Source organism: Nannobrachium achirus (genome assembly GCF_963921795.1).
Source record: "Nannobrachium achirus genome assembly, chromosome: 3".
Lineage (NCBI taxonomy): Eukaryota > Metazoa > Chordata > Actinopteri > Myctophiformes > Myctophidae > Nannobrachium > Nannobrachium achirus.
The window spans coordinates 25566329-25686328 of record NC_137812.1 but is presented as its reverse complement, the minus strand read 5'-3'; the positions used below and the strand labels follow the sequence as shown (position 1 = coordinate 25686328).

Below are 120000 nucleotides of genomic sequence, written 5' to 3'. Positions count from 1 at the left end.
CTGGAGGTCCACGACTTCTGAGAAAAATGTTCGGAGACTGCACATCAGAATTTCAGAAAGTCATATGATATTGTCGTTTATCGTGATAAAAAACACTCACAATAATCGTATCGTGGAGATTTCATTTATCGTGATATCGTCCTCCGTCTTGCACTGGGATCAATTCACCTTTTATTTGCCGAGCTGCATATCTGGTACCACTTAAACCCTCCATAATTGGTAAAAGGTACTTATAATATATGTACTTGATACAGTCTTTTTTCACTCTATCAAATCTACAAGCTCACAACACATTGCGACACGTTGTGAGCTTGTAGATCGGCTATTTCTTGGCAAATGTTCCGCCCCAGGATAATGGATTTTGATTATCGCGATAATATCGTAAATCGTGATTTCTTTTGTCACAATAATCGTGATATGAAATGTTCATATCGTCCCATCCTTACATATGACCTCCCTTTTTTTGAACAAATATTCTTAGGTGGGATTAATAATAGCATCTTTCTTTAGTACGTCCACATAGGTACCGGTAGGTGAGGGACGTCCTCTCCATCGATGCTCGTGTGTTGGTTCCCACATTTTTGGCCGGGAGTTCTTGGCCCGGGAGTCCATTTTGTTCCATTGTTTTTGGTTGCATTTGTGGTTCCATTTGTACACATTTTGTACGCTGTGTTGGTGACGTTAGTTTCCTATGTCCCATGAGCCTTTGCGTGAAAGGTGGGCATCACTTCCTGTTCCTTTTAGCGGTTTCATTCTGACTGGTTGCTGTTCCCAGTAACCTCACTGGGAAACTTGTGTTAACGGTGTGTGTGTGTGTGTGTGTGTGTGTGTGTGTGTGTGTGTGTGTGTGTGTGTGTGTGTGTGTGTGTGTGTGTGTGTGTGTGTGTGTGTGTGTGTGTGTGTGTGTGTGTGTGGTTTATCTTAGCTCACAGCATGCCCAAATGAGGTTTCTCCGGGGTAGTTCGCCAGGTTATCAACCGCTCTTACCGTCACTAAGCGTTGTATCCAAAAAGCAACGGTCCTATACCCGTCTCTTGCATCTCTACTTTTTTAGCGTAGAGGGTAAGCCAAGCGTTGTGTTGAAACAATACTTTAAACACGCTCATTTTGTCAGCCAGCTTCATGTTTTCCCAGTGAAATGTTATGGAAGCAGTCACGTGACTCACCAGTAATCTGTGTTGCAGCCACCAAGCGGTCGGAGCGAGAAATGGCCACAGACTGACAAAAAAACACAGAACTGGCTGACAAAACGAGCGTGTTTAAAGTATTGTTTCAGCAAATCGCTTGGATTACCCCCGGCGCTAAAAAAGTAGAGATGCAAGAGACGGGTATAGGACCATTGCTTTTTGGATACAACGCTTAGTGACGGTAAGAGCGGTTGATAACCTGGCGAACTACCCTGGAGAAACCTCATTTGGGCATGCTGTGAGCAGGAACCACATCTCGGAGCGGCATAGCCGCGGAGCGAGTGGTTCCGAAAGGAGCTATGTTTATCTGCGTGTGCATGTGTTTTAACTCTCCTACTGCCAGATTATTTATTTATTTATTGGGTCTGGTGCCATCAAAAAGCGGCTTACCTTTGCGACGTTATAGTAGATAGACAGACATTTATTTATTTATTTTAATTTAATTTTTTTTGATTGTGCAATAGTGCACTTTGGTCTGCCAGGCAGCAGAGGGCGGCGTCATGCGAGAATGAATGTGAATTTGCCTGTTATGTGTTGCCGTACATTCAGACCAGTCACTGGCCACAGAGCCTTACAGCCAGAGGAAATCAACAAGGAAGTGAATTGGTCTCCGTTGATGTTAACGCATAATGGATTTTTTACACCATCACCGCGGAAAATGTGTTTACAGTACACGGCGGCGCGACCCCTCATCAGCTTCAACAAGGTAAACGAACGAACGAACGAACGCGAACGAGCGCCGTATTGGCGCGGAGGTCTCTTGAGAATTGGGGCGAACAGGAACGTCCAAAGCAGTATAAGAGTTAATACCCTGTCTCTCAACGTTGGGTCTGGGGACCAACAGGCAGTCCAAATGATCCTTTTACGGGTCTGTATAACTCTGAGAGTGTACAAATGGAATCTTTTTATTTTATTTTTTTAATATATTTTTGGCTTTTTCTGCCTTTATTGATACTGTAGGTGTACAGTAGGCTGACAGGAAATGGGGAGAGAGATGGGTGGATGACACGCAGCAAAGGTTGTCAGGATCGGGACTCGAACCTGTGATGCTGCAAGGGCTGGGTCTAGGTGCCTGGACCACTATCATGTGGCCCAGGCCCTGTCAGAGTTAAATTAAGACTGAGAATTTTGATTGGGGTCCCAAAGATATATGTATATTTTTTTTAACAGTTCCATTTATACACTGTCAGATTTACAGGCCCGTATAAAGGGTTCATTTGGACCCCCTGGTGGGGCCCCAGACCAGTAGTTGAGAAATAGTTTTAATATCTCGGGGAATTCCCCTCATCTGCTCCAGTACATCCCCGTCCCCCCCAGTCCTCTGTCCGTCCCCCCTCCTGTCCCCCCCCCAGTCCCCCCCCCAGCGGCCATCATGTCTGCCGGACCACCAGAGTCCCTGCCTTTGTTTCCTGTGCCGTGGTGACATTGTAGGTCAACGCTGGGGGTCACGGGGGTTGTGTTTCCTGGTCGTTGCCGCTCTGGCTGACGGGGGTGGGTGGGGGGAAAGCACACACAGCTCATGGATACATGGGAGACCTGACAGAAATACTAGATTCTGAGCTAGTGGGGACGTTTGCTGTTTGGATTGGACGAAAGTTCTCCTCAATAACACTGGCGGAAAATGGTTCTGTATGTCAAGTTATGCTGAATGGAACCGCGTGTGTGTGTGTGTGTGTGTGTGTGTGTGTGTGTGTGTGTGTGTGTGTGTGTGTGTGTGTGTGTGTGCGCGCGCGTGCGTGCGTGCGTGCGTGCGTGCGCGCGCAGCGCGTGCGTGCGTGCGTGCGTGTGTCTGTCTGTGTGAGATGGGAGGCAGAATGACTTTGTAACTCTGTTCTGTCTCTGTCTGGTAATCCCTCCCACCCCCATGTCTCTCCCCAGCACATTTTCACACACACAGCTGTTTCCTGTTCAGCGTGTGTGTGTGTGTGTGTGTGTGTGCGCGCGTGTGTGTGATTAGGAGAGAGAGAGAGAGAGAGAGAGTTGGATTCATTTTAAAACTCATCAGCGTAAAGCCAGGACTTTTGAAGCAGCCCAAATGTTTGCTCTGACTTCTTTCCATCGGTTTCATTTTAAAACCATATCGTACAACTTAGCAAACACATCTAATGCCACAATATATGATATTATCGTTTATCATGATAAAAAACACTCACGATAATCGTATCGCAGAGTTTTAATTTATCGTGATATCGTCATCCGTCATGCACTGGGATCAATCCACCTTTTATTTGCCGAGCTGCATATCCGGTACCACTTAAACCCTCTATCGGTAAAAGGTACTTATAATATGCGTACTTGATGCAGTCTCTTTTTCACTCTCTATCAAATGTCTTTGCCAAAGAATAGCAGATCTAAAAGCTCTTGTGAGCTTGTAGATCTGCTATTTTTGGCAAATGTTCCTCCCCAGGATAATGGATCTTGATTATCGCGATAATATCGTAAATCGCACTTTATTTTGTCACAATAATCGTGATATGATAATTTTATATCGTCCTAGTAGGGAGTCACACTTTTTGATGGCTGGTGGTAGGGCATTCTACATTTCGCAGTGGCTTAATAGTAGAATTAATCCATCCCCATGTTTGTGCCAAATCCGGGGGGGAATGAGATCAGTGGCGCTCCCTCTGGTGTTGTGCCCGTGGGCGTTCTACTCTGAGAATCATATTGTCGTTGCCGGGTGGAAACCTCGTATCTCCAAGTTTCTTTTCGCAAAGTAAAGCACTGCTTCATCATACAAGGCCGTCGCACAAAAGTAGTGAAAACAGCTGATCTACAAGCACACAACGCCTCGCACCGCGAGGCGTTGTGTGCTTGTAGATCGGCTGTTTTCACTAGTTTAAATCATTTAAAAAATGATAATACAAAACAAACGGTTTTGGACATACAAGGTTTCCATCCGACAACGACGATATCAGAGGAGTGGAACAGTGTGCAGGTGAACACAGAAATGTTCTCGGCATGCAGCGTATCGCCGGTGCAGGTGTGTGTGTTATCTGTTTAGTACTACTCAGCAGACAGTATTGAGAAGAAGGGACGAGACGGCGTGACAAAAGACATACACATACTGTAGGCTACGTACAGCGTCCACCTAGAATGGGAAGATGTTTATATTGTTGCTGTGTCGAATGGAAAATGTATTTCCCTTATCAGCAACAACTGCTGCCGAAGAAAATGAACTTGAAAAGACACAGCACAGACGAGACTCTCTCTCTCTCTCTCTCCCCCCCCCCCCCCCCCCCCCCCCCCACCCCTCTCAACCCACCTAGAGACTGGTTCTGCTCGAGCTTTCTTTCCGTTAAAGGGAAGTTTTCCTTGTCATGAGACAACTTGTGATTTGGTGCTATGTAGCAAGAAGGAACTGAAATATCAACCATAATGTACGGCAGTGTTTCTCAAATGGGGGTACGTGTACCCCTAGGGGTACGCGGAGGTACTGCAGGGGGTACTCAGAAAATGCTCACAAAAAATAAAAATATAAGTATAAATCATGATAATATTTTACATAGTTAAATAATTAACAACAATTGAATTAGATGGAGAAAAAAACATTTACTGTTATGTTTAATGATGACCCTTGGAGAAACCTTTTGTGAGCCTGACAGCTATTAACCCAAAATACATGGTACCGGGCAACTGGGATGTGTTTGAATGTTGTTTGAATGTAAGTTATTAACATAAAAACGGGACTGAAATGTCATGGCCACAGAGTTGAAAATAAATCTCGTCAGGAGGCACCGTTTGAAACTCTCACTCCCCATTTTTTGGGATGTTATACTCTTGAAAAGGGGGCTTATCAAAGCATCATATTCCACTAGTTATGTTTTTAAATGCAGTTTTGTATGGAAAATGTTGGTAAAGGGGGTACTTGGATTCAAAAATCAGGGAAAGGGGGTACTCAAGCCAAAGAAGATTGAGAAACACTGATGTACGGTATACATGTACTACCATGCATGGAAAAATGATGGATCAAGTGCTTTCATCAAGTACCAGACATTTTGTTTGATGTGCATAACAGTTTTATCTTTGCTATTACCTTGATTATTCATGTTAAATTATTGCCCTATTCTGATATGTTTTATTTATATTTTTATTCCAATTAGCAGTCTATAATAAGATGTGAAAGTGGTGGTTTTCAATGTCTGGAGATGTTCTCGCCTGAAAAGGTTGCCCACCCACGCCTGATGGTCATACAATTAATGTCACAATCAAGACAAATGGAATAATGCAACAATGAGACACATTAATGGCAGATTTCTATGAAAGGAGTTTTAACTGTTCTGCTGCCCTTGACGACGCTCACCGTCAGTGAAAGGGTTAATACCATGGCGCCGTTGACGGCGAGGACTGTCAATCTTACTGTATATACAGTAAAGATATTATTACTTACTGTACGTCGCTCCGGTCCCGCCCGCATCGGTAATGTCCGCGATTTGTTTACAACGCACGTCGGGCGTGCACGCGAAGTTAACGTCCTCCATAGTAAATCCATTGAGAGGCCCATAAAGAGACTTCATTTTCTCCAAAAGGGACATTCTTATACAAAGGATGGTCTCCACTCTCCATACTATACACAAAAGCTGGGCGCAGCCATGTTCTCTTCTGGGCTCACACTGTCATGTGAATAGATGACGTAATCGTTGCCGTCAAGTGATAATCCAAAAAAACAAAAACAACCCCCTTCCGGCCCTTCAAAATAATAGCGGCGGCCTATGGAGGAAACGGCGTGGCACCGAGGCACCAAGCAAACCTTCAGATTAAGAGGCAGTAGTTGTGTTAATGGAGAAATTGTGTTCCCTCTCTCCGCCTGTAAACAGTTTCATCAAGTTATGCTCATAATCAGAGTAAGAGACTATTTTGTCTGAGTGAGTGTATCATAGGATGACTCAGCTTTTAATGGCTTTTCTTTCTTCCTTTCTGCAGAGTGAGTCTGTCAAATACTTCCTGGATAACTTGGACCGCATCGGTCAACTGGTGAGTCACGTTAAAAAATCTATTTCTGTGCTTCTCAGAACTTCAAAATAAAAACAAGGTGGTCTAGAGATGTGCATAGTTGAGCCACTTTAGCCCCCTCTGCTGAACACATTTTCAGACAGACTGACAGACAGACAAACTAAAAAAATGTTATAACATACAAACGACACAGATAGTCATTAACAATAGTTTTAAACAAAAGACAAAATCTAAGATTTTCCAAAAAAGAAAGTCTAAAGAACTTCATACATGCCAATTTTTTTTTTTTAGAAATTATAAAAAGATTGCCTTTTAAGAAGTAGTGAAAATAGCACATCTACAAGCTCGCGTTATGAGCTTATAGATCATCTATTTTCACTGGTTTGGGTCCAGGGGAGACATCGAATTTCTATCTTGGGTGTCGAGCTAAAACGTTTGGCGACCGCTGTTCTAAAGAACCAACTACATTTTTACGTAGTGGTCTAAGACGTGTTCTTTCCCTCCCCCTCTCTCTCAGAATTACATTCCCAGCAAGCAGGACATCTTGTTTGCGAGGAAGGCCACGAAGGGCATCGTGGAGCACGACTTTGTGATCAAGAAGATCCCCTTCAAGATGGTGGACGTGGGGGGACAGAGGTCCCAGAGGCAGAAGTGGTTCCAGTGCTTCGACGGGATCACCTCCATATTGTTTATGGTGTCGTCGTCCGAGTATGACCAGGTACAGTACGCCACACACGCACGCACATCTTCGGAAGAGGATTCTATGAATGCCATTCTTAAGATGTTTTGGCCTTTTTAACTGTAAACCTACAGCCAAAATAGCAGAGAGATATAGTACACACAAGGCGTTGCGCTGCAAAGCGTTGTGAACTTGTAGATCGGCTATTTTTCCACTGCCACTCAAGTAATTTAGTATAAATAATGTTTTTCTCTTAATTCCAAGCCCTAAATCTAACCTCTAATTGTCATAATCCTAAACCTAATCCCAACCTGAAACCTTTTCTAATTGTAAACGTATCTCTAAAAATCTCCAACCATAACAGAAGCATTTTTCTTGTGAGGACCTGGAAAATGGTTCCTCACACGGGCTGACATGCTTAAATCATATGACTTTGACGAGGAGTTGTTTACATGGCGTGGCTATAACTCAAATAGCCTTTTGCAGTATGTAATGAACTGCTTGATTTCCGTGCGTCTTGAAAGTAAAGAGTGGACATTGAACAAGGAGAGGCCTGCAGACGCGAGGTTTAAAACAGAGCTCTCTTTGTGCTCGGTGTTTGGCTGAGCAACCTTGACTCTTCGTTCAACTGTGGTCATGTCTGGACAGATAAAGCCTTCTGTCATTGTTTGGCTGTATTATTTCATAAGTCTCAATGACAAGTCCTGAAATCTTTAGTTAATACATAACTGAAACCTCCTGTGAACCCAAGGACAAACAAAGGATGTTTATGCGCTTTTGTGCGTGTGTGCGTGTGCGTGTGTGTGTGTGTGTGTGTGTGTGTGTGTGTGTGTGTGTGTGTGTGTGTGTGTGTGTGTGTGCGTGTGTGTGTGTGCGTGTGCGTGTGTGTATGTGGGTGAGAAGCAAATGTTGTACCTCAAAATCCTGTTGAAAAGGGTTTTTTCTCCTCACAGTGTCAAGGACACTATTTCATTCTGTAAGAGTAAAATGTGTAATTCATGCACCTCAATAAAAGGGTTCTCATAGTGGAGTGCCAAGTCCCAAAACATTAATTGTGAAAATGTGGATGCTCATCCAAAAGACGAAGCAAGACTAAGACTCTGAACTTGTTATGGTATTTTAACTATCACCGGTTTATTGCACCAATAACAAAGCGAATGTGAGTTTGCCCTCCACTACTCTTGAAACCATTTCAGTGTCAGGAATTTGTTCTAGGGCTGAGTGTAGGTTTCGATAAGGGCACATTGGGCTTGTAAGTGCTGAGGGTTCAAGTTAGGTTTAAAGCGAGGCAGGAGGTAAAATGGTCAAATGCTTGCCAAAACGCTAAGGTCAGGCACAGAGCCAACGCCAAACCAAGCATGATGAGCTGTCAAGAGCCTGAACATGACATCATTGAGGGCTGCTGATTATTTTCGTAGCGACAACTCTGTCGATTAAATTTTTTCTATTAATTGAATGATCGAGAAGAAATGTATTTGCTTACATATCAACGAATCAACACGGAAAATAATGTTTTATAATTGGCTAGATCGATCAGTGTGATTATTAATCACTTAAGCCATAGTGCAGCAGTGGACTGCGACAACTCACTTTTTCCGAAGAGTGACGGAATGCCTGCCGGTGTGAATTCAGCATGAAGCTGACATCTGCGTTGTGGCGCTTGTAGATCTGCCATTTCCGATGCGTATACAGCATACTAAGCATATTGGCCTAAGCTACTTTTGAGAATCCTCACCTGTAACGACCTGTCAAAAATAGCGATGTCAGGGTTGATGTGATTATAAGCATCACAACCGTTGAGAGTGCAGCGACTGTTTCTATTCTATTGATCTAGGAGGAGGAGATCTGACTAAAAGACAGACTAACCCGCACACTGCCGCTTGTCCATTTCAGAGAATTTATTAGTGTAGCAACGTTTCGGTCACCAGACCTTTCTCAAGCACATATTCTATTGATCTGACATTCTTTTCCACTATCAGCACTGACCTTAGGTTATTGATTGAATACTTTATTAGCAGTTCACATACAGTATAGGAAAAGCACAGGACAGTACAGTTAAGATACAAGGTCTACTAATGGGATTTAAACCCGAGAAAGCACTATGGCTTGTTTGCATTGGGTTCCTTTGTACTCAATTCATTGAGTCTCCAGTTCCTAGGCTCCAAGGCTCAAGATTTAAACAAACACACGAAAGCAGAGACACTTTATGAACACTGACACTGAAGTCAACAGATACAGACAACACAGCGAGCAGAGTTATCTCAAATGAGGGAACACGTGAACAGCACTCTTTCAAATGTCAGGGGCACGTGGGGTCAAGGTCAAAAGGTCAACTTTTGGGGCGATTGCAGTTGCACGCCACTGTGGGGCGAGTCCAGGCAAGATAAATAAGGATGCATCAGTGGTCACTTGCAGGGGTCATTGCCATGTTCGCTTGTGATGGACATTTTAGTCAAAATAGCCCTGTACGTATGTGTACAGTATATAGCCCTGTATATAACCTGAATGGAACTTACGGGTCCATTTGGTTCCATTTGTACACTCTAAAGGTTATGGCATTTCTTGCAAATTAGCTTCGCAAAGCCAGACAATATCACTGCGTGGATATTAGTCTGGTTCTTCTCACTGTTACTTTCTTTTCCAAGGGGAAAAGAAAGTTTAGACCTACAACCATTTTTTTCTTGCAATAGCAGATTAGACTGGTTTCCAGGCAAATGAAACGTTTGGAGAACCACCAGTACTATTGTACTCCTAATGTGCCGTAGTGACGTAGTAAATCAGTGTCGTACATATTCTGAAGAAAACCCATGGAGACTTGACATTCAGTGATTGGTATGATCAAAACAGGAACATGATAGTGGTGGGTAAAACGGGATAAGGCCAAGACTTTGCCGCGGACACATTTGTGGGGGTCTGCGCTTTCTCCGTAGGAAAGGGACGACAGCTCTGCGTGCACACGGTGGTTTCTACACTCATCACGTGCTGCTTTAACCCATTTAGGCCTAGAATTATTGAATGCTTTAACCAGTGGAAAAATAGCAGATATACAAGCTCACAGCGCTGCGAGCTTGTAGATCTGCTATTTTTTGAAAAAGTTGTGAAAATGTGTGCAAATCTTTGAATATATGTATTTTCAAAGCGAACGTTTGTAACTCAAATTTTGCTTCTGGGGGGGTCCCTGGAAGTAAATATTTTGAGATGGGGGTCCGTGGCCAAATACATATCATTTTTGGGGTCCTTCACGTGGAAAAGTATGAGAACCACTGACATAGTAGTCTCTCAAGAATAGACTAACTGAGCTCCAGTTAAGTGAAAAGGTCCTTTTCTTTGACGATGGCTAGCCAGATTGCTGACATAGAAACATATAGGTTTTTTCAAAAAACCTTAGAAGGATTCAAAAGACACTTAAAGAATCGGGTAAAAATTCAAATTTTCACGATTTAAAAAAAATAGCAGATCTACAAGCTCGCAGCGCGGCACTCGGTGCCGCGCTGTGAGCTTGTATATCTGCTATTTTTTAATAGTTAAAGCATAAAATAATATATATAACCATAATGTGTACCCGTTCTGAATGCTTTAAGGGTTGTTATGACTGCCGTCAAGGTTACTGTGGTGGAAATCAAGGAACAGACATATAATCTAGGCTTTATTGTCCCCGAAGGGATGTTCCGTTTTACAGTCTGTTCAACAGACAACACATAACAATATAACAATAAACAACATAAAGGCAATGGGTCTTAAGGGTACGCGAACCAACACATCATCAGCAAGGCACCTTTGTTTGGTGCAGCAATGGCCAGAACTCCTACTAAAACTCCCTGCCCCCTCTCGAGGTTCAGCATCTTCGTCCAGACAGCGTGACTCTAAAGTGTCTAGGCATGTAACGATTCACTCAACCCACGATTCAAAATATTAGGTTCACGATATATGATTTTCACGATTTCTTAACCCATTAAGACCTGGAATTATTGTATGCTTCAACTATTGAAAAATAGCAGACGTACAAGCTCTGCTATTTTTGAAAAATCATGAACATTTTAGCAAATTGTTGAATCTTTTCAAAACAAACCTTTGTAACTCAAATCTCTGCTTCTGGGGGGTCCCTGGAACATTATATTTTGAGATGGGGGTCCGCGTAATTTTGGGGATCCTTGACATGAAAACGTTTGAGAACCACCGATTTAGAAGAAGGATTGAGAAGACATTTATAGAATCGGGTCAAAATAGCAGATCTACAAACTCGCAGCGTGGCACTCGGTTTACCTGTTTGAATCGTTACATGCTTAAAAGTGACTGTTGAGGGGTTGATCAGTGTCAATGACTATTGTAAGTGCTAAACGTGCGTGCGTGTGTGTGTGTGTGTGTGTGTGTGTGTGTGTGTGTGTGTGTGTGTGTGTGTGTGTGTGTGTGTGTGTGTGTGTGTGTGTGTGTGTGTGCGTGCGTGTGTGCACGTCCAGGTGTTGATGGAGGACCGCAGGACCAACCGTCTGGTGGAGAGCATGAACATCTTCGAGACCATCGTCAACAACAAGCTCTTCCTCAACGTGTCCATCATCCTCTTCCTCAACAAGACCGACCTGCTGGTGGAGAAGATCCGCATAGCGGACATCCGCAAGAACTTCCCCGAGTTCAGAGGAGACCCGCGCAGACTAGAAGATGTACAGGTAACCGTGTGCACACACACACACACGCACGCACGCACGCACGCACGCACGCACGCACGCACGCACACACACACACACACACACACACACACACACACGCACGCACTGTTAGGGGTGAATTACTGGTATAACAATCCACAGGTGCAACCCTGGTTTGTCTTATATGATTAGTTGGGTTTTCTGAGGTTTAGAGCTAAATTCGATTATAGCTCGACTCTTGCCCAGTTGGTTAAGGTTGGTCCAAAGTGACTTCTTAGAAAGTAATTCTCAAGCAATCACAATTATTAACCGACTGGAACATTCATTAAGATAATTCACTTAAATAGGAAGTGAATGATGAAAGGATGACGTGGGCAAGTCGTCACTCCTGACACGCACACTGAAACTGAACAATTACAGGCAGTGCCTTTGAAATGCTGTAGTTTTCATCCATTTTGGCAGATTCTTATCAGATTTCATTTGTTTGTCTGAGCCAATTATGCACGTAATTATGTCAACGTCAGCGGAGCCAGTCGTCCATTATTGTCAGAGACAGATTCATAGAGAGAGTGTGGCGGGCAAGAAAGAACCTTCCGTTGCAGCATTTTCCCAAGTACTACACACAGGGTTCCCACGGTCATGACATTCCTGGAAATATTTTGAAATTAGAAAAATATTTTTTCCAGTACTGGAAAAGTTTTGGAATTTATCAAGGGTCCTGGAAGGTCCTGGAAAAAATAGCTATGCATTGTCTTTGGTTATTGATTTTGTTAATACCTCTGAAATGACAAATTAAACATGGGCCAAATTGTCAAATATTAGAGGCAGAAATTGTGAAAATAGCCGATCTACATGCTCACAAGAGGCGTGTCTTTGGGCGTTGCTCATAGGAGTAAGCAACCTGTTATTGAGCTGAATTATTGTTATATAGTCCTGGAAATTGGGTTAAATATTCTGGAAATGTTTTGGAAAGGTTTTGGAAATTAATTGGTAAAAATGTGTGGGAACCCTGTACACAAAAAAACAACAACTCAGATTTAAAATGTGTGTGTGTGTCTCTCTCTATCTCTAGAGAGTACACATTATTGTGTATCATTATTTTATGCTTTAACTATTGAAAAATAGCAGATGTACAAGCTCACAGCGTGGCACTTGTAGATCTACTATTTTTTGAAAAATCGTGAAAATTAGAATTTTGACGAATTTTGAAGTGTCTTTTGAATCCTTCTAAGTTTTTTCTATGTCAGCAATTATTGTCAAAGAAAAGGTCCTTTTCACTTAACTGGAGCTCAGTTAGTCTGTTCTTGAGAGACTACTATGTCAGTGGTTCTCAAACCTTTTCATGTGAAAGACCCCCAAAATGATATGTATTTGTCCACGGACCCCCATCTCAAAATATTTACCACCCCAAAAGCAAAATTTGAGTTACAAACGTTCGCTTGAAAAAATACATTATATTCAAAGATTCGCACACATTTTCACGACTTTTTCAAAAATAGCAGATCTACAAGCTCGCAGCGCGGCACTCGGTGCCGCGCTGTGAGCTTGTATATCTGCTATTTTTCACTGGTTAAAGCAGGCAATAATTCGAGGCCTAAATGTGAGTACTTTTCCCACCACTGTCATCAAAGTAAACTGCTGCGCTCTCATCCTTGCGTCTGTGTCTCTCTCTCTCTCTCTCTGTGTGGCCCGTCCTCCCAGGCGTTCCTGGTGCAGTCGTTCAGCCGGAAGCGGCGCAACCGGGCGAAGCCGCTGTTCCACCACTTCACCACGGCCGTGGACACGGAGAACATCCGCTTCGTCTTCCACGCCGTCAAGGACACCATCCTGCAAGAGAACCTCAAGGACATAATGCTGCAGTGACCCCCACCCAAACCTCCACCCCCCCTACACCACCACCACACAGGCCCCACTCCGGTCCCCGCTCCCATTCCACCTCCCGCCCGGGCCCTGTCACAGGTGTTACCAATGCTACTGATTATGGCTCTGTTCCATTCCATACCCGGAAAAATTATGCGGGAACGCCTACTGAGTGGCAAAAAACGACTTTCTGGCCTTGACAGCCCGTTACATCCAAAACAGAAAAGTCCTATTTGATTCCATTGAACAACGTTAAACTCACTTTGCCACTCGATTTACCACTCGATTTGCCATTCACTTTTGTGCACTATTGCGCATGTTGGCTCACTGGAAACACTCCGCTACGCCAGTGGGTCTCACAAACAAAGTGTCCTTGAGGGGAGTTTTCAAATGGCCCCTTATGTCGTGTCTGTAACTCTGGGAGTGTACAAATGGAACCAAATGGACCCGTATGGGTCCATTTGGTTCCATTTGTACACTCCCAGAGTTATGATGGTCCTTGAAATGGAGAGGTTTGAGAAACCCCTGTGCTACACTAAAGGGAACAGAACCTTCATTAGTATCATTGGTAACACTTGTGAAGGAAGTACAGCAGGGGCCCAGTTTCTTTCCAGTATGGCTGCTGTGCATAAAGCCTATTTCTCTGGACGGACCCTTACAAAGAATGGCCTCGGGAGCGGCTCGTCCTCCGCCGGTTTCTGACTCTTAGCCGCGCGAGACTGACCCGTGGGAAAGGGTCTGTTGACCCTTGACACCCAGGAGGAGCGGGTCTTCTTGACTGACCACTGAACTCTGAACCTGTGGAAGCAGCAGCGTGTGGGACATCGTGGCAGAAGGGGGAAATAATAAGCGCCGCTAACCTGAGCCCTTAGTTAGATTCAAGGACACAAAACCACATCCAACAGAATGTGTGTTTCATGTTGGAAAACCTGGGAGTCACTACCGGCTTCCTGAAATTAGTGACGTTCTTATCTTTTCTTCGTGCACACGCTTAAAAAAAAAGAAAAGAAAAAAAAAGAAGAAACACAAATGAGAAAAGACAAAATGCTCCTCTGTATATACGGTATATACAACGGTCAACATTGAGAAAGAGAGCTGGGAATTATGGGAAGTGCGTTTTCTTTCTTCCCCCCCGCCCTCGTGAGATTAACGTGACTCCTTTAGCTATACCATGTCGTCATCACGCCAAATGTGATGATGTGCCTGTTGTTGAGGTATATAGCACTGCGGTAAGCTACAGTACCGTACCGCGCAGGGCCAACCAGTTAAACAATACTCAGAGAGATAGAGAGACACAGAGAGACAGAGAGAGAGAGCAGAGGAACAGAAAGAGAGATGTAAGAAGAAGGACATGGGAACTGGAGGCATGTGAAGAGAGAGAGCCTGACACACACGTGATGGAAGAGGAAGAGGACAGAGAGAGAGAGAGAGAGAGAGAGAGAGACACAGGAAAGGGCTTTAAGATTGAAGTAGAAAGAGCGTATGTTAACCATTTAAACCAGTGGTTCTCAACCTGTGGGTCGGGACCCCCCGAGAGGTCCCCAAATTATTATTTTTTGGGGGGGGTGCAGCACACTGGACCCCCCCAGTGTGCTGCACTGTATTCTCACTCTACAGTTAACAAACCAACATAAAGTTTAAAGGACAACTTTAGTTTTTTACAACAAGGGTTCATATTTTAGATTTTAATTAAAGAATATAAAAGATGAGTGTTAAAATAATTTCATTTACTTCTTTCTATTGTTTTAGAGATTTTTATTTCAGTGGCTGGGGGCATGCGTACAGGTACTAAATATGTAATTTTACACAGAATAAGCCCATTACCAAGATACAACGTAACCTTTCATGGTTGGATGTGACTTATGGGGGCTAGAAGTGTTCCTGTAAATAGCAATAAAGAAACTGCTGGCTTATGGTGTCTAAAAAGACATATTTAGACAATTGTACGCATGCCCCCATGCGTACACATGCCCCACATTTTAGCACGGTAAACGTGATAAAACAATAGAACGAAGCAAATGAAAACATTTTAACACTCACTTTTTCTTTTCTCTAATTACAATCTAAAATATGAAACCTTGTTGTAAAAAAACAAAGTTGTCCTTTAAGTGTACAGAGGGTATTTGCACATTTCTAAAGTGACAATTTAAGGATTTTTGAATACCTCTGAAATGGCAAATTAAACATTGGCCAAACTGTCAAATATTAAGAGGCAGAAATTGTGAAAATAGACGATCTATACTTGTAGATCTGCTATTTTCACAATAGAGCCGTGTTATACAAAATGTAATGCCTCAACTCTTAGTGCTCGTCAGGGTGGGGGGGGTCCCCAGTTAAAATGTAATTATATCATTTTAATTATTTAGGGGGGTCGCGGCCTGAAAAGGTTGAGAACCACTGACTTAAACCCCCGCATGGTTCACCGGTGGTTTCCCTCAGGGCCCAATACTAGCGTCTTTTCCGTCTTCCGTTATTGCGCAGGGGAAAGCTCTTGCTGAAAATAGCCGATCGAACTAAACTCTCTGTGTATCTTCTGTTTCTCTCCTGCGAAATCTTTCCCCCCCCGCTGCGATGCGGTTTGCTGGGAGTTTAAAGTGGTTGATGGGAGCAAGGGGGCCAGCAGTGGTCATATGCTGCACTATGTGATAAGGTTGCCAGGGGGGTCACACCAAGTTCTGGGCCCTGGGTACAAGGATTCACTGCGGGCCCCCCGTGAATGGGAATGCATTATTATGCATTATTTTTGTGCTTTAACTATTGAAAAATAGCAGATCTACAAGCTCTCACAGCGTGGCACCGAGTGCTGCGCTGTCTTTGAAGTCTTTGAATATTTGACCCGATTCTATAAATGTCTTATAAATCCTTCTAAGGTTTTTTTGAAAAACCTATGTTTCCATGTCAGTGGTGCTCAAACTTTTTCATGTGAAGGACCCCCCAAAATGATATGTATTTGGCCACAGACCCCCATCTCAAAATATTTAGTTCCAGGGACCCCCAAGAAGCAAAATTTCAGTTACAAATGTTCCCTTAAAAAATATATATATATACATTCAAAGATTTTCACACATTTTCAACGACTTTTCAAAAATAGCAGATCCGTGCTGTGAGCTTGTACATCTGCTATTTTTCAATAGCTAAAGTATAACATAATGAAGGCCCCTCCACCTTGGGCACTAGTAACTCAGTCCCACTTTCCCCCCCCTCGTGACGCCCCTGAGTGTTGCTGTCAATGAACTTGGGAAAAGGAAGACTCTCTCTCTCTCTCTCTCTCTCTGTCTCTCTCTCTCTCTGTCTCTCTCTGTCTCTCTCGGCTGACCTTTTTCCCTCCGCTGCTTTCCCCACCTCTCCTCCACCCTCACTATCTTTACCTCCACCCCACCCCCCCCCCCCCTCCACCTCTCGCTGGTTCTTATTCTTCCGCTCTCCCTCCCTCCCTCCCTCCCTCTCTCCCTCCATCGTAGCAGAGATGAACAGCTGCAGATAGTGAAGTCTCCAGTACAATGGAGGGATTGTGCCTTTTCCTTCGCTAACCTTCCTTTTTACTACCAGCGGAAAGAGAGAGGAGGCTGATGAATTAAAGGACTTACGCAGGGCTGAAAAGAAACTCTCTGGCACGCGTGCACACGCACGCACACATACAGTACACTCAAGCACACACATACTCATACACACTCATATATTAGCTCACACTCACTGTCTCTCTCATACACTCACACGTAATTAGACTCTCACACGTGTGTGTGCGCGCGCGCACACACACACACACACACACACACACACACACACACACACACACACACACACGTATGCGCACACACACACACGCACACACAGAAACATATCTCTCGCACCCACATATCATTTCACACCCACATACACACTGTCTCTCACACACACTCCCAGACACGCACACACAACGCACAAAAAAAAGAAACAGCTTCCCCTGCACAGTAATATTATCCTCGGTGTAATTCAACCCAAAGTGACCGTTTATACGCTTAAAGACAGAGGATGGTTCACTGGTCCTGTAAGTCAGTGGTTCTCAACCTGTGGGTCGGGACCCCATGGGGGGGGGGGTCCCCAAATTATTGTGGGGGGTCCCCAGCTGATATGCTTAATGTGAAACATTGTTTTCTCACTCAACAGTAAACAAACCAACATAACGACATATTAAGTGTATAATGGGTATCTGCACATTTCTAAAGTGACCCTTTTAATACCTCTAAAATAAAAGGTTTAACATTGGTCATAATTGTCAAATATTAAAGGCAGAAATTGTGAAAATAGCAGATCTACATACTCGCAACGCCTCGCGGGGGTCAAGGGGTCCCCCAGTTAAAATATGGTTATTTTGGGGGTTGCGGGCTGAAAGGGTTGAGAACCACTGCTGTAAGTGAAAACCCTGCATTTTCTCCTGTGTTATTATTTCTACCTTCCAGACCACTATGTACAAGTCCTCCAGAGCGAGCCCAGCCAGGTGTATTACTGTACCACTTTATTTTATTTCATTTCATTTTATTACTTATTTTTTGTTTGTTTTTTGGTGCACTTATGTAGCTCATTCCATGTCCTTGTGTGTGTCCTGTACAAACAAACAAACACATGACAGTGGATGGAAGGAGCGCGGGGGGTGGGGGTGGGGGGGGTCAATAACAGGGTTCAACTGCAATGATGAGCACTTCCATACGCCTTATATGGTAATACTGTATTCGACTGTATATTCTACCTGTGTGTTTTAATGTATGTATGTACAGTATGTATGTGTAAGTGCGTGCGCACGTGCGTGCAGGCACGGGGACATACTGCCGTTCCTGTTCATCTTGTATATACTGTAGTAATACTGTACATGTCTGAACTGACCCTGTGTGTGTGTGTGTGTGTGTGTGTGTGTGTGTGTGTGTGTGTGTGTGTGTGTGTGTGTGTGTGTGTGTGTGTGTGTGTGTGTGTGTGTGTGTGTGTGTGTGTGTGTGTGTGTGAGAGTGTGTGTGTGTGTGAGAGAGTGTGTGTGCGTGCGCACGCGTGGATACAGGACAGGTGGGCACCAGGGATACATGGGCACCTCAATGTAAAATTGTATATTTTGTCCAAAATGTTCCAAAAAATGTAATATTTGAAAAATGGCCTTAAGTAAGACTTATGTAAAGTATACATGATGGGAACATGCATGGCACATCATTATCAGACTTAATTGTATGCATCAACCTATTGTTTAGCCCCAAAATGACATACAGTACACTGTAATGACTGTAGGTTTTGTAGCAATTGTAAAAATATTAGACCTTAATTGTCGAATGTTTAAGCATGTTCTAATCATTGCCATTGCCAATTCAACACGGAGGTGCCCACTCTTCCTTGGTGTCCACCTATCTTCTGTTACCGCGTACGTGCACGCGCGTACCATGATTAACCTTGTGTCACAAACGCCACTAGCCTCTGTCATGGCGTCACTGTACGGCGGCCTACTAACTTCCCTTTGCAGAATGACGTTGAGAGTTCATCACGTTTCCCGCGTTTTGTCTTCGTTGCACTGGATGTTGTTGTTGCTGAGTGGGAATGATGGCCAGCAGCTGTGAGAGAGAGAGACCTGTGAAAATATAAATAGAGTTTTAAACGAATAAAAAAAGACTATAAAATGTTCTGTCTACGAGTAGTGAATCATTGAATCAAGTCAAGTTGGAGGGTGAAAAAAAGAGAAACACTTGGAAGTCTAGTGGATGTTGAAGCTGTGAAGGTTCATCTGATTGGTCCGTTTCTCGGCTCGCTGGCTCTGTGATCTATGGTGAAATACACTGCCATTGTCTTGCATTCTGGGATTCGTAGTCCTGGGATCACTCACGGGTGCGGGAGAGCACAGTCTACTCTGGTAAACCACTGAAAAGACCACCGTCGTTGTTGGGTGAAAACCTTGTATGTCCAAAACCATTCCTTTTTGTATTTATCATTTTAAAAATGATTTAAACTACAGTGAAAATAGCTGATCTACAAGCACATGTGCTTGTAGATCAGCTATTTTCACTAGTGGTGAAATACAATGTGATAGCCGTCTATCTATATTTGTCTGTGTGCACAGACACATTTTTGGTTAGGTATTCTGCAATCTGCACGTGTGTGTGTGTGTGTGTGTGTGTGTGTGTGTGTGTGTGTGTGTGTGTGTGTGTGTGTGTGTGTGTGTGTGTGTGTGTGTGTGTGTGTGTTTATTTAGATAGCATTTGATAACGCTTTTAAATGGCAGGTTTAGACAGATGCCAGGTCTTACCCCACTCAGGGCTCGCCCCCAAAACACACTGGCCCCCATTCTAGTCAGGAACACTCACGTCAAAGTAGGTTTAACCATTTATTGCATAAATGGAATACAGTTAATCTTGGCGTTAAAGGGCTCCGCGTTCAGAGATGTTCCCTGAATTGTGTGCATGCTTTTCGAGCTTGCTAAGCAAAACCAGGGAACGCAAAGCATATACCCCCATAGGGATACAATAGCTGAACAATCTTATCTATCTATAAATGCGAGAAGTCTCTGCGTGTCTGTCTGTCTGTGTGTCTGTAATCCGCGTATCTCGAGAACCGTTCGTCCCACCGGCTTCAGATTCGGCACGCGCGTTCCCCGCCGCGGCACGGAGTGCAGTGCCGGGTCTCGACCCGACCCGACGCGCGGTTTTCCCGAACCGGCGCGAAACGTTCGGAATCTCCTTATGCGGGGTTGATTGTTGACATCAGGCTGTTCCGGAGGAAATCGGCGAAAGCTCTGACTCATTGTGACATCACTTCATAAAAGGCTCTGACATCACGTACGCCACATGAGTCAACAAAAAATCTCTGTGAGTGTGTATGTATGTATGTAATCCGCGTATCTCGAGAACCGTTCGTCCCACGGGCACGCGCGTTCTCCATATATGGGCATAAAATGAATGCCCCCATATATGGGCATAAAATGGATTGCAGACAGACAGATACAGATATCTCCATATATGGACATAAATGGACAGAGACAAACAGATGGTCAAAGATCTCCATATATGGGCATAAAATGGACGCAGACAGACAGATACAGATACCTCCATATATGGGCATAAATGGACACAGGCAAACAGATGTTCAAAACGGGTCCTATGACAACAGGTATAATGAGGTTTGCATTAAAGGGGGAACCGGCACTGTGTCTGCAACACAGTTGGAGGCACAGACAGATACTCCATATATGGGCATAAAATGGACGCAGATAGACAGATATCTCCATATATGGGCATAAAATGGACCCAGAACTATAACTGCAGTGATCTCCATATATGGACATAAAATGGACACCGACAGACAGACAGACAGATACAGATATCTCCATATATGGGCATAAATGGACACAGGCAGACAGATGGTCAAAACGGGTCCTATGAAAACAGGTATAATGGGGTTTGCATTAAAGGGCGGGGCATTCATTCCCTATTTACATTGTTCCGAGTTGGCCAGGTCGCCGACTATTCTAGTATTTACAATTGAGCAAAAGCCGCATCCCACTTCCAAGCCCATTCACGCCCACTTTGCATCCACTTCAATTCAACTTCAACTCAACGGTAGGGAGAACGTAGGGAATAATACCGCCCATAACTCTATCATTGGCCCCCCGTTGCCATGGTGACCGCCGTCCATTGGCTCGTATTCCCAGCTATGGGACCGGCGGATCCAATTTCAACCGAGGGGGGCGTAGCCAGAACACACACACACACACACACACACACACACACACACACACACACACACACACACACACACAAAAATAGTTAGCTCACAACTTTCCACTTTTCTCTTTCACCTCAATCGCAGTAACTTCCGTATACACCACGTCATCGCATCACCATTTTTTTTTCAAAACTTTTTCCAAATTTTTTTTTTTCAAAATTTTTTTTTTCTCAAAAAAATTTTTTTCTCAAAAAAAATTTTTTTTCTCAAAAAAAAATTTTTTTCTCCAATTTTTTTTTCTCAAAAACTTTTTTTTTCTCAAAAAACTTTTTTTTTCTCAAAAAACTATTTTTTCTCAAAAAACTGTTTTTTCTCCAAAAACTATTTTTTCTCAAAAAAAACATATTTGGCCATTACACACACCACACTGCCGCAACATGGCGGTGAGGGCCGCGCAGCGGCCTGAACTCTAGACTTTTGCGGCCCGAAGGGCCGCAAACTTCTAGTAGCAATACATTTGACATGTAACTTTTGTCAGTCAAAATCACAGTATTTGAGCTTAACAAAACATTGACATGTAACTTAGTCAACACAATAGCAAGTATTTGAGCTTAGCCAGACTGATCGTGTCGATGGCCTATACTACCCCAGCAGGGGTGTAAGAGGTAAGTGAAGAGACTGATCGTGAAAGGTGGAGGCTGGGGTGGAGGAGGAAGCAGCTAGCAGCGTATGTTCCGAAGCTTCGGAAAACCAAGCATAGGTAGAGAAAGCAAGCCGTATTTAAAGGAGCCTTTCCTCCTGATTGAGAGCTCTTGTTTTGACTGTAGGTCGCATTCACTATAAAAACCTTCAGATCCTGTGAGTGTGTGTGTGTGTGTGTGTGTGTGTGTGTGTGTGTGTGTGTGTGTGTGTGTGTGTGTGTGTGTGTGTGTGCGTGCGTGCGTGCGTGTGTGCGTCACAGTGTGTCACACATCATCCCAGCTCAGCAGAAGGATATACTATTATAGCTGACCTGTTATGATATCACAATGATGTTGCAAATTAATTCCGTCCTTGTCTGACGTCTGACATCATAAACCCCTTTTATGCCCAAATATGAAGATCCCAGATGTCATCAATAGTCACACTTGCAAATGAATTCCGTCCTTGTCCCTTTTATGCCCATATATGGAGATCCCTGATGTGATCAATATTAAGCCCATATCTGGGAATACCAATATATGGACATATTGTGTCAGTCTCATGTCGTCAAACATCTATGATGTCAGACGTCAGTCATCTCCATATTTGGCAAAATATGGCCATATTTAAACAACCAACCAGGTCTGCATTGTTTGGGTCAAAGTTGATCCCATGCCAAAGAGCCAGTGCTCGCCTAGCAGTCTGCTGTCACCCAGGCGGATGCCTGCATGCACACATGGGCGAGGTCGCTTCTCACCCTTAGGGCATCTTACTGGTATTCTTGTATTCGTTTTACTGACGTTAAGGGTGGCTAGGAATACATTTAGGGTTAGGCAATAGGCATAGTTTTACTGAGGTTACGGTTAGGTTTAGGCATAGTTCTACTGAGGTCACTGAGGCTATAGTGGTGGTCGTTCTGAGGTTACCGAATCGAGCGTTCTTGTATTCCTGAGTACGGCTCAGACTTTATACACCACGGTACAACAACCACACAGCTTAATGAAAATCTGTTATTTCTGTCAAGCCGTGCGGCCACAAATTACGAATTAGCCCTTGAGACTCGTTTAGACTTCTTTGAACGACCGTGAAGCGTGAAAACGTCATTTTGTTGGCCCACGCGGTCAACGGCCATTTGTCTTATACGAGAATAAAACAACCCTTAAGGGGGATCAGTACTTTAGTCAAGGAGACAAAAGAAGAGGTTATTTTCATATCCTACAGGGACGTCCCAAAGTGTGGTTTTGAACACATGCGGAAGCTTTTGCCAAAGCCAGAAAGCATAGAGATGAAACACCTGTCATGTTGGTGTGCTGCCCGGGAGGCTATAACCATGGCTTCCCTTTGTGCTTTCCTGTAATTACCTGTAATACGAGGCTAATCTGCTAATGCCATCAGTCACAAACCATAGCTTTAAAGTGACTCTCTACACAGTACTACCGTACAGTATATCGCCTCTTCTTGGCTATAGGAGACTATAGGTCCCCTCCTGCACACCAAACTATCATGGAGCCCAAGAGTAATCATAAAACACTATTCTGTATGGTTATAATGATCTGTGTGTGCTTTACGGAAGTCTCATCCGGAAACAACACACCGCCAAATGGGAAGTGGTATAACCACCTTAGACGCAGAGGCATGAATGCTTTCCTGGTTTTAATGGGTTAGACACAAATCTCTTTGCCGAATATAGCCGACCTACTCTGTCGAGGTGCCAATTTGCTCCTTGTTAAGGTCGCACTTATTGGTGATGACGTCATGAATGCTGCTAAAGGCCCTGCCTTTGTACTGTTGGCTGGAACGTAGACTAGGGTCCCATCACTTTTCGGGGTTTGATCCGGTCGGGAGCGGAAACCACTTTACGTCATGTTGTAGTCCTAGACGGACTACACTTTGGCCGGAACTATCAAACCGGATTCAGTTTTAACCCAAACTATTCCCCTGCACCCAAGGACATACTTTTAGGGCCTACCTAATAAACCCCTTGATGCGGCGTAGTTTTGCTTACAGAAAATTCGCATATGCATCTTTTAGTCCAACTCGTAGTGACTGGCAAGACTACACTAGGCTACTCAAGCATTTTAATAGGGATTGGGGAAACAAACGGTGGGAAACAAAACAAAGCGACGGCGCTTATTCTGCTTGTGGTTTCCACCTAGACCGGATCAACGGCCCGTTGTAAACGAACACCAGGCTTTCCCCCAGAAAGCCTGGTGAGGCGAGGTTAGCTGGAACGGAGGGCACCGAAAGTAGTACTTGCATGCTCTTTATTTTGGTGTAATTTATTATTCGTTGTTATGCTACAGAAACAAAAAGTGTTGTGTAGCATAACAAAGAATAATAGAAATGACAATAGACAAATGACAATAGGCTATTTGACAATAGACAAATGACAATAGGCAAATGACAAATGACAATAGGCCTATTTTCTTTTTCTTTTCTTTTTTTACAACGTACAGCCCAGAAACACGATGCCAATAAAACAGAATCATGGCTGGACAAGAGCAAAAAAAGAAAACTGTCTTGTTGTCCCCCTGCAGCTGCTGGTACTGCTGCCTGTTTGACCTTTGCTTTGGCTTTTTATCAGAGAGGCTGGGATACAAAGCAGACTGCAGCAGGGTCTCGGGAGAGAGAGGAGGGAGGCTAGTTTTAGCTTTGTTTTAACAATCACTGCTTAACAAACGCTTTATTTATGTAGCCGCCGGCTAGACTGTAATTTAACATCTACATACTGTAGTAGTAGGCCTACTCCACATACACACACACACAAACTATAGGCTACTTTGTACAGAGAAAGAGCCTTGAGCGAGTGTAAGCCTGACTTTAGTACTTGCATGCTGGTGTTGCGGTCAATAGCAGATCTACAAGTTCTATCTACTACTAGTGTAACTGAGGCTTTACACGCGAGGCGGAGACTGAGAGTGGGAGAGAGAACAACCTAACCCCAAAGCCACAGAGTGGGAGTGGGACAAACAAAGGGAGGAAGAGAGAACACAAGAAAAGGAGAGTGACAGTGTGAGGGAGGAGGAGGAGGTGGAGGAGGGGGAGGGAGGGGAGAGAGGAAGAGAAGAGGAGGGGGACATGTTTCCTCTGTTAAGCCCACTTCCTGTTCTGAGACTAAATGAAGCGACTGTGAAAAATCATGACATCTCCCCCCTCCCCTCCCCTTCTCTCTCTCGCTCTCTGTCTCTCAGTCTGTCTCTGTCTCTCTCTCTCTCTCTCTCACACACACACACGCACGCACACACGCACGCACGCACACATCAGAGAAACCCAGACCACCTCCTGCAGGGTCCTATATACAGCTTCACAGGGCAGACGGGAGGAGAGCGTTTAAAGGAGTGGAAAACTGTCTCCCCAGTGGCACTGAAACGCAAGGAAACCTCTGCGCAGCACAGGACGTTTTGTCCTCAACGTGCACTCCACTATCTGTGCGTGTGCGTGTGCGCGTGTGCGTGTGTGCGCGCGTGCATGAAACAAGGGTCTGAGACTCTGAATGACATACATTGAAAATAGTTTAAAAATATATTGTTATTGTCATGCAGAAACCTTGTTCATGTTTTTCATACATGAATGCCCTACTTTGTCATTCTTTGCGTCACACAATAGCAAAACATTGCTGATGAGAGGGTCCATTGGAACACTGATTCTTTTCTTTTATTCCATTTCCTGAAAAGATTATGTTTTTTGGCTTTTGGGCGATACAAGCTTTCCACTCCATTGACTGATTGAATACTTCATTAACAGTTTGCAAAAAGGTACAGTTAACAGTATCAGAGCGGCAACCATAAATGCGGCACCTATGACCAAGGCTATACTAATCTGGATCTTTTTCTAAACTCAGATTTTCGTATATCCGCATAGAAAAATATCTAGGTCCACGACAAAAATATCTATGCCTAAAGAAAACATGCCTACACAGATCCACTTTTTTAAATCTCCACTTGTTTGTATATCTGCTACTTTTCAATAGTTAAAACACAAAATAATACGTAATATAATGCGTTCCCAGTCTAAATGGGTTAAACCTAAACTATGAAGAACATTCATGGGGGGCCCGCAGTGAATCCTTGTACCCAGGGCCCAGACTTTGGTGCGACACCCCTGGGTACATGGCCACTGGTCCCTTGAGTATCTTGAAAAGCAGGCCCATTGCAAGTTGCTGGCCTCTGTGCTCTACCTGAGCCATCCAACAGCAACGATGTACTTACCGGTATTCGAATGTTGTTAAAGCTCAAAACAAGAAGCTGAGAAAGAGCCTGCTGTCAAATAGCCGGAATCTCACACCTCCCACAGCGGTAGTTCTGTGATGGAAGTAAACTAAAGAGTATCAATACTGCAATGTAGATACAGTATACCCCGTTACAAGTAGAAGTCCTGTATTCAAAATGTGCTCGAGCAAAGGTATAGGCATCAGAATAACTTAAAGTGCCAAAAGTAAAAGTAATGTATGTCCCATTTCAAAATCCAGTTCAAAATCTATATTTTTTAAATAGCCAAAATATATAGAGCTGAAGTGTGTTTTGTAATAATAATCCAAAATGTACGTACTTGTAACTAAAGTTTTCATATAATTGTAGTGGAATAAAGGCACACTATTTCCCTCTTAGATCAGTGAGGTGTAGTGGGTTAGAAGTAAAAGTTTTGAAAATTGTAAATACTGATGAAAATACAAAGATTGTAGGCCTACCTAAGTACTGTAGTTGATTACATGTATTTAGTTACTTTACACCACTGCTAGTTTAAGTATTTTATGATCCTAAAACTGCTGTTTAATATATTGAGTGCATTCTACAATATTTTCATTGTGTGTAATAACACAATTTCCTTGATTTGCACAATTCAATGTTTGCCTGCTTGTGGCACTTGCTATCAGAGGTCACGTGCGTGCGAGCTTGCATGTGCGTGCATGCTTTTGTTTGTGTGTGCTCGCTCGCACGTGCTGTGCACGGTCGGGCACGCACACTAGTCTAAACTGTAGCCTACATGATGACAGACATTAATAGTAGCAAATCAAAGCTGGACACGTTAATTGCAATCCAAAGCTTGGAGTTCACGCATCATCAGATGCACTTAATGAGAAAAGTGACAGTGGTGAATGCGGCTCACTGTTCTAATATCCACAAACCCACCAGCGCCCGCATGCATACATTCATCATCCATAACACACTGCTCTCTCTCTCTCTCTGTGTGTGTGTGTGTGTGTGTGTGTGTGTGTGTGTGTGTGTGTGTGTGTGTGGGTGTGTGTGTGTGTGTGTGTGTGTGTGTGTGTGTATGCGTGTGCTTGTGTGTGTGTGTGTGTGTGTGTGTGTGTGTGTGTGTGTGTGTGTGTGTGTGTGCGTGTGTACGCGTGTGCTTGTGTGTGTGTGGTCTCATGACTTTTGTTAAACTGAAGTTTCCCCTCAGGCTGTTTTCATTGGACCTAAAGCTGAACTCTGATATTTAATAATGAACCAAGGGTCTCTCTCTCCCTCTCTCTCTCTCTCTCTCTCTCTCTCTCTCCCTCTCTCTCTCTCTCTCTGAAGAGTTGGATGACCAATCAGGGCTCAGTATAGCCTTTCATAGACACACAATATCACTGCGTGGATATTAAGACTGGTTCTTCTTAGTTTTACTTTTTTTCCGAGGGGCGGTTAGAAAATGATTCAAACAGACTCTGTTGGTTAGACCTACAACCAATCAGAGTCACGCAAAGGTGATACACCCGCGATATATTTGCATACTGGGCCCTGGTTGGTTCTTCATGACCTAAAGCCTGCCCTACATTTGCATACCGGGCCCCTGGTTGGTTCCTCACAACTTGTGAGCCGTGAAATATTTGAATAGCCAGACCTAATCTCTCCGCCTCTGTCTCTCTCTCTCTGACTCTCTTTCTGTCTCCTTACACAGTAGGGTGACCATATTTTCAGCCACTCAAACCGGAACGCGAACCACTGTTGCCTGAAACCGGGAAAGCAACCCTTAAAGCAATGTGCACGTTACGCGCACTCGCGTGCCCATTCTCTAACGTTCGTACACGCGCACATACGCACCGCAGGGTTGCATACAGGCAGTGAGTGATTGACAAACAGCCTCAGCGTTGAATTCAGACACGCAATGAATTTGTTCATGTTTTCTGATTGTTTAGGTGAGCATGTTTACATGAAAAGAACATGATAAATGTCTATGCAACCACTGAAAACAGCTACTATTATTTTAATTCTGCCGAAAACCGGGACAATTTTGTAGACTAGTGAATGTTGAAAACCGGGACATATTAGTGTTTTAGAGATATTTGTCGGGACACCGGGACACGCAGCCTGAAAATGGGATTGTCCCGGCCAAACCGGGACGTCTGGTCACCCTATCACACAGACAACATGGAAGTTATCATAAGTTATAATTGAACCACTTGAGCAATTTAGTCCTCCCCACACGCATGTCTGTGTTGTCACTGCTGTTGTATCCTACTGGCTCACCTGCCAGTGAGGAGCCCCCACTGGGAGGAGGTCATAGAGCCTTCGTCCTACTCCTCCTGCCCAACACACCCCGTTGACATGTGCCGCCTCAGCCTGTAGGTACAGTGTCAAATATATATTAAAAATATAAAAAATACATGAAAAATGTAATGGAAAACAGTTCCTTCTTGTTGAGAACTTCTTTCTAATGCGCGAGGGGGCGTGATTTCTCTCTCTCTCTCTCTCTCTCTCTCTCTCTCTCTCTCTCTCTCTCTCTCTCTCTCTCTCTCTCTCTCAAATTTGACAGAGCAACTGAGTAATCTTTGACTGGGGTTGAGTACTTTGTAGTGTACAACAGCTATAATGATGATTTTGAGTCTTTGTGTTCTTTTTCATTTTGTGATGTAATGTTTGTTTTTTACTTTCTTTCCGTTAGTTTGTTTTGTTGAACTGAGGCCAAAATGTGTTGCGACAGCAGAGATATAAACCAACACAACTGTGCAATATTCTCTGTCTCCCTCCCCTATCTATCCCATCTAATCATTTTGCAAAGCATACAGCACTCTCTGATGGTACAGAGGGTGTACTGCAGCCATTAGCAGAAAAAGCTGACCTGGGGAAAAAAATCAAACCCATGTTTGAAGTAGGCTATGAGTGGTGTGGTGTGTGAGTCAGTTGTGTGTGTGTGTGTGTGTGTGTGTGTGTGTGTGTGTGTGTGTGTGTGTGTGTGTGTGTGTGTGTGTGTGTGTGTGTGTGTGTGTGTGTGTGTGGTGAGTTTGAATTATTACCCAAACGGCACCCTTACTTGCATACTTGCTCACCCAGGCTGCCACTGGTCACCCAGCGGTATTGCAGTTGATGCTCAGGCTACGTACAGACACACACGTACACACACACACACACACACACACACACACACACACACACACACACACACACACACACACACACACACACACACACACACACACACACACGGTCACACTAAGGAGACAGTGTGACCACTGCTCAAAAAAAGAAGAGGTTTACCCCTGGGCCCCATTCATATTTAACCTATTTGTGTATTTTATTATACTTTTACTCCACTACAATTATTTGAAAACGCTGGTTAGGCCCTACTTTGCAGATTTAGGTGATTGTCATCTCAGACCTATACATGACACAGTGTGAGCTTGTAGATCTGCTATTTCAATAGATTTGAAAAGTTATGAAATGGGATATTCTGCATTATGAGTCCTTTCTACTGTTGATACTGTAAGTACATTTTGATGTCAATACTTTTGTACTTTTGAATTCCAGACTTTTGCTTGTAAGAAGGCTATTTGATTGCAGTATTGATACTTTTACTTAAAGGAGTAGTTCACCCCCAAAATAACTTTTTTTCTATTGATTACTCATGCCATGGAGACTAGAGTTCAATAATATTTTTTGGTTTTTGTCACATTCCTAAGACAAAAATTTGATTCGAGTAAATTTTCCCCCATTGATTCCGGATGGTGACCCGTTTCGAAACGGGTCACCATCCGGAATCAATGGGGGAAAATGTATTGTTATCACATATATTGTCTTAGGAATGTGACAAAAACCAAAAAATATTATTGAACTCTACTCTCCATGGCATGAGTAATCAATAGAAAAAAAGTCATGTTGGGGGTGAACTACTCCTTTAAGTGGGAAAAAAAGGTACTTTTTCCACCACTGCACATTGGCTTTGACTTATTTATGCATCCCAAATGTCTTCACTTCATTATTTGGGGACATGATCTGGGAACTCAGATTAGTGGTCAGGGAACCACCAGTGGTCCTTGAGGGGTCCCCAGCTTTCATGGAGAGTTGGTAAAACAACGCTACTGTTAAACACCCGCATAAGGCTACTTAATTTACATCTACACTATTACAGACGAATTATTGTTTTGATTGACCTGTTATCAGTCATAGACTATATGGCACTACACCAAAGCATGGCATTGTAGGCATTGTGGACAAACACAATAGGCCTACGTAACACGTTTTGGGTCTGAGAGGCTATCTCATCAAACGGTGGTCCCTGGCTTAAATGCTGAATTACAGGTTGAAAACCATGCACTGTCCTAGACCGCTGGTGAAATGCCGCTTTAAACCAGTGAGCGGCAGCACTGCACCACGGCAGCGTCCAGCGTTTACCGGAAATACAATGGAAGAAGAAGAAGTACAACCGGAAGAAGCAGAAGTGTAAACAACAACAGCAACATTTGATTTTGATTTCACCATCTGCTGCAAGTGTTTTCTTTACATCGTTGCCGACACCGAGTAAGTTTAGCTGCGTTTCATAATTTATATTGACAATATTTACCAGATACGAACTACGTTCTTGCAAAGCAAAGAGTGTAATACCAGTGTTACAAACAAGTTACAACAGATTCTGAACTAACGCCCGAAGATAATGAGCTAAGTGTGTTAGCTTGCTTGGTCCATAGACCAGTTTTTCCTCAAACTTTTACATTTCAAGGTTTCCCCTTAACTCCGACATCATACAAATGGAACCAAATCCATTTGGTTCGGGTCCATTTGGTTCCATTTGTATGATGTCAGAGGCTTATGTGTCAATTTATACACCCAGAAAGAAACCCACAGATTCCTTGGAATCCACTTTGAGAACCACTGCCATAGATTATCCACGCCGAAATATTCTAACTCTATGGCATAGGCTTACATTGTCTTAAAAGGAGCACTTCACCCATTTTCAACCTATCTGACCTTAGCTCTGGTCCAACTCCACTAACGCTATGGACCAGAGCTAATCTGACCTATACAATGTGGTAATGATCTTTGTGCTAATGCTCGCTGTGGATAGTTCAGAAACCTACCTACTACCAGTGACATCATTCTTCTTTCTTCAGTTCTTCTATTGCTAACTTCCCAGGAAGATAGAGGCTGTGTTTTTGTTGTTGTTTTACCACAGGCAACTCTTAGATCAGGGATACTCAAACTTCTGAACCGGTGGTTTTTTTGATTGATTGATTGAAGAATTTATTAGAAATTTGCAATAGAAAAAAGTACAGTTTCATGACAGTACAAATCACTGGTACAAGGTAAACTAAAAGGAGATCCTAGAAAGCCGAGGCTTATTTCCACAGGAACCACACTTTAAGTATCTCATATAACATTGAAAGACAGACGGATAGAACATAGTACTTTATCTAGGATAATATCAGTTTCAAAAGCATAACATCAAAAACAAAAAAAGAGAAAAGGGGGGGGGGGAGCATGGGGGCTTAGTCTATTTACAAGTCACGGGTAGCAGCTGTCTGAAGGTGACTTTTCATACCAATTTTGAAGGAGGCTAGGGATTTGCTCTCCTTTAGGGCTTGTGGAAGGGCGTTCCACATGTTGATGGTGTAGCAGGAGAACGAGTTAGAGCCTTGTTTAGTGTTAAATCTACGTTGATGATGATTAGTGGAACTGCCTCTGGTGTTGTGATTGTGAACATCCTTGACCTTTAAGAAGTAGTTTGTCAGGTACATGGGAATCTTGGAGGTGTAGTGTATCTTGTACACCAGGCCCATTGCAAGATGCTGTACTCTGTCAGCTACTTTGAGCCATCCCACGCTTTCGTGGTGATGATCGGTAAGGTGGGTCTGAGGAGGGAGACCAAGCACAACCCTAATTAGTTTGTTTTGGGCTGTTTGGAGCTTTAACTTTAAGGCAGCTGGGGCGTCGCGATACCAGACAAGGACTCCGTAATCAATGAGGGGCCCAATAAGAGCACCTCCTAGTGTCTTTCGGGATTTAATATTGATCAGCGGGGCAACCCTTTGCAAGAAGCGAATTCGTTGGTTGACTTTATTGATTACCTTGGTGGTCATTTTTTCACTGGATAGGTTAGCCTCCAGGATGCAACCCAGGTAGCAGATGTAGGTTTTTCTTTCTATCACAGTGTCACCTACTTTAATTGTGAAGTTCTCAACTAGGCTAAGTTTCTGACTAGATCCAAAGAGGATACATTCAGTTTTGCCTAGGTGAATTGATAGTCTGTTATCATTGAGCCAAGTGCAGATCTTATTAAGTTCACAGTTAAGGGCCTTTTCAACCTGCGATATGTCTCTGCCTGAGACTAGGAGAGCCGAGTCGTCCGCGAACAGAAACAGATTGCAGTCACAAGCAGATGACATGTCGTTTACGTATATTAAGAACAACAGTGGTCCTAGTATACTCCCTTGAGGTACTCCACAGTTTACTGGGAGGGGGGGGGACAGGGTTCCGTTGACTTCCACCATCTGTTCCCTCCCCACCAAGTAAGAGTGCATCCATCTCACTGCTGTGCTATCAAGACCAATAGCTTTGAGTTTTTCAATCAGAATAGAATGATCGACGGTGTCAAATGCCTTCTGGAGGTCCAGCATGACCATGCCGCAATATTTGCCATCGTGAATTTCACGTTTGATGTAATCATTCAAATAGATGAGGCATGTATCTGTGGAATGGGACTCTCTGAAGCCAGACTGGAACTCGTAGATCAGTTTATTCTCTTCAAGATATTTAGCCACCTGTTCATAGACAATTTTTTCCATTACCTTAGAGATGGAACTAAGGATTGAGATTGGCCTGTAGTTGCCAGGGTCAAGTTTACTGCCTCTTTTGTGCAGGGGGGTTACCTTAGCTAATTTGAAGTCCTGGGGGACATAACCCTGCTTGATAGATAGATTAATAATATGGGTAATGATTGGGGCAATGGTGGCAGCTGAGTCTATGAGAAATTTGGGGGCGATTTTGTCATGGCCAGCGGCCTTGAATTGAGGTAGGGTGCGCAGTTTTTTAAACACTTCATCAGTTGTCACCGTGGCAAGTTTAAAATTGTCTTTGCATACCCCAAGGTTCCTGTAGAATTTCAAGATGTGCCTAACACCAAACAGCCCAGATGGAGCGGGCAGTTTATTGACCAGATTTTTGGCCATGGAGGTGAAGTAGATGTTGAGATTTTTGGCTACATCAAGACTGTCAGTGAGGAGGGTTATGGGAGTTTGGATGGATATGTTGCTGGCTATGGATCTGAGTTTAGCACCACAGCCTAGCTGGGTTTTAAATAGCTTCCATAGATCTCGTGGTTTGTGGATGTTTTCCTCAACTTTCTCATCCAAGTAGTTTTTTTTGGCAGAAAGGATTAAGGAGGTTGTCCGATTTCTCAGTTTATTAGCCTCTAAACTGACTATTTCTAATTTGGCTTCAAGGTGTTTATTGGGGCCTTTTTTGAGCTTGTGATTATATTTGCGCTTCTCAGAGTATTTTTTGTCTCTGAGTTTCATTGATTCACAGATTTCCGAATTCCACCATGGCTGTGAGCGGGCTTTAACCCTGACCCTACGCAAAGGAGCCACTTCGTCTAGGGTAGTGTTGAAAATGGATTTAAAGCCCAGCCAGGCTTCATCGACCTGAGTGCTAGCTAGTACTGGGGACCAGTCAGATTTCTCCAGTTTGTGATTAAAGGCTTCGCTAGAGTAGGTTTTGAGGTTTCTAGCTTCAACTGTTTTGTGGCCGTCAGCTTTGGACTTATGTATTTTACGGGTGCAGTAAATGATATCATGGTCGCTTAGGCCACCACATTCGATAGTCCCACTTGCGGAGACTTTAGATTTGTCTGTGGTTACAATGAGATCTATGGTTGTTTGAGAGTTATCTGTAACCCTAGTTGGCTTGGTGATGAGCTGAGTGAAACCCTGTTGATTACATAGCTTATTGCATTTTTTGAATAGAGGAGCTTCTTTACGAAGCATGTCTATGTTCCAATCTCCAATAATGTATTTTTCAACATTGTCCACCGGTGCAAGGCTCTCCTCCAGTAACTCACAGAAATCATTTTGGTCGGGCGGTCTATAGATGGCACCGATTAGTATGTTTTTAGCTTTCTTAAGAATCACTTCCGCCCATACAGTTTCTAAAGAGCTGTGTTGTAGGTCAGGGCGGGGGATATACTTAATACTGTTATGAACACATGCATACACCACCACCAAATCTGTTTCTATCATTTCTGATTACCGAGTAGTTGTCAATTTCGATCTGAGAGTCAGTGATAGAGGCATCAAGTTTAGTCTCTGAGAAGGTTAGAAAATGGACCTTACCTTCGAGAACCATATGCTTGATTTGTTCATATTTAGCAAACAAACTGTTAATGTTTAAGTGCATAATGGGCCACATTACAAAAATGACAAGGGGCCGCGGGCCAGTTGATAAAATTACATTACTTGAAAACTTTTGTGCAATGTGCATTATTTGTGCATTATTTTTATTTTATGGCTTGGAATTCCATTTATATTCTGTCAATGACAACATTTGTAATCAAAGTAATTTGCTACATTTTCTCTCTTTGTAACAATTCTGTGAAATTAGCATATTCCACAAAAACACCAAAACAAACTAGTGTACGTGTGTCTGCTATTTGTCTGGGTTGATATCTGTCTGCCTGCTATCGAGTGGGATAACATTAAAGATAGCTAAGCACAACTCTCTTTCAATTGCTTCACAATGTTATTTATGATGTTGCCACATTCAGCACAAATGGCTTTTTACAGAAAATAAACTAGTGAAAATTGATAGCAAAAAGAAAAAAAAACAAAAAAACAATCTACTTAAAATAGATTACCCAGACTCTTTAGCGACCAAATGGCTAATGATGCAGTTGTTAAGTAGAGCTACAGTACGTCTCTTCATTTGAATTGGGCCTACAATAACATTTTGGATATGCTAATTAGTCGGGCACTGACGGGCAGAGGCAGAGCCACCGGTAAAAAAAAAAAGAGAGAGAGGAAAAAAAAAACTGCGAAAATCGGAGATTTCTATGGCCGTTTTCAAGATGTTTTGGCCATTATCTCTGGAACGCAAGGTTTGCAATTTTATTATGAACATTAGTGAGGACCTATTATATGAAGATAGGTTGAAAAGTGGCAAAATAGAAAAGTGAGTACTTTTTTTCCACCACTGCTTCTCAGTCTCTTTCATCTTGTCCACAGCAGGTTCTTCTAATGGACGCTCTGGGTTACTTCACACCTGCCAGAGAGGAGGAGTTCTGCTGGAACAGAAGGACAGAAACCCGCCCCAGACGTCACACCAGCAGCCCACCCCTGAGTGGAGAGCAGGCCCGCAGCTTCTACGAGAGTCTGACCAAAGGAGACCATGGTGATGACAGGGATGGGACCATATGAACGTGTCATGTCATAATTATTGTGACCAATCAAAAATATCGCCAACATCTGTTATCCTGGGACGGAACATTTGCCAAAAAAATTGCCGATCTACAAGCTCACAACGCGTCGCGCTTGTAGATCGGCTATTTTTTTGCAAAGAGATTTGGTAGAGAGTGACAAAAAGACATATACGTATACAATATATAACATATACAATACGTTATTTCCAGGTCCATTTGACCAATTATAGAGGGTTTAAATGGTACTGGATATGCAGCTCGGCACATAAAAGTCATGACATCCCAGTGCATGACGGAGGATAATTTCACGATAAATTTAAATCTCCACGATACGATTAGTTGGAAGTGTTTTTTTATCATGATAAACCATAATAATATAATGATTATCGTCCCATCTCTAGGTGATGAGGAGAGGAGGAGGAAGAACCACAGAGAAGATGGAGCAAGACGGCGTGATGGAGACAGAAAAGCAGGGGGAAGAGGTAGGCCTGTCATGATTATTACATAGTCACAATTATTCCAGATAATCCCAACAATCTTTTGCATAACTGTCATAGTTATTTACATGTTGAGAATTTGTTATTTAAAAAAAATGTGTAAATAGTAGATCTACAAGCTCAAAACCCGTTATGCGATTTGAGTTTGTAGGTAAACTATTTCCACTATTCACTTAAAGTATGAAGTTGTAAAATTTAAATGTTTTTTGTTGATCAGTTTTTTTACAAAGCCTAAAAGCCATACAGAAATGTATATTTTCTTCACAATGTTCCAGTGTCCAATGACAGAAACACAATTAAATCGTGTATCGCAATTGTTTGAGCAACGATTAATTGTCAAGTAAAAATGTCATCACCTTGACAGCCCTAGGAGGAGGAGGCAGACATGATGGAACAGAAGTGCCAGGACAGTCAGGCAACGCTCAACTCAGTAGGCTGGAAAGGAGAGATGGAGGAGGTAAGCAGTGGTGGATTTACTATGTACTTGGGGTATTTGTATTTACTTGACTTACTCTACTTACACTGCTCCACTAGAACTCGGATACAAATATTGTACTTTTACTCCACTACATTTATCTAAAAACTTTAGTTACTAGTTACTTTGTAGATTGATTATTATTCCAACACATACTGTACATTCAACATTTCAGCCCTATACATTTCGTCTATTTGAAAATAGCCAATCTACAAGCTCAAAATGTGTCGCAAGGGGACGCATTGTGAGCTTGTAGATCTGCTATTTTCAAAAGATTTTTATACATTTGAAAGTATACATTTTTAGTATTTTAATTACATTTTGATGCGCATACTTTTGTACTTTCACTCAAGCACATTTTGAATTCCGGACTTTTACCTGTAACAGAGTGTTCCTACATTGCAAGCATTGATACTCTTACTGAAGTAAAAACATTTGAGTGCTTTTTCCAACGCTGGAGGAGGTAGGGGAGGAGCAGGTCAAGGAGAAGGCAACCGGAGGAGAGACGGGGGGACAAGCGAGAGCAGCAGGAGGAGGAGGAGGAGCAGTAGAGAAAGGAGGACTCATGCTCCACAGGAAGCCCTCAGCTCCAGCGCCACGGAGCTCCAGGGCCTCAAGCTGCTGCGCTGTGCCCAGGAGGGAGACCTCTCTGGGCTGAAGGAGCAGCTCTCTAGAGGGGTGGACATCAACTTCACGGTAGAGGCTCGCCGCTCTGTGTGTTCTTGGGGGAAACTACGGTGGCTGTTTGTGTATATCGTAACATGGTTTACATCAGTGTTTCGCAAACTTTCACATTTCTCACCTTAACTCTGAGAGTGTACAAATGGATCCATTTGGTTCCATTTGTACACTGTCAGAGTGGGTCAATTTAGAACCCCCTTAAAGGAACCCACAGAGTCCCCGGAATCCACTTTGAGAACCACTGGCTTACATTACATTTCACCCTTTCAGCCAACTATTGGTTGGCTAGCCTCGGGATCCAGGCATTTCAAAGAGAAAAGCCTGGGATAGAGCCCTAACTGTGGCTCACGTCATTTTAATTGTATATAAAATATATGTAGCCTTTCAGATATCTTATTTTACATCAGTTCTTATTTTACATCAGTATTGTTCATGTGAACTGGTTTGTTTAGGCTTATCCATTATAATTATAAAATTGCTATGATTTATCACTCGTTTTCCACCACGGAACACTTCCTCATTTACTCAAAGCGGACAGCAGCAGGAGTCATGTTCCCCTCCGCCTCATTTCTAGACGCCAGAGTAGCCGGTGAGATCTGCCGGGGCCATAGAATGTCCGTGTTATGCCTCATTCACACTACAGATATATAGTTGAACGTTTTGCTTGGTAATTCAATGTAATCTCAATGGAAACCAGCTTTAAAGATGAAGGAGATGCTCAGAACAAAGCTTTGAAAGCTTTAAAGCTGGTTTCCATTGAGATTACATTGAATTACCAAGCTAAACGTTCAACTATATATCTGTAGTGTGAATGAGGCATTAGGTTAGACTATTGGTTGGCTGATGGCAAGCACTACTTTTGCAATCCGCTTCGTGTTCTTGTTATGTTCGAGCACACACAAAAAACAAATTAAAAATCAGCTATGTTGGTTTTGGCAATAAATTATTGAATGTTATATGAATATTCTTTGTTTACATGATCTGCCATTGCGGTAGAATAACTAGCCTGATAGAGTGAGTGAATGGCTCTGCGTGGGGCTGCCGTTTATTAAATGAATGCACAAATGCTGCAGAGCAAACCGCAATACCGCCATACCGTGGTTGTGTAATGCATACCCCGGTGTTGAGTTAATCGCGGTGATTATTATTAATATCATTATTATTTATTCTTTAATAATTCAAAACAACATTTTTTGTAGAGATACCGCGATACAAGTGTAAACACATTTTGTATCACCGATTTGCTGTGCAACACATTTTGTGCATTCATCTAATTGAAAAAACAAACAGTGTGAGTGTCTTTTACTGTCCAGTTAAATGAGATATTTCATTGGTCTTCCCTCAGGACACTTTCTTCTGGACGGCAGTGATGTGTGCCAGCTGGTCAGGCCAGAGGCCTGTGGTCAGACTGCTGCTGCAGAGAGGAGCTGCCTGGGTGGGGGTGGTCGACACACAGGGCAGGGATGCCAGGGACCTGGCGGCAGCAGGTACTACCCAATGCATTGTGAGCTTGTATGCTGTAAACACTGTAGGGCAGGGGTCTCCAATGTGTTTCAAGCTAAAGACCCCTTGGCTGAGAGAGCGGAAGCATCCAGGGACCACTACATATTGTACACAATTGAGTTGCAGATTAAAACTTTTCATAGATTTCATAGTAGATATCTTCATAGGCTTGTTTGACAGCACTATCATCAGTGTATGTTGGATTCATGTTAATGTGTATTTTCAGACATTTAACCATTTAAACCGTCAATACTTAGTAAACTTAGCCGTTCACTCGGTACTTGGTCTGCTCGTTTCCCCTCTACACCAAAGCCAAGAGTAGAAGATTTACAAGCTCACAACACAGATTGTAGATCTGCTATTTTCAGCTAATGTTCCCATCAGAATAAGGATGCAAGGGCTTAAAGGACCTACACCATGAATTTTCACTTTTTCTATTTTAAAACCTTTTTTTGGGGTCCCACTGGCACCTTCTATCCTCACAAAGTCCTATTTCTGACCGTTGTGTCTTTCTCTGGTTTTGGGCAGACAGAGATGAAAAGCTTTCCACAGGTTCTCAGAACAGTGCTGTTCTGAGAGTTGACGAGAGTGACGTCACTCTCGGATTCCCGTTTTTTTTTCAGAGTCAAAAAAAAAAATGTTTCAAAAAAAAAATGTTTTCAATTTTTTTTTTTTTTCAAAACTTCTTTTTTTCAAAACTTTTTTTTCAACAAAATGCAATGCAGTCAAAAAATTTTTTTTTTCAAAAAAGAATTTTTTTTCAAAATTCTTTTTTTTCAAAACTTCAAAAAGAATTTTTTTTCAAAAAAATTTTTTTTTTCAGAAAACTTTTTTTTCAAAAACTTTTTTTTTCAAAAACTTTTTTTTTTCAAAAACTTTTTTTTTTTCAAAAAACTTTTTTTTCAAAAAACTTTTTTTTTCAAAAACTTTTTTTTCAAAAAACTTTCTTTTTCAAAAAACTTTTGGTATTGCAGCTGGAGAGCCTCATTATAGTAGAGCTAGAACAAACAAAAAGAATGGTCAGAGTGTTTTTTGAGGGTTAAAGCCTGTCTAAGACTCAAAGTTCCTATCATTGGCCGCTAGTTAAGCTGTTCTGGTACCAAAAGCAAGATGTTCTTGCTCCATAGCAGACCCTAGGGGGTCCGCGGAGGTACTGCAGGGGGTCCGCGAAATTATTGCAAAAAAAAAAAAAAAAGATTTCAAAAAATGTTTTTTTTTTTTTTTCACATTTATGTTAAAAAATAAATCATGATTCTATCCATTTTGAATAGCTTGAATACATGATTACTATGCAATTGACAGATTGCTGATATTATTAACATTGAGGTTCTCAGTTAATAAGTAGTATGTTTAGAAATGGTAGTGGTACGGCCCACCCTGCTCGCTGTAACTTGTACATGTTTAAAATAAATAATATGTCGTAGCCCCGACCACCCCACCCTACGAGGTGGTAGGGGGTCCCTGCTCCATCTCCCCATCAGTTTGGGGGTCCCTGGCCTGAAAACGTTGAAGACCCCTGCTCCATAGGATTCAATTTCCCCCGAACTTTTACATTAGATTTTCTTACCTTAATAAACATTGTCATAAATACTTTATGGTTCCTGTCACTAGTTTAAAGCCTCATTTCAATCACTATGATATGTGTTTTGTGAAAATATAGTCCTATTTATTTTATAATTGATGTTAAAGCAGGGTATGCTGTAGGAGGGGCTTGTGATCATAGGCTTGTTTATTTTCGGCAACTCATTTTGAGATGGGGGTCTGCGGCCAAATACAACAGTAATTTTGGGGGTCCTTGACATGAAAAAGTTTGAGAACCACCGATTTAGAAGGAGGATTTTGGCATTTATAGAATCGGACTAAGACTCAATTTTGAGCATATATTTATACAAAAAATATAGTTTTAAAAGCATGGTGTAGGCCCTTTAAGTGCTTAGTGGAAGAAAAAATAGCACCCGTGCGAAGTGAGCGGTGCAAACTAATTCCTGCGCAAATCAGTGTTGATAGGCATGCATGGCAATATTCTTTTTGTTGTGTATGATGTCAGTCTAGAGGTCTGCTCAGAAGACTATATAAGTCTTTATTGTCATTTCTCATCAGTTAGTTGACCAAGCTACGGATTGTAGCTTGTAAGAGTGTCATAGTGTAATGATAAGTGACCTTATTTACCTCCAGAGAGGCGAGAAGAGGCCAGAAGATGAATATTTTAGTTTTTCAAAGTCTGTTCATTTGTATTTTAAACTTGTATTACCTGCCTATCATTTATAACCTGTAAGATTTTCCACAGTCTGTCTAAAAGTGTGGTTATTTTATCGCTTATAAGTGATATTCATCTAATATAATTTTGAAATTCAAGGTTAGCACCGCTCAATAATTTTTTATGACGTATTTTACGCGGCCTAAACGCGTTATGACGTATTTTACGCGGCCTAAACGCGTTATGACGTATTTTACGCGGCCTAAACGCGTTCTAAATCAGGGTGAACCAATCGAGTGCCTCTGTGACTATGACATCATGGACAGATCAACAGAATCGAAGTGTTTCATTGGTCTAGCGAACTCATGTCATCATCATTTGTGACATCATAGTTTTGGTAAAAGAGCGGTCTATAGGAGCGGTTAGCACCGCTCAAGAAAAGTTCTTATGACACAAAGATTTGGTGGCCCCCCTGTAGTAACTCGTGAGGGCCCCCTGTTGAAGACCCCTGCTGTAGGGTGAAAGTGGTTGAGATTATCTTTATGCTATATACTCATTTTTGCTGGGGACCCCCTCAGGAACATCAGCTGGGGGTCTCCGGACCCCACTTGGAGAGCCACTGATCTACACTACAAGATCACTTAGCCATTTTCAAAGACTGCCGAGATCACCCAGCGCGAGACAGTGAAAACCACAATTTTATATGAATAAAGAGTAAGCGTTATGCACCTCAAACAATAATGGAGAAACTAAAAATGCTGATGATAGCAAATTATCCTATTTGATTTACAAATACAATTCTAGCCACTTGATATTAAAATTCACGATTACAAAAGAAGAAATCATTTCTGTTATCAAGGGGTTCATTGAGAATATGACAACACAGAAAGGATACGTATAATGCGGTAGTTTTCTGTAAAAACTAAATCTTAAGCCTTGAGCAACCTTTTGCAGACACAAGCCCGACAAGATAAGATCACCTGGTAGATCTTCAAAACATGGTTGCCCTCCCCTGACCTACACAGTAAAAGACTCAGTATTCATTTATCCATTCATAACTCAGACTCCTCCATTTCTATGTCCCTCTCCAGCAGGCCACCAGGGGGTGCTGGAGGAGTTGGAGAGCTATGGGAGAAGCCCACAGCAGGAGACAGTGCCTGATGCCAGGTGAGCAGCACACTCTGTGTAGGGCTATGGAATTCTTAGCGCATTTAGCAACGTATTCTGACTCTTGCGTGGTTTAACCAGGCGGCCAGTTGTCCGGATTTAAATTTAAAATGAAGCAAACACGGAACTGAAAGTTCCTATCATTGGCCGCTAGTTAAGCTGTTCTGGTACCAAAAGCAAGATGTTCTTGCTCCATAGCAGACCCTAGGGGGTCCGCGGAGGTACTGCAGGGGGTCCGCGAAATTATTGCAAAAAAAAAGAAAAAAAAAAAAGATTTCAAAAAATGTTTTTTTTTTTTTTTTTTTTTCACATTTATGTTAAAAAATAAATCATGATTCTATCCATTTTGAATAGCTTGAATACATGATTACTATGCAATTGACAGATTGCTGATATTATTGACATTGAGGTTCTCAGTTAATAAGTAGTATGTTTAGAAATGGTAGTGGTACGGCCCACCCTGCTCGCTGTAACTTGTACATGTTTAAAATAAATAATATGTCGTAGCCCCGACCACCCCACCCTACGAGGTGGTAGGGGGTCCCTGCTCCATCTCCCCATCAGTTTGGGGGTCCCTGGCCTGAAAACGTTGAAGACCCCTGCTCCATAGGATTCAATTTCCCCCGAACTTTTACATTAGATTTTCTTACCTTAATAAACATTGTCATAAATACTTTATGGTTCCTGTCACTAGTTTAAAGCCTCATTTCAATCACTATGATATGTGTTTTGTGAAAATATAGTCCTATTTATTTTATAATTGATGTTAAAGCAGGGTATGCTGTAGGAGGGGCTTGTGATCATAGGCTTGTTTATTTTCGGCAACTCATTTTGAGATGGGGGTCTGCGGCTAAATACAACAGTAATTTTGGGGGTCCTTGACATGAAAAAGTTTGAGAACCACCGATTTAGAAGGAGGATTTTGGCATTTATAGAATCGGGTCAATATATTCAAAGACTTTCTTCACGATTTTCTCAAAAATACCAGATCTACAAGCTTGCAGCGCGGCACTCGGTGCAGCACTGTGGGCTTGTATATCTGCATTTTTTTAATAGCTAAAGCATAAAATAATGGTTCAAGTGGTTCAAATCTAATCTTTCTTCACCACTGGTTAAACGTGCTGCTCTCGCTCCGCCAGGAGCTCCCGGCAGCAGCAGCGGCAGCAGCAGCAGCAGCGCTGTGAGGTGTGTGGTGTCCAGTACAGCGGCAGCGAGGCCTCCCACCTCTCCTCCACCCTGCACCAGTTCAACCTGCGGCGGCCTCCGCCCACGCCCCAGTACTGCCTCCCCGCCTCCAGCGCCGGCTACAGGATGATGCTCCGCTGCGGCTGGAACCCCGGCGCGGGGCTGGGGCCGGAGGGGGAGGGCCCCCGGCAGCCCGTGCCCACCGTGCTGAAGAGGGACCAGAAAGGCCTGGGCTACGGGCCGGCCAAAAGGGCCAAGGTCACCCACTTCCCTGCGAGGGACCGCAAGGCGGTCGTCACCGCCCGGCCCGAGGACCGGGAACGGAGGAAGGGTGGCGCGGGAAAGAGGAAAGGAGGAGGAGGCGGGAGAGAGGAGGAGGAGAGGGAGAAAAACTGGGAGAGGGATTTTCGTAACTCGTTTTATCTTCAGGAATGACTTGCTCTACTTCAACAATTGACTATGCGCGTCTGCTGAATCAGTTGGAACGTTTCTGATAGAAAGCTATCTGGCTGCATAATCACACAGCCATATTAGAAACGCATAATAATGCGGATTATCACCTCAGCTTCATTGTTGCCTGGGACTGGGGTGGTTTGTCCCTGGGCCAGCGTATGCAGCAGGGGCTCGAGGTTGGTTGCAGAGGAATACGACTAATGCCCAGGCGCTAATGTTGTTGATCGCATTACCCACAGTCTTTTCTTTTTGTCACAAGGACAGTGACACAATAACATTTTATCAATGCTGCCACCATGCTTGACATGCTGGAGTGGACTTGGTCAGCTGCTACTGGCATGTTAAGCTGGTATGTGATTAAAAAGAACTCTAGACTAAAGGGTATCGTGTGTATATACGTGACCTTGATCAGACCTCGCTCTACCTCAAAATGGATTTGTAAGCAAGTTGACATCGATTGATTTATATGCTCTATTATCTGCTTGTGTTTGCCGGTGTGTTCTTATCAACCAAGTAAGGCTGCCATAAAAAAAGATTACATTATAAGATTTGTATGTGGACTTTTAATGACGCAGTTGAAGGGAAAAGTGTATTTGACATTTGTTTGTTAAAGACAAAATACATTTCATACAAATATCTAATATATTCGAGTAGTTCACCCTTAATTTGAGTAATTGCAATTAGGGCGGTCACGATTATGACATTTTGTATGACAATTCATTGGCACTCAAATCATTGCGATCAACGATTTAATTTTGTTTTTGTCGTTGATAATTACATTTCTATTTGGCTTGTAGCCTTTGAATTTTCACATGGCAGATATGACACATAACCTAAATATACAAAGAAATTATTGACATAGTTTACAACTTTATACTTAAAAAAGAACATTGATGTGGAAATAGCCGATCTACAAGCTCACAACTGTCACGGACAATGCAACACGTTGTGAGCTTGTAGATCTTTCCACTAGTTTGAAAATGTATCTATAAATATATTTTAAACATGGAAACGATTATGACAAAATAATTGTGATTAGACGATTATTATGTAATAATTGTGACAGGCCTAATAGCAATGAGTCATGATGACAGTTTGAGGAATTTCAAGAGGCTAAAGGTTATGGTGGAGTTATCTTTGTGGCTATAATAATGGTGTTAAAGATTGACAACAAGTACATAAGTTCAACCTCTATTGACCACTCCACACAAACAACATAATTCATCATCACACAATCAGGAAATGTGACCAAGCCAAAGTAACCGCTCCAGATAAATGCCATCTTGAGACAGAAGTGAGATGATATATTTACATTTACATTCCTCAATTACATACATTAATTATTAGTGGAAAAACATGCTCCAGTCCTTATCTATGAGGAAATCGGTTGAAAGTGCATAAAATAGTATCTCTAATGAAACTGTTAAAAATGATCTGTGAATTATCATGAGTAACCATTTTCTTGATTTCTGTGAAGAAAATGTCTGAGAACTACTCATTAACCCATTTTAAAAATGTTAACAAATCTCAAAGTTCTGAATAATTTAGATACTTTATCTAAATCCATCAAATTTGCTTTCCACATTGTTTATCCATGGCATTTTAGATATTAACCTTTTAATGCAGAATAACTCCAAAATCCTATAGAATTGAGATTTTATGCACAATAATCAAGTGAAATGTATCAAATCTGCTTTCCATAATCTTTATTAATAGTGAAACTGTAGCATACAGGTTCCTTTCGGATAGTTGCATATTAACCCTTTCAGGCCATCTTGCTCCAAACATCCACAGAACATTTCCACAAAAATAGGTAGATTAGATGAAAAAAATACTCAATCAAAACCATCAAATGTACTCTCAAAGATGTGGCATGTTTAATACCCCATTAAATATATACAACTATAAGCCTATAGAACACAATTATTCCACCCAAATTAATTAACAGTCAGCTGAATGAATCATTAAATTGTTACAGAATAGTATCATTTCATTGTTGTAGGCTACAGACTATAACCACAATTCATACATATGTAACGTTTTTCCTATTATGCATGCCTTGATCATTTTCACACAGTATTGGTTCCCTATTAGCTATAAGTGGGCTATCTGGTGTCCTGTCAGATGTTTTTGCCAAGATATTGAATGGGAAGGCAGCATGTGATAGCTGAGATAGTGCTACAGAGTCAGTGTGATAACGGATGAACATTTTCAGAATGCAGATGACCTCATGAGAGCCTCGGGTCATACATCTGGTCAGAACGTGAGATGACTGCCTTCTCCGTCTGACCGTTATGGCCTCTACTACCTGAAAAGCTACCTCCACTACCTCCAACTGTATTTTCCCTAGGGGAAACACATGACACCACCCCTTGCTGGAGCATGGAATGGTCTGTGGACCAACCAGTTCAGAGTTCGTCTTCATCAGGAAAGTGCTATGCTTGTTCAACAACTCTTATGAACATGTGATGAAGTAAGTATGTATGTATGTATGTACGTACGTACGTACGTACGTACGTACGTACGTACATTTGTTATATATTGCACTCCTCACAGAGAGAATTCACAAAGTGCTTTACATAGAGACACAGCACAACACATTCAACTATTTAAAAACAACAAAATCTAATACATTCCATACCTTTGTTTTTGGGAGCAGGTGGTGTTAGGCATCTTGCTCAGGGACACTTTGAGCCTCAGGCTTCCCACTAACCATCCAACTGTTGCCGCCCCAAGCTGATACAAGGAATGACCAATTGAATAGACCCAATCAACCATTATTGTATTTTATGGCATTTTGCTGTTTTGAGCATTAATATAAAAAAAATTATGATCTGATTAAATACATTGTACATTTTCACTTTCATGGATAGACACAGTGGAAAGCTATTCCATAGCTTTCCACTGTGAAAATCCATTTTGAATTAAACACCATAAAGCTTTATTTTGGGGGAATCCTTAGTGTTTTGGCCATTAAAAATGCCCAAGGGATATCACTGGGCACCTTCTTGAATTCTTAAGAGGTGAATCCAAAAGCTACACGAAATGAGAATGGTTTCACCTTTCCTGGTGAAACCACATTCACCCCCACGGCTGGCTCTCCGACTAGTTTGAGAACTAGGTATTTGTCAGATTGAACTCAGGTCTTAAAGGGGTAATTCTTTCGGCAAAATCACACCAAAGCTATGGATGGATTGAAAGCAATCGAGCAAAAAGTATGGAGTGATGGAGAGATGTTTGTAAACGGCACACTTAGAAATGCTAAGTTAACGTTGTGTGTCAGCTGTCAGGGCATGTTGGCATGTTGGTACGGTATCTCTGTCACGGGACGACATCCTGGTTCAGCTTGTGTCATCTTCTGATTGGATCATGGAACGTGGCTCTAGTTTCATTTTGATTGGCCGTAGCGGGCTGACGAGGCCTTGAGGGTCCATCTGCAGGGGGATCTGAGGAGTCGAAAAGTTTGAGGAGTCGAAAAGTTAAAAGACATGAATCTGTCTTTAGGTGAGTCAATACATGTATATACAGTAGGTATGCTAAACAGGGACATGCTGGGCCCCTGATTCAGCCCGGGAAAAAGAGTTGGAGAGGCCTTCATTGTGCGCTATAGAGAAAGAGATCTCTCTCTCTATAGCGCTGCTGCTACTCAAACATTTGCCATTTCAGATCATGACAAGTGACAAGCCAGTGGGCCAATTACTGTACATGAGTTATATTTTGTCGTTGTCGGGTGGAAACCTTGTATGTCCAGAACCGTTTGTTTTGTATTTATCATTTTAAAAATGATTTAAACTAGTGAAAACAGCCGATCTACAAGCACACAACGCCTCGCACCGCGAGGCGTTGTGTGCTAGTAGATCTGCTGTTTTCACTACTTTTGTGCAACAGCCTTATATGATGAAGCAGGGCTTTGCTTTGCGAAAAAATGTAGACATTTGAAACTTGGAGATACGAGGTTTCTGCCCAGCCCCCAAAATGGAACGATTTTTTTCCTAATGGCCGGCCTGGACCGTCCGGGAATGAACCGGCCGTTTGGGAGTTGTCCCGCTTTTCCCAATGGCCAGCATGTCCCTGATGCTAAATAACATCCCAAAAAACCTTAGGAAAAACAAACTACTGGAAAGACATAATTTTCACGATGGTGCCCACGGGAGCTTAAAATGTATATATTAATTGGGAGGGAATATGTGCCATCTTGAAAATGATGCCTTTCCAGTAGTTTGTTAACTTTGTTTTTCCTTAGCTTTTAGTATGTTATTTAGCATACCCAATAGTAAGAGAATCCATTAAAAATTCTCTTCCATCAATTATTTGGGGTTTCATTGTTTCAACCATATGGGCCTACTGACCTATTTAATATTAGATTCTTTGCAAACAGACCACTAGGCCCAACTTGTTTGCAATGTTTTTTGAAAACCCTATGCCCATACCCAACACCATGCCACCAATTGCACTGTTATGATTTGATTTCTTACATATTAAATCCCAGTTTATAGGCATTTTAAGCTCCTGGCAGCCATCGTGTACGCCATCTTGAAAATGAAGCCTTTCCGGAAGGTGTGTTTATTGTCATACCTCCAGACAAGGTCCCCCATTGGGATAACAGCGCCATCTGGCGCTGCAACAGAGTAAAACTCATAAGCTCCCGTACGAGAAATATCATTTGTCGAAAGGGCTGTCAATCACAAACGAGGGCACCGCCCCCGAGTGTATATAAGCCCTGCGGGCTATCATAACTTCCTCTTCCGCACCTCTGCTTGCCTGCAACTAGAGTATCGCGAACTCAGCCAGATAAGTATAATTTTCTGTAAAGTTTAGCCTAAGCGACGGCTAGGAAGTCGGCCACTGGCCTTTATAGAATATCTCCTGTACGTCTTTATTCTTCAGTTCCAACAGGTTCGGCGTTCTCACCTGTTTCCTCGCTGTAAGTTTCCAGCTTCTTCTCTGAGCTTGTTATTGTCCGATAGCCTCTTGTAGCTTAGCCTAGCTTCAAGCTATCGCTGTTCCACGGCCCTCGGCTAGCATGCTGCTATCCTTGTTCCCCTGGAAGTGTGCTCGATGCTGGAGACTTATCGCTGGTGAGGACACCCACCCTCGGAATTTCCTTCGATGATCCCGCAGGCTGCTTCATGTGGTGAGTCTTTCGAGTGTTAGCAAGTGCCTTGCTTGCTCGTTCCTTTGTTGATAGCCTCATGCTAGAAGGCCCTCACCAGGGCACTGATTGCTAGCGCGCCCTAGCTGGGTGTCGCTATTTTCTTTACTTCTAGCTGGCTAGGACTTTCCAATGTTTGTCCGGTGGTTTCTCGTGTTGTCCCCGCCGCCCTGGTCTCGCCGACCAGGGCTACGGGCCTCTCCTGGCAGGTTTTGTGGGCACGCAGCGGTGCCCGCTGTTTGTGCTTCCTTCACTTAGCCTCCACTAGCCTTGTGGCCTGCCTGGTTCCCTCCACCGGACTCTGCTGCCTCCGGGGCTCGCGGCGCTGTACGCCACAGCGCTGCTTCTCGCCCCGGGCCGCAGCCTGCAGCCACTACGCCTATAGGGGGCTCCAGCGCGCCGCTGGTGCCCTACGGCGGACGGCTGCAACGTCACGGGACTACTCGCTGGTTCTCGCCCTCTCTCCCGCCGGTTCGGCTGGCCGCCGTCCCAGGGAGGAGAACCTGCTAGCCCGCCCGGCCGCTCCCATGCCGGGGGCGGCTAGTGGCGTGGTGTTTTTCCCGCCTGCAGCCACGACGCCACGTTGTTTCTGCCTCCGGGGCTCGCGGCGCTGTACGCCACAGCGCTGCTTCCCGCCCCGGGCTGCAACCTGCAGCCACTACGCCTATCGGGGGCTCCAGCGCGCCGCTGGGGCCCTACGGCTGGCGTTCTGCAACTTCACGGGACCACACGCCGGCCCTCGCCCTCTCTCCCGCCGGTTCGGCTCCGCCGTTCCAGGGAGGAGAGCCTGCTAGTCCGCCCGGCCGCTCCCACGCCGGGGGCGACTAGCGGCGGCTCCGGTTCCCGCCTGCAGCCACGACGCCTATTGGGGGCTCCAGCGCGCCGCTGGTGCCCTACGTCTTAGCGTCAGGGAAGAAGCCAACACATATCACCCAGGGTCGGCCTCGTCTTCCCGCAAGGAAGCATATAAAGGCCTTAGCACAGGTTATAAACGTAAATACAATTCCCCGAGCCGGGGATTATGTTACTTATGCGTTGAACCCTGTCCCCCGGGCTCCACGTTGTGTGTCGCATGTGTTATTAACAAGCGAGGCTTCTTGGGTCCCCCACCGGATACGGAAATAAGCGTACCGGAAACGGAAACGCTCTTTCCGCCGGTGACTCCGCGCCTTCCGGCCCGGAGGTCACGTGTTCGTCCCCCACCGGATACGGAAATAAGCGTACCGGAAACGGAAACGCTCTTTCCGCCGGTGACTCCGCGCCTTCCGGCCCGGCGTCTAGTGGATACGGATACGTGCCCGGATATGGAACCTTTCCCTCCCGGCCCGGTAGTTCCGCTCAGGCGGTACAACCCCAAGGCTTCTCCGTTGCTCAGCAAGGAATTGGGTTGAAGGCTCTTCTCCCAGTATTCCTCCTACAAGTGAGTCTTGCAAGTCCTCGGTTCCACGAGGACCCTGCATCCTTCCGCCCACCTCCGCCTCTACCCCCTCTCTCCCCTCCTCCATGCAGAAGGAGTGGAATGGGTCGGCGGCGCCCCAGTATATCCCGCTCTCCCCTCCACTGTACCAGTGGAAGGGGGCCTGGGTCTGCGGCACCCGGACTGTGGTTTTTTCCACATGGTGGGGCTCAAGGAGACCACTTACTTGCGCCCAAGCGCACTGAACACAGCTCTCCCCACAAGGCTTGTGGGAAGTGGGTGTGTTAGATGACATAGGGTTGAGGGCCTAGCCCTCCACAGGGTCTGGGTTCCGTGACGGCACACGGTCCTCCTCCCCCCGAATGCAGACGTTTGAGTTCTGTCCCACGCAGGGGAGAATGAAAATCTCTGTTGCCCAGTAGCTTTTCCCATGTCATCAGTAAGAGTATGGTAGTCGAAACAAAACTTTTGTTTACCTACCTCTCAGTCCCTAGCACAAAGGACCCTCCTCTCTGCTTACAGCCAGTCAGTGTATAGAGACCCTTGCAGGGTTCTTTATTCACTCAATGGATTACTTATTGTCCCAGTCCTGCAGACTGGTGACAATTAAAAGGTTTTCCCTGGTTTGCAATGGGCTCCACTGTTTTGCTATTAGTCACAATAACAAAGCTTCTCTTCTGTGCTATTTCTCCTCTGTCTCCACTGAGCGGCACTGTCGTGCCGAGTTCAGTTCAGAACAGGAGTATGGAGTGTTATGTACAGCATCTTAACACTCTTCAGGGACGCCGAGCCGGACTCCTCCCACAGAACCTGTGGGATGAGGTGGCGTAAATGACCTTGGACTGTGGGTACAGGGGTCCCTGACTACACAGGAACCTCCTTTCCCCAGGCGCTAATATTTATTTTCCTTATTCCATGCAGGGATAATGAAAATGGTTACTGCCTCCCTTGTCCCCAAGTCTTAAAAAAAAAAAAAAAAAAAAAAAGAAAGTGTTTTGAGCGAGCGTGGCCTGCTCACTCCTACACTTGCACGGACAACCTCTTATCGCTTGCAACCGCTCAGTGTAATGAAGCCCATGCAGGGCTTTCTACTCACTCACGATAACAGATTTCCCAGTCTTGCAGTCATGCAGACAGGTTACAATCAGAATGGGTTGCAGACATGCTGAGGTTCCCACCCATGTTAACTGCGGTTCACAGTGGTGCGGTTTCTCCTATGTGCATTTTTCCTCTGCCTACACTAAACGGCACTGTAGTGTCGATTCTAGTGCAGGACAGGAAGTGTTTCACTATCGGTGTGTGGGATTATGAGTTGGCCTAATTGTCCCTGCAAGGAACTATTAAAGGCCTCAGATCTGGTTTAAACGTTTACACGTTCTTCCCCGTGCTGGGGTAAATGTTTTTACGTAACGAACCGTATATCGCAGAATGCTCTTTCTGTTTCTCTTTCCACCACCGTTCAACATGTTGACGTCACGTCCGTTGGCGCGGCCGTCACCGGATAAGGAGGGGAGCTTCCCGGATACGGAAGTGCTAATCCCCAACGTTCCTTCTCCCCCGTGCAACCTAACGGTTTCTCCCTCGTTTCACAGCACGTTAGCACGTTGTGTGAAACGGTTAGGTTCCGAACGGAACCCTTGTTTATTTAATACCCTTGATGGTATTCTGATAAACATTGGAGACTGTGCAATCCGGGCAATGGGTGTTACGTCAGTAACACGTGGCCTTAGATTGCATTTCTTGAACCACCCCCGCTTCCAGCTGGGGTATTTACACTCGAGCCCGCGCTTGTAAGCAGGAGCTCTGAGTGAGGAAATAAGCTCGGTACTATGCAATGGTGCTGTAGTAGAGCTCTTGCGAGACCTGAACCAGCTTGGTTTCTGGACTCGAATTTTTCCTGGTTCGGAAAAAAGGGGGGGGGGGGGGCTGCATCCCTTCTGGATTAGGGATATCACACCAACTTGGTGTTGGCCCACCTGAAGGCCTTGGGTTTTCAACGTCTTTTTGGCAAAAGTATGTTGACGCCTTCCCAGCAGATCTCCTTTTGGGGTCCCTCTGGATTCGACCACGATGTCTACCCGCCTCTCTCTGGAGGGGGTGGACAGGTTCCTGACGTGTCTTCGCTCCTTTCAAATTGGACCAAGTGGTCAGTTACAAGGAGTGTATGAAGTTGGCAGGGCTGATGGTTTCAGCGGTGCAACTTCTTCGCCTGGGCAGGTTTCATATGAGACCGTTCTGGCGTTGGACACTGACGCTCAGGATTCCTCCCCTGCAAGGGTGCAGGGAAGTGGTGGTCAGCCAGGCCTGCATGGACGCGCTGGTCCCATGGCGGGACCAGGCGTTGTTAATGAGTGGAGTCTCCATAGGCGTGGTGGTGTCACGCAAGGTGATCACCACAGACGCCAGCCGCTCAGGCTGGGACGCCACCCACGAGGGGCGCTCAGCCAGGGGTCTGTGGACCCCGGCCACGTTGGAGTACCACTTCAGTTATCTGGAGTTAATGGCGATCTACTTGGCTCTCAAGTATTTCGAACCGTTTCTCCGGGGTTGTCATGTCCTGGTCAGGACGGACGACATGGCAGCCTTGTACTTTCTCAACAAAGCAAGGCGGCCTCTCCTCGCGCACGCTGGATCAGCTGGCACGCGAGATGACTCTCTGGTGCGTACCGCGCCTGAGGTCCTTTAGAGCCTCCCATGTTCCAGGCCTTCAGAACGGCGGCGCCGATCTGTTGTCCAGGGGGGAGCCTCGCTACGAGGATTGGTCTCTCCACCATGCGGTGGTGAGACAGATCTTCTCCAGGTTCGGTCAACCTCGGTTCGATCTCTTTGCTTCCCAGGAGAACGCGAAGTGCCCCCTCTACTTCTCAGTGAGGGGACCTTCGCCTCTGGGGGTGGATGCGTTCGCACACGAGTGGCCGGAAGGCCTTCTCTATGCCTTCCAACCGCTGGAACTGATCCTTCCCACACTGGAGAGGATCAGGAGTTCCAACCTGGAGGTTCTTCTTGTGGCACCGTCCAGGGGAGTGTGGAGGTCTCTGATCACCCCACTGCTCTACCGGTCCCCCTGGCAGCTCCCCTTGCATAGGGACCTGCTGCGCCAGGCGGGGGACGATATCTTCCATCCCGACCCCCAGGCCCTAGACCTGTGGTTTTGGCCTGTGAGAGGGAGAACCTGCTAGCCGCAGGCTTCTCAATGGCGGTTGTAGCTACTTTTCAGAGTGCTAAAGCCCCCTCCACTAGGGTGGTATATGATGGAAGGTGGAATGTTTTCTTGGACTGGTGTGAGCTACAGGAGCCACCTGTGGTGGCTCACTTGGCTCCAGCCCAGAAGGCGTTAGTTTTCTTGCGGGACCGCCTGGACCTTGGTCTGGCGTTCTCTACGCTTAGGGGTTATTTAGCGGCTTTTGATGCCTGTCACCTGGGGGTGTCAGGCATGGGCCTTTCTAAATTCCCTGAGGTGGTCAAGTTCATACACGGTGTCGACCGTTTAAGACCTGTGACTGGTTTTTTGTTCCCTGCTTGGGATCTACAAGTGGTTCTTGAGGGCCTTTGCAAGGCACCCTTTGAACAGATTGGGAGGACCTCTTTGAAACATTTAAGTTTCAAGACAGCTCTTTTGCTTGCCTTGTCTACGGCTAAGCGTGTGAGCGACCTTCTTGCGCTCTCTGTGAGCCCTGATTGTATGAGGTTTCTCAATAATGACTCCAAGGTTCTTCTTAAACCTCAATTGAGTTTTATTCCTAAGAACCGAGTGGTCCCGAAGGAACCTGTTGTTTTGACGGCTTTCCATCCTCCTCCGTTTGCATCGGAGGAGGATAGGCGTCTTCATTGTCTTTGTCCAGTTAGGGCCTGAAGGCCTACTGTGACAAGACGGTGGTCAGCAGGCCTACTTCTCAGCTTTTCGTGGTCATGAATGCCCGTCAGCGAAAAGCGGTGTCCAAACCCACTCTGTCGAGATGGATTGTGGATGCTGTTAGGTTGGCTTACACCCGGGCTGGGTCTGAAGTGCCGGAGGCACTTAAGGCCCACAGTACTAGGGGTGTGTCTACCTCTAGGGTTTTGTCCAAAGGTGTCTCCATTGAGGAGATTTGTGCGGCGGCGAATTGGTCTTCGCCGTCCACCTTTGCGACCTACTGTCACCTGGACGTTGCGCCTTCTGCTATGGCGCATACGGTTCTAGGTGCTGCTGCCCCGCCTACTATGTAGTGGGGCGGCTCTCTCCCCTTCCTGGGACAGCTTGCTACTGTCTCTAGGATACCTGGGGGGGGACCCTGAGTCTTTTCCCTTATATTACTGTAGTATTATAAGGCGGACCTGTGTCTGCCCTTAGTGCATATGGCAGGCCTCGGTCTGTCAGGGTCTCTTTTCTGTCTAAACACGCCCAGGCCCTGTGGGCCTGGGTCGGATCAGTCCTGAAAGGGGTCACGTCGGTTGACGGGACCTCCTTCCGGGTGTGGTCGGTGTGAACGACAGTCTTGTCGGTTCATGGCTTCTCGGGGAGTGTATGAGTCCCAATGGGGGACCTTGTCTGGAGGTATGACAATAAACGTATAGGTTCCGAACGGAACCATGTTTATTTAATACCGGAGGACAAGGTCCCCCAGAATAAAGCCCCTCGGTTCGCTAGTTGCGGGCGCAGAGGTGCGGCTTTAGAGGAAGTTATGATAGCCCGCAGGGCTTATATACACTCGGGGGCGGTGCCCTCGTTTGTGATTGACAGCCCTTCCGACAAATGATATTTCTCGTACGGGAGCTTATGAGTTTTACTCTGTTGCAGCGCCAGATGGCGCTGTTATCCCAATGGGGGACCTTGTCCTCCGGTATTAAATAAACATGGTTCCGTTCGGAACCTATACGTTTTCCTAGATCTTTAGTATTATATCTTCTTCTTAAGCATGTCCAGAGGTACAGGAATTAGTTGAAAAAATGTTTCCATTCGAGATATAGCCATTAAGACGGGCTAAAACATTATGCTCGCCTTCGGCCATTCCGGGATAATTACCTCCAGACATTTCGGATGGTAGCTTTAAGTGTATTGAATATACAGATATGGCAAGTTGAACAAATGTATTGCATCTCATGTAAGTGTTATCAATGTATCAGAATGTGTCACCTCTGTCTCCTCGCAGACGGAGAAGCTGTAATGTTGTAGGAGTTCCACTAAAGCCAGCTTGATGGTCACCAGGGCAAACCGCATCCCGATACAGTTCCTTGGTCCAGCCCCAAATGGCAGGTAGGCGTATGGATCAATGTTCTGCCTGTTCTCCTTACTAAATCTGGAAAGAAACACAACCAGAGACAGAAGAGAGAGAGGATCAAATAGAATTTGAGTTTGTAGATCTGCAATTTTTTGGGGGGAATGTTTCCCCCCCAGAATAGGGATGCTGGGGTACAAGTTGTTTTAACACTGAGGATTTGACAGTTATGGTGTTGTGCTGTAAGTCAGTGGTTCTCAACCTTTTCATTCATATTGTGAAAATAGCAGATCTACACGCTCACAAAGATCGGCTATTCTCATAATGTCTGCCTCTAATATTTAGCCAATGTTTAAGTTGTCATTTTAGAGGTATTAAAAAGTCCTTACTTTAGAAATGTGCAGATACCCTCTATAGGCCTACACTTAAACTTTATGTTGGTTTGTTTACTGTTGAGTTAGAAAACAATGTTGCACATTAAGCTAATCCTCTGGGGACCCTAAAAATGATTTGGGGACCGCCCTGGGGGTCCTGACCCACACGTTGAGAACCACTGCTATAAGTAATGCCTGACAGTAGCACCAGCAGCTGCTACCTGTCGGGGTTGAAGTCCTCTGGTTCAGGCCATAGATCAGGGTCATGGTGCAGTGCATAGATTGGGACCATGACCACCATGTCCTTCGGTATGGTGGTTCCGTTGATCTCCACTGTCGCCTTGGCAACGCGTTCCAAACGTGCAGCGGGAGGATAGAGCCTTCAAACAAAACCTTTTACTAAGACTCAGGATTCCAACACGACCACAGTTACAATTCAATCTAATTCGATCTTTATTTCAGACCCCAGGAGGATCTATAGGACAGGGTTCCCCAAATAGTTTTCCCCAAGGGCCGAATTATGTCTAGGGTAACAAGCCGAGGGCCACAACATTGCAGGGGGCGACGGTGGCGTTCCCGCTACTCCAGTGACAGTTCAGATATCGTCGTTGTCGGGTGAAAATCTTGTATGTCCAAAACCGTTCGTTTTGAATTTATCATTTTAAAAATGATGATCTGCTGTTTTCACTACTTTTGTGCGACGGCCTTGTATGATTTGCGAAAGAACGTACAAATTTGGAGATACGAGATTTCCACCCGACAACGACGATATACTAGTGTTGTTGCTGCTCTTATTGCCGCCTATTGGGGGAACCCTGATCTAGGATGTGTTTTTGTAGAACGGCCATGCCTAATCATAAGAAAAGCACAACGTCAAATAAAGCAAAAATATCAAATATAAATAGCTGAATTGATGCTGAGTAGCTACGGTATCTCCCTAGCAACCTTCCAACTAGTCAACCAGCATGACCTGTTCGTACAAGCTATTGGATCTCAACTCAAATCTCAGCCACAACACCAGAGGGAGAGCACACAACGATCTGATAATACAAACCTGTAAGATAAATATTGGGTAAATTCTCCATCTACAACACTGCCACCCAGGTGTGGAATTCCCCTTGACAACTTCAACTTCAACTTCAACATGCTCGCTGGCCTTCAAAACTGCCCTGAAATATCACCTTTAAGGAGGCCAGAGACAGAGGTAGTTATCACTTCTCCCATAGACAGGCGAGAAGTGAGCTTACTTTAGCCCACCCCCTTGTTTCCCCTACCCTGTACATATAGTGTTTTTATAACTGCTATGATTTTTTAATGTGTTTAATATGTACATGTATTGAATACCAAGGACTTCCGATGTAAACAAGACCGTAAAAGGACTTATTTGAGATGTTCCTTTTAGGCAGGGTGTTTAACTGTATTAATTACAACATGTATAGTATCACTTTGAAATTGCGATAAAATATAAATAAACATTATGGGTGTAAAGGTTGTTTTGTTTTCATGCTCCATAGAGTCCAAGTGCTTCACTATAGTATATATATCTGGACATCAACATTGATTGAGAGCGTTGACTTTTTTTTGGCCCAAAAGTTAATTATTCCTTATCTTCATAATAATCTATCCATCTGTTCATGAGTTATTTTATTCACATCCAAACACACACACAAATAGAATCAATTAAAATATCCTGCCAAACACAGACAGACACAGACTCTGCCAGTAATTACACATAGGAACCATACGTACCTCAAGGACTCGTTGACCACACTGTCCAAGTACTCCATCTGCATCAGTGCCTCATACTCGACAGAACCCTGTCAAGTTGTCATCGATCCCAAATTACTTCAGTGAAGTGTCTGTGTACTTATAAATGTACTGTAGTGTACTTATAAATGTACTGTAGTGTACTTATAAATGTACTCTAGTGTACTAATAAATGTACTGTAGTGCTGTAATATGCAGTGGTGGAAAGCAACTAAGTACATTTACTTAAGTACTGTACCCTTAAGTTTACTTTTGACGTATTTTTACTTTGCTGGAGTAGTACTTCCAATTTTCAACACTTTTACTTCTACTCCACTACATCTAAGGCAAATATTGTACTTTTACTCCACTATAATTATTTGAAAACTTTAGTTGCTAGTTAGAAATCTTACTTTGTAGATTTAAATAATTATTACAAAACCACTTCAGACCTAGGCTATATACTTAGAATTAATGTCATGCATTCATAGTTTTTTATTTTTTTATTTTTAGGAAAACGCATTCCCAATGTTCTGGCCCATGGTGGTTGCAACTTGCAAGAAAAGAGTCCCTGAAAACCTATTGCCTCATGGATCCTCTATTTTCACTAGTTTAAATCATTTTTAAAATGATAAATACAACGGTTTTGGACATGGAAGGTTTCCACCCGAGAACGACGATATACAACAGGTATATGGATTAAATTGATTTGAGTTGCAGGGCTATTGCTGTACCTTATTGGGGAAGGTGGTGTCTATTTCCTCCTGCAGACGTTTCATAACATGAGGGTTTCTGGCCAGGTTGTATGCCAAGAAGCTGAGGGTGGCCGCACTGGTCTCATAACCGGCTACGATGAACATTGTCGCCTGGGACGAGATCTCGTGATCGGTCAAACCTGTGTGGATGGAGAAAAGAAATAGCTGGCAGTAGATCTCGGATGAAAAAAGAAAGAAAAAGAAACACCCACTGTGTGTGTGTGTGTGTGTGTGTGTGTGTGTGTGTGTGTGTGTGTGTGTGTGTGTGTGTGTGTGTGTGTGTGTGTGTGTGTGTGTGTGTGTGTGTGTGTGTGTGTGTGTTTTAGGGCATTAACGACTTGTGATTTTTGCAAGTCGACTCGAGCCTGTCGACATTGGCGTGAACACAAATAGACTAAGCTCTTTTCTTTTGATGTTATTATTATAGATTCCACTGCAACCAGCATCATTGAATAATAATAATCCTAATTCCTATATAATGTTGGATCCCACAGGATTAAGTTGGTGGCTACTGTTACGATTTCTTCTGTCTGTCTGTCTGTCTGTCTGTCTGTCTGTCTGTCTGTCTGTCTGTCCAGCCTGTCTATGTGACAGAGTGGAGACATTGTATTTATTTTTTCAATTTTCGACTTTCCCTGGTGGGAGTCGACTGGCTAATGAAGTCGACTGAGTCGACTTGTCGACTTTTTGGTTAATGCACTAGTGTGTGTGTGTGTGTGTGTGTGTGTGTGTGTGTGTGTGTGTGTGTGTGTGTGTGTGTGCGTGCGTGCGTGCGTGCGTGCGTGCGTGCGTGCGTGCGTGCGTGCGTGCGTGCGTGCGTGCGTGCGTGCGTGCGTGCGTGCGTGCGTGCGTGCGTGCGTGCGTGCGTGCGTGCGTGCGTGCGTGCGTGCGTGCGTGCGTGCGTGCGTGCGTGCGTGCGTGCGTGCGTGCGTGCGTGCGTGCGTGCGTGCGTGCGTGCGTGCGTGCGTGCGTGCGTGCGTGCGTGCGTGCGTGCGTGCGTGTCACTAATTGCTCACCATTACTTGGTCCATCTCCCTTGTTGTTGTTGCCTTTCTGAGAGTCAATCATCAGCTGAAGAAAATCCACCCGAGCCTGAAAGTGAACAGTGCCATTAAAGACTGAGTAAAGATGTCATTTTTTAAACGCTGGAAATTCAAATAATGCGAAAAACAGTACCTATGTTTTAATTTGGCATTCTCATCAATAATGAATGTTTTCTATACATGTTGAAAATCACTGTTTTGCACAGCTAAATCCACCCGGCCCCCAACATTCAGAAGTCATCCAGTAAGTCAGGATTTGTGATGTCAGGAGTGGAAGAAGTCCACCCTGGTAAACCCACCCCAGCTCTCTTTAAATTAAATCTCTTTCAATTACATGACTATACCTACTATAGAGTGTTGAATTAGTCCGGGGTCGCGTGCCCCCGCCGCCCCATATCTTTTTTAAGCAGGGGTCACGCCTCTCACGCAACCGACATGCATTGATCCCAAAAAAAACAACAAGTTCACACCTCGCCAACGCTTACATGTCACAACAGGGTGTTTCAACAAAGAACAAGCCTGTATGCATATTAATAGACCTGTACGTGATGTCTCTAGATAAGCGACCCCCCCAAACATTGAATCACCATGCACCACTGAATACATACACTAGTATAGGGCATTGTGGTGGCCATTTTGTGATGCCACAGATAGAAAATCCAATAGTTTTTATTTCCCCCCCCCCCCCCCAACTATGTTGCCTGGAATTAAGCCATTCAGGCTCCTGGTGAATCATGACCATTAAACGAAATTCTGTGTCAAAAGAATATTTGAAAACCATAAAAAGATTGGTATTTATTAAAAAATACTATATGATAAAATTAAATATTAAAATATTTTTTGACACAGAATCAAATGTTTTATTGTCATGAATGATTGCCCTATACCTTTAACATGTTTACAGTGCATTCAGTGTATTGTAATGTTTTGGTTATATTATGTGTCCTCCAGACCTGGGCTGATTTGTTATGGCGTTCAGCTTTGACCTTCTGCAGAACAGATGCAAAGAAGGCGGTGGTGGACTTGGGGAACAAGGCGAAGCCCGACAGTTTCAGCAGAGGCAGAAGAAACGGGAACATCCCTGATGAAGACACAAGGGGTAGGTACATTTAACAAAGCTGTTAATTATCAATGTCGCTCTATTTCCTTAAAGGAAAAATATGCAAGCTTGTGTGTACACAAACATTCCCCCCTCCCCTCTATGACAGGCATCAAAGATGTAGTTGTCTTTGATGCTTTCATTGATTAGAGAGATCACTAACGAGGACTTGATACTTTTATGGCCCAATCAATTACCTTAGTGCACAACCCCTCTGAAGTTCAAAGGGAGCAATTAAGAGCTCTGGCTGAGCTCCCCCTGACAAAAACGTCCCTCCACTGTTTCTGTTGACATTTAATGTCAACATAAAGAGTGGAACAGAACAGAAATGCAGCCAGGGGATGTGTCTTTCTGCAAGGAAACACCCCAGCACAATAATATAGTTACTGATGAAGGGAAATGACTGCTAAAAAGGTATATACATATATATTTTTAATAGTCTTAAAGTTACATGTAATTCCTTTAAGACAACCTGCTGAAGGTCTAATATAGCCTAGTTTCAATGCTTTGTATAATATGGATGAAGGCTATCGTCTCCCAGATGCGTTGATTTGCTCCCAGGAGCAAATCGCTGCCACTGCTGGTGGTGTGAATTTGACAGTTCTAACGTTCTAGTCGTCATCACTGCTGTCCCATGCAATGGTTCTCAAACCACTACCCACTTTTGAGAACCACTGGTTCCATTTGATTGATTGATTGATTGATTGAATACTTTATTAGTAAAGAAAATGTCAACAGCACAGAGATACAGTCAGAGCCCTATACGGAAAGCTCTGCCACCTACGTTCACTTCATAAGGCGAGTCCAATGGCAAATCTCTGAACTGGAAGTTTACAAAATGAATGAGAGCAGCTGCTCAAGTTATGAACAAACATCATTTTCTAAGGACAGTGACATTTATAAAAATAATCGATTCAGACAAATGAAAGAAAACATCACAGGTTATTTCCGGATATGTTGTTTTCTGATTTGCAAACGATATAATTATACTGACGTCCTGAAAGAGCAAAATAATAGTTTTTGAGCCGGCAGTATCGCGAGAATTAGTTAGTATTGGTTAATAACTGACAGTCCCACGATAACAGAGTACATGCCTTTCATTGCCTTACTTTCACCTGCCACTTGGAGTCAGTGGTGCTATTGTGCATATTATCAACGTTATGACGGACGCAGTGAAATGCCAGCGACAAGGCAACAGCTGACTTTAATGATCCTTTTCCACATTATTTTACATCGTTTTTGGCAATAGTATAAAGTAAATATTACAGAGACTTTAGTTGTCACTGTACAATACTTTAAAACAGTTGTCATGTTGTATATTGGCCTAAAAATGCTGATATTCGCGACGCTGCTATTGAAACCAAAAATCGCCCCTTGTCACTCTCGAGCTGAAACATGGGTCAACCAGTTCATTTCCTGACCCCTCATTGGCAGCACTTTCTCTCTTTCTTTCAATTCACTCTGGGTACAGTTAAACATTTAGTCTGGGGACTTGTTTCCATTGTGCTCCTACGTATTCAATTCATGACATGATGTGTCTAATTACTTTGTAAAGAAAGACAAAGGGAAGGGAACACCTTGGAAGATGAAGAGTGGAATGCTGATTCTGAACAACTCTCTGGCGTGGGATGTGAAGGGATCTGATGGGTTGTGGAGAGAATCAATGTCCACGCTGAACGCACAGCTGGCAATCACATCCATACTGTAGGAGCCTACATGACTACAAACAGATAGTACGGCATTAATAGAACGCTCACTGGAGCCACACATTGGTAGATAAAATGTGTCTATATGTGTATTATTTGCACCGTTTCAAGTCAACAAGTTAACCACTTAAACCCTCTATTCTTAGTGAAACCAGACCTTTGGCTCTGTACTTGGTCTGCTCTTGTTTCCTTCTACATTAGATCTTTTCACCTGTCTACAATCCGCAAGCTGACAATGAGTCGTAAATGTTTCCCCCAGGGTTCAAGTACACTACAAAGTAACTACAAAGCACACACAACTGACTCACTTTTTACATGGTTTCAAGAAGCACTAATGTTTTTTCTTTTTTTTTTTCTTCCTTTTTTTTTTGTAGAGTAGCCAATTCAGGAGGAGGTAGTAGGCCTACGTCTCACTCCTCCCACCCAACACTCCTCGCTAATGGGTGTCAGCCCTTAGCCCGTGGTTGTATGTGCAATGACCAATTCATGGGTTTCCTTTGTAGTCCTACAAGGCCATGTTGAGGACTGATTTGTCTGATTGGCATAGAACTAAATGCACAATCATCAGTGATTTTGGGTTCATCTAAATTTGTGTTGCAGATATTTAAAGGGGAAGACCACCCATTTTCAATATTGAACTATGTCATTAATATACCTTAGAGGAGTTGTGTGGAAATAGAAAAAAAGTTCCCCCTCTTCTGTGTTGCCTAGAACTGGAGGATTGATTTTGGGGTTTGTATTGTATTGTACAACTTGATGACATCACACATTGTACTTTACAATACAAACCCCAAAATCAATCCTCCAGTTCTAGGCAACACAGAAGAGGGGGAACTTTTTTCTATTTCCACACAACTCCTCTAAGGTATATTAATGACATATTTCAATATTTAAAATGGGTGGTCTTCCCCTTTAACCACTTGAACCGTCAATACTTAATAAACCTTAGCTTCCCCTCTACACCAAACCTCTTCGCCGAAAATAGCCGATCTACAAGCTCACAACGCCTCGCAGCGTGAGGCGTTGTGAGCTTGTAGATCTATTTTTGGCTAAAGTTGTCAGAATATGGACGCTATAGGGTTCAAGTGGTTAAAATAAAAAAGGAGAAAAGCTTTCTATCACACAAAGATTTGGAGGACCCCCTGTAGTGACTCTGAGGACCCCCTAGGGGTCCCAGGCCCCCTGTTGAAGACCCCTGCTATGGGCACAGACGTTTAAAAGGAATGTTTCATTCGCATGGTTTCTAGTCCTTTATTCCAGGGGATTATACTCACTCCTTCACAGCTATGACTTCATCATTGTGTGCCTTGGTCCTCAGGCTGTCCGTCAGCTTGTGGGAGTGGTGCTTCATGATGCTAAACATCTGACACAGAGCAGAGCGCAGAAGAGTAAAGAGAGGCACGTGGAGTGGAAAGGTCAGGAATTGCTCAAGGGACATCAATGGGCAGCTTAGCTGTGCCCTCACAGAGACAGGCACAATGCAGCTGGATTTGTTTCACGGCACTCCAGTTAAGTGTGCCATTGAGAACCCCTGCTGGTAACCAGACAGGTGGACACTAGGGACATCTAGTAGGCACCTTGATGTAAAATTGGCTAAAATGGTACATTTTAAAATAGTGGCACCAACCGGCAACCAGTCAATTTAAAAATGGTCTTAAGTAAAATAAAGTATATATGATCATTACATGCTTAACAATTAAGGTCTCATATTTCTACAAGTGCTACAAATTGCTACAAAACCTGACAAAATATCCAATTTTACATTGAGGCGCCCAGATGTCCCTATAGTACCCACCTGACCTTTATCCCCTCTGCTATACATTTCAGAAGAGGGCCGATTCTTCTTACCTCCTTGATACGGCCAGAGGTGAACGAGGGCGAGAGGATGTTGCGAATGCGTCTCCAGTTGTCATCCTCAACAATAGATATGGCGTCATAGAGGTCCCCGTTCAAGACGAAGTTCTGAAAGAAGGATACTGTTCAGCATACTGTAGGTCAGTGAGTGGACAGCATGTGTTGGTGTTATGGTGTGGATCTGTAGGAGGCAGCGCCGTCTAGAACGGTGGTTCTCAACCTTTTCAGGCCGCGATCCCCAACATAATCATAGTTGAACTGGGGACCCCCCACCCTGAAGAGCACTATACTTGGAGTTAGAAGAGTTGAGGCATTACATCTCACATAAACCGCTGGACCAATCAACGGATTCTGCACCAAATATCTTGTGCAAGCTGTCAGCAGGCCAATGAAGTGCTGTACCTACAGTACACACATGTGTTTTATTTATTAGAAGCTGTCTTGTTGTTAGTGGATGGTAACTGCAAGGTCCACACCTTCATGAGAATCAGCGTTATTGTTACATCACTGGTTTACAGATGTAAAGAACCAGCTACACAGATATGGGCTGTCTTGGCCATCTGTCCTGGCCATATATGGATTCTGTTAGTGTGGTATGTGGCCGATGTGACCTCCATATATGAGCATTCCCATATGAAGTCCTGTTAGATATGGGCTTAATATTGATGACATCAGGGAACTCCATATATGGGCATAAAAGGGATTCTGTTAGTGTGACATCACAGTGAAGCCAGAGAGTGATGTCAGAGCGACAAACCCATACTGTTAGAGTGGTTCCCCTGATATCACAGTGACATCAGAGCACGATGTCAGAGCGACAAACCCATAGAACCCATAGTGTCAGGCGTGACAGACAGACAGACAGACAGACAGACAGACAGACAGACAGACAGACAGACAGACAGACAGACAGACAGACAGACAGACAGAGATACATGCAGACAAGCTGTGACCATTCACAATCACATACTAATCTGCGACCTACAGTCGCAACAATATGTGGCTCTGACATGTAGTCGAGTAGAAGTTAATGGTATTAAAAAAAAACTCTGAAATATTCAAGTTTATAAAAAAGTACTGTAATATTTTACTCAAGCACAGTACAGTAAATGTAGCTAGATACTTTCCAGCAGTTATCTGTATGCATGTAGCCCTACATATGATTTGGTTGCTGTTGCTCTAGCATACTTTCTTGTTGATGTTTTTGTTCACCTTGTTCAGCACTATTGTCAATTGTGACTGTTGTAAATGTGCTCTATAAATAAAGTTTGATTTGATCTGATATGTGAATGCTGGAGCAGTGGGTGGGGAGTGGGTGGAGACTGAGAGTGGGTGTGTCCTGGTTATGGAAGCACTGTTCTGTTCAGTGTTGATTAGGGAGAGTTTACCAAGGAAGCGGAGCAGAGGACTGCAGCTCAATATGACCTCAAGACCACAACATGTCAGCAAGTAATGTCAGATCCCAAACGGTCAAACCGGGCCTCAAATGTCGACCATCAAAGTGGACCGAAGGAGAAGAACTGTTTGGGGGTTTTAAAAGAGAGATTTCGCCCAACAGCTTTTCTGCTGCTGCTCCAGAGGGGGAACAGCCACAGATCTACCAGCGAGCCATGCTGAAGCAGCCCGTGATAAAGTTACACAGAATAGGTGTGTTCATGTTTTTATGTCCCTGAACTCTTTTGTTTCATCTTCTATAGAAAGCAAATGTACAGAAATGTTGCCTGCACTCTGAGGAGTAAAGATATAATAAGTGTGTAAATGAAAAACGGTAAAACTGTAGATAAGAACTTTGTGCGTGCTGTGTGTGTGTGTGTGTGTGTGTGTGTGTGTGTGTGTGTGTGTGTGTGTGTGTGTGTGTGTGTGTGTGTGTGTGTGTGTGTGTGTGTGTGTGTGTGTGTGTGTGTGTGTGTGTGTGTGTGTGTGTGTGTGTGTGTGTGCGTGCACGAGGGCGTGCAGGAGAGAGAGAGACAGACAGAGACAGCTGCAAGTTGAATCTGTCATCAGGCAAGCCAGGAATCTGCCTAAATGTTCCAACGGCCAATCTGTGCCAGGCAGTTGCTGCTGTCGTTCTAAATGCAGGACATCATCAGTTGGTGATAGAACACAACTTGTATGTTATTTCAAAACGTTTTATGTTTTTTCTTCTCTCTACTCATTCTCCATCCCAGATGTATTTCCTGCCCAACTCGAACATATCTACAGTGGAAATAGACATCTCAAACATCACAAGAGAATTCATGCAGGAGAGAAGCCCTACACCTGTGACCAATGTGGGACAAGCTTCAGTAGCGACAGTCGTCTCAAATGTCACAAGAGAATTCATACAGGAGAGAAACCGTTTCACTGTGACCAGTGTGGGAGCAGGTTCAGCCAGAGAGTAACTCTTAAATATCACCAAAGAATTCATACAGGAGAGAAGCCCTACAGCTGTGACCAGTGTGGGACAAGCTTCAGCCAGAGCGGTCATCTCAAATGTCACAAGAAAACTCATACAGGAGAGAAACCATTTCACTGTGACCAGTGTGGGAGCAGGTTCAGTAAGAGAGGTACTCTTAAAAACCACCAAAGAATTCATACAGGAGAGAAGCCCTACACCTGTGACCAGTGTGGGAAATGGTTCACCCAGAGAGATAATCTAACACAGCACCAGAGAATTCATACAGGACAGAAGCCCTACCACTGTGAGCATTGTGGGAAACAGTTCAGCAGGAGCAGTAGTCTCAAATGTCACGAGATAATTCATACAGGAGAGAAACCGTTTCACTGTAACCAGTGTGGGAGCAGGTTCAGTGTGAGAAGTGCTCTAACACTGCACCAAAGAATTCATACAGGAGAGAAGCCCTACACATGTGACCAGTGTGGGAAACAGTTCAGCCAGAGCAGTAGTCTCAAAAGGCATGAGAGAATTCATACAGGAGAGAAACCGTTTCACTGTTACCAGTGTGGGAAACAGTTCAGCCGTAACAGTGAGCTCAAATGTCATAAGAGAATTCATACAGGAGAGAAGCCCTACACCTGTGACCAGTGTGGGAAACAGTTCAGCCAGAGCAGTAGTCTCAAAAGTCATAAGAGAACTCATACAGGAGAGAAACCATTTCACTGTGACCAGTGTGGGAAACGGTTCAGCATGAACAGAGGTCTCAAATGTCACCAGAGAATTCATGCAGGAGAGAAACCGTTTCACTGTAACCAGTGTGGGAAACAGTTCCGCCAGAGCAGTAATCTCAAAACTCATGAGAGAACCCATACAGGAGAGAAACCGTTTCACTGTGACCAGTGTGGGAAACAGTTCAGCCAGGACAGTAGTCTCAAAAGTCATACGAGAATTCATACAAGACAGAAGCCCTACCACTGTGACCAGTGTGGGAAACGGTTCAGCATGAACAGTCAGCTCAAAAGTCATACGAGAATTCATACAGGAGAGAAACCGTTTCACTGTGACCAGTGTGGGAAACAGTTCAGCCATAACAGTGGGCTCAAATATCATGAGAGAAAGCATACAGGACAGAAGCCCTACCACTGTGACCAGTGTGGGAAACAGTTCCGACAGTGCAGTAGTCTCAAAGGTCATGAGAAAACTCATACAGGAGAAAAAGCTTTTCACTGTGACCAGTGTGGGAGCAGGTTCAGTGAGAGAGGTACTCTAACACAGCACCAAAGAATTCATACAGGAGAGAAACCGTTTCACTGTGACCAGTGTGGGAGCAGGTTCAGTGTGAGAAGTGCTCTAACACAGCACCAGAGAATTCATACAGGAGAGAAGCCCTACACCTGTGACGAGTGTGGGAAACAGTTCCGACAGAACAGTCATCTCAAAAGTCATGAGAGAACTCATAGAGGAGAGTAGACCTACTACCACTGGCAGTTGGAGATTTTGAGTAAAAAGCTTCTCTGTAAAGTAGGGATGTCCGATATTGATCTTTTTACTGATAACCGATAACCGACATTGTCCAACTCTTAATCTCTGATACCGATATTAACCAATATTAACCGATACCGGTATATGCTGTTTTCTTTTTTTTTCCCACCAAAAGTCAACTAATTGTTAGTCAACATCACATATCTAATAAAATAAAATAACAATAGTATCAATAGTATATATATAATATAACAATATTGAACTCCTCACATCAGAACAATGGGGTATTGGTTGAAAATATAAGTTTCCCTTGAATTGTAACCATGCAGTGCACTCTTCCACCTACAGATGCGTCAGACAGGAGAAAAGGCTAAAGAAAAGTTCTGCTCAATTGATACAATTCAGATGTAGAGCTGGCTCAGGATCTTAATGACCTTTATGGTAGATTTCATGTTCATGATTTTAATGCCAAACATGATGAAATTAGAAATAGTCTCATGTTGGCCCCTCCTCGAAATAATTTGTTTGACGAGCAAGATGTTACTAAATGTTTTAAGAGGTGTAAACCCAGGAAAAGTCCTGGCCCGATACATTTTGTGGTTGCTTGTTAAAAACCTGTGCTGAACAGCTACTAGGCCTCATTTTTAATGATATTTTTACTTTGTCTCTCTCCCTGCAGAAGGTGCCATCTCTTTGGAAACAGTCCATAGTGGTGCCTGTTGCAAAAATAAAGAACCCTATGCTATTGATTGAATGATTTCCACTATCTTAACCTCCCTGGTTATGAAACAATTTGAAAAGCTAGTTTAAACAGAGCTCTTGGTAAAAAAAAAGAAAAAAATCTGTTAGACCCTGGATGAAGCGGGCAAGACACTTCATTCCACCTTAATTAACCATCTCTATAAACATTTAGAAGGTATAGTAAGACTGAAAAACTTGAACGCAGCTCCACAAATCACGTCCAACCCAGATTTGACTCTAAAACAGGCTCAAATTCGTTCTCCTCCTACCACTAACGTGGAATGCGAATGCCTTACCGAAAGCCTGTTACTGCCAATTAAATTTGCCCTCGAGTGGCATTATTGCCAGAAAATCTCCATAGACTTCCATGTAATTTATAGTGCACAGATCATGCACGCCCATGCACAGATCATGCACAATGTTTGTGCAGGCTGTTCACAGCTTTCAAACAAAAAAAAAAGATTGGAAATCCGTTCAGGCATTCTTGAGATAATAGCCATTATGTTTTACATGTTATGTAAAGAAAGATGGCTGCCCTGTATAAAGATGGGGTTGTATGGGGGTGGAACATGCAAAATCGCGATTTAAATCATGTTTACTAGATTTAATGAGGTCCAAAAAAATTTTTTTTTTTTTTTTTTTTTAAATCAATTTTTTTTAGTTTTTTTTTTTCTTTTGGTTTTTTTTCTAAGTAAAAGTCGATTTAAGTCGTCTGGCAGGGAAGTCCATAGTGAGAAAGTTGATCTAAAAGTCGTTTGGCACTGTATGAAGTGTAAATCCATAACCTCCTTCAAAATCTGTATGAAAAGTCACCTACAGACGGCTGCTACTCGAAACTTGTAATAGTCTACTCTAAGCCCATACTTACCTCCCCTTTTCCACTGTAAATATCTCCCTTTTCTTTACATTTTCTTTTCCTTTTTTCTCCTATTCGAATGCTTTTTCCCTTTTGTTATTGATGTTATCCTAAGCAAAGTACTGTGTTCTATTCCTCTGTCTTTCAATGTTATAAGAGATACATAAAGTGGTTCCTGCCTTCCTGTGTAAATAAGCCAAAAAGCTTACTAGGATCTCCTTTTAGTTGACCTTGTACCTGTGATTTGTACTGTTATGAAACTGTACTTTTTCCTATGTAACCCTTCTAATAAATTCTTCAATCAATCAATCACCACAGGTTAAAGGTCAATGTAATTCATTTCTGGGTTGTCTATTGTCTGCCTTTTTTATATCTTAGATACAAAAAATTTTTTTAGTCGCCACGCATATTGATTCATTATCAAGTATTCCATCAGTCAGCTTGCTTGGTGATCTGATGATGAAAATGGTCATAGCCGCCAAGGACTTGAGGATTTTCTCTCTTGGTGCGAGGATTCCTTCCTCCAACTGAATTACCTCAGTAAAACAATGCCTAAACCTAACCCTAAAAGTAACCTAACCTTAACCCTTAGTCGGACTAATGGGACGTCGACATATCAAGATGTCACCCTCGGCACTGCCCTGTGAGCTTGTAGATGTGCTATTTATAAAATCATGAAAATGTTTGCAAATATTTGAATATATACTTTTAAAAGCAAACTTTTGTAACTCAAATCTCTGCTTCTGGGGGTCACTGGAACAATTTTGAGATTGGGGTCCGCGGCCAAATGAAATTTGGGGGGTCCATGATATGAAAATGTTTGAGAACCACTTATTTAAAAGAAGGGTTTAGAAGACATTTATAGAATCAAGTCAAAATTATATATTCAATAAGACACATTTTCTCAATTTTTTCAAAAATACAAAATAGCAGATCTACCAGCTCGCTTGTATATTCATCATACTTGTTCATATACTTTTCAATAGTTAAAGTATAAAATATAATGGTTAAAGTTAAAATCTAATGTGACACAGATTTGCGTTCCTGGTCTAAATACTGTATAAGGGCACACCCAGAGTAACATTCCAATCATGGTCCTGTCTTAATAGTCTTTGGTGGGAGAGTGTTTTTGCAGGTGTCTCAGTCCAAGTGTATCAAAAAAGCAACTGGGTTAAGGCAGCGGAAGCTGATTGGCTGTGCGGGGGTGACGAAAGTCGGGGGGACGGAGTCACCACGCAGCACGTTTCTGTTCACAGGAAATAATTAAGAATGGCCTATTTAGGGACCTTTGATATAAAAATACACAAAAATTGATTTTCTATTTTTTTGATATCTAGTGTTAGGAATGCTCATATGATTACCACGGATAAACTCTAAAAGTATGAAAAACATATTTTTCATTTCACTGGGTCTTTAAAATTATATGTGTCCAAATGAATTCAAATTTTATCAAATTATCTCACGGCACCCCTGGACTGCTGTCACGGCACCCCAGAGTGCCCCGTTACCCACTTTTAAAACCCCTGTACTATACAATTAGTAAGACGCCTCAGGGCGACATGTGACCTCGCGCCAATTCTTGGCCATCTGGCCAGTGATGTATATCAGACCAGTTACCCATATATGGAGACCCCTGGTACCCATATGGAGATCCATGTACTGTATATAGTACATCCCTTTTATGCCCATACATGGAGATCCCTGTCTGAACCAGCCACACAGATATGGGCTGTCTTCCTCCATATATGGGCATTCCCATATGAAGTCCTGTTAGATATGGGCTTAATATTGATGTCATCAGGGATCTCCATATATGGGCATAAAAAGGATTCTGTTAGAGTGGTTCCCATGACATCACAACATACAATATGATATCTTTTATGTCCAGACACAGAGATCCCTATCTGAACCAGCCACACAGATATGGGCTATGTCTTGGCCTTCTGGCCAGTGATGACATCAGGGATCTTCATATATGGGCATAAAAGTGATTCAGGGGAATACCCATGGACTTTTACATAGGTGATGTCACCTGTGATGTGTCAGGGGAACCACAGTGTCATGCGTGACCTTCAGAGATACACTGATACGTGGACAAGATGTGTCGGTTTTCATAGTAAACTTATACAGCCCATGAATACTTGACATGTTTCATTTTTGTCTCATCCCTAAGCCAAAATTTGATGACTGGCGGAGTCTCCGGTCGGAGAGTCAATACAGACTCTGGTCCCGCTGGTGATCAAATTATTGGCTTAGTTATGTGACAAAAATGTGTTGAGTTTGAATGTAGGCCTACTTACCCGTCGATTAGTAAAGTGAGAGAAACACTCCTTCACCAGAATGGTTTTAATCATGCCTGGATCCATGACAGCCAACATCGGCTTTTTCAACTCATAAATGCTATGTACACGCATGCACACACATGCATGCGCGCACACACACACACACACACACACAGACACACACACACACACACACACACACACACACACACACACACACACACACACACACACACACACACACACACACACACACACACACACACACACTTCCGTTAATTGATGTTCATACAAAGTGTTCAACAATTGATTAATCTAAATTCTGACAAGCGAGGATGCAGGTCTCAAAGCTACCAGCATACACCCTGTCTTGCACACGCGCACACACACACACACACACACACACACACACACACACACACACACACACACACACACACACACACACACACACACACACACACACACACACACACACACACACCTTCACAAAACACTAAGACCATGCATGGGTTAGCTAAACATTCACACTTTACAGCTTTGTGGACTCACCCCCAAACTTTCCCAAACTTTCTGGAAGACTTCAAATCTTCCTCATAATAAACCTGAGATGAAAAAAAAAAAGAAAAACATGAATGTCTTGACCACTACAAATGACCACTACAAAGTTTGAGTTAGGACCAAGAGGACAAAGAAAGAAAAATTAATTTCTCCACACCGGATCAAGTCTTGCAACGGTGCCCCAGTACAGTATGGGCTTGAGGCAAGGGATTCCCAGCCTTTCAAATACACCATAAGTGCTGCGTCCGTACCTACAGACACAAGATGAAAAGATTAGAATATACGTATATAGTCATACATATTCATATTTAACATCACATGCTCGCCTTCACACGTTACTACCCGTGTTATCTCGCGTGCTAGCTTTCTCTGTTAACCACTTAGCCAGGGGTCTTCAACAGTGGGTCCTCCAAATCTTTGTGTGATAGAAGCTTTTTTCTCCTTTTCTATATTAACCACTTGAGCCTCAATATTTGGAGAACTTTAGCCGAAAGCAGATCTACAAGCTCACAACGCCTCACGCTGCGAGACGTTGTGAGCTTGTAGATTGGCTATTTTCGGCAAAGAGGTTTGGTGTAGAAGGGAAAAAGAGCAGACTAAGTACAGAGTGAAAGGGGGGGAGAGAATGTTGCGAGGTATTGACGGTTCAAGTGGTTAAATATCTGGAAACACAAATTTAGATGAACCCAAAATACACTGATGATTGTGCTTTCAAACGATGAAACTAAACTATATGGTATCTATGGGTTGTAACTTGTGGGGAGTCCCTGCTTCATCTCTCACTCGACTAAGGGGTCCTTGCTTGGCCTGAAAATGTTGAAGACCCCTGACTTAAGCCATATATAGACCTACTAATAATACATACAGGCTGTCATTTATTATTGAGCTTTTTTTTCTATTTTAAAATACAGGACATATAACAATGCAAGAAACACAATACAACAAAATAAACTCTAGCATCATTCTGCCCACCCACCGTCACACCATGCAGCCCTAGCTGAGGGCAGAAGAATAGATTCATAATCAGAGGTGGAAAGAAACTTAGGTACATGTAGCCTACTCAAGTACTGTACTTACTGTAAGTATGTACTTTTTTTATTTTTTTAACTTTAACTTACTGGAGTATTTCCACATTTTCTGCTCCACTACATCTCACAGAAATATTGTACTTTTTTACTCCACTACAATTATTTTAAAATGTAGTTACTTGGTAGATTTGGATTACTATTACAAAACATATACAGTAGCCTACATTAACCGTCCCTATTTGAACTTTGACTATTTGAAAATAGACGATCTACAAGCTCACCTCACAACATCTCACATTGCGACTTGTGTACTTGAAGATCTGCTGTGTGTGTGTGTGTGTGTGTGTGTGTGTGTGTGTGTGTGTGTGTGTGTGTGTGTGTGTGTGTGTGTGTGTGTGTGTGTGTGTGTGTGTGTGTGTGTGTGTGTGTGTGTGTGTGTTTGTGTGTGTGTGTGTGTGTGTGTGTGTGTGTGTGTGTGTGTGTGTGGGGGGTCTGCAGGGGATTGAAGACACCTGAAACAGGAGTCATTTGTTTCAGGAAACTGTAATGAACCACTTTAAGGCGGCAGCCAGTCACACTTTGTCATTTTGATCATGTGATCTAAGTTTCGATCCAACCAAGTAAAGTGAAAGGTGTAACTTATTCCATTTCTGAAGATCTTTTTATTTTATTTTATTTTTTACCATAGTTCTCCTTATGAATTGACTAAGAAGGGTGTGAGAGTGTGAGAAATTACAACGCCAAATATTAAAGACTATTTTGAGAAAGGTGGAAAGGAAGCACACCAAGGGGGAGGCTATACTTCTTTGAATGTCAAATAGCCAATCATTTGAGTGAGTTGTGGGTCATGTGTGGTTAAAATCGTAATAAACTGGACAAGTCCTTACATTACAAAAAGGCAGATGAGTACAGCCAGCAGGGTCCATGTTTCCCCGGAGAAGAAAGGCAGGAAGCCCATGGTGGAGTCCTGTTCTCTTGCTTTACAGTCTCTGCAGTCAAACTCTGAACTGTGAGCTGAGTGTTCTCATGCGCTGTTTCCTTACAAAACAGCACTTCCTTCTTTGTGGGGTTGTACCTTATGTGACCTTTACTCCTCCTCAGGGGCGGCCTTTGGAATCTGACAAAACACAGCCTGCCGTGGCAACAGAGGAACGTGCAGTGATTTGGAGCCCCCCCCCCCCCCCCCCACCTCTCTCTCTCTCTCTCTGTCTCTCTCTCTTTCTCTCTCTCACACACACAACAAAGTATTGGGTAAACAAGGCTAAAGTAGCCTGAACACACCCGGCTCATGTTTACAGCACTGTTACATAAGTGCAGGGGTGTGTGTGTGTGTGTGTGTGTGTGTGTGTGTGTGTGTGTGTGTGTGTGTGTGTGTGTGTGTGTGTGTGTGTGTGTGTGTGTGTGTGTGTGTGTGTGTGTGTGTGTGCGTGCGTGCGTGCGTGCGTGCGTGCGTGCGTGCGTGCGTGCGTGCGTGCGTGCGTGCGTGCGTGCGTGCGTGCGTGCGTGCGTGCGTGCGTGCGTGCGTGCGTGCGTGCGTGCGTGCGTGCGTGCGTGCGTGCGTGCGTGCGTGCGTGCGTGCGTGCGTGCGTGCGTGCGTGCGTGCGTGCGTGCGTGCGTGCGTGCGTGCGTGCGTGCGTGCGTGCGCGTGTATGGATCAAAAACATGATTTGACTTGCCTGTGGTATTCTGTGAGATATTGGCATTTTTAATATAATTTTGTTTCATTTCATGAGTAATCTTTCATCAGTGGAAAACTCTTCATTACAAGCATCCAAATGTCAATTAAATTAAAGAGGTGGTGCCATAGTTTTGTACCTTTTCTGTTTTGTATGTAGACCCCCAGGTGTGGTTATAATATGCAAATATGTTTTCCCTGTGTATTTTTGGTTTCTTCCTGAAAGCTGAAAGCCTCCTGAGTCAAAAGGCCCAGTCGAAAAACACAGATTTAATGACATCATATAATCATCCCCTCCCCTTTTACCATTCACCCAACACTTTGGGTGTGGCTAACTTCAGCTGGGTCACTACCGCGACCAAGTATTTCCCGGTGAACCTAAGCGCAACGGTGGGGGCTTGGGAGTGTGGGGAACACGCACCACTGACTACTATTGCTGATGATGGAGAGGTTATATAGCTTAGCCTTTATGTATTGAGAATGAGAGGCACTCTTGCCGATTTAGTAAGAGACTCGTCGCCAATTGCAAGATAGTAAAAGTTATTTGGGGCCATGATGATATCCTTTTCTTCCCACAACTAGACTAAGGATTTATATTGTCTGTGTTATTGTTTACAACCACAATTATTCACGTGTGGCAAGATCGCGGTTCACTCGTTTTTAGTAGGCTATTAGTGTAGGCTTAGAAGCCTTTTCAGAAGTTAATTTAATGTTTTCCACTTAATGATTTCCTTTATCCTCATCTAATCTTGTGCAAATGCACGCAACTGTTTTCACAGGTTTTAAGGCCGTGTAGGCTTTTCAGAAGTTCATTTAATGTTCTCCATTTAATGATTTCCTTTATCGTCATCTTGCGCTAATGCACGTAACTGTTTCGCCAGGTTTTAAGGTCGTATTTTAGTTGTTTCTCATAAGCTCGCAACCCTCCTTGCCGATCGCCCCCCACCTTTGCGCTTAGGTTCACCTGGAAATACTCGGTTGCGTCACCACCCACCTGAACAAACAGACATACTTAATGAACTGGTGGGTGTGGCCACATAAAAACATAATGTTAACACTTTCTGTACACTGTTTTTTGAAAAAAAATCTTGTTTTAGGGGGGAATAAAATCATGGCACCCCATCTATAAGGAATGGCGAATTGGTCCCCTTTCACACGCGACGTGACAAAAGATATCCAGGAGTTTTATTTTGTTTTTCAACTGATTCTGACAGGAAATTAGGTCTACTAGCCAGGATTAAAAATCTACCCTAATCTGCTCGTGGCAAATACCCACTGCTTTAAGTAGGATGTGAGGGGTCTAACTAGGGGTTTGTCATGATGCTGAATCCATTGCAAGCATTTGTTTTGCACAAAAACATTCCTTAGGCTAAAAATTGCCCCCAAAAACGATGGTCTAGTGATGAGTCATCACTTTTTACATACTTACAGCAGATTAGGGTAGATTTTTTTATCCTGGCTAGTAGACCTAATTTCCTGTCAGAATCAGTTGAAAAACGAAATAAAACAATTTTATCCAACCTCTGCCATTTAATTACTGGACTAATTTGTCAATGATTCACCTGCTGGCCTCTGTTTGTTTAGCCCTACCAGGGAGGTTACCTGAGGAGAACAACATGAGTTGTTCAGACGTGCTCCAGGGAGAACAGACGTAGCTGAGCCATGATGGACTTCTTGCCGTGTTTCTCTGCCGAGACCTGGACTCTCCTGGTGGCCGTGGTCACCCTGCTTCTAGTGTAGGAGTCTCTCTTCATGATAATATGTGTGTGTGTGTGTGTGTGTGTGTGTGTGTGTGTGTGTGTGTGTGTGTGTGTGTGTGTGTGTGTGTGTGTGTGTGTGTGTGTGTGTGTGTGTGTGTGTGTGTGTGTGTGCGTGCGTGCGTGCGTGCGTGCGTGCGTGCGTGCGTGCGTGCGTGTGTGGTGTGTGTGCGCACACACGTGCGGGTGGATGTGCATGTGGGTGCTCACAAGTGTGTCGGTATGTGTGTGTTTATTCTACCTCTTCGCTTGAACACCCTTGTCGTACCTGTCTTCTTCTATTTAAGAAGTTGAAGTCATGTCTTTTAATTGACCTAATAATTCCTTTCACACAGGTACTTATATTATCCTTATGGGACGTTTAAGAGGCTGGGCGTTCCGGGTCCTACACCGATCCCTTTATTTGGCACCATGCTGGGTTATAGAAAGGTTGGAGACTCCACTATTGATTTTTCATTCATTTTTGCGTGGACATTGCCTTGTGTGGAAAGCACTGCATATAGTGCATAAAACCATATGTACATGTTTGAAGTAATAACATTTAGCCATTCACTTTGTGTTGTGATTTATTCATTGTTCACACCTAGGGACTCACTGATTTTGATATGGACTGCTTCAACAAGTATGGAAAAACATGGGGGTGAGTATCAACTGTATGTCTACCTATATATTACCTCCTGAGCTGCCTGCCTGTTTGTCCGTTTGTTGACAACAAAAACAACCAGCATCACACGTAAAAATCACTGGTCTTTCCTCACCCAACAAACTCTCAGTCACCAACGACAGAGCAATCACACACCTAGCGCTCACAATAGTGACCCTGATCACAACCTCAATCTTCACTTGAACTCAAGATTCAAGATTCATTTATTTAGTCCAGAGGGAAATTTGTCTTGGACATGCAGGCTGCTACATAACATACAAGACAAGACAAGACAAGACAAGACAAGACAAGACAAGACAAGACAAGACAAGACAAGACAATAAAAGAAAGAAAATTACAAAAAATTGTGCAAAACAATGACATATACGGGTCAAGTGCATACATTAAATTACATTACACTAGAGTCACAACACCCCACTAACGGCCTGAGTTTAGCAGAGTAACGGATATGGGAATAAATTAGTATTTGTATCTGTTCAGATGTCTTATCTTGTTTTTGACTGGGACTCTGTAACGTCTACCATTGATTGATTGATTGAAGAATTTATTAGAAGTTTGCTATAGAAAAAAGTACAGTTTCATGACAGTACAAATCACTGGTACAAGGTCAACTAAAAGGAGAGGGTTTTGTCCTGATGAAGATCTTTTGATCGAAACGTTGACGAGCAATAGCATTTGATGGAGCGTAACCAGTGTGCAGACTCTACTTGTTCTTCATGATTCTGCTTGTCTAGCACCTGGGCCACGGATGTGCGTGTACTATTCTTTTCATTATTTCCACAGGAACCACACTTTAAGTATCTCATATAACATTGAAAGACAGACGGATAGAACATAGTACTTTATCTAGGATAATATCAGTTTCAAAAGCATAACATCAAATACAAAGGCAGAAAAAAATTAAAGAAAAGGGGGGTAGCAGTTCGTATTCTGAATAAAGGACATGAGAGGGGTCGGCAATTATTTTCTTAGCTTTCTTAACTACACTTTCCTCAAAGATTGCTTGAAGTGTTGCGTGCTCCCTCACACCCATCACCTTCAATGCAATCCGAGCTAGTCTATTAATCTGTGCTTTTGACCTCACCGTCAAATTACCAAACCACACACACATTGTATAACGGATTGATCACAGCATGATAGAAAAGCAACATCACTCTCGGCTGGACACCAAACACCCTGAGCCTACAGAGAAAGTGAAGTCGCTGCTGGATCTTGGTACAAATGATTAACATGGACATCCCAGGATAACTTGCTATCAATATACACGCCCAAGTATTTGTATGAATCGACCTGAGCAATATTGACATTGTTTATCAGTAATGGAGTGTGGTCCCCCACATGACCTGGATCGAAAACCATTTCTTCTGTTTTTGTTCTGTTAACAGTGAGGTGATGGTCCTCACACCACTGTACAAATCTGCTTACCTCCTGCTCATAAACAGAGGTGCTTGTCTTATCATCTATAAGACCCAAAATGGCCGTGTCATCAGAGAACTTAATATTGGAAACACTAGGATGACTGCTGATACAGTCATTAGTGTAAGCTGTAAATAAACAGGGACTACTCACACAGCCTCACACTCAACTCACTTCATATTACTTCCATATATGGCTTTAAAATGGGGAAAAGCTCACTTTAGCTGGAATTTTGTCCACTGCCATTGCACACAAACACAATGGATCCAGGACTGTTTTGTGTTATCCTTTTAGCTCAAATGTCTGACTGTAGCTTGTGCTGTTTGCATTTCTGTCTAATACAGTATTCAATCAATCAATCAATCAATCAATCAATCAATCAATGTTTGAGATTCAGTGCTGTGCAACTGAAGTGTTTCTTCTTTGTGTGTCCAGTATCTATGATGGCCGCCAGCCAGTGCTGTGTATCACAGATCCTGTCATGGTGAAGGCTGTCATCGTTAAGGAGTGCTACTCTATATTCACCAATCGCAGGGTAAATGCACACACTCACCATATCACAATGTCACTTGGTTAAAGTTCATTTGTATTCCATCGGCAGGTGGTAAGATTCCGATCTGATAAAAAAAAAAGAGAAAAAAAAAAGCCAATATTCTCAAGTAGTCTTGCGTAGCCAGACGATCAGTGGTCTCTGCCTACTGAAATGACGGGGAAAATCCAAATTCAATGTATGGGCTAGAACCATTTTTATATACCCCTTTTTAATTTCCTACATTTCAATAATAATAATGTTTAAACAAAACAAAGACAACATTTCAATCAATTGAAAACAATGCCAACTTTTTTCAAAAGTATAAAAATAAAGAAATCCATAAACAAATATAAGTGTAAGAAGAAGGCAGAATAGCAGATCTACACACTCTGAGCTTGAAGATCTAGCGCCCAGCTGGGGAGATCACAGACATATTGTGAGCTCAGACATGCGAACAGACACGAGAACAGAGTAGACATGAGAACAGACACTCGATGCTCCTCTTCTCAGCTTGTTTGTGCGTAAAGGATTTATAACTTTTAGGTAAGAAAGAGGTGTCAAAGAATCCTGAGATGTAGTTCACATAAACATTTAAATTAACTCAGGTATTTACTGCTTGCCTTGAGTAGAGCAGCTGTGTAGTTAAGATCTGTCCGGAAGTCCTTTTTTAAACTCAAACCCCTCGTTATAAATTACACTTAGCTTGGGTCAGGGGTAACTCTCATTATTTGTTCTGTTGAAGTAGTAGCTAGACCATGCATGCGCTTGGCCTGAAAATCTAGGGTCCAAAATCTGCCAAACTCAAGGCCATCACATCTATTTTACGGCGTGGTCGGCCGTCTCTTGTCAGGATTAGTTTGAACACCCATTACTTTTGTTCCTATACCACAATGTGTCATAGAACTTCCATTTGAACGGGCCACTGTATGATGCCGTTTCCGTCGCTGAGGATGAGCAGTGGAGGAGAATCCGTGGCATCCTGTCTCCCACGTTCACCTCTGGACGACTGAAGGAGGTACAGTACTTTGTCTCCACACCCTGAACTGGTTCAACAAGTCCTTTACAGTAACTAGACACCGGCTGAAGTCCACACTAGCTGAAGTCCACACAGACACTCACAAACGCACGCACGCACGCACGCACGCACGCACGCACGCACGCACGCACGCACGCACGCACGCACGCACACACACACACACACACACACACACACACAACATTCATGAAGTGTGTTGCTCCTCTGTGCCTCAGATGTTTGGCATAATGAAAAACAACTCTGCTAACCTGGTCAGCAGCATGAAGAGGAAAGCTGACAAGGATGAAGCCTTAGAACTGAAGGAGTAAGAATCACACTGTGCATCATGTACAATACATGAACAACGTCTATAGCCTACAACCTCACGTTTTCAAGCCTGAAGAGTGTGTGTGTGTGTGTGTGTGTGTGTGTGTGTGTGTGTGTGTGTGTGTGTGTGTGTGTGTGTGTGTGTGTGTGTGTTTTGTGTGTGTTTTCAAGGTTTTTTGGAGCCTACAGTATGGACGTGGTGGCCAGCACATCGTTTAGTGTAGACATTGACTCACTCAACAACCCAACGGATCCCTTCGTCACCAACATCAAGAAGATGCTGAAGTTTGACCTGTTTAACCCGCTATTCCTCGCAGTTGGTAGGATTTTCTTCTTTTTTCCACTCCCTGGTCAGCCTGGTGGACTGGAGGTCAGGGGCGTTCAATGTTCCTATCGTATTTATGTCTGTGCCGGTTGAGGTTTATTTTTTTAGATTTTTGGGGGGGCTTTTTCTGCCTTTATTGATAGGTGTACAGCAGGCTGACAGGAAACAGGGGTAGAGATGGGGGAGTGACACGTTAGCAAAGGTCGTCAGGATTGGGACACGAACCTGCGATGCTGCAAGGGCTAGATTACCAGCCTAGGTGCCTGGACCACTAGAGGTTTATTTTAAACAATCACGTCGCTTATACGGCTTTCTCTCACTCCTGCCTACAGATCTTGTCAATACTTGCAAGCCATGGTGCTCATAGGGTAGGAGCCTATTATCTGTTTCTGCAGTATGAGGAGACTTGATGTACAAACAAGTACACTTCCTGATTATGTCGCAGGGACTTACCCCCAATCCAACCCTTGTGATACTGAGTGCCAAGCAGGCATTGGGTCCCATTTTTCTTTCTTTCTTTCAATCTTTGGTATAACCTGGCTGGGGATCAAACCCCAACCTCCCAGTGTCAGGGAGGATACTCTAACAACAAGACCACTGAGTTGGTTGATGAAGATTTAAATTCCATTAATTCAGTGTGGTATAAAAATCTACTTTTTGGGGGGTCTTACGTGTCCATTTGGTTATATTTGTTACATTATGTAATATTAGTCACCTTCTACCTTCTGACAATTTTCAGCTTTCTTCCCCTTCCTGGGTCCCATCTTTGAGAAGATGGAGTTTTCTTTTTTCCCCGCTGCCGTCACTGACTTTTTCTACTCTGCACTGCAGAAGATCAAGACCAACCGTGAGGCCACTGCACACAAAGTATGGTTATGTTTAGTTTAGTTTTTATTGGACAATTATTACAGGCACACAAACATGGGTTTATAAAAATGATCAAATGTAAAAAACTAAAGATGCAATTCCATTGTTGACCTTGATGAAAAGGTTTAACGTGTGTGTGTGTGTGTGTGTGTGTGTGTGTGTGTGTGTGTGTGTGCGTGCGTGCGTGCGTGCGTGCGTGCGTGTGTGTGATTGTTTGATTACATTTTGTAATAAAAAGTAGCTCGTGTTTTTCAGAGTCGCATAGATTTACTTCAGTTGATGATTGACTCCCAAAAAGGCAACAATCCCAAGGAAGATGAACCAATTAAAGGTGACTACTTCTTTCTGTTCCACTGAATGGTACTGGCACAACAGTTTCTTTTTTTAAGCCTTTATTGACAAGGATAGTGGAGAGAGAGAGTATAGGACAATGACATTCAGCAACTGGTCCGACTGGTCAGGAATCGAACCAGGGATTCCCATTCGCTGATCAGGGCGTTGATATGAAGCCTAGGCACATATCAGGATGCGTAAACAATGATAAAGTTAAAGCTAATGCTATATCTGGAAATAACCTGATAGATCATCTGTTATTATTCTTGTCTCCTCAGGTTTGAGCGACCATGAGATTCTCTCTCAGGCGATGATCTTCATCTTTGCTGGGTATGAAACCACCAGCAGTTCTCTCAGCTTCTTGGCCTATAACTTGGCAACAAACCCTCACACCATGAAATGTCTGCAGGAGGAGATAGATGCCACCTTCCCTGACCAGGTATACACAAACTGTAAGAAGCAGATAACTGGCTGTCACTTTGATGGGCCGGCTGCAAAGGGCTGTCCTTCACTAAACAAATCCGAAATATAAGGTGCTGTGAGTGAAAATTATAATGTAGGGGTGCCTCGGATTAAAGAAATATTCATGGGGTGCCCTGAGACAAAAAAAGTTTGGGAACCCCTGGTGTACACAATATAAAAGCATAAAAAACAAAAGAAACAAAGTCTTCGTCGACTAAGACCAAACCGACCAAGGGCATGATTAAAACAACATGTAACGTTCTGTGGAGCTCTACCATAGACCAGGGGTTTTCAAAGTGGGTGATGGGGCACCCTGGGGTGCCGCGACGGCAGTCCAGGGGTGCCGCGAGATCATTTGATAATATTTGGAATTTATTTGGACACTTGAAAAAATATTTAGTATCATTTTAAACTTGAAGTACAAAGTTATTTTCAGTCAGTTTTAACCAAAATGGCTATTATCTCAACGTTTTCCTCACAACATAATCACTAAAATATCGTCACTGTCGGGCAGAAATCTTGTATCTCCAAGTTTCAAATGTGTACGTCTTTTGGTAAAGCAAAGCCCTGCTTCATCATACCAGACTGTCGCACAAAACTAGTGAAAACAGCCGATCTACAAGCACACAACGCCTCGCATCGCGAGTGAAAATTATATTTTAGGGTGCCTCGGATTAAAAAACTATTTATGGGGTGCCCTGAGACAAAAAAGTTTGGGAACCCCTGCCATAGACATTCCACATAATGCTCGTACTCACTGCTACGTTTGGAGTGTTGTAATAATCCACACACAACCCAGTGCTTGTTGTCCTGCAGGCTCCAGTCCAGTATGAGGCGCTGATGCACATGGAGTACTTGGACAGTGTGGTCAACGAGTCTCTCCGCTTGTACCCCATCGCCCAGCGCCTGGAGCGTGTTGCCAAGGCATCTGTGGAGATCAATGGCCTCAAGATACCAAAAGATATGGTCGTCATGGTACCCACATGGCCCATGCACAGGGACCCTGCCGTGTGGCCTGACCCAGAAGAGTTTAAACCTGAGAGGTAGATGTGTGTGTGTGTGTGTGTGTGTGTGTGTGTGTGTGTGTGTGCACGCTTGCATTGCATGCGTGCATAGTGTGTGTGCACGTGTTAGAATCAGAATCAACTTTACAGTCACATCACCAATTTACAGGTAGAAGTGGGTGTAATTTTCTCCATCGTTGTTGTTGTTGTTGTTGTTTTTTTCATGAAGAGAAAATAATATGATGGCAGGGCCACAGGGAGAGCAAGGATAAAAATAACTGTAAAAGTAAGGGGCCTGCTGGTCTAGTGGTCCAGGCACCTACCACATAGGCTCTGATGCCTGACAGTATGTCGCGGGTTCAAGTCCTGATCCCAGCAACCCGTTGCATGTCATCCCCCATATCTCCCTGTTTCCTGTCTACCTACTGTACTATCAATAAAGGCAAAAAAGCCCCTAAAAGCCCCTAAAATATAAAACATTTTAATGTTTTTTTCTGCTTTAGGTCCACTGCCTGCCTAACCCAGACAATGAATAGCATATCCAAGCATGCACACTGCACAGTACACATAGAATAAAGACATTAAATGCCTTATTTCCATTTTCCAACAATGGTTTTATTGAAATATAACCACACCTGGTTACAGATGCATGTGCTACGTGCATGCATCTGTAACCAGGTGTGTCTATTAATTAATTTCACACATACACCAATACCTAATTTCAAGACGTCTTCGTCAATATGTATACATTACCTTACATGTTGATACCTCAATAATGATACATTACACATCGATACGATTATATTTCAATTATATTGCCCAGCCTTACTTGCTATTGTTGTTTACCATCAGGTTCAGCAAGGAGAACAAGGACTCGATCGACCCGTACACCTACATGCCTTTTGGCGCGGGGCCGAGGAACTGCATCGGAATGCGCTTTGCTCTGGTGATGATGAAACTGGCCTTAGTAGAGATCCTGCAGAAGTTTAGCTTCTCTGTGTGCAAAGAGACAGAGGTGAGACTGTGAATGTTTTTGATTTGCATAAACTGTTAATAATGGTTTTTATTAGGCATTTTCTATTCACTTAAGATAGAGCTAGAGAATGGCAGAAATGACAGTTCTCCATATGGAATCGATAACGCTGGACATTGCGTTGATGTGACTGAAGCACTATCCGCTCGATTGCACAGTAAAATCATCACACTTCATTTAAGAGAGTGTATACAAGTGAGGGTTTTTCATCAGAGTTAAAATCACACTCAGGACTGAACAGTCCTGTACTGTACTGTAATTGTAATTCAAAATGTACAAAAGTATTCGCATCAAAATGTACTTAAAGTACCAAAAGTAAAAGTACTAGTTATGAAGAATGTCTTGTCTAAATTGTGTAAATGTCTTTTGATAATAGCCGATCTACAAGCTCACAACGCGTTGCATCACGACACGTGAGCTTGTGGAGTAATGTAGTGGAGTAAAAGAACAATATTTGACTGAGATGTAGTGGAGTAGAAGTAAATGTATTGGAAATTTGAAAAACTCATTTAAAGTACTAACTATTACTAACTACTTAGTTTATACCACTGGTGAGAGGTAGAACAGTATCAGCAGAATCAGAATCATGTGCCTTTAATTCAGCAACGACTGCATTGAAGTGACAAAACAATGACATTCCATCTCATCTGTCCCCTATAACTGCTTTCATCATTAGAATTAAACAACAAAAGCTATTATGTCAGTGTTCCATTTTGTTCACGTCCTATATCTATAATATGTGCGTCATTTGCTTAACAGGTTCCCTTAGAGCTGGATAACCAGGGCCTGGTGGCACCAAAACGTCCACTTAAACTGAAGCTGGAGGCACGCCCCGGTGAAGCCAAATGACCAGCTGGTTATTCTCTCTCTACAATGATCTACACTGTTATACTGATGATATGCTGAACTCTACCTGCACATCCTTGTTGTCGGGTCGAAAGTTTCAAAACCTTATATGTCCACAACCATTCGTTTTGTATTTATAATTTAAATAATGTTTTAAAATAGTGAAAATACTGTAGCAGATCTACAAGCACAACGCCTCGCGATGTGAGGCGTTGTGCGCTTGTAGATCGATACTTTTCTGCAACACTTATTTTACACTTGGAGATTCGAGGTTTCTGCGTGACAGTGACTACATACATTCTCTCTTAATGCATGTTTAGATTATTTACACTGATCTATGGCTCACAACTCTGTACAGCATAATAATAACAAATCAAATCTCCATATTTTCAACTTTTTATTTGGCATTAAATAATAAATAAAATGTGCTAACAAAGTGCAATTTAGATTTTATTTGCTATGCTGTTATTTATACATACTGTATGCTTGGTTCTTTGTACCTGTGATCCTATAGTTTGCTGAGGCACTACTACTACACTGTTTCTCTGCATTATGTATGTGTTTACCTTGATTATGGTACATCACTCTGGATAAGAGGGTTTGCTAAAAGCCTACACCGTAAATTGTGATACCACACCATGTTATAGATTTGTACAGATATTAATAAAGGTGTTTGGAGTTCTTTTCTTAAAACCAGCAAAAGGGTATTTTTATTTATTTTTATTCCATGAGGAATCTTTCACACCTGGAAAACTCTTAATTGCAAGCATCCAAATGTTATCAGATAATCATGAAACTGAAATGTTTTTGATCCCTTTCACACGCGAGGTATGTGATAACAGAGGCTATTCAGGACTCAGGAGTGGCTATCATCTGCTGGTCTTATGAAATGCAGTTTATAGTCCATGATAGATGGTGGAAAATAACAGATTTGCAAGCCTAAACATGTCACGACACATACCGGTAGGTAAATCATTGACTAATCTTTTTATTTGTCACTGATTCACCTCTGCCTCTCTGCTCATTCATAGGTTGACCTCTCACTTGTATACTCCTCCCAGGGAGGTTACCTGGGGATAAAAACTTTATTCTTTATTTTGTATTTGTTCAGACGTGCTCAAGGGAGAACAGACGTAGCTGAGCCATGATGGACTTCTTGCCGTTTTTCTCTGCCGAGACCTGGACTCTCCTGGTGGCCGTGGTCACCCTGCTTCTAGTGTAGGAGTCTCTCTTTATGATAGTTTGTTGTGTGTGTGCGCATGTGCATGTGAAGTCCAACGTGTGTATGTGTGTGTGTGTGTGTGTGTGTGTGTGTGTGTGTGTGTGTGTGTGTGTGTGTGTGTGTGTGTGTGTGTCTATTCTACCGCTTGAACTAGAGCTCTGTTCTTTTTTTTATAAGTTGAAGTGATGTATTTTGAATTTTCTAATAATGCTTATTCATAATAATTCTTTTCACGAAGGTACTTATATTATCCTTATGGGACGTTTAAGAGGCTGGGCGTCCCGGGTCCAACACCGATCCCTTTATTTGGCACCATGCTGGCCTATAGAAAGGTTGGAGACTGATTTTTTGTTTTTGTTAGTGCACGCCCTTACTGATGCAAATGACCTGCGTAGTTTATACATCATATTCTGTACATGTTCCAAGAGTCCACATTAGCCATTTACTCCATATCATGATTTATGTTATTGTTCACACCTAGGGATTCACTAATTATGATATGGACTGCTTCAACAAGTATGGGAAAACATGGGGGTGAGTATTTACTATTTTACTGTCCAATTACCTTCAGAGCTGCATGACTGTCTGTTTTTTTGACAACAAAAACAAACTTAGTTGCCAGCATACAATACTACCTCTGAAATCTTTGGTTCTTTCCACGCCCAAACTCTGTCATGACTCTCACAGTCACACTATATGTGTAGCACTAGCACTCACAAAATGACACAATGACCCTGATCACAACCTCAATTGTCACTTCACATTAGGTATATAGGACTGCAAAATGGAGGAAAGCTCTCTTTATCGAGCAGGAATTCCATCTACTCCGCTATTGCAGCATTAAAACAACCCACATTTATTTTATATACTTATGGAGATTCCATGTATTGTCTTTTTCAGTATGTTGCTGTGTTTATATCTGTGTTTCTGTGTTGAACAGGCTCTGAAAACAAATCTCCCTCTGGGACAATAAAAGTTTAATATTATACTGTTTGTGTGTGGGTACGCATCTAATGGCGAGCGTGATGTTTGGGATTCAGTGCAACTGAAGAGTTTCTTCTTTGTGTGTCCACTGTCCAGCATCTACGATGGCCGCCAGCCAGTGCTGTGTATCACAGATCCTGCCATGGTGAAGGCTGTCCTCATTAAGGAGTGCTACTCTATATTCACCAATCGCCGGGTAAATGCACACTCTCACCATTATGCACCAAAAAGGTATAGTCTTGCATAGCCTGGCATGCAATCAGTGATCTGATCTCTGCCTACTGATAAGTCTGGGGGAATCTTAATGCATTGAATGGACTGCCTAGAGCTGCCGCCCACTGCATTGAAACCAAATATCACAGTCCCAGTATGAAGGGCCGCCCTAAAGGTAAATATTGTGAGTTGTGCTCCGGCGAGAGCTCCTTTGGTCCGAGCAAATCAGAGCATGTAGCTGCATGCGCCCTGCCGGTATAATCTCTTTCTGTGGTGTCAAGTGTACACAGTATACTGCAGGGTTCCCCAATGGGCGGCCCGCGGGCCGCAGGGGGCTGCTGTCTGGCCCCCACCAACCCCAGTAATAATGGTGGTATAAGAGCAGCAACAACACTATATCGTCATTGTCGGGTAGAAAACCCGTATCTTAAAATGTGTACGTTCTTTCGCAAAGTAAAACTCTGCTTCATCAAACAAGGCCATCGCACAAAAGTAGTATGATAAATGCAAAACAAACAGTTTTGGACATATAAGATTTTCACCCGACAACGACGATATCTGAACTGTCACTGGAGTAGCGGGAACGCCACCGTCGCCCCCTGCAATGTTGTGGCCCTCGGCTTGGTACCCTAGACATAATTTGGCCCTTGGGGAAAACTAATTGGGAAACCCTGGTATACTGTATGCCTATACTCCAAGCCTACAGTATTTATTTTTTAAAGATTTGTTTTTTGGGCTTTTATGCCTTTATTGGATAGGACAGTAGACTGACAGGAAATGGAGGGAGAGACGGGAAGTGACATGCGGCAAAGGTCATCCGGATCGGGAATCGAACCGGCGACGCCGACAGGCATCAGTGCCTATGTGGTATGTGCCTGGACCAGTAGGCCAGCGGGCGCCCCCAAACCTACAGTATTTCAGAGCACAGCATGGTTCTGGCTGGCTTGTCACTCCTGGGCCATATTAAGAAGGTCTTATTTCCACATCATATGCCGTAATTAAGTCATAACGCCACCTCTTATGAGCAATCCCTATTTAGCAAGTTGTTGTGGATGTAGTTCCCCAGAAACAACTCGGTTGTGGGTTGGTTGTGCGCAGCGTCGGTTTTCCTTGTAGGAGACTGGGGTTCGAACCCAGCTTGGGTCTAAATCACTACAGATAGATAGATAGACCTTTATTGATTCTGCAAGGGAAATTTTGTTATATCAGTTGTTTGTTAATGTGTCATAGAACTTCCATTTGAACGGGCCAATGTATGATGCCGTGTCCATCGCTGAGGATGAGCAGTGGAGGAGAATCCGTGGCATCCTGTCTCCCACTTTCACCTCTGGACGACTGAAGGAGGTACTGTACTTTGTCTCCACACCCTGAACGGCTTTAACTAGTAGAGCAGTGGTTCCCAAACCTTTTAGCTCGATTCAAGACCCAAAAGAGAGAAGACGTTTGCTTGGGACCCAAACTGGTGAAAACAGCAGATCTACAAGCTCACAATGCGTCGCTTCGTGCCGTGTTGTGAGCTTGTAGATCAGCTTTCACTACTTCTTAAGCTGGTTGCACATTGCTGCGTTTCTTTGTTGTGTTTTGGAAATCCAATATCAGCAAAAACCTTTTTCAGGCCAAGAAGAGAGAAAGCAGGGACCCAGTGGCGACAGCTGCGAATATCGGAAAAAAACTACCCTGGTCCGAAAAATAATAATACGCACACGGCAGTGTGCAAACGTGCTTGACATAACATGAGTTTATTTGATTTTATTTATGTACTCCATAATTCGCTCCGATATAAAATTAACGCAGCAGTGTGCAAAGACCTCACACTCACATCACACACACACACACACACACACACACACACACACACACACACACACACACACACACACACACACACACACACACACACACACACACACACACACACACACACACACACGCGCGCACACACACACACACACACACACACACCAGTGTAACTTCTCCATTCATCAAGTGTGTTGCTCCTCTGTGCCTCAGATGTTTGGCATAATGAAAAACCACTCTGCTAACCTGGTCAGCAGCATGAAGAGGAAAGCTGACAAGGATGAAGCCTTAGAGCTGAAGGAGTAAGAACCACACTCACTGTCATTACTCATTATATGAACAATGTCTATACAACATGTCTATACAAGTTTTCAAGCCTGAAGTGTGCGTACGTGCGTGTGTGTTTTCAAGGTTTTTTGGAGCCTACAGTATGGACGTGGTGGCCAGCACATCGTTTAGTGTAGACATTGACTCACTCAACAACCCAACGGATCCCTTCGTCACCAACATCAAGAAGATGCTGAAGTTCAACCTGTTTGACCCGCTATTCCTCGCAGTTGGTATGTTTTTTAAAGTTATAAATATATTGTGTCTCTATCTAACCTGACAACTTCTGCAGCTGCTCAGCAAAATCCTCAGTGTTGATTTAACTGTTCATTTGTACAAAATGGACCCATGCATGCAAGTTTATTCTCACACTCTGTAAGAGTACCATCCTGGTGACATTTATACTTGGTATTTTCCAGTATGGAACTCAACTTGCAGATACTGTTAATCCAGTCAACTTTAAGGCATTTGTATCTATAATATCTTAATTTCAGCTTTCTTCCCCTTCCTGGGTCCCATCTTTGAGAAGATGGAGTTTTCTTTTATCCCCGCCTCTGCCACTGACTTTTTCTACTCTGCACTGCAGAAGATCAAGACCAACCGTGAGGCCAGTGCACACAAAGTATGGTTTACTTTATTTTAGTTCATTTTAAAGACACAAACTATTATTATTCCAAAACATAATCAAAGATGAAAAAGAACACAGTGTGTGTGTGTGTGTGTGTGTGTGTGTGTGTGTGTGTGTGTGTGTGTGTGTGTGTGTGTGTGTGTGTGTGTGTGTGTGTGTGTGTGTGTACTTTATACTAGTTTAATAAAAGGGATTCATGTTTATTTCTCTTTCAAAAAACTTTTGGTCATTTTATCGTCTAACCAGGCTTTTATGAACAACCTGAACCGTTTTTAATTTTCTTCATTCAGTTTTTAGATATCTGATGTAAATGTTACCAGGCCCTCCTCCTCCAGGGCTGTTCCCCATACAAACCCATTATAACTTCAAACTCCATTTTAACCATGACAGATTAATTAAAAACAGTCATTATTTTTTTCTGGTGACTCATATCTACCCTCCTAATACGTGAACAGGCTGTGTTTTTTCAATAACCTTTTTCATTTATTTTTTATATTTTTTTATTGTATTAACTTTTTTCCATTTCCCCAAAGAATTATTAAAAATAAATGAAAACACTTATAGACAAAACACGTATAAGGAGGGTAGTATGAGTTACCAGAAAAGATTATGGGTGTTTTTATTGAATTTATCATGGTTAAAATGGAGTTTGAAGTTACAATGGGTGTGTATGGAGAGAGGCCCTGGTCCTGGAGGGCCTGATAACATTTACATAAAATATCTAAATATTGAATCAAGCAAATTAAAATCTGTTCAGGCTGTTAATTAAAAGCCTGATTAGATGATAAAATGACCAAATGTTTGTGTGTGTGTGTGTGTGTGTGTGTGTGTGTGTGTGTGTGTGTGTGTGTGTGTGTGTGTGTGTGTGTGTGTGTGTGTGTGTGTGTGTCTGTGTGAAATATCCCTTTGTGAAATATCCCTTTAACTTTTCAGAGTCGGGTAGACTTCCTTCAGTTGATGATTGACTCCCAAAAAGGCAACACCCCCAAGGAAGAGGAACCAATTAAAGGTGACTATTGCTTTTCCACCGCATGATACTGGCACGACTTGTCGTGATTTGACTCTACTCGTCTTGACTCATTACTTGGTTGTTAGCAGAAAGGACCCCCTCTCAATGTAGTCAGTTGTCATATCCTTCTACAGAAAAATCCTAAACAAGCAAACCGTGTACTTTAAAATAGTACATCTACAAGATCTACAAGCTTACAAGGTGTTGCAAACTTGCAATGCAAAGCGTTGTGAGCTCGTAGATCTGTTTTCCCCCCTATTATGATAGGCCCTATAGGGATGCTTAGGTTCAAGTGGTTAAAGTTAATGCTAACTAATGGTAATTCTTTATGGACGTGATCTGACATACACAGACACAGAAAAAAAAAACATCTGCCATGTCATCATTCATCAATCACGTCTAATTCTTGTCTCCTCAGGTTTGACCGACCATGAGATTCTTTCTCAGGCGATGATTTTCATCTTTGCTGGCTATGAAACCACCAGCAGTTCTCTCAGCTTCCTGGCTTATAACTTGGCAACAAACCCTCACATCATGAAACGTCTGCAGGAGGAGATAGATGACACCTTCCCTAACCAGGTAAGAAGTAGACAATTGGTGGCCTTCAAGCATTTCACTTCCCAAGTGAAATAAATGTCTATGCAGGGTGCAAAGGGCTGTCCTTGACCGAACAAATTCTTATTTGGTTAATAGTCACAGGAACTTGTCTACTAATCGATTAGTTGATTTAATCAACAAATCAGTCAAATTGTGTTTGCTGCAGTCACGCAGAGAACTTCAGTTTGGTGAGGTTGAGAACTAATCATTCTTATGTCATTAATGGCGTAGTTCACCAACTTCACCCCCAAAATGAAACATTTTCTATTGATTACTCATGCCACGGAGACTTGAGTTCATGAACATTTTTATGTATTTGTCGCATTCCTAAGACAATAATTTGATTACAATACATTTACCCCCGTTGATTCTGGATGGGTACCCAACTGCATTTGGGTCCCCAATCTCCCCATCCGGAATTAATGGGGGTACTTTTACTATAATCACATTTTTGGCTTAGGAATGCGTGACAAATACAAAAAATATATTATTGAACTCAAGTCTCCATGGCGTGAGTAATCAATTTTGGGGGTGAACTACTCCTTTAATGGCTAATTGCTATTAAAGATGGCAGAATTCAACGGTAATATACAGAGTTTATAATTGATGTGCCCGGGAAAAAATAATACAAAACACAAATCAACAAACAAAGTCTTTGTCAACTAAGACCAAACTGACCGAGGACAGCCCTCGTAAAAATGCCATGTAACATTCAATGAAATGCTACGATAGACACTCCATGCGTATAATGTCTGTGTTCTGAGTCCCAGCCAAGTTGGAGTGTTGTAATAATCCACACACAACCCAGTGCTTGTTGTCATGCAGGCTCCAGTCCAGTATGAGGCGCTGATGCACATGGAGTACTTGGACAGTGTGGTCAACGAGTCTCTCCGCTTGTACCCCATCGTCTTGCGCCTGGAACGTGTTGCCAAGGCATCTGTGAAGATCAATGACTTAACAATTCCAAAAGATACGGTCGTCATGGTACCCATATGGCCCATGCACAGGGACCCTGCCGTGTGGCCAGATCCAGAGAAGTTTAATCCTGAGAGGTGTGTGTGTGTGTGTGTGTGTGAGTGAGAGTGTGTTCCACCAATAGATTATTCACATGAAACAAACCAACACAGAAAGAAACCTTTCACTGCCTTGCTGTTGTTGTTTACCATCAGGTTCAGCAAGGAGAACAAGGACTCGATCGACCCGTACACCTACATGCCTTTTGGTGCGGGGCCGAGGAACTGTATCGGAATGCGCTTTGGTCTGGTGTCGATGAAACTGGCCATAGTAGAGATCCTGCAGAAGTTTAGCTTCTCTGTGTGCAAAGAGACAGAGGTGAGACTGTGAATGTTCTTTGGGGGCTTTTCTACCTCTTCATAGTACAGTAGGTAGACAGGAAACAGGGAGAGAGATGGGGAGTGACATGCAGAAAAGGTCGCCGGGATCGGGATTTGAACCCAAGAATCGCTGTCATGCATCAGAGTTACTGCTGTAGAGTAAGATGTCAGGGACCGCTAGGCCAGCGGGCGCCCCAAATGTCCTATTTTTTATTTATTTTTTCCATAAGCTGTTAAAGGTGCTGTAGTTACATTTTACATGTACAAAAAAAGGGGGAAAAAAAGAATGAAAGACAAAATCATTGTGTTTTTTGTAGTAACAGCCAGGGGTCTCCCAGTCTCGCCCTTTTTTCGTCCATTACCCCTTGTCCCTAAACTTTATTTTGACTGTGTGTGTGTGCGTGCGTGTGTGTGTGTGTTATTGTTTTTTGAGTGGTTTCATTTGTTCTCATCCTATCTCTGCTTGTGTCATTTGCTTATAGATTCCTATAGAGATGGATATCCAGATGATGCTGATGCCAAAACGTCCTGTTAAACTGAAGTTGGTGCCACGTACACCCTGCTAATGCGACCAAACACCAATTACTGTAAAGTGAAGCTGGTACCAGCACTCCAGGGTGTGTGGACAGTATCAGGAAGTCTTGCCGTGAAAGGGGCATGGAGTGATGGAACATAATACTTATACTTTCTGTAACGCTATGAAATATCAAAATTGGAAACACAAGAACAAACATAACAAAATCTTTCGTGTTTAGAAATGTCTGTGTGGAATAAATGGGGTCCCCATGGGTTCTATGTTCCCCAGGTTCTATGTTCCCCACTCCCCCCCAAAAAAGGTTCTATGTTCCCTAGGTTCTATGTTCCCCACCCACTCTCCCCACAAAAAGGTTCTATGTTCCCAACTCAACAAAAAAAAAAAAAAAAGATCACTGTATGTTCTCCCAAAAAAAAGAAAAAGAAAAGAAAAAGCATAATATGTTCCTAACTCAAATGCAGGACATGGTGGGACATCTGGGCACTAAGAAATTGTGGGCAATCCTAATTTAGGTGCCCAGTTGCCCGCATGTCCCTATAGTTCCCAGATGTCTCCACCTCTAAGTGCCCACATGTCCTTAGTGCCCAGATGTCCAAGTGCCCACTCGTCCAGATGCCCAGTCATAACAAGAGTATGGTGCCCAGATGTCACTAGTGCCCCCTGTCCTACTAGTATTCATAATTTCTCCTCATTATTGTGTGTTTAGAGTTGTTATTAATAATTAGAAATGAATGTTTCCTGCATTTTTGGATGAGTGGGGAACATATAACCTTTTTTGTGGGGGTAAGTGGGGAACATAGGTACAGTCCCAAATAAATTGCTGTTGCCAAGCATTTGCCCTCTGGTGTGGGTGTTTTGCTTAATATGTACTGTATATGTAGTGATGCGCGTCTTGCGTGATAGCGGGGATTGAACCCAGGCTTCCCATTCACCATACCAACTCACAACCCATCGTGCCAATAGGGCTGAGCCCGAATGGCAGGGCTGTGTGTGGCCTGATTCATAACTGTACTAACTATGGGGGCTACAATACATATGCGTGTAGGTTAGACCTCTTCAAATGTTCCTTTGAGCTATATGTGTCAGGAAGACAACCCAAACTTGAGTTGACCTTCTGTTGACGCAGCTACAGTACACGTCAATCCATGCAGGGGACTGCATCCAATCTGGCCATTGCTTAAAAATGTGCTTGTCCATATACTGTATGCCCAATATATATTGTACCAATTATGACATAACTAATGGTGTGCTAGCCTAAATAAATGTGTTCTACATTTAAGCTTAGCTGAAATCATTTGTGCTTGTGCCCTTCAGTGAATGCATAGTGTTTAGTCTGCACCAAGACAGTTAAGTATAATAGCCAGACTCTAATGGTGAGGGGGGGAGAAATCATCATTCTCAGCTGTAAAGACCATGACAAAATCGGTTATATGTGAAAACTGCCAATATCATGCAAACCTCTATTGTTAATACAGCTGCAGCTACAGTTGCTGAAACTGGAACCGATCTGCAGGGACAATTGGCCGATGAGAGCTGTGTGTGGAAAAAGTACATGTTTCTGTTTGCACAAACATTACCCCATTCCAAGCGTACATTATAACAATGTATGTAGCCCTTTGGGCACTTTTTGTTTCACTAGTGGAGAACCCTCCACGTGAAAAAATTTAGTCATTATTGCTGGCTTTCAGACATTGGCTAATTGAAAGGCCAACCCCTGTTTCCCATGTATTTAAGCCATTTTGTAGACGCTCCATGCTATGACCTGACAAAGATGTATTGACATCGAAACATTGTCACTATTGCCTGCACCCTGTAACCAATAAATAACGCTCAAAGAGTCTGTGTTTGCTCCAGTACATTCCTTCTGCATATTCAAGTCCCGTTCCTGAGATGCACCGACCGGCCTGAACTAGGCAGGAGGCGCGGTGGACATACTCTTCATGCGTACATTATAACAACTTACATATTTTTGGAGGAAGGACATACTTACATACAATAATCAGAGGTGTAATACATGCAGGAATGGTGTGTATCATGTGTTGTTAGAGTAGGCCAATGTGTTCTTATGCATGAGTCCTCAGTGACGTCTCATTCTTGAAAAACAAGGTGTTGCGTCCCAATTACCACTTTCAACCTGGTGTGTGTGTGTGTGTGTGTGTGTGTGTGTGTGTGTGTCTGTGTGTGTGTGTGTGTGTGTCTATATATCTAACTATGAATTTACCGAATGTCTGTCTGTCCGCATGCTGACATCACTGATACTAAACAGTGTCACAATGCCCAACTGAGTGACATCACTACAGTGTCCACATTTGGAGATGATGACATCACAGACTGGCCTGTACACAGAACACCATATAAGCCTTATTCACGGCCCGCCCACTCAGCAAATTTCTCAGCATCCCCCGGGTGCTGACATCAATTTAGAAGGGGAAACTATAACAGAAATAGCTGGACTTAAATTAAGCCAACAAATCATTATTTCGAACGGTAAAGTAAATTATAATGCTTTGTGCCTTTTACTATCTTGTGTTGTTCTTGATCATGCTAGCCGTATTTTATACTTTACTATTCGGAAATTGCATTAAATTTGCAATTTCTGTGTTAACTCTATAGGCTATAGTAGGATTTTCCCCTACAAAATGTGACTTCAGCACCCGGGGGATGCTGAAGCCTCTATCAGAGTCCAGGGTGGAGAGCTATTCACTTTACCGTCGTGTAGTTTTCTAGCTATCACCTAAAAAGACATAACAAAGCTTAGGTGATGGCTAGGAAACTACAACGCGGTGAAGTGAATAGCTCTTCACCCTGGACTCTGTTAGAGCCTTGAGTGGGCGGGCCGTGAATAAGGCTAATGGGCATAAAAGACAGCCAGACAGACGGGCGAATACAACAGGTATTGACTGGTCTAACTATTCATTTACGGATAGTCACGCCATGGTAACAGCCGCATGCTGAAACAATTGGCCGACATCATGACTGACATCACAGAACACCATATATGGGCATAAACGGGTGAAATAGTCTGCAACAATTGACCAAATTTGGAGATGACTGGATCATCAGGAGCAATTAGGGGTTCAGCATCTTGCTCAAGGACACTTCGTCTTCAACACTAACTCTTGGGGAGCCCTGGATCGAACTGGGAATCCTCTGGTTGCAAGTGGCCACTCTACCCCTGATCCACTGCTGCTCCATATTTATATGCAGGGGTCTTCAACAGGGGGTCCTCGGAGTTACTACAGGGGGTGCTCCAAATCTTTGTGTGATAGAAGCTTTTTTTCTCCATTTCTATATTAACCACTTGAACCCTAGCATCCATATTTTGAGAACTTTAGCCAAAAATTGCCGATCTACAAGCTCACAAAGCCTCACGCTGTGAGCTTGTACATTGGCGTTGTGAGCTTGTAGATCGGCTATTTTTGGCAAAGAGGTTTCGTGTAGAAGGGGAAAAGAGCAGACCAAGTACAGTGATAGGTCAAGTGTATTAATTATTGACGGTTCATGTGATTAAATATCTGGAAACAACGAATGAACCCAAAATACACTGATGATTGTGCTGTCAAACGATGAAACTATATGGTATCTATAGGTTGTGGGGGTCCCTGTTTCATCTCTCTCTCGTCTCGACTAAGGGGTCCTTGGCCTAAAAACATTGAAGACCAGGGTAGGACAAAAGGATCTCCCGTGGGGGGATACTACAACATAGACCAATCAATTGGCATAATGACTCAAATGGGGAGATAAAGGGGTAAAAAGACAAACAAATTAATACAAATAAATAAATAAGTGCCTTACATGTCAATGTCAATAAACAGCATCATGCATCATGATGATGCATTTTGCATCATATGTTGCAAAATGCATCACTACTTTCACTAGTCATGCTGAAATAGTAAAATATCTCAAAACACAGATTGAACACAAAAAGTAACTCAGGATTGTGTTGATCCTGTCCCAAACAACAATAAAATAAGATCTGATTGTCCCAGAGGTGAAGTGGTCCTTTAAAGTGATCCCTGGCTAATACAACAAATATGCCTTAATACTGTACATTATAATTGTCCTCTATAACTACAATGTAAAATTAAAAACACCTCAATTATTTTATTTCTTCTAGAAATAGCTAATCTTTCACTCAATAGGGGAAATGCCCGTCGCAAGTTGATGATGACATAAATGTCATGTGTGATCTATCCCTATGGAATTCATGGCATGCATGTGAAAATAAAAACAAACATAATACTTTATATGGTTAATATGACCATCAAATCAATATTTCAAATGTTTTATTTTTTATTTTTGCCATAAATTCCATAGGGATAGATCACACATGACATTTATGACATCATCAACTTGCGACAGGCATTTCCCCTATTGAGTGAAAGATTAGCTATTTCTAGAAGAAATAAAATAATTGAGGTGTTTTTCATTTTACATTGTAGTTATAGAGGACAATTATGATGTATTAAGGCATATTTGTCTATTAGCCAGGGATCACTTTAAAGAGGGGAGAGAGTTCATTTCAGTCTCCATTTCACATCCCAATGCCGCCCCCATGTGGACATCTGTTTCACTCGCTCTTTTAGCTTCTACTGCTCCTGTTCCTTAATCATGGGGATCCAGTATCCGAGTTTTCACACCATCTTGTACTTTCTGTGTTTATAAACAGAGCAACCCCTCACATAAAAAATAAAAAAAAGCTCTAGGATGGTCCATACCTAACACCATAGAAACAACTGTTTCTGAGAAACACATCAAAATATCACTTAAAAGATTAGTGATTACCTGACTCAAACTGTAAGTGATTACCTGTCTCAAACTATAATCTGGAGACTGGAAGGCATATAATTACTCCAAATCACAAGTTTAATTGGAGTGCTTTCAGCTATTTGTTTATTTTTGATTTGGCCTCAAATGTAGTGAGACAGTTAAATCTCTTTATAGCCTATAATGTAATGTAATGTTATTTCATTACTTTGGGGAACTGTAACTAGGCTACAATTAGCCCACCATTTCTTAAATTAGATGCACTAGTTCTCCTATTACATGATGCAATCTACTCATTTACTACTACATTAAATATATACTCGTGCAATATCGGGAGCAGTTTTGGAGTGTTTTTAGACTACTGCCTCATCCAGAGGCCATCTGATTCACTTTTCTTTGAGATCTGAGAAACAATTTGGTGCATTAGTGAATGGGTTAAAAATGATACCTTCAGACTCTTGAGGAACTGCACAACTACAAGCAGTAGGCCTAGTAACTAAGTAGCTATGATGTATTCAAGCACTGTACTTTGATATAGGCTACTTTACTTTAGGGTTTCCTTTTTTAATACTTTATAAATCTAATCCATTATATTTCGACTACGACTCAGAGGTTAAGCACACAAAGTCACAAATATCAGTCACTCACACGCACACGCTACTGTATCATTGACACTATGGCTTCATGTACAGACTATGACTGTGAATACACTCATTTCAGTCTATCTCATATCCCAATGCCGCCTCCATGTGGACATCTGACTGAAAATCTCCTGTTTCTTGTCATGTGTGATGTGTGAATTTAGTTTACACTCCACTGCCGGAACACTGGCACTATCACTTCAAATCATGTATGACCTACTAACTGTATGACTGTGAATAATAATGTCTCAGAGTTATATTGCACTTTTCCAAGTATCCAAAGACGTACACTTTACATTGGGGAGGCAGAGAGAGAAGAGAGAGAGAGGGGGAAAATCTGCTTAAGGAAAAACACAATAGAAAAAGTTATGTTTAGAGTAAAATAAATAAAAATGGTAAAACAATGGGTGCAGGCTTTTAAGTTCCTAGACCATTGAATAACCCCCATTGCTGTTACACTGGCATAACCGCTTTATGTACAGTAGGACTGTGAAAACACAATACACTCTGGGTCTGCATGCTGTTAGTTATAGGCCTACTGTCTCTGCCTGCACTATCACTTGATTTCACCATTTTCTCCTTTGCTTCTTTTCAACGTTTTTTAGACACCAGTGTCTTGTTGAGATTCTGAAATGCTGTATAGCCTATATGTATTTATGTAGCTGATATTTACACTGTGTATTTATTAAAATGAAATCATTCTTGACCCTTAAATTCAATTCTTATAAAATAATTAAAAATGTACCACTTAAACCTCAGCATCTGTATTGTGGGGAAAGCTTTCGCAGAACTTTTTTTTACCAAGATTTTTTTTAAAGAATGACCGGCCCGCTCTACAAGTTCACAGCGCATCAGAGTAGAGTGAATATTTTCAAATAGACTATGTATATCTGTGGTTAAACTGATTTTGATATACCGTATTTAAAAAATAATTCTGGAGACCCACCAGAACCCCATCAACTTGGACCCCTGAGGGCCTGTGGACCCCACTTTGAGCCACCTGTAGATGCCTAGCCTGAGCCACTTCATCACACCAGAAGTGTCTTTTTAATTCCAATGACCCCCAAATTAATGTGTATTTGGCCACAGACACCCATCTGAAATTATTTAGTGCCAGGGATCCCTGCATTCAGATTTATTTTATTTTTTCCAAGCTCACAATCGTCAGCTATATTCAAATAGTCTCATTTATATATATTTAAAGTAGTTAAACAGATTTTTATGCCCCTGGGGGGGTCCCCGGAACCCACTTTGAGAACCACTGGCCAATACACTAGCCACGCCAAGCTATTGCTGGCCCAGTGACAGGTTAAAGTCATTACATTAATTAAGTCCATCATATAGGCAATTCATTCCATCATGATCACACTGACTTATTTTATTGATATCTTTTGCAATTCACTGAATTTTATGTAGCCTAGTATTTGCACAAGAGGCTGCAGGCGATCTGTGTTGTGTATCATTGTTATTTCTTTATATTCAACTTTCATTTTATAATGGGGGGGTCAATGGGTTCCTTTTTATTTTAAGTAGTCCTACACACATTGATATTGTTATCTGTCATTTGACATTTCCCCTCCTTCCTTCCTTCCTTTCCTGAAACTGCATTTCGTGGGAACATAAATTCCACCCACTTTTTTTTTTACACCCAGTAAAACTTGACAGTATGACAACAAACTGTGGAAGTTGAAGTTGAGTTCACGTTGGTTTACTACTAGCCTACTGTACTGTTACTACTACTACTCGTGGGCCTAGCAGAGTCCCGTCCTCCACCGAAAGGAGAGGAGAAAACAAAAAAGAAATCCATTCCTTATCTTCACATTGGCCCAGATGAATTCATGTTGTGTGTGTGTGTGTGTGTGTGTTCCTGGAGCCACGGAGCACACGAGCACCACTCTGCCCCTCTGGCCGAAACAAGTCTCTCACGTTGCAGTTCGAGCCCTGTGTGTGTCTGTGTTGGTGTTGACCCCCCTTCCACCACCACCACCTCCTCCTCCTCCTCCCTCCCGACAAAACAACATGGCAGATTACCGGGACGACACCGGGGCTCGCGCCCTGCTGGCCCTCCAGTCCGCCCCGTGCAGCCCCGTGCGGGTCTCGCACGGCTACCACCACCACCAGGGAGGCCCGGTGCTCTCCGCCGCCGCGCCCGGAGGAGGGCTGCTGCTGACGTCGGCCTCCTCCGCCCGGGACGGCGCGATGCGCCGCCTCGCGGCCCCTCAGCAGCAGGCCCTGGCGCGGCTGGAGGGCCGCGACTTCGAGTTCGTCATGCGCCAGAGGACGGTGACGGTGGGCCGCAACTCGTCGCACGGCTCCGTGGACATCAGCATGGGCCACTCGAGCTTCATCTCGCGGCGGCACCTGCAGATAACCTACGACGGGGACGAGGAGGCCGGCGGGGCCCGCGGCGGCTTCTCGCTGCGCTGCCTGGGGAAGAACGGCGTGTTCGTGGACGGCGTGTTCCAGCGGAGGGGCGCTCCGCCGCTGCTGCTGCCCCGAGAGTGAGTTCTAGTGGCCGGGGAGAGGGAGAGAGGAAGGTCCCCCCCGTTAGCATGTTAGCTTAGCACGTTAGCATGCTGTGGTTAGCAGCTTTGAGTTTGAGTTAATGGGAGAATTAGCCTCGTGGCTAGTTATTAGCCACTAGCGGCTAATAGCTCTGAGTTAGCTGTTGTAGCTACTAGCCACAGTGCTAATTCTCAAACTCAAAGCCATAGTAGCTGCATAGCATACATTCTGGCCTGCTAACTTAACACACGCTTTAGCTAATGCGTGGTTTGTGTTGTCGCCGTGCGACGGTGTCGCTCCGGTCGAAATTGGCACGTCTAATATAAGCTGATAGAGCAGCTACTTTTCGGCGAGCGACAGCGAAATCATGCTGTTGATGACCTTACAAACAAGCGCAGGCTGCGAAGTTTGCAAGTTTGACATTGCGAGGAGGAAACGTGTTTAAAAAGTTACACGTGAAGGCCAAATCAGCGGTGCTAAATGTAAACAAATTCCTCACAAGCAACAATTAAACAACAGGAGGATGCATGATCTATTCAGAGGTCATTCGTGGTTACTGTATTTGCTGTTTTTCATGGGTGGCCTAGGTTTGTTTACGTTGGTGATGTTTGTAAACAGTGGAGTACAACGCACCTATATTTTGTTCAGGCTACTGTAACACGTCTCTAGACTGTCAAGAACAAAGTGCACATTTTCCCGTCTACAAACCAAACACTTGAATTAAGACTTTATGTGACTTAAAACCTTTTTTAGCCTGTCCAGCTCAAACCGTAGATGTTGTTCCTTTTTATAATAATTGTTGTTTTGTCATGGGATGTGTGGTAATGTGTCGTAATAACCCGCGGGTGTCACGTTACGTTAACGTTCCAAGAAAGAAAGTCAGTCATGTTTCTAACACGCCGGTGGCGTTTTTACGTCACTGTTTCCAATGTAAACAACAGACCTGTGACAGTTGTATGCATCACATTGGGGCCTTTATTATGCCACCTTCTCACAAAGACACAGAACCCGAGACGTGGGCGTGTGTGTGTGTTGTTTACGCACAGTAGTTTTCATTCATCGTCGAGAGACTTTGACATGTTACCATTGATCGATTGGCATAGTGCGTGTGTGAGCGCGCGCACACGTGCGTCACGTGCGTGTGTGCTGTGTGCGTGTTTTTGTGTATATACTGTTCCAAGGGGCCGTGCCCTTGCGTCATCTGTTTGGCTGTCAAGTCTTTGTTTGTGGGTGTGTCGCACCGCAATCTGGAAGTATAATCTGACATCCTCATACCAGAGGGCCACATGGAGTAAACACAGGACACGCACGCATACTATGATAGCAGGTTTCTTTCTGTAGGTTCCCTGACTGCAGGGTTGATCTGGTGGTATCTGAGGTAATTAGTAGTGCACTGGCCCAGCCTCTTTGATGGCTGGATATAATTAGGCCAGTAGTGTGTGGCCTCTGGTTCAGTCAGTCTAGGTTAGACTCTGGGGTAGGGCAGGCGATTCCACCCTGATATACCAACACTGGCTGGCAGTTCACTCATACAATTACACTTAGGGGTGGGAACATAATGAAAATTACATGTCCAGGGTTTCCTGCAGCGCTTTATTGGCCAGGCGGGCCACCCGGCCTAAAAATCTGTATCACCCGGCCAAGAGTCTGGTGAAAATTATGCAAAAGTCCTCCTAAATGTGCGTTTGTGTTTGTTTAACAGTTTGGCTGCTCTTGGTAGCCAAACACGTTCACAGACGAGATAAGGTTTCCATGTTAACCCGCATCTCAGACGCTTGCTACGGGTGCTGGTGAAAGAAAAAACTGCATACGTCATGACGCAACGCAGCCAGAAGCAACCGAGAGCGGCCATTATCCATTGACTCCTATTCTATACTGAAACATAAAAACGGCTTTATCTCGAAATAAGGTGCAAATAACGCCGAGGAGGCCGAGATCAGCTTGTCTTCACGGCGACACTATGCCGTGATGGTCGGCCCCGGTTAGGATTTTAGTTTTCGCGACCGTTTGTAAACAAACAGATCTCCTTCCTGGATCGTCAGTGTACACCCACGTGCACACGCACGGAGCTTCCGGGGCTCTTCAAAATAAAGCGCAAGTGAATGGTGGCGTCCTGAGTGTTAACTCATTGAATGCCATTTCAAGATGGCCCCCAAGTACCAGACTGCCACTATCCTAGATTTCTAGTGCACGGATCAATTTTTAGTGCACGGATCGTGCACACCCATGCACCATATATGCATCATATGTGTAGTACTTTTTAACAGCTTTCAAACAAAAAAATCCGCTTGGAAATCCGTTCAGGCATTCATGAGATAGAAGCCTTCAAAGTCAGACAAAACAAACACTGCCACCTTCCAAATTTCTAGTGCACGGATCAATTCTTAGTGCACGGATCGTGCACGCCCATGCCTAGATCATGCACCATATGTGTAGTACTTTTTAACAGCTTTCAAACAAAAAAATCCGCTTGGAAATCCGTTCAGGCATTCATGAGATACAAGCCTTCAAAGTCAGACAAAACAGCCATTTTTGACATTTTGAAAGATGTGTTTGTTATGGGGCTAAACATGCAATTTCGCAATTGCGATCATGCCTAATACATTTGCGGCATTTTTAGAATTTTTTTTATAAAAAAAAATTTTGAGATTTTTTTTTTTTTTTTTTTTTCAAAATGGCTTCCAACTCGGGAAACTCGGGCTGTGGCAGCCTGGGAGTACTGTAATAACTCGTGAAACTCGTGCCTTGGCAGTCAATGAGTTAAGCAACTTCTTCTATGTTGAGGGCAAAAATAATGTTGATTAACAATATTATCGCGATAATCAGAATATGCTTAAAACTTAAAAGGCCACTTTTGTTAAGCGCTGTAACCCCCAGCGTCCCCATTCTTGGGGGGGAACGTTGGGCAAAAATAGCTGATCTATACAGTTTAGTGATGCATCATGTAAACATTTCTAACGTGCACTATTTTCAACTAGGGATGGACATCGGTATCGGCCAATATCAAAAATCGGCAGGTATCATAAAACCGGCCGAATCGGTGACCAGCAGGTCACTGACATAAATATCGGTTTTATGCCAATTGTGTCTATGGCACTGCACAGCATGATGCTCTGGTCCTGTGACTAAAGTAAACATTAGCAAGTAGCAGCCAGTCTACTTGGTGGCAGCCTACAGAATACAGATGATGCTGGTTACCTTTACAATGTAAGGATATATTCCATAATCCTGTGTCAATGTCGTCTCCAAAAAGGAGAAAAAATCACACCCGTGTGAACTGAGCGGTGGTCGTGGAGGCTGTGCAACAGCACTACTGGGTGGGTGCAGCGGGGTTAGTGTGCTTTACAATGCTGTAGTTTCTTCACACACTCTAATTTATTTGACCCTAAAACATTCAGTTTGTTAATAATAATAATAATACTTGACCACACATGCTGACCCACCCTTCCCCCCTGTGTGTGTGTGTGTGTGTGTGTGTGTGTGTGTGTGTGTGTGTGTGTGTGTGTGTGTGTGTGTGTGTGTGTGTGTGTGTGTGTGTGTGTGTGTGTGTGTGTGTGTGTGTGTGTGTGTGTGTGTGTGTGTGTGTGAGAACAACAGCGCACCTCCCTTAACATGTGTGGTCAGAAAAGGTACTGCATGCTTGAGGCTACATACACGGACGGCCGGACGGACGGATACCCACACACACGGCCACGTATAGGAGACGGTGTGACCACCGCTCAAAAAGCATGTGTCACCTGCTTTCCTCCTGCCTAGTCCAGACGGTCATATTAGACTGGATATTGTCTGTGATTTTTGAGCGGTGGTCACAACGCTCCTATACGTGGCCGTGTGTGTGGGTCTGTCTGTCTGTCACAGTCTGTCTGTCTGTCTGTATGTCTGTATGTCTGTCTGTCTCCGGGTCTGTAGCCTGCAGTAACCTTTTCTGACCACACATGTTAAGGGAGGGGCGCTGTTGCACACACACACACACACACACACACACACACACACACACACACACACACACACACACACACACACACACACACACACACCACCGCTCAGTTCACACGAGTGTGATTTTTCTAGTTCTTAGCTAAAGAAATCGGTATCGGAAAAATCGGTTTTGGGCAGGTCAGACCTTCATAAAACCGGCGGATCGGTATCGGACAAGAATTTTGCAATCGGTCCATCTCTATTTTCAACTTAACCTAAACACGGATACCTAAGTTGTTTTTGCTGCGTAATGTAAAAAGAAAAGTTACACTTACGTTTTTTTGTTGTTTGGGCTGAGATAACCTGGGGGATTTACCATCACATATTTTAATGTATAACGTTCAGTTATGGTGTAAATTAATTGAACTAGAGATTCGCGGCCGCTCATATCTAGAAATCGCGCCCTAACGGGCGCTCATATTTGATCATAGTCAAAGACACAGAACTGTTTTAAAGTAGTAGTGTTTCTGGCAATATCAGCAAAAAGACAAACGAACAGACAGACAGAGGAAATTTAATATATAGTGTGTTGTTACTTTGCTCTCTCTCTCTCTCTCTCTCTCTAGCCCCTGATACATGTGGCAATATTTTCATCAATATCAACCAGCAATGACCAGAGGCGTCAACTGGCACCAGTCATGTTGCCATACCTTATCAACAGGCATGAATGTATTTTAAGAAGAACATTTTATTTTTTCCCCCCTTTAGCCAAGGTATGGAAGTTGCCATACCCAATTGACGCCTCTGGTCGTTGCTGGTTAAATTGCTACGTGTATCAGGGGCTTCTCTCTCTGGTGGCCCCCTCTCTCTGTCCCGTACTGGGAAAGATCATAATGTCTGCACTACACTCTCCCTGCCACCAGGGGACACAGTAGGCTTACTACACTCAAAGTACACTGCACCGTGCGTGGAACTATTTGTAAGTATGTGTTTCGGCCGGAAGGTTTATAATGGATGTACTATGATGTCATTCGCGTCATAGCATTAAATTATTGTTTTGTTTAATTGTACATCGTGCAAGTACAATACGTTCAGGGAAAGCAGCTAGGAATGTAGGGGGGAAATGCAGCGATGTATGTGTGAATGGGGGAATGTGTAGAAGCAGTGGTGTGAGAGTCTATCAATGACATGCTTAAACGGCACCATGAGGCTGGGCTTGAATTAGTAAGGAGATAGATGAATTAAAAATCACACCCGTGTGTGTGTGTGTGTGTGTGTGTGTGTGTGTGTGTGTGTGTGTGTGTGTGTGTGTGTGTGTGTGTGTGTGTGTGTGTGTGTGTGTGTGTGTGTGTGTGTGTGTGTGTGTGTGTGTGTGTGTGTGTGTGTGTGTGTGTGTGTGTGTAGATCATGTGTACCGATTTTTGTGACATTTGAAAAAAATATGTAAAAAAAGAAAAGGAGCAAAAAGTGTGTTTTGGAGAAAATTCAAGATGGCGGAAAATCTATCCTGGCGCAAATGGGCGTGGCCTATATGGGGAGATGCGTCTTGACCCAAGGAATCCAGGGAAAAAATAATTTTAATTTTCCGATCTACGGTTCAAGAGTTACGGGGCAAAACGTAAAGTGGGCCGTTATAGCGCCACCATGAGGCCGAGTGATGTAATTATTTTTCGATTCATTCTTAAAATCATTATGAATCTCCTCTCCGAGGTTTGAAACTGTAGCTCCTATGGTTTACGAGAGAAAAATACTTGAAAGTGATTTCTTGCATTGTCCCATTATAAGTCAATGGGGACAATTAAGCGTCGTTTTTTGCCGATTACGTCGGCATGGTAAGGCGGATCGGAACGAAAGGTAATAGAACACCATTCCCGGCCGAGCCGCACATTTTGATGTATATATTGCGCGAGTGGCGTAAATGGTGCGGCACTAGTTACGCGCCGAAGTCAGGCTACATACACACAGACACACAGACAGACACACACACACACACACAGACCCACACAGCCACGTATAGGGAGCTGCACACAGCTCCAAAAATGGTGGGCTCCACTGTACTTAAATTGATCTGACTTTGGAGAGGTCATTGCACTAATTCCATAATATAATACAGTACAGAAGAAGTCAAATTATTTTGTTCATAAAACATGATTTAGAAATACAGAACGCAGAGGCTGATCCTAAAACCTTAGATCGTAGTGTTACATAAACATTATTCAACACAAGTATTTTACTCTATAGTTGTACGTTTTGATGCAAGAGAGAGAGAGGACTGTCTGCCTTAGTCATGTCAGACCGATACCAGCTGTAGACAATCCATCTATTTCTGTCTGCCCACATCATTGAATGTTGTCTATAGAAACACACGTAGATTCCACAGTTCATCATTCATTATACTTAAAACAAAGAGTAGCTGTTTTGTGAGCATATTATCGTTTCATTTACTAAGACCTTCTTGTCGGCAGTATTCCAAGGTTTTATTTGTTACATACATCCAAATATACAGCTAGTACAGCCAGCCGGTCCCTCAACTTTGTAGCAACGATAACAAAAGAGAGAATTAAACATGGTGTGTGTGTTCTAAATAATGCTATGTTTCGGGCGCTTAGACAAGTTCTTTTTCTCAAATGGTTTGTTTGTGTTTATCAAATAGAGTGTGTGTGTGTGTGTGTGTGTGTGTGTGTGTGTGTGTGTGTGTGTGTGTGTGTGTGTGTGTGTGTGTGTGTGTGTGTGTGTGTGTGTGTGTGTGTGTGTGTGTGTGTGTGTGTGTGTGTGTGTGTGTGTGTGTGTGTCACCTATCCCCCCTCTGCTGTCTGTCCATCTCTCTTCCTCCTTTCACCCGTTTCTTTTCCCACCTATTTAACCTGCATTGTCTCCGCTCTCCTCCTGAATCTCATTTTCTCCGTCGTCCTCCTCCCCATCCATTAACCCCACTACTCCCATCTCCCTCGGCTCTCAGTTCCCACTCCCTGCCTTCTCTTGCGTCTCTCTGGACCAGTGTTGATTTCGTCGATTAAAACTACGACGAAAAATGTTTGTTACTGAAGAAAACGAAATATAAACTAAACTAAATAAAACCTAAGCTATGACGAAATATATTGACAACTTTGTCAACAAATAAAAACTAGACTAAAGTTTCACGGTAGGGACTAGTGGAGAAGAGATCCAGTAGAACTAAAAGACAAGTCGTTCTATGTTTGGTTGCACTCGGGTGTTGCACTCTGGAAATGGCCGATCTACAAGTTCACAAGCGACGCGTTGTGAGCTTGTAGATCGGCTATTTTCAGAGTGCAACCAAGTGTGTAAAATCAGCCATTACGACACCATCAAGGCCTGCCAAAAACGTTTTGTCAACAAAATCAACTGTACATTTAGTCAACTAAAATATTTTGATATTTAGTCCACTAAAACTAGACTAAAACATTTCAGACGACTAAAATATGACTAAAACTAAATAACTAAATTGCATTTTATTCAAAAGACCGCAACTTAAACTAAATCAAAAAATCACACCCGTGTGAAGTGGAGCTGTGTGTGTGTGTGTGTGTGTGTGTGTGTGTGTGTGTGTGTGTGTGTGTGTGGATCATGTGTACCGATTTTTGTGACGTTTGAAGAAAATATGTAGGAAAAGGAGCAAAAAGTGTGTTTTGGAGAAAATTCAAGATGGCGGAAAATCTATCATGGCGCAAATGGGCGTGGCCTATATGGGGAGATGCGTCATGACCCAAGGAATCCAGGGAAAAAATATTTTAAATTTTCCGACCTACGGTTCAAGAGTTACAGGCCAAAACGTAAAGTGGGGTGTTATGGCGCCACCATGCGGCCAAATGACACAAGTATTTTTTATTAAATCCTTGAAATCATTATGAACCTCCTCTCCAAGTCTTGAAACTCTAGCCCCTATGGTTTGCGAGAGACAAATAATTGAATGTGAGTTTTTGCAATTCCCATTATAAGTCAATGGGGAAAATTAATTCACTAATAAATTAATATCAATTAAACTATAGAACCTTTCTCTTAGAAAAGTAATAGCCCACGATTCCCGAGTAAGCCGGTCGATTTGACATATGGCGCGAGTGTGTGGTGGCAAAACTGTGGGACTAGTGGCGTGCCGAAGTTTAGGAAGTTCAGGCTACATACAGACAGACACACACACAGACACACACACAGACACACAGACCCACACAGCCACGTATAGGGAGCCTGTGCTTCACACAGCTCCAAAAATCTGCTGCCAAAATTAACCCGCTGCCCCTGGACCTCCTCTCTCCCCATGCAGGTGTGTGTTCCGCTTCCCCAGCACGGTCATAAAGATCCAGTTCATGTCGCTGCTGGAGGCCGAGGAGCAGCGGGAGGAGGAGCAGCCCTCGCCGCCTCCCCGCCCGCTCTTCCCTCACATCTCGCCCCTCAAGATCAGCATTCCCACCATGCACGAAGAACACCTCCGGCCCTTCAGCCCGCCGCTGCACTCGCCCACGGGCACCATCAGGTGAGATGCGACCTCGTGCACTGCACACACACACACAAACAAACAAACACACGCACGTTAGTTCTACGCACAGCACTTGCAGACCATAGACTGTAAAAAAATATGTTTCTATGCTGCGAAAATTACGCTCATTGGTAGAAATGGTACCATCTCGAATGCTATTGTCTGCCAACGGTCACGTGCAACCGCAGGGATACTTGGGAGAATGTGGTGGTGTTGAGCTTTCCGAAAATAAAGCACGCAAAGAAGAATCATCGCAAGCCTATGATCATCACAAGCCCCTCCTACAGCATACCCTGCTTTAAGACCGGGAACGCAAAATGCGTTTTTACCTTTCAGGCCGGGAACGCAAAATGCTTTTTATCCTTTCAGACCGGGAACGCAAAATGCGTTTCCTGCGTTTCCTGTAGTTTTTACCCTCTTCTGGTCTCGTGGCCAATGAAATGCATCAGGAGGCGATGACGTATGCTTAGCAAAGCAAAGCATTCTGGGATTTCTTTTTGGCTTTGCATAACTTTATTTGTCGGAGAATCCCAGTGCGCACAAGAACAGCTTCTCATAGCGGCGAAATGAAAGACGCGTTGAGCGAAGGCAAACCGGACCCGCTGGAATTGGCATTGTTATTGTTACGTAATATGTTTGAAAACGACGACGATGATGAAGAAGTGTTTCATGGATTTCATGAGGACTGGATTACTTTTCACGGATGCACTTTGAGACGAGACCAACACGTTAGCCGAACAGCTAGTCAACCCCAAACTCCAGAACAACAGATTTGCAGCTATCTGGAGGTAATAACACTTATAAAATGATTATGATGATATGGTTCATTCATTCACATACACAGGCGCACACACACACACACGCACGCACATATAATAATAATGACAAATGTCGCTCGCCAGATTTACCGTTATATGGAGCTAACAACTAGAATTGAATATATTCAATAAGAATGTTTTGGTGCTTGTTGTTTCTTGTCAAAGTGGTGGCCTATGGTGTAAGGCCTATGGTGTAAGGTCTCAAATATTTGCTAATTATGTTTCTATGAGCTACATAGGCTGAGAAATATATTATTTATTAGACGTTTTATAAGATTTATTACAATTTTTGATTTTGCAGATTTCTTTTTAAAAAATGATAAAGGTCTGGACCATGACAAATAATTTCCCATGAAAGCCAAAGGTGTAAGCTATCAAACAGTTTTGAAATTTTGTTTCTAGCTGCTACAGAGGCTGAGAAATAAATGTTTTAGTAGACGTTGACACCTCTGAAGTTTTCCATAAAATCTCAGGTTTTAGGGGTATTTTTCCAATCGGCCATAGGTTTTTAAGGCTTTTTTCCAGGCGGACTTAGGTCTAAATGGGTTAACATCACTTATAATATAAATTGGACCATATTTTCACAAAACATGTTGCTTGGAGAACATGTTGCTTTTGGTACCAGAACAGCCCAACTGGCAGCCAATCATAGGAACTTTCAGTTCCGTGTTTGCTTCATTTTAAATCTGGACTACTGGCCCCCTGTTGCAGACATGCATACATCACGTAACACCGCTTTATCACCACATAATATTTGCATTCTATGCCAATCATGACACAAACATCAGTTTAAATGATTGCTAAATAATTGCACGAGATAAACACTCCTTGTGTGAAGGACCTTAAGGAGCACACTAGCACTGCATAGAATGCTTTGATAATCGCTAGTATGACTACATATGGAAGTACAGATGTCACATATTGCACCCTGCTTCCATCTTCACATTACATGCTTGACAATGCAAGAGACCCGAGCATCTTCATGTCGAACACTTGCTTGAGATGGGCAATGCAACCTTGTGTACTTTATTGTATTGTTATTGTTGCTGCAAAGTTTACGTTATCATCTATTTTTAATACATCTTAAGAGAAGAGTAGAATTCAATTGACTTGATTTTGGAGAGAATGTACGCCAGAATGGTCCTTCGAGTTATTTTCCGCACTGTACTTGTTCTTAGCCCTGCTCATTAACACATCGGGTGCCCCTGGATTGCCCCATTTATCCCCTCTCGCTGCCCAGGCCCACCACCATTGTATTGAATCCGGCCCTGCTGCGTCAATGCATGCGTCATGACGTCACTTGGTCACATGAGCGCAGACAGGATGTTGTTGTGTAACTTTCTGTAGGGACCAGTGTTGATCATAACTGTTCATTGCCGATCAAAAGTTTGACATTTTGCCACACCCTGCCACAGTTTTAGCCATAAAACAAACATCAGAGATAAAGGGCGTTAAAGATGGGGAAATGCATTGGAGTATATGGAGAAAAACGGCCGCGGGATGCTCTCAGCGTCGACTCGAAGCGACTAGCGGCTAATGGGCTACATCCATGCGTAGCCCCAACCTAACGGTGAGATTTAAAGTTAATACTGTAAACACGCCAACGCGTCATGGGCCTCCAGAGACATCAAAGAGATTGGCGTGTAGACACCTCGTGGGCATCCCATGAGTTAAGCTGTCACCAACATGATATACATATTGACCTCGCCCGGCGGTGTTGGTCATTAGCTCGACTTTGTATCGCCATGGTAAATGCTTGTCCATTTTGTCAGGGAAGCACGGGCTCAGTTGTGAGTCAAGTTGCTCTGTGTGGGGGCTGGATGTGGCATCAAAAGAATGCCACTGTGATGGACAAGTCACTGCTGTAAGACATGGATTAACCCAATTTAGCTATTGAAAAATAGCAGATATACAAGCTCACAGCGCGGCACCGAGTGCCGCGCTGCAAGCTTGTAGATCTGCTATTTTTGAAAAGTCGTAAAAATGTGTGCAAATCTTTGAATGTATGTATTTTTCAAGCGAGCATTAACTCAAATTTTGCTTCTGGGGGGGTCTAAATATTTTAAGATGGGGGTACGTGGCCAAATACATATCATGAAGGGGTCAGACTAGCAACATTTTCAGAAGCGTCCTCCCGAAACAAGAATGGTCTCAGATATTTCATGAAAGCAAAGATGCTAGGCTGTATGATAATGATGATGATGCCTAAATATCGGCTAATTTTACATACTGTGTTACATTTCTTTGGTTGGAAACTGAGCACTTGACTAGTCGCAAATCACAGTTTGGGACAAAGTTATTCATCATGAGATTTGCTTTATTCCATGTGTAAGGGCTTTATCGATGAACAGCACCTTTGGTTTTGTGCAGTGAAATGCAGTATATTAACCACATAAGTCCTATTTTATAATTAATAAAAAAATAGCAGATGCGCTTTTTTTGCAATCTTTTGCCTATAATAACCATGGCCAAGATGGGGACGCCAGGCTGTATAAGTCCCCTTTTGATGTCTTGAGCTTGTGAAACCGCACGTTTTTCTGAAACGCAAGTGTTTCTGTCAGTGTGGTAGCTTTCGTAGAAATCCTTTTCCTCCTCCTGTGTGTGTGTGTGTGTGTGTGTGTGTATGTTCTGCCTCCTCTTCTCTTCGTTCTGCATGTGCTGTTGCATGCAGCCACGGGTGTCGCACCAAATTCTGGGCCCTGGGTACAAGGATTCACTGCGTGTTCTTCATAGGGGGAGGGGGTTTAACCCATTAAAAAATGCAGATATACAAGCTCGCAGCGCGGCACCGAGTGCAGCGCTGCAAGCTTGTAGTTCTGCTATTTTTGAAAAATCGTGACATTTTTAAGGTTTTTTGAAAAACCTATGTTTCTATGTCAGTGGTGCTCAAAACCTTTCATGTGAAGGACCCCCGAAATGATAAGTATTTGGCTAGGACGCTTAAAAAAATACATAGGATTTGCACAAATTTTTACGACTTTTCAAAAATAGCTGTGAGCTTGTAGATCTGCTATTTTTCAATAGCTAAAGTATAAAATAACGAAGGCCCCTCCACTTTGGGCCCTAGTAACTCAGTCCCAGTCCCCCCCCCCCTTGTGACGCCCCTGCATGCAGCACATGTTGCTGTGTGTCTGTCTAGCAATAAGCATGAATGAGAAACGTGGTTGGTGTGTGCGCCCTCTGGTGGCTTTGTTCCCAGAGTATGCACTGCAGTCCACCAATGTGAGCTTGTGTACACACACCTTATATGGAAGGGCTGCAGCTTCCAGCCATGCGATTGGCTCTAGGGCAGATTGTTTTGCCTGTGGACCCTTTTTTCTTTTCTTTTTTTCTTTTTCTGTCCAGTTGTGGCTTCCTTTCGAGAGCCCCCGACACCTCCCCCTTGCCCTTCAACCCCTGCGCACACACACACACACACACACACACACACACACACACACACACACACACACACACACACACACACACACACACACACAGTTAGACTCTCTCGTCTCCACCACTTTAACTGTGGCCTTTTTCGGGCAGTCTCTTGCTGACACTTTCAGCACCAGTGCCCACATATACACAAAGTAGGCATGATGTACACACACACACAGATGCTCAAAACAATAACACTGGGTCGGCATGGTGACATTTAGAGTCACTCATCTTGTTAGACAAGTTAATTGTGGTTACACTAACACTACTCTCTGCCACCACTCGTATGAAGAAAGTCGGCCTAGCTACTTAAGTATGGGGCGTCTCAAGGCAGTGTGTTTTGTGTAATGATGCAATATGGGATAGAGTGGCGGTCGTTAAAAGCGTTGTTAAAGAGTGTTTTGGGCATAATTGTGTCCCGAGATGTATTGTCTGCCTTTCACCACTCTACCACACACACACATACACACACACACACACACATACAGTCACTCCCATAACTATGATTCACTCGCTGATGCCAAAGGCAAATCAAAACACACATACTCGCTTGCCCAGAAACCACTGTTTACTTTAGAAGAAGCAGTTGTGTGTGTGCGGCGCGCACATGCATGTGTGTGTATGCGTTATGTAATGTGTTATTATTACTGTGTAGTTGTGTTCTCAGTCAATGTGGCTACAGATAAAACCTAGTTAATAATTAGCCTGCAGTGTGTGTGTGTGTGTGTAGTAGAGGGTTAATGTTCATTTTGTGTACTTAAAGACCTATCGACCTGAGCCACAATAATCCCAGCAAACAACAGCAGCTGAACTGTGTGTGTGAGTGAGCACACTTTAAGCTGCTGATTCCCAGCCTGTGGACCGGGGCCCACTGGTGGGATGTGAGGGTATTGCAAGTGGGCCCCCAAATAATTGGCAAAACACTTAAAGGACCAGGTCACCTCTGGGACAACCAGATCTTATTTTATTGTTGTGTGGGACACGATCAACACAATCCTGAGTTATTTTTTGTGTTCAATCTGTGTTTTTAGATATTTTAGTATTTCAGCCGATTTCAGCATGCTACAACTGGTCATATGATGCAAAATGCAGTTGTAGCATGCTGAAATACTAACACTCTCGAGAGTCAACTAGGGATGGGACAATATGAACATTTCATATCACGATTATTGTGACAAAAGAAATCGCGATTTACGATATCATCGCGATAATCAAAATCCATTATCCTGGGGCAGAACATTTGCCAAAAAATAGCAGATCTACAGGCTTACAATGTGTCGCAACGCAAAGCGTTGTGAGCTTATAGATCGGCTATTTTTTGGCAAAGACATTTTGATAGAGTGAAAAAAAATACTGTATCAAGTACGTAAATTATAATACCTTTTACCAATTATAGAGGGTTCAAGTGGTACCGGATATGCAGCTCGGCAAATAAAAGGTGAATTGATCCCAGTGCATTGACGGAGGACAATATCACGATAAATTTAATCACCAAGATACTATTATCGTGAGTGTTTTTTTTTACCACGATAAATGATAATATCGCTTATCGTCCCATCCCCAGAGTCAACACATGCATGTCTGAATGTTTACTACTGCCAGACAGTCGAGGAGAGAAAACAAATAGTTACATTTCCAAATCCACAACTATTCATGGAAGACTGCAGTTGTTGTGAGCTAGACACTCCATTCAATTGCATGTTATCACATAGCTGATTACAGGCTATTCGGGTAAATGGCTGAGGTTCTCACCAGTCACCAGACATTGCTTTTTTGTGTGTGTGTGTGTGTAAAATATAGACGTGGATAAGATAGGCAGTCAGCAAAGTAGCACCTACTGAAAAAAAGGATCTGGTCAAGGCATATATATATATATAGATATATGTCACGTTTTTTTTTTTTTAGTTTCAGTGAAATTGAGAACAGGAGCGCTCGTCGTGGGGCGGAACAAGCGGTCGCTTTGATCCACAACGACAACATAGCGTCGGCAGGAATGATAGCGCCTCACCCCACGGAGGTTAGGGTTATTCATAGTTTTACTGAGTTTAAGGTTAGGGTTAGGGTTTAGAGTTAGGCATAGTAAGCTAATGGCTAAACACAGCCGAGCTGGGCTAGTAGATAAACAACGAGAGTTGTCGCAAACGAGTGACGTCAGCGACTGCACAAGTGAATGGCTGTTGTCGCCATCTCATGGTGACTACGCAGAATTATACAGGTGCGCTGATAAGAGACTATCAAGGTGAATTGATCCAGGTGGTGTTAGGGGTGTGTGGTGAACGACAAAACGAGCGCTCTTACCCCAATCTCACTGAGTTACCCAAACTGACTTTAACATATATACAGTATATATATGTTTTTTGATCATTCAAATATTCATTTCAGTCTGTCATATTACACAGAGGCATTATTGCGACCGAAGGTCGCATATACTCTGAAGAACCGTGTCGCTTGAGTGTCCTTCCTTCCGTATCCTCTGTGATGTCAGTGTGATGTCAGCGAGTTGTGACATCACTTCCTGTACAGGGCGGCTACACAAAATGTGGATAACACTATATATGGAGATAGTCCAGTCCATCTGGAACACAGGGTAGTGTTCCAAACATCTAGGCGGATAATCCAGCTTTTGCAGCGTCACAGGTTCAAGTCCTGACTTGCGACCTCAAGTCCCCATCTCTTCCTGTACGGGGCGGCTAAACAAGACTAAGAAAGACAAAAAAAAAGAGAAGGATACACAAGACTAAGAAAGACAAAAAAAGAGAAGAATAAAAAAGAAAAAAAGAAGGAGGATGATAAAGATACCAAAAGGAGAGAGAAGAAAGGGTACAATGTACAATGTGCGGTATCCTCCTCCGATCTGATACGGGCGGCTGGACTTAGATCACCTATGAAAGGATGTCCATGAAAGAATGTCCATCCACCTGGAGAAAAGAAAATGTAACAAGGAGGTGGCAACGGGCGGCCAGATAAAGTTATTAGGCCTGGATCCAACTTTAAGTCGATGTATCAAACCGGTACTCGAAACGTACTTAGAATTTAACATATTTTCTAAAGTAAATATGGGGGCGGCTGTGTTAAGAACGTTTCGTTGTCAAGCTCAACGTTGGGCATTTGGACCTATACATGGAGAAATGGAGCGAATCTGTTTGGCTTAAACATGGAGATGTGGATAACACTATATATGGAGATAGTCTAGTCCAATATGTCATATGGGACTACCGTCATAGACAGTAGCCATTGTTAATCCTGAGTCAATGGCTGACTGTCTGTACAGGAAGTGATGTCACATGACATACTTTTTATGCCCATATATGAGTCCTAACATGGAGATGTGGATAACACTATATATGGAGATAGTCTAGTCCAATATGTCATATGGTGACAGGATGCATCACAGTGTGGTTTGGTAACGTGACTGTTCAAGACAGTAAACAGTTACAGAGAATTGTGAAGAGAGCTGCCAAAATCATTGGCACAGAATTACCACAGCTACACACAATCTATAACACACGCTGTAAGAAAAAGACAGAGAACATCTTAAAGGACAGCAGTCATCCCGCCCATTCCCTGTTCTATCTCCTCCCATCCAAAAAAAACTTTACCAGAGCATCTCATCGCACACCACCCGTCTCAGTAATAGTTTTTATGCTCAAGCAATCAGGTTGCTTAACGAAGAGATGAAAGCGAGACCTAGGTAGTCATGTGCACTGTACGCAGTTTTTAAACTGTACACTGTTACACTGTATGGTTTTTGTTGTTTTTGGGTTGTCTTGGGTGACTTGTTGTTGTCTTGTTGTTGTGGGTTGATGTTTTTGTGTGTAATAAGGCTGAGAGTGCTCCTGGCACAAGCATTTCATTGTATGTCTGTACCTGTATGGATATGCATGTGACTAATAAACCTGAACCTGAACCTGAACCTGAACCTGGAACTACCGTCATAGACAGTAGCCATTGTTAGGTCGGAGTCAATGGCTGTCTGTACAGGAAGTGATGTCACATGACATACTTTTTATGCCCATATATGAGTCCTTCTGTACCACATCTCCATGTTTAGGCAAACTCCACACAGAAAGGCCCTATCGCCAACCCAACCTAGGGTGTGAGCGATAGGGCCTTTCTGTGTGGAGTTTGCATGTTCTCCCCGTGTCTCCTAGGGTTGATACCCTCACAAAAACATGAACAAACTCCCCCCAGAATGACAACAACTAGAATCGTCAGAGAAACGCTGTGGTTGGCCAGATGGTCAAGAATTGGCGCGACCTCGCCCTTTAGGGCGAGGTTGCATGTCACCCTCAGGTGTCTTACTAGTGGTATCCACAACCTGTGACCAGAAGGAAGGCAACGGCTAAAATGTTGACCTCATTCTCCTATCTTTTGACCAAACTCTAATCAGATGTTACCGTTTAGAGTTCGGATGATGCTTGCATCAAAACTAACCAGAGTCCTCTCGAAATCACTGAAACGTAGAGTTTAATTGCCAGACAATCTTACTGAGGTTATAGTGTGTATGTGGATTGAGAGATGCATAGATACACATCTCTCTTCTCTGCCACCTTTCAAATATAGCTGTGTAATCTTATAGCTTCTAGAGGAAACACAAATGATACCCATTCACACGTTTCTGGCTTAGTACAGAGCGGCCACAGACTCTCCTTTGAAAGCAGGCTATAGTGTGTGTGTTAATATAAACCCCATTTTAGTTGGGACGAGATTAAACTGGCCCTAGAATAGTGCTCTTTCTTTCAACATAAACAGTTAAGATTAATGTTTTTGGTTTTATATAATATGTATATATATATATATATATTAAACCTGGGCCGTTATCGGCGTTATCGTGCTGCGTTAACGTGAGACTCTTGTCGGCGGTAAAAAAAAATATCGTCGTTAATCGCGGATCAAAGTTGGGTCTGGGAGCTGCATGCGCAATGACATCACACACAGGACACGCTGCCTTGTTTTGTTAGATGCAGTCAACATGTTGTCTAGGCAGAGGCGTTATAAATTATGGCTGTATATTTCACAACAATGTGCCTGTTAATGTCACACTGTCATTGGCTGCACCTGTGTGCTGTGCTAGTTTTGATAATGAGACGTCAGCTTTACCTATATTCAGTTGTTATTACTCAAACTCACTGCATGGACAGACATGTCTCCCCGTTCTGTCTCCGAGCTAGAGTGCCCTAAAAGGGTTTTCAAGCCGCCTCCTCCTACCACGTTCTGACTGTCGTGATCATTGCCGTCACAAAACAAGCTGCATGTTTAAAGTGCTCCATGTTGTTAAATGCTCCCCTTAGTCCCCTATAAATCACTTGTGCAACTTTGCAAGAAAGAAACGTGTGTAAATCCGTTGATAGAAGTGCAGCAGCAGCTCCAACCACAAGGAAGCACAAAGTAGCCTACACTGTAAAAAACGTTTTTTTTTTTTTTATAAA

The 120000-nt window shown here is 43.3% G+C and overlaps 6 protein-coding genes across 11 annotated transcripts in view; 5 read left to right on the top strand and 1 right to left on the bottom strand.

The window, feature by feature from the left end:
- gna12a (guanine nucleotide binding protein (G protein) alpha 12a) overlaps positions 1-13722 on the top strand; it is a 34392-nt gene extending 20670 nt beyond the window's left edge. Inside the window, exons 3-6 of the mRNA XM_080721483.1 lie at positions 6108-6158; positions 6655-6855; positions 11274-11480; positions 13161-13722. Coding sequence (XP_080577609.1) covers positions 6108-6158; positions 6655-6855; positions 11274-11480; positions 13161-13322 — 621 coding nt within the window. The 3' untranslated portion in view covers positions 13323-13722. The remainder of the gene's footprint in view (positions 1-6107; positions 6159-6654; positions 6856-11273; positions 11481-13160) is intronic.
- Positions 13723-30318: 16596 nt separating this feature from the next.
- gpank1 (G patch domain and ankyrin repeats 1) lies at positions 30319-43767 on the top strand. 2 transcript variants are annotated; one of them, XM_080721338.1, is made up of 8 exons: positions 30319-30394; positions 35092-35254; positions 35684-35764; positions 36144-36236; positions 36718-36950; positions 38281-38422; positions 41727-41802; positions 42942-43767. In XM_080721338.1, the coding sequence occupies exons 2-8, from the start codon at positions 35101-35103 to the stop codon at positions 43420-43422; spliced, it is 1260 nt and encodes a 419-aa protein (XP_080577464.1). In that variant the 5' UTR covers positions 30319-30394; positions 35092-35100; the 3' UTR covers positions 43423-43767. The 2 variants fall into 2 exon arrangements, with proteins under 2 accessions (XP_080577464.1, XP_080577463.1); XM_080721337.1 differs by having other exon boundaries at positions 36715-36950.
- A 936-nt stretch (positions 43768-44703) lies between these two features.
- Positions 44704-74169, bottom strand: LOC308281963 (cytochrome P450 3A27-like). Of its 2 annotated transcripts, XR_013961888.1 has the most exons (15): positions 73996-74169; positions 72238-72331; positions 72072-72124; positions 71538-71637; positions 63776-63889; positions 63202-63290; positions 61799-61941; positions 60076-60203; positions 59096-59171; positions 58059-58219; positions 57328-57395; positions 55800-55958; positions 55123-55285; positions 46073-46886; positions 44704-45892 (listed from the first exon to the last, which is right to left on the bottom strand). XR_013961888.1 is itself a non-coding variant. In XM_080722311.1 (14 exons), exons 1-14 carry the CDS (start codon positions 74064-74066, stop codon positions 46782-46784), a joined length of 1524 nt encoding a protein of 507 aa, XP_080578437.1. In that variant the 5' UTR covers positions 74067-74169; the 3' UTR covers positions 44704-46781. The 2 variants fall into 2 exon arrangements, 1 of the variants encoding a protein (XP_080578437.1); XM_080722311.1 differs by having other exon boundaries at positions 44704-46886.
- A 2212-nt stretch (positions 74170-76381) lies between these two features.
- LOC308281860 (cytochrome P450 3A56-like) lies at positions 76382-86052 on the top strand. Its single transcript, XM_080722185.1, has 13 exons — positions 76382-76519; positions 76876-76969; positions 77128-77180; positions 79056-79155; positions 80054-80167; positions 80404-80492; positions 80666-80814; positions 81559-81686; positions 81942-82017; positions 82298-82458; positions 83298-83524; positions 84338-84500; positions 85278-86052. Exons 1-13 carry the CDS (start codon positions 76446-76448, stop codon positions 85365-85367), a joined length of 1518 nt encoding a protein of 505 aa, XP_080578311.1. The 5' UTR covers positions 76382-76445; the 3' UTR covers positions 85368-86052.
- A 422-nt stretch (positions 86053-86474) lies between these two features.
- On the top strand, positions 86475-95839 carry LOC308281861 (cytochrome P450 3A56-like). 2 transcript variants are annotated; one of them, XM_080722186.1, is made up of 13 exons: positions 86475-86582; positions 86825-86918; positions 87068-87120; positions 87667-87766; positions 89014-89127; positions 89794-89882; positions 89992-90140; positions 90402-90529; positions 91469-91544; positions 91963-92123; positions 92967-93193; positions 93311-93473; positions 93958-95839. In XM_080722186.1, exons 1-13 carry the CDS (start codon positions 86509-86511, stop codon positions 94039-94041), a joined length of 1512 nt encoding a protein of 503 aa, XP_080578312.1. In that variant the 5' UTR covers positions 86475-86508; the 3' UTR covers positions 94042-95839. The 2 variants fall into 2 exon arrangements, with proteins under 2 accessions (XP_080578312.1, XP_080578313.1); XM_080722187.1 differs by lacking the exons at positions 86475-86582; positions 86825-86918; positions 87068-87120; positions 87667-87766 and adding an exon at positions 88127-88650.
- Positions 95840-101345: 5506 nt separating this feature from the next.
- foxk1 (forkhead box K1) overlaps positions 101346-120000 on the top strand; it is a 34037-nt gene continuing 15382 nt past the window's right edge. For 2 of the 3 annotated variants that reach the window (XM_080721102.1, XM_080721101.1), the window contains exons 1-2: positions 101346-101919; positions 110121-110330. In XM_080721102.1, coding sequence (XP_080577228.1) covers positions 101438-101919; positions 110121-110330 — 692 coding nt within the window. In that variant the 5' untranslated portion in view covers positions 101346-101437. The remainder of the gene's footprint in view (positions 101920-110120; positions 110331-120000) is intronic. The other variant, XM_080721103.1, reaches the window with a different exon arrangement.

Excerpts from the sequence above, each read along its gene's own strand:
- LOC308281861 (XM_080722186.1), top strand. The coding sequence starts at position 86,509 with ATGATGGACTTCTTGCCGTTTTTCTCTGCCGAGACCTGGACTCTCCTG. Across the intron at positions 86,583-86,824 it reads GTGGTCACCCTGCTTCTAGT|GTACTTATATTATCCTTATG; the intron begins GTAGGAGTCTCT and ends CTTTTCACGAAG. Across the intron at positions 90,141-90,401 it reads CCCGCTATTCCTCGCAGTTG|CTTTCTTCCCCTTCCTGGGT; the intron begins GTATGTTTTTTA and ends TCTTAATTTCAG.
- LOC308281963 (XM_080722311.1), bottom strand. The coding sequence starts at position 74,066 with ATGGGCTTCCTGCCTTTCTTCTCCGGGGAAACATGGACCCTGCTGGCT. Across the intron at positions 63,291-63,775 it reads CCTCTGGCCGTATCAAGGAG|ATGTTTAGCATCATGAAGCA; the intron begins GTAAGAAGAATC and ends GCTCTGTGTCAG. Across the intron at positions 59,172-60,075 it reads GCCATAACAAATCAGCCCAG|GCTCGGGTGGATTTTCTTCA; the intron begins GTCTGGAGGACA and ends GTTCACTTTCAG.
- LOC308281860 (XM_080722185.1), top strand. The coding sequence starts at position 76,446 with ATGATGGACTTCTTGCCGTGTTTCTCTGCCGAGACCTGGACTCTCCTG. Across the intron at positions 80,815-81,558 it reads CCCGCTATTCCTCGCAGTTG|CTTTCTTCCCCTTCCTGGGT; the intron begins GTAGGATTTTCT and ends GACAATTTTCAG. Across the intron at positions 81,687-81,941 it reads GTGAGGCCACTGCACACAAA|AGTCGCATAGATTTACTTCA; the intron begins GTATGGTTATGT and ends CGTGTTTTTCAG.
- gpank1 (XM_080721337.1), top strand. The coding sequence starts at position 35,101 with ATGGACGCTCTGGGTTACTTCACACCTGCCAGAGAGGAGGAGTTCTGC. Across the intron at positions 36,237-36,714 it reads GGAAAGGAGAGATGGAGGAG|GAGGTAGGGGAGGAGCAGGT; the intron begins GTAAGCAGTGGT and ends CCAACGCTGGAG. Across the intron at positions 38,423-41,726 it reads CAGGGACCTGGCGGCAGCAG|CAGGCCACCAGGGGGTGCTG; the intron begins GTACTACCCAAT and ends GTCCCTCTCCAG.